General features: G+C 40.7%; 2 protein-coding genes and 1 long non-coding RNA gene across 6 annotated transcripts in view; 1 reads left to right on the forward strand and 2 right to left on the reverse strand.

Moving 5' to 3' along the window:
• Positions 1-1,726: 1,726 nt before the first annotated feature.
• Positions 1,727-90,813, reverse strand: fah (fumarylacetoacetate hydrolase (fumarylacetoacetase)). Of its 2 annotated transcripts, none has more exons than XM_033624559.2 (14): positions 90,662-90,813; positions 90,356-90,466; positions 86,181-86,302; positions 60,338-60,387; positions 59,451-59,541; positions 57,787-57,884; positions 55,520-55,572; positions 55,207-55,306; positions 45,603-45,733; positions 19,768-19,843; positions 17,540-17,586; positions 13,961-14,062; positions 12,686-12,803; positions 1,727-2,293 (listed from the first exon to the last, which is right to left on the reverse strand). In XM_033624559.2, exons 1-14 carry the CDS (start codon positions 90,740-90,742, stop codon positions 2,217-2,219), a joined length of 1,257 nt encoding a protein of 418 aa, XP_033480450.1. In that variant the 5' UTR covers positions 90,743-90,813; the 3' UTR covers positions 1,727-2,216. The 2 variants fall into 2 exon arrangements, with proteins under 2 accessions (XP_033480450.1, XP_078018402.1); XM_078162276.1 differs by having other exon boundaries at positions 90,356-90,393; positions 90,662-90,798.
• On the reverse strand, positions 24,610-28,094 carry LOC144458778 (uncharacterized). The gene is made up of 4 exons (XR_013488165.1): positions 27,129-28,094; positions 26,878-27,033; positions 25,317-25,406; positions 24,610-25,208 (listed from the first exon to the last, which is right to left on the reverse strand). It is a non-coding gene; the product is annotated as an uncharacterized LOC144458778 (long non-coding RNA).
• A 5,876-nt stretch (positions 90,814-96,689) lies between the features above and the next one.
• The window catches only part of efl1 (elongation factor like GTPase 1), a 289,931-nt gene continuing 242,441 nt past the window's right edge, over positions 96,690-144,179 (forward strand). For 2 of the 3 annotated variants that reach the window (XM_033622163.2, XM_078162279.1), the window contains exons 1-11: positions 96,690-97,345; positions 114,280-114,347; positions 114,446-114,530; positions 120,791-120,924; positions 124,371-124,508; positions 124,729-124,940; positions 126,859-126,982; positions 135,260-135,339; positions 139,707-139,843; positions 139,955-140,077; positions 141,142-141,241. In XM_033622163.2, the coding sequence (XP_033478054.1) occupies positions 97,255-97,345; positions 114,280-114,347; positions 114,446-114,530; positions 120,791-120,924; positions 124,371-124,508; positions 124,729-124,940; positions 126,859-126,982; positions 135,260-135,339; positions 139,707-139,843; positions 139,955-140,077; positions 141,142-141,241 (1,292 nt within the window). In that variant the 5' untranslated portion in view covers positions 96,690-97,254. Of the gene's footprint in view, positions 97,346-99,609; positions 100,158-114,279; positions 114,348-114,445; positions 114,531-120,790; positions 120,925-124,370; positions 124,509-124,728; positions 124,941-126,858; positions 126,983-135,259; positions 135,340-139,706; positions 139,844-139,954; positions 140,078-141,141; positions 141,242-144,179 lie in introns of those variants that run through there. The other variant, XM_078162283.1, reaches the window with a different exon arrangement.

Below are 144,179 nucleotides of genomic sequence, written 5' to 3' on the forward strand. Positions count from 1 at the left end.
AAAAACGCCTAGGGCCTTTTTTGGAGTGTTGCAGAGTTGTGAAATGTGTTTTCTGAAATGTGGTGTTTTGTGAAATGTAATGTTTTGTTAAATGTTGTAGTATTTTGTGATATGTTGTTATGTAAAATGTTGTAGTGTTTTTGAAAATGTTGTCATGCTTTGTGAAATGTTGTATTTTGTGAAATACTGTAGTGTTTTCTGAAAAGTGTTTTTGAAAATGTTGTGTTTTGTGAAATGTCGTAGTCTTGTCTGAAATGTTGTCATTTGACCCTCAGGGTCACCATATAGTTCTGTCATCTTTGAAATTATCAATAGGATTATTAAAATCATCCACTATAATAACACAATCAAAGGCAATAAACACTTCAGACCCAAGTTTGGAAAAGTCAAACTTCCGAATGATTTTTTTTTTGCACTAGAATATTATCTTACACTGGAATAGTTGCATTTTCTGAGGAAAAGGTATGAAAGCTGGAAGCTGTTAGCTTCTGCTGCTGCTTCCAGCTGTTGTTAGAACAGCAATTTTTCACATCTTTTAGCGCCACCTACAGGTAAGAGTGTATAAAGTGCTACAGACTTTTTCAGCATCCCCATCTGTACAACTTTGCTAAATTTACAGTAGTTACCATGGAATATTATACTTAGGAGATGTGGCAGTTACTAAGTAGTATGGTGGCGTTTTATTAATGGCCACAGGGTGGGGCTATTGCTGCAATTATTAAATATGTGACGCATATACTCATGGAGTAGTTGTTTACCAAGTTTCATTTTATTGAAGTCAATGAACTGTTAAAAATATTGTTTTAATGTTACTATAAGCAATGTGGCTGTGTGTACAATATCCCCATTTTGACTGCAATCCAATTTAGCATTTAAGAGTTTTTGCCCATTAGGTGCATGAGGCCACCCCTTTCAAAGGTTTGCTAACCAATTACAGGATGTGATATCCAAAGTGAACTTGTGATTGTGTTGCCGGTCATCTTAAAATGATTTGTACTAAGTTTGGTGAAGATAAGGTGAAATATGTGCCAAAAGAAGCCAAAAATGTGTATACCAAAAAATCCAAAATGTCGGAAAATTTTTTTGCACAAATGGCCGTGGCCTATATCAGCCAAATTGCCACACATTGTTCAAATACTGTTTCTTTTTAACTCTCACGGTTCATGAGTTAGCCAACTGTGGATTAATCCACATGTTGTCCTTTGGTATTTCCAGCAGCAGACTGACTGAGTCAAAATAAAGTACACTGTGTGTGTGTTTGTGGTAATGGAGGAACAGGTCACCCAGTGCAACAGTGTGACTCACTGATTTGTTTTAATAGTTTTTGGAATCCAGCAGCGTTCTATGGCACAAATGAATGGGCGGCTGTGGCTCAGAGGTAGAGCGGGTCATCCACCAATTGGAAGATCAGCTGTTCAATCCCCCGCTCCTCCTGTCTACATGTAGAAGTATCCTTGAGAAAGATACTGAACCCCAAATTGCTCCCAATAATGCTTCCATCAGTGTGTGAGTGAGTTAAGAACTGAGTAGCAGGTGACACCTCGTATGGAAGTCTCAGCCACCTGTGTCTGAATGTGTGTGTGAATGGGTGAATGTGACTCCTAGTGTAAAAAGCGCTTTGAGTGGTCGAATGACTAGAAAGGCACTATACAAATGCAGGTCCATTTACCATTTACCATGAACAATATATATCATGCTTGATACACACACAACTGTGTGACACAACTTGTCAGTAGAATCAATTTATTGTTTGTTTGGGTCTGCACAAAATTTGCTGATAAGAAAAGACAGAAAATGACTTTAAATTAATAACAAATACTATATGTCTGACTAAATGAGTTTGTCATTTCTGGAAGAAATTCCCAATGTAGTTGTGCAATAACACCGATCCTGGTATAGCAGTAACACAGTGACGTAATGTAGGAGCATCCCTCTGTTAGATGAATATTGCAGAGGAATTATTTAACAAGGACACAGCTCTACAGAGCTCTGAGACTATGTCCACTACATCTGAAAAAAACTCCTCAATTATTAAATTACACTGGATATGTCATTTTAAGCTAAAGATGTGTGTCTGTGTGGAGTTTTGGTTGTGGTTGTCTCCATTCATCGTCAGTAAATGTCAAAGCAGTGTGAGACACCGCAAGTGTTTAAGTTTGTGTCTCAGTATTTATGTTCTACAAAAGGATGTCCACTCCAGTAACAATAAGCGTGTTTCAATGTTGCAGGGCAGGGAGGATGACTCCTGTACAGAGTCCGAAGCCCACTCTATATCCATCTCCTTGACAGTAACCTAGAAAAAGAAAAAGATGGGTGATTACTATAAACAGAAACATGTGAATACAGTCATAATAATCAGTATGCAAGCCTGTTGAAATCACAGAGGTCATGCCCATTTGCAGTCAAACATTCTGTCAGATGTACAGCACGGTGGTGCAGAAAAAGAGGGCTTGGGGTTTGAACCCTGACGGCCGACCGGCTGGTTGATAGGCTCCAGCGCCTCCACAGCCCTTAACAGCATAAGCAGTTAAGGATAATGAATGAATTAATGAAGTTTAAATGTATAGCTGATATTGTTATTTAGGGGTGACCCCAAATAGTCAATGATTTGGTGATTCGATTCGGAGAAGTCTTATACGATTGCCAGTCTCGCCATCGAATCGTCGCAAAATGTGGTTATGAAACAAGACCGTACCATTCTGACTATATGGGGGTGCTCACTGCTGCTGAACATCTTGATTAGACATAGAATATATTTGTTTTCTAGTAATTCATGATATATAGCTTATTTTGATACAAACATCAGCCTAATTTCTGTTAATAAAAAATTGAAAATGATGCGTGCGTGTAATCAGTAGGCATAATCATTACTAGGCATGAATAAATCACCCAGTTGCTCGATCCAAATAAGATGAGGTGAGTGAGTGCGCTGCAGGACCATCAGAGCAGCATCGAGGCCTACGGTGATTTAAAGTTAAAGTTAAAGTCCCACTGATTGTCACACACCTCAGTGTGTGAAATTTGTTCTCCGCATTTGACCCATCCCCTGAGGTGAGCAGCAGCGGTGCCGCACTCGGGAATCATGTAGTGATGATTTACGGCGGCGGAGCGCATAAACAAACACTTAGGAGGAGTTATGTGCTCTCAAATCAAACTTTTTTGAAGGATTATTCGTTTACCTGAAGTGTCTTGAAACGAATTTCACTTCTGATTGTTTTCTTGATAGACTCTGATTTTTTTATTTGGCTACTTTTTGTCCGACAATTGAGAGCGGTGACGCACGATCCGTGTAATCTCTCAAGACAGATTCTGCAATTTACATTGTAGACACTGTTACACTGTTTACATTTTAGCAAAATACACAGATTAATACACAAGCTATTGAGAGTTCAGACAAAAAATATGCAATTGCTCTAACATATGTTCACTACACATCTGATCATTTCAAAAAGTTTCCACAACACTGACCTTCACAGAATAAAATGTTGTATTCTTAGTTGACTCAGGAGCCACACATTCTGTGATAAAAGCTTTAGAATTCACTAAGAAACCAAAATTAAGTGGAGATTATGTGTACTCTGTTGGTTCATCAGGTCAAACAATTAGGGAGAACATTACTGTCCCACTCAAATGTGCAGATGAGTCAAATACAAGCTTCAAACATGCATTCTTGCTCTCTGAAGTCTGTCCCATTAACCTGATGGGCAGGGACTTGATGTGCAAATTAGGCCTTTGTCTGATCTCAACCCCAGAAGGCGTCAAAGTTCACAGACTATCTGATCTGGAACCAAATTTTTCACACTCCTTTTTCCACCACACCCCAAACCTGAGATATGCATATCAGTGGAAATTGCAACCATCAACAACCTCTGAGCTTGTTACAGAAGCTAGGAAAACAGTTTTAACAGCTTCGACAGATTTCATGACACCAGAGGACCTACATTGCACCTCTCATGTGTCACCAGGACCTGATGATCCATATGAGGAAGGTTGGTTGAGGGAGAGATTTGACAAACTCACATTGACACACATTTATTGGACACAACACAAATGTGCTATATCAGTCTCTCTCACACCAGCTCAATGTGACATGTACACCATGGACCATTCAGTCCCACACCTCACATTTGCAAAACACACATCAGATAACTGGGAAGATTTGGGCCCATTTATAAAATCATGTCAGCGTGCAGCCGATTGGCAAGAAACATCTGATCAATCTATTTTATTTTCACCAACACTGCAGTGCTACTCTAAAACTTCAACATCTGTTGTGCACACTCAAAGAACAATCCAGCTGGTGCCTAAAAGCACGTCTAAATCTTTTTCCTTTTTGTTCGAAGAACAACCTACAGCTATTACAGCCCTACAGGAGGTTCCCTAAGACACTGTGGGCTGTCCATAAGTATGATGTTGTCCTCATCAAAGACTGTGAACCTGTTGTCATCACTCCAAAATTCAATGGCATAACACCAGTCTTTGAGTCTCTTAAAGCAGCAGGAGTAATTGTTCCCTGTGATGACTCTCCAGTGCGCATACCTTTGTTCCATTTTGCTCCCAAACTCAATTGCTGTTTGTAAATGCCTTGCTCATACTAACAACTCAGATTCTGTCTCTCTAGGAAAAGCAAGAGGTGATGCCACTGCAAAAAGAGCTGCACTCCAACCCACTGTCCTTGATCCTTTGTTTGTTTCAACTCCCTTACAACAATACAGTCCTTTGCCACACCATAAGAAAAGACGATGTGGAGATGCTGCGGTGCCATACAGGAAGAAGCAGTGTGGCGGGGACCCGATGACAAACCTTGCCTGCCCAAACATTTCTTTCCTCACTTTGCAAAACTGACACATGGATTGGACCATGTGTCAAAAGGGGGGATGTTGGATGCCATAACTCAACACTGGTTCACCAAAGGGTTTTCAGTTCATGCGCAGAAGTTTTGTCAATCATGTATGGTTTGTGCAACACATAACACAGGTAAAACCAAAACATTCACACACGCTGCTCACCCACCACCAGAAAGACCATTTGAACATTTGAATACCAACTGAACTGAGCAGCGATAATGGCTCACACTTTGTCAATTCTGCAATAACCCAAATCAGTGAATTTCTTGCCATTGACCTCAGACAACATTGTGCATACCACCCTGCCAGTGGAGGTGCTGTTGCACGAGAAAATGGCACTCTGAAATCAAAATTGGCTAAGTGTTGTGAGGAAACGGGACTGCCATGGACAAAAGCTCTGCCTATTGTTCTAATGCATATGAGAATGAGAAAAAGGTCCAGAGTGAACATGAGTCCTTTTGAAATTCTTTTTGGCAGACATCCATCCCTAGGAGTGGAACCTGTAACCAGGCCGCTCCCCTCCACTGGCCTATGTGAGGATGACATGTTACAATATTGCAAAAATCTCTCAGCAGGTGAAATCAGCCCTTCCACCACCAGCTTCCACATCACTCCATGATTTCCAACCTGGCGACTGGGTGGTGATAAAGGACCTAAGAAGGAAACACTGGCACTCCAAACGCTGGCGAGGTCCATTCCAGGTGCTCCTGACAACGCATACTGCTGTGAAGATTGCTGAGAGAGCAACATGGGTTCACGCCAACCACTGGACAAACAACGCCAGGACGAACAACGCGAGGACGAACGAGTTCAACAGAGGACGACACGGAAAATAAACCCGTGAATTCAACAGACACCAACTAGACGTGCAGGACTAACAACGCAAACCTTTTCCCACCAGACTACACCATGTACCACCTGATCCTGACCCTATCATGTTCGGCTATGCTGATAGAGGCCTACACCTACAAACCTGCCGAGACTGTCACTCTGACAGAAGGACAAAGTGCAACATTCACCTGTACTGTTTGGTAATCAGGTCAAATTCACGCATATTATGCCAAATATGAGAAGTACCTATGCAGAGACCCCTGCGGCCCACACGATTAGCACTTGATCGTGGCTGCTACTGACAAAACCCTTGCTCCAAACAGAGATCCCTGCTTCATAATAACAAAAATTCCAAATTCCAACGGAGCCCAGATCACCATCTCTGATGTCAAATCCACTGATGCAGGCACATATTGGTGTGGAATTGAATATCCAAGCTCTGATATGTACAGACAACTCAGAGTCATAGTCAGTGGGCTACCAGACCCATATGACGCCCCACTTAACATGCTGTCAGATGTTAAGACTGCCTCGCCAACCTGAGATAGAAGACAACCACCTCAACAACTTATACATCGCTGATCACAAAGATGACACAGTGCAACAAGCCCTCAGACAATGCAATGACAACAGTGCATGTGCTCTAGCTCTTTTACATAAAAAAGAGTTGAAGATTCCTGGTGACTGTTGGGTGTGTCATGCTTTAGCAGCTAGATGGCAAGCAAAACCTCTGACAGCAAATGTTGTGTTACAAGGCCACATGAAAGAATCTTGGGGCAGAAAAGATCATGGTAAATGCACTGTCCCCCTGGGAATGATGATGTTACTGATTGCTGGCCAACAAATCAGGAGTAATGTCTCAGTTGCTCCACATCCCAATATTACCTGCATTGATTCCCGTTCAACCGCTAGTAACATGGCATTTGAAGTTCCTCTACAGCATGCAGAGACTTGTGTTTGTTCAACATCATCATCAGGTCCTTACCTAGGCCGGTAAAGTTGTCACACTAGAGTATTTGTGAATACTACAACATCAACCAACTGTTCTCACAGATGGCCTAATAACACCCTGACAAGATTTGCCTGCCCATTTAGACAACTTTCATCCCAACCAGGAATAATGTGGTCTTGCGGTAGAAAGGCCTATCATGATTTGCCACCTCTATTTCAGTGGTCCGGTTGTTGCCATCCATCAATTGTCGCAACTGATACTAAAGTCTTCCATAAGAAGGCTCCTACCACCAACATCCAATCTACCACGCATTTTTGAGTTCACAGAGATATTACTGGTGTTCCCTCCAAATATGATGGTTATGTACTAGCTGACCCCTGGACTTCTCCCAACGCCAATGTTGGTTGGTCCCTATTTCTAGGAGGTGGAACGGCTGCAGCCCTGAACAAGATTAATGGACTGGCTTGGTCTGTTCTTTCCTTAGCAAACCAAACTGAAGCGGCTCTTACCTTAATCAACACTGAAATGTTTGCAATTAGAACAGCAGTTATCCAACACAGACTTGCTCTTGACATTATTTTAGCTGAAAAAGGGGGTATTTGCAAAATACTTAATGTTTCTTGTTGTTTTTATGTCCCTGATGAATCCAAGAACATGACCGACATCATCAAACATATGCAAGATGCCATTCGACCCCCACCAGTAGCAAATGACTCATGGCCCTCTTGGCTAGATAATCCAATCCTCCACATATGTTCATGTGAACGTTAACAATGCCGATCAAAATTCAGCCTCATTTCACATTCCTGATCCCCATCATTACCCCAGCGCAGACACTGACTCTGATGATGACATTTTGTAAATATTGGTTTTTTTTTGTTTTTCTTTTTTTTGTTTTTTGTTTTGTTTTAGTGATTAATCAATAATCAGAAGGGGGGAATTGTAATTGTAATTTCATTATTCTTTGTGTATTCTTTGTGTTTTCAAATACACAGATGTCTAGACCTCTTAACCTCCCACCTAGATACAAAATCCTGCAGGATACGCCAGGTGTAAAACACACCCTAGGGGGTCGGAGCCAATACTTGCAGCAGACGAAAGAGTGTGAAAACAATGGGTAGGGGCGCCGCTCCCTGTCGCAGACAGAAGGGTGTGAAACACACCGTAAGAGGCGGTCCTAAGGTATAAATCTTTAAGCTTTCCCCATGCTCGGGGTCTTTCTTCATTCTGACCGCTTGTGTGCTGATTGACCTTTTCTTTGCAAAGAAAATAAAAAAACCTTGTCGGCCGGCAGAAGTCTCTATTTCATTATTCACCAGCAGCAGAGAATTTCCACAACACGTCCTGATGTTAGCTTTGCTAACTGTCCCGTCAGCTGCAGCCACTGATGCTTTCTAGACATCGTGATTTCCCATAACTGAATAAATACCACACATAGCAACACAAAACTGCTTTGCTAGCTCAATCATGTTGTAACTAAGCTATCCGCTGGAAAAAATATTTTATTCACGGACTGTTTATTGAGTTATTACTTTATTTTTATACAGTCTGTGGTTATTACAGACACCGTTAACGGCTAACATTAACAGCTAACGGTTAGCCCAGCTAATCTACGATAACCATGTTATTAATTACAAAACGTGCACACACAAATAGTAACATCTGTTCAATCATTGTGTTTATAGACTTAACAAACATCAGATTATCTACATGGTGATATAATGACGTGAAAAATGTGACATATAGCTAAACTCTGCTGGTTTTCCACCAGAAGCATTTGTAAACAACACGGCGATTCCCTGGGGGCACCGCCGGAAGTGAAGGGTGTGAGCGATCACAGAGGCCCCTGTACTTCCGTTAGTCGAAAAACTCCGGGCTGTGCCTCCAGAGGTAAAGGAAGAAAAAAAAAGTTTTTTTTTTTGTTTTTTTTTTTGTTTTTTTTTTTACTGATGGATTTCCAGATTGCGGTCCGTGTGGATGAACTTGTATGAACCTGAGTTGATTAATGAAGTAACTTGAAGTCAGAAAGAAGGAAAACTGTTTTATGGTTACTTTTACTTTTATTTTTATTATCTTATTATGCCAACTGAAGAATTAAATTTGTTTATTTGGGTGTTTTAGCTCTTTTCTCTGGAGCGGAAACTGATGCAAATGAGCTCATTAATCAATCAGGGGGAAAACAACATGATTCGACGATTAGTCGGCTAAAGGAAAAATCTGTCAAATCAGATTTGACTATGAAAATTCTTAGTCGGGGACACCCCTATTGTTATTATTAAAAGACAGAAAAAATCCTTTAAAAGGTTGTAAGAAATGTTACTTCACTCCAAGCCTCTGAGTGGGTGGGCCAGTGTTTGATTGACAACTAACAAACAATATCAGTTATTTGTAGCTTAAAGTCAAAAATAGAACGTGTTTAGTTAGTTGTGGTATTGAAGAATATCCACACCATAAAATTTAGAGAAAAAAAATTAAATGAAACCTAAGCCATCATTATATCATAAGTATATTTGGACATTATATGATTTTATTCTTGAGTCCACAGAACAGAGATAACAGAAAATGACAAACATTTCTGTTGTCGTCTTCAATTTGGCGTGTGTTTTCATTTTTGGGGAGCGTTCAGCTTCTTGTCTGTGTTGTGAGCATTTGCATCGCGTTATCTCGTTTGCTTGTGTTGTGGGGATTTGCAGCGTTTTCTTATTTGCTTGAGTTGTGAGGATTTGCAGCGTATGTGTTGCGAAATCGATGAATGTGTTTTCTGAATTTGAGGGTGTTTTCTTAATGTGTGTTGTGTGGATTTGCGGGTGTTGTGGAGTTTGCGTGTGTTGTGACTTCTCTCGCCACCGTACTTTCTTCTTATTGTCTGTAGGTGGCACAATGACTATGATACCTAATTGGCATGCCGGTGTCTTCAGGCCTGGAATCTGATTGAACATTAAATTTTGTTCAGATTGGACAATGTACACTTAAGGTATTACAACTTTCTGTTTCATTGCAAATAATGCATCATAATCGCAATTGCATTCAAAACAAAAACTCTCTAATTTTCATATGAAAGCATCATCGTGGTCTTTGGCTTTGTCTGACAACATCTGAGGTGGATCTGGTCATCCCGCTAGACAGAGTACATTAAAATATAAAACATATCATTTCCTGTTGCCAGTAAGGGCCGCTATAACCATAACTCAATATTGGCATGTATATGTCCTGAGACTGGGACTGTTATAAAGTATGAGAAATCTGGGGCAGACTGGACAATGTCAGCTGTAGTTACAACAACTTCCTGTTTTATGGTGAAACTTTCAAAACAGCATCCACACCACGGCAAGGCCATTCAGCAAACTCATCAGCATCATTAAGGTCTTACAGCTTTTTGAAACAAGCTTTGGGTGGATCCTGTCATCTTGCTGGGAGTAGTACATCAAAGTGTAAAATGTGTCATTTCCGGTTGTCAGTAGGTGCTATAACTAAATATTGGCATGTAGTTGTATTCAGGCAGGGACTCCTACCTTAGGCCTAGTCCAAACGGACCCGTGTACTTCTGAAACCGAAGTTTTTCGGGCTCCAGTTCCAAAAAAATTTGTCCACACGAGTGGTGTGATAAAAAAATATGATATCCACATGAAACTGCAAAACCCATTACCAAGTGATGTAATACACATGCCAAAGCAGTAGGTGGCGATGTAACTTCTAACGGAAAGGCCATTTTAACCAATCAGAAGTCAGAGTCAATACCGGAATAGGCAAGTACGGAAAATAAAAACAACCCGATCCACAAAAATAGTGTGGCCTAATTCAATAGCAGAGGCGCCTGAATGACCAACTACACTACCACGAAAGCAGCGATGGGCCTGCCAACAGAGAGCAGCCAAATCGCATAGAATAATACACGGTTTCAGAAGTACACAGGTCAGTGTGGACTAGGCTTTATTGGACCATGTACAGTGGAGTTAACTAGGGGTGGGCGGTATGACAAAATTTTCATATCACGGTTTTAAGAAAAAATCATATCGGTTTCACGGTATTTCACGGTATTTTGCTCAGGTTCGGCCAACTTGACATGCTGCTGTGTTGTGCTATGGCCTATTCAAGTGCCGGAATTTGTTATTTACCTGACAACGCCTGAACACAACACACGCTCCGCTCCATTCATTTGGGCTCCACTGACTGCGTACTGAAGCGACACGTAGAGAAGCCAGCAGGGTTGTTTACCATTTGCCGAACCGAGAGGCTGCATGTAGGCCGCATGAAATGTTAAAGCATTTTCCACCTAAGTTATTAAATATATTTGAGTTATCTACAAGTTTACTGTACTGTTTGTCATCTACTCGCTTTCAAATGTCCGCCACGGACATTTACACAATGTCACGGATAAACATGGGTAAATGCATGAAAGAAAATCATCACATATCACCTCTGATAATGGTTTATTCATTTAAAAACACATTGTGCTCGTTTAGCACACTATTTCATGTAGTTTTTGTCTGCTGGAGGGTCGCGTAGGGGAGCGTAGCGTGACAAAAATAAAAGAGCCGCGTAAAATAGAGAGTTGTCGGGCGACAGACGGGGGTTGTTGCGCCACTCCCATTGCCGGTGGAGCCGCTGTAATTGATTAACGGGGGGTGAGCTGCTACGGGACTCGCGCTGCAGACGTGTCGCGCCGCTGACGTGCCCGGTGGAGCCTGGCCGTAAATGTCTCGGACTCGGGACGGGTCGTCTTCGGTCAGGAAAATGCGGTCTGAGCCGTGCTCTAGTGTGTTTACCTGTGTGTGTGCGCTTTGTCTGTTTGCGTGCGCTTTGTGTGTGTGTGTGTGTGTGTGCGCGCGCGCATCGGGGCGAAACTCCGCCGTGCGCGATACAGAGGGCAGAGGAGAATTGTAAACGGCGGTGCGCCGCTGCTAGTTACATATAGGGGAAACACTGCTCTTTTTGGCATGAGTTCTTCTGGGTCATCGTGTACAGTTGCTTTGCTTTTGCTCTCTCCGGCAGCCATTCTCGCCTCTAAACTTTTCTATGCTTTCACTCTCACCCGCTCAAGCGTGCCTGTGGTGTGCAGCGGTGAAATGGTTCCCTGCTGAAACACTTTCCTGCCGCGCACGTTCCGGACGTTGTTTGGGCTATTCACCGGTATTGTGGTATATGAAAAATTCATATCATAACGAAAATAAATACCGGTTTTCGGTACAAACCGGTATACCGCCCAGCCCTATTACAAACCACTTCCTGTCTTGTGACAAAACACAGACTTTTAAGACCTTGCCACAACCACATGGTTTCGACCAAACTCAAGCGTTTAACAACTTTTCATCTCCAAGGTCTTTAGATAGAACATACAAACTTTGAAGTTGATTGGATTACACTTACAGGAGGAGTTTGTTTAAATACAGCACCTGGAAATGGCCAAAAATACACTGCATATATCACCTCAACTGTGATACCTTGATAATGGGAGCACACCCTCCAGTTCCCTTTTTGAAAAATGGGAATCACTACCCCAGTCTGACATTCCACATGCACTGTACCTGACTTCCATGCAGCACTGAACAGGCGTGTCAGCCAAGATAGCCCAAGAATGTCCAGAGCCTTCAGCATCTCAGGGCCAATCTCATCAACACCTGACACCTTGCATGGAGGAGCTTTTTTAACTACCTCAGCAACCTCTGCAAGGGATACGGAATTGGCTTCCCCTGAGTCTTCAGACTCTGCCTCCTCCACAGAAGACATGTTGGCCAGACTCAAGAGATCCTTAAAGTGTTCTTTCCATGGGTTAATGATATTCATGCTAGCACAGAGGTCCAATAACAAAATATCATTTCAGTTCAGATAAGGCAGTCAGTTCCTCCCAGTCAACCCATTACATGTTTCTCCGTTGTTGCTCATATGAGCGCTGAAGTCCTCCAGAAGAACCATAGAGTCTCAGGTCAATACCCTTTCCAGGACACCACCCCAGAAACTCCAGGCATGGGCCCTAATTCCAAAAATAAAATAAAAACTACATGTTTCCAGTGAACTATCCAGTTATCTAGCTGTTGTGTCAAGGATTTGGTCTAACCTGTGATGGTGACTTCATCTCCATCTTTGAGGAAAGTTCTGGTTTCTCCTCCTCCCAGGTCAATGCTCTTAGATCCCCTCCATGACAGCTCTAGCATGGAGCCAAAACTTCCTGGATCCTGTTGGGATACAGCACACACAGTACAGTAGAGTACAGATTTTAATCACTGTACAATCTAAATGTACTGCACATGTAAAAAAGAAGACAGAGAGGTAAATTTGTGGAGTTCTCTCTCCTGATAGAATTGAGTGGGAATGGCAAGAAATGTAGAAAACACATGTATTAAGTCAATTTTAATGAGCCATTCATATTTCTAAGAAACCTAATCTGAAGCTTGACTCTGCTAAATGCCAAATAATTCAACTAAATGTGTTGTATTTCTAATCTTTTGTCATGTTTAGCTTACATGTTTCAAAAGCAACTTCATATTGTGAACATAACAGAGCACAACACAATTTTATATCATTAAAATTGTAATTTATAATAATGACAAGAAATATTTATGTGCATTCCTAATTTATACAAGCACTATGAGCAGGTGTAGATTTTGTTAGTAACTACAAAAAAGCTACTAACATACTGATCAATGCCAAAATACACGTACATTTCTTCTGCGAACAGTTCTTCCGGTTTCATGAATGAGAACCAATTAATTCACTTACAAATCAGGGCTTGAGCACTAAAAATTGGCCACGGGTAAACATGTGGACACCAGTGGATGCCAAAATTGGACAGAGAGATGTGAATGTCTGGCTGTTCTTTTTTCTTTTTAATAAAAGAAACAAAAGTTTCCTTCTGCTGTACTTTTGTTGTTTAAAGTGTGTCAGAACATTTTAAGGAAGAAAACATGTTTTTCCCATATTTGAATACACATCTATATTTTACACATTTGGATACTTGTCTCTATGTGTCTTTACTAACTGTATGAAAAAACTTAATTACAAACTGCTGTTCCCTGCACACAAAAGAAGCAACAGCTACAAGTGTTTCCTCACTTACTGTATACTAACTAATTTGAATGATGGTATGTGTACTGGATTGACACAAAACACATTTTTAAAGAAATTTGAAGAGTGTGTTAAAATTGTTTGCTTTTGCAAAACATGTATAATGTCTTGCTTGTTTGGTGTAAGCTTTTGTGTGTGTGTGTGTGTGTGTGTGTGTGTGTGTGTGTGTGTGTGTTGAGTTTTGCAAAACTTTGGAAATGGGAACTTTAGTATCCATTTTAAGTAGTATTTATCAGGTATTGAGCATACTGTACATGCAGGCACTCACAGGTCCACTAATGGTACCAGAAGCCAGCAGGTCTCCCGGTCTGACATTACAACCGTTGACTGTGTGATGGGTGAGCTGCTGCTTCATGGTCCAGTACATGTACTAGAGAGAGAGAGAGAGAGAGAGAGAGAGAGAGAGAGAGAGAGAGAGAGAGACATAGTTAAAAACTGTAGAACCTAACAAGTGAGGGGAGGCAGACTGTAAGACTTGTGTTATAACTGCACAAAGTATGTTTTTACAGTAAATTGCAAACTGAATGAAGGTGGTGAGTGTCAAACAGAGATTGTGCATTCAGTTTGGCACACTTGGCTACAAGTGTTAATGGTTTCAGAGATTAGTACTTCAAGAATCACTGATAGTGTGTAGGCATTCAGAAAAAATATTATATTGAGAGCATGTGTTTTCTGAATGAACACAGAGTTATGCCACTTTTTTGTAAGGTTTTGCAAAAAGAGTTTTGAATATTGAAATGTGTGGAAACAGGTGGATAGTGTTTATAGTTTTGGGAAATGTGTCTGTCTTTTGGTAGATGGCGCCATTGTTTAGGATGTTTAGTTTAAAGGTCAAGGTATAGTGTGTAAGTGATCAAGAAAAACTGTATTTGGAAAAGTGATCAACTGGGCCCAGTATTTCAAAGTGATCTGATAGGATTATCCTGGCCAGATTGGATTAAATCCTGATCTGATCTGAAAACTGGGTATTTCAACACAGATCAAGAGGATCTGATCCTGAGGATCAGGATTCAGATCTGGTAATCCAATCCTCCCTTTAATCCAGATAAAAGTTGCATTTGGGTATTTCAAAAGTTAAGGCAGAGATCTGGATCAATTTGATACCAAATTTCAGGATTATTTGGATCCCACCTCAGAGGTGGATTTGACAAAGCCTCAGCTCCACTTCTCCTAGATATTGTTACTCAAGATGTTCATTACACTTAATCTATTAGTGTTTTAGTTGTAAGTAATTTCAAGCATAGAAAAATATTGTTTGGCCATACTTCCTGAAACTGCTGTTAATAAGAGTAACAAATACAGACCTATTTCTCAACATCTAGTTTCACCCAATCTGGAAATCCATCGGTTAAAAATAAATAAATAAATAAATGAAAAAAAAAGGATTTTTTTTCCTCTTTTTTTCTTCGTTTATTCTACAGTGTAAATTATACAACAGTTCCGGCCCTGCAATCTGATTGGTCGAGAGACAGTAAAACCGTGACAATATTGGAGTACAACATCACGGTTATTTCACTGTGTATGTATCACTCCACCTCACAGCTGATTGCAATCAACAATCAAATCAAAACTGACAGTTAGTGTCAGTTAGGTCAGCAGTTGCGTTGTAGGCTAATTAATTCATCCACTGTGTTGCGTAATATTGCGAAAACTAGGCCTATCCTGACCCGAAAAGATGCAGAAAAATTGGTCCACGCTTTTGTTACCTCTAGGCTGGATTACTGTAACTCTCTATTATCAGGTAGCTCTAGTAAGTCCTTAAAAACTCTCCAGCTAATTCAGAATGCAGCAGCATGCGTACGAACAGGAACTAAGAAACGAGATCATATTTCTCCTGTTTTAGCTTCTCTGCACTGGCTCCCTGTAAAATCCAGAATTGAATTTAAAATCCTACTGTTAACTTATAAAGCTCTAAATGGTCAAGCTCCATCATATCTTAGTGAGCTCATAGTGCCTTATTATCCCACCAGAACACTGCGCTCTGAGAACGCAGGGTTACTCGTGGTCCCTAAAGTCTCCAAAAGTAGATCAGGAGCTAGAGCCTTCAGCTATCAGGCTCCTCTCCTGTGGAATCATCTTCCTGTTACGGTCCGGGAGGCAGACACCGTCTCCACATTTAAGACTAAAGACTTTCCTCTTTGATAAAGCTTATAGTTAGGGCTGGCTCAGGCTTGCCCTGTACCAGCCCCTAGTTAGGCTGACTTAGGCCTAGTCTGCCGGAGGACCCCCCTATAATACACCGGGCACCTTCTCTCCTTCTCTCTCTCTCTCTCTCTCTCTCTCTCTCTCTCTCTCTCGTATTCTATTACTGCATCTTGCTAACTCGGCCATTCTGGATGTCACTAACTCGGCTTCTTCTCCGGAGCCTTTGTGCTCCACTGTCTCTCAGATTAACTCATATCGCAGCGGTGCCTGGACAGCATGACGTGTGTGTTTGTGCTGCTGCCGTGGTCCTGCCAGATGCCTCCTGCTGCTGCCATCATTAGTCATTAGTCATACTTCTACTGTTATTATACACATATGACTATTGTCACACATGTATACTGCCAGATATTAATACATACTTTCAACATATTGTACCACAGTAGCCAGAACTATAACTATAATATTATTACTTTCAATAATGTTGTTGTAACCTACTGTCATTACCTGCATCTCTCTCTCTCTCTCTCTCTCTCTCTCTCTGTCTCTCTCTCTGTCTCATTGTGTCATGCGGATTATTGTTAATTTATTATGCTGATCTGTTCTGTACGACATCTATTGCACGTCTGTCCGTCCTGGAAGAGGGATCCCTCCTCAGTTGCTCTTCCTGAGGTTTCTACCGTTTTTTTTCCCCGTTAAAGGGTTTTTTTTGGGGAGTTTTTCCTTATCCGCTGCGAGGGTCATAAGGACAGAGGGATGTCGTATGCTGTAAAACCCTGTGAGGCAAATTGTGATTTGTGATATTGGGCTTTATAAATAAAATTGATTGATTGAATTGACTGTCAAACAGCCAAAAATATGGATTTATTTCCTAAAATAAATTTTGAATTGAACCATGAATGGTCATCAGAGGAAGATGAGGGAGAGGAGAAGCTGAATCCATCTGAGCACACATCCAGGTTTGTCAGTGTTTCATCAGCGGAGCTCAATGACTTGGAGAAAAGCAACACACTGTCAGATCAGAAGGCAGAGTCGGCTGTGCCTGTGAAGGCACAGTCCACCATGCAGTCACCAGAGACTTATTTCACCGGCTGCACAATTAATGGAAACGTGCAGATAAATGTGTATAAAGAGTAAGTGCCTGGCGCACCATGTCTGCGTTATATAGCAACGGTGACAGCGGAGTCCTGAGGGAACTATTTTTGTTGGCGGAAGACAAATAAAATGCTTAAATTATCTATTTTGTCCTCATTTTTCAACATTTCTTAATTAGCCTTGCTTATTTAACTGTTGAACTGTTGTATAAAAGCAATATCACACTCGAGCTCATGATGTTGTACTGTGATAACGTCACGGCTGTGATTCAGTCGTAGGCACGAGGCCGCAGGCCACTAACCTAATTGCTTGGCAACCTTAGATGTAACATGCTGCCGCGGTCTTGAAAGCTGGCACAGAAAAGACACAAGAATAGCACTCAGCGCCTGACCTCGTGTTTTACAGGCAGTTAAAAGCGCAGCACGTGTACGACCACCAGAGACTTGAAGACCATTATCACAAAGTCCAAATCAGATGATGACACGATACTAAACACTATGTGACTGACCTATAGAATACCACAAACAGCCTATATGCTGGAATATTTACTATAAACATAATGTAGCAGAGAGTGTTACAGTGGATCTGGTTCAGCAAACTAGGTTGTTACCTTAAAGTTTGACTTGCAGATGGTTGCTGCCTCTGCCATGTCCTGTCCTTAAAGGGCAAAGAGCAAAACGTTGTATTGAAAACAGACATTCACTCCATGACATATTACAGTAGTCCTGACTCACAGCTGTGGGTTAGAGCAAAAGTTGAGATAAGGCTTTGAAAACAATGACAATGGTATGTATCCTTCAGCCATGGTAAAATCAAGCCTCCTGCTCTGACATATCTCCATACATTACTGTCTGTGTAGATCCTGTTTGTGCATGGTGTGGATTTCAGTGAGGGGAAACAACTCCTTACCAAGTTCTTTGAGAAGAAAGGTGAGCAATAGTTTTGTTCTGGAGTTAGATGCAGCTATTAAATTTAGTGGGAACTGACAGTGGCATAAGCCAGACGTGGATAACCGCTGACAGTTATCCACGTCTGAGAGAGTAAAACAAAGCAAAGGACACCCAAGCAAAGGGAAATACTTGATTGGGTTTCATAAATGAGTTGTCAGCATTAAGCCTTAACATAACTCATTGATAAATCAGCTAAAAGTAGAAAAATATGAACTTCCGTTTCAGCGATAGCAACATAAAACAGAGGAGCAAAATCAAAATTTAAAAAAAAACAAAAAAAAACAAACAAAAAGGATTTAGCTCAACCCGTAACTGTAGACTCTGCGTGAGAACCAAGAAGTTTTTTTTTCTTTGAGTAAGTCAAATGCTAAGGGTAGGCCTAATTCTTTCATTTTATTCAAGTAAATATAGGCAAGCAGGATTCGGATTAAAGGAAAGAGGTATGATGGTGGTGCTACAATCTGCTTTTCAAAACTGAAGAACACTTTAGTACATAAATCATGTTAACAAATTAATCATGGTATTGTAAAGCTATGTGCAGAAAATAAGTCATTGCAAATAATAATACAATGATGGAAGGAGCTGCTGTAATTAATAGGCTAACACAATGATCAATAAGACAAAATGAGTATAGGAATAGTCTATAAGGTTGTTAGGGCTGATGCCTCAGATACCCCTTTTTTACAGTCATGGACTGGCTTGGTTTGGCTTGGTTTGGGCTATCAGCCCAACACAGCAGCGATTTGCATTCCCATTAAACAGGGCTACCTGCTTGAAGATATGTTTTAAACTGATGACAGCTTGTCTTTAGTGATGACGTTTAAAAGCACTGGGCTGATTCAAGGCTTAAGTCCCCTGTTATTTTTGCTGCCTGTGTTTCTCCATCACACAGCAGGGCAGGTAAAAGAAGTTTAACCTGTTGGAGGTGAGCTGTTTACAGAGGTGCAGTTAGAGCCTGTTGTCTGTAGCTCTCCATCAACATCTCACTGTGGCTGTTTCTGCTTTAACTTTCCTCTCTGCGGTATTATTACACTTGCCCTTATTGAAGAAAAGCCGTTAACAAAGTTCCACTAATTTAGTGATAAACATATTTAATTTCCTAGAGATTCTTCACAATAAAAACTTTAATTGCGACACAGCAAAATAAGGAAATGCAGCTTCGAGCAGCAACTTCACACAACTTCTAATATACTGTAGCTGATAGTGAACATGAAGCAGCAAAATACAGCAGAGTAAAACAGGACAAACTAAATTCCAAACCGCAGAGATTCAGTAATAAGCTACAAAGGTACTGAGAGCTGAACACACAGAGACTTTAAAAATGCCTTTCTCTCTGGTCTCCTGCAGACAGAAGTGAGTTGACTCTGAGCAACACACACAGCTTGTTTGAGGAGGATAAGCGGGGTCATTGAGGGTTGGCTACGATCAGTGAGGCGTCAATGCTACCCGCTTGGAGGCAAACAGCCTGGCTGTTGGACCTACTCTGGAGAAAGTCCATCTCTGGTGCAGCTATTAACCAATAGTTGAAAAACACCATGTGAGTCGTTAGGTTCAGGTGGGGCCAGGGGTGAATGGGTGTGAAGTCGTTTGGGGAGAGATCCCAAGACTGTTGGGGTAGCCACAGGTTTGAAGTGCTTCCCAACTGGGCCTTTGGAAAAACCTCAGTACCAGTCATTTAGAACTGAAGAAGCTTCTTGGATGAGAGGCAAAATGTCTTCAAGAAACACAAGCAAGTCCAGTTGCCTACGATATAGCACTTATGATCCACAGCTACTTATTACAATTAATCACCTCAGGGCTTTAACTGCTGAGCAGTGTGTGTGGGAATGCACAAATACACAGAGAACCCTTACAGTTGATTGGCTGATAGTGACTTTGGGTACAATACCTTTAAGGGACACAAACAGATTAATGTTGAAAGTGTAAGCATCATGGTGTTGCAGGTAGGGGAGGGGATCTGGATCCTGCAGAAAGGGGAGAAACAGAAACAACATTAAGTAGAAAAAATGGGAAGGTGGCTCTAATGTCCTCTACATACACCAAAACTAGAGTGGAGAGAGACCAGACACCTTTTCTATCCTTAACTCCTTATCACTGTTGAGATAACAATGTAATATTGGTCCCTCGGGTGGCACCAGAGTTGGATGGTTTTGTGACTTGCGTGTAATAGCCAATTGTTGTGGCACATAATTAGGAGGCCTAGGTGTACGGTTAGGGGTGGAGTTAGGAAGCAGGGAGAGGCTGATGTTCCACTTGGGGTATTGGGTAACTCCCCTTCCTAGGAGCTCACACACCTGAGAGACGCTGACAGACTGCCATGCCACATTTCTGCAGAAGATTCCGACAGACATTCAGAAATCCGGAGACAAAATCCACCAATCCGGGAAAACCACTACACACCTCACCTGATCTGGGTTCGCGATCAACCCCCCCCATGAACAAAAATCACAACAACGCTGCTTTTGCTGGCCCAGCCTGGCCGTTGACTGGAGGGGACGCCTCAAGCGTCGGGTCGGGGTGTACAGTAGCGGTAGGGTCTGATGAAGGGTGAGTAACCCATTTACCCCCTAGACAGCTCAGAGATCTACACACATTAGGTAAGTGAGGCATACGTTCAAGTCCAATTGCACACCGCAGGGAAATAACAAAGCTTAGTTAAAGGTTACAGTTACCAGCGTTAGGAGCGTCAGGTAACGAGTCAGGCATAACGTTAGGTGTCTTGTAACACCAATGCAAATGTCTCAAATGTAAAAGTCTGTCAACCCATTCTAAGAATACAAAGTAATACAAAGTAAGGCCTGCAAGAAGTTTGGATCAACAGTTATCTTAAAGTGATTCTACATCACGGTCCGGTGACTCCATATAGAATTTAATCCACTATTCACTATTGCATGCTTCTCTTCTCTCTTGATCTTACAGTTTCCCAGTGGGCCGAAATGCCTTTTGGGCTGACACAACTGTCTTTTTTTCCTTTTTAGGATCCGGGCAGCTAAGGTATTCTTCTTCTTTCTTCTTCCGAGGAAATCATACTTCCCATGGGTGAAAACTCACCAAACTTTGCACAAAGGTCCAGTCTCATGCCAGATATCCTCAGCTGTAAACTCAAGCCAGTAGTCCTGATGGTGGCGCTACAGCAAGCATCTAAAGTTCAAAACTTTGAAAATTCATAACAAATCAACCATACGTGCTACAACTTCACAACTTTCATCAAACTGTAGCCCCAATACTGAAACTTTTGTATATTTAATCCTATTAAAAATTATGAAGTTCATCACTGTTTTTTTCAAAAACTGTAAAACTTCTTAAACCTATCTCCTCCCACAATTTTTGCTCAATTGACACCAAACTTGCTACAGAGCATCTTCAGACTGTCCTACAAAAACTACATTTCTCAGATTTTTGATTTATCAAAAATTGAGTCTACAGTGCATCAAAATGTTTGACTGTAAATGGTACTGTAAACATATACATGCAAATTCTTGCTAAATAAATCTTCAATGTTCGTGAAAAAAATGACAAAATTCTAGAGTCATGGTAGATGATGTGTGGCAAATTTCAGAATTTTATCTCAAAAACTGAATTTTTTACAGCATTTTGAATTTTGCTCTAATGTGAACAATTGGAGTCAATGTAAAAATGGCAATTTTAAACATCAGTTTTTCACTTATGGAGCAAATCAATCATTGTTACAAACAAATTACCAACATCTCCATGTAGTCTAGATGCAATATGTGTATTTTCAGATTTTTGTTTCGATAACTGAATTTTTTACAGTGCTTTGAAATCTGCTTTTCCATGCATGGACTGCTGCTAAACCTGCACGTCTGGCTTAGTCAGTTTGTGAAGCTACACATGAATTGTCACTGACTAATTAGCTCAGTGAGATAGAAACTGATCCTTAGTCTGAGAGGTTGAGAGTTCAAGCCTCAGCTGATGCAAAAGGCAGATTGTGTTGCTAAATTCCTAAATGTCTTCCAATTCTTCTGCTTGTTGCTCAGAATTGCCTAAAAATGCCCGGAGCCGACCCATCGCTGCGCAGCAGCTATAATTTCCTTTTTTTTCTTTTGTCTGACCTGTCATTAATACAGGTAGTCTGGCCCAAACACATTTTTAAGTCCCTCGACCTACAAGCTCGGTGCCCTCATTAAAAAAGCATCTGCTCAGAGTAACTCAGTCATTCCCTCTCCTCTCTTGCCGTCAGCAGGCAAGCAGGAGAGAGTAACTATGGTTATGTGAATCAGATTTAGCAAGCCTTTGTGAAGTCTGAAAATAACATGATCATCTTTGTAACATGGATGCTGTCATGCCTGTTAAAATAAATGCAGGTCTGTGTGTGCATGTGTGTTTGGGGGGCTGAGTGACACAAGTTACAGCAGGAAGAATATAGTGCAGTAATATACATATGTACTGTAGGTATGTAGAAGACCATCTCTGATTGAACAACAAGCTGAACCTTGAAGAAGATGGTCTACACAGGTGCCACTCCAGACAGCTAAGAACAGGAAACTGAGGCTATAATTCAAATGGACTCACCAAAATTGGACAATAGTAAATTAGTTGAGTAAGGGTGCCAGGTGACAGGAGGTGCCTGGCGAGATGAGAGTTCGAGAACATCACAAGACAACAGGTGAGATCCAACATGGCAGTGCACTGCTGCTAGACCAACCAACCAAACAATCAATCTACTGCTAAAACTCCTGGAAACAGTTATCAAACAAACAAACAAACCATCACCAGTGCATATCAAGTCATGCATATGGACTTGTTGTAGTTGTTGATAGTGTTGTACTGTTGTTGTGTTGTTGTTTTTTTTTGTTATGTGGGTTTTTTTGGATTTCAGGTGTGTCACGTTGGGGGGGTTTGGCTACAGGGCTATTGTTTTCCGCAATATGCTCTGTGGATATCTGTATGCACTTTATCATGTATGTCTTTATGCACTTGTTGATGTTGTGACCATGAAGCAGTGTCCTGTTTATTTATGTACCGAAAGCAAATACCACCGACTCTGGTTGCATGGCAATTAAAGTTCTATTCTATTCTATTCTATTCTATTCTATTCTATTCAATTCTATTCTACTCTATTCAAAACTCTGGAAGACTTGGAAAACTTCGGCGACTACTTCTACAGACTACGCACCATGAGCCCCCCACAGAAGCACCTGAGATGAGACTGGTCCACTGGAACAGATGATGGAGTCACCACCATCGAGGTCAGTGTACACGAATCAATAAACAACAAACTGTCAATTCTGGAATAATTTCACACTGACATAAGAGTATACACTGACTCCACCGCCCAGGTCCACACCATTTCCTCTGAAAACAAAAACCTGAAAGAAACCATCCCAGACATCCAGTGCCACAGCATGCGTGACAATCTGATATTCACAGGAATAACTGAACAAACCCAAGAAAACCCAGAAAATGCAGTAAAGGAATTTATGCACTCAGCACTGAAACTAACACAAGACGCCATATACAGCAACACCTTCCATCGAGTATACCGCATCAGCACGAAAAACCACACCAGCAGATGCACCCATTATTGCAAAAATTGAACATTAAACACAAAAAGAGTTTGTAAAAAGCAAAGGACGGGAGCTGAAAAGAACCACATACAGCATGAATGATCAATATCCCCAGGACAGGAGAAAGAAACTGCTACCAATCATGAAACATTACTGTGAAATGGGAAATTGACTGTTGACAAACTGTATGTGGATGGTCAGCTGTAACGCAACAGCAACATCACCACTTGGCTATGACTATATGCACTGGATTTCACCTCCTCAACTTTGCTGATTATTTACCTACCTACCAACCTTCCTACCTACCTACCTACCTACCTACCTTCCTACCTACCTACCTACCTACCTACCTTCCTACCTACCTACCCACCTATCTGTCTGCATACCTGTCTGTCTGTATATCGACATTGATGTCTATCTGTTCATATGTCTGTCTATACATACACATATACATATATATATATATATATATATATATATATATATATATATATATATATATATATACATATATACTTACATACATATCTAGAAAATAGTCTACCATTGGCCAACTATGAAGATGATCATTAGTTACAGCCTTAATATGTATACTTATGAATATGTATATGTAGTGTGTATATGTGTAGATGTATGTTGGGGTGTGCGTCTATGTGTACGTATGTATGTCTGTATATATGTATGTAAATGTAAGTAGAGATACAGGTGTGTGTACAGTTGCATGTATACGCGTATGTGTAAAATTGTACATGTTTAGTGCAAGAGTGTTAGAGTGAGAGTGGTTGGTGTGTGTGCATGTGCCTATGTAGGCATCACTTAAATAGGTGTGAATATTCTTACTTCCATATTCATATTCATTTCACTCTAAAAAATGATATGCTGGCTCAACTTTGAGGTAACAATTTGCATGGATCTTTTTAAGTTATTTCAACTTAGCCATTATTCATTAAATGCCACAAGACATCTCTAGTTAGGCAAACTCAATTACTTTAGTACAAACAACATGATTTTTTTTTGTCATCTACATGCTTAATTAAGTTAAACCAACTTAATTTAAGTACAAAGTACTCCATTTAAGTTATTCTAACTTACTAAGTTACTAAAATTCTACTCAGAAATGTCCATGCAAATTGTTATCTTAATTTATTTGAGTAGTAGTAACTTATTTATCTTAAGTCAGAATAAATTACACATAGACGTTCCAGTTTTACGATCACTGTTTATTAGAACATCATTCAATGTCTCATTTGACTGACAACATTTGAATGGCATATATATTGCCTGTAGCCTCCATGACATACATAATGTTAAACACCCCTGTATAACTGTCTCAAAAAGACTGAACATTTTGACAGCCACCCTGGTCAGACTGACTGTGCTAAAGTGCACTCTAGTGTACTTTAACAAGTTTACTCAATGAACTGTCAACAGTAAACCTGCTGTACAGTATGTTACACAACAAAACATTGTAAACAACAGAATAACAAGTGTAACATTTCCTATCAATTTGGATAGCCAAACACTTTTTTTTAGTACAGCAGTTTACTTTTTAGAGACATTACCTTCGGACTGGCTTTCAGATCATCCAGCTGGAGGAATATCTTTTGATTTACTTCAAAAGTGTTTTTCAGTTCTTTTGGGTAGCTGAGGTTGAGTGCGTATATCAGCCACATTAGCATGGCACAGGCTCTGGGTACATCTAGGTCTGCTAGGACTTCTGTTCCCTCAAGTATGATCCTTGCACTGGCTGGATCAGACGTTATGGCACCTCTCGTTGTGACACATCTTCATCACTTCATCACTTCATTAGTAACATCCCCGGCATCATCCCGGTAGATCAGAATCAATATTAATGTTTAAGTAATCATAGTTAATTATGAGAGTAATACAAAGGTAGTGTCTGATTTACCTGCTCTTTGAAGAGGTCCTCCTCCTTTTCCCTCAGATACACGACTAAGCCACGGATAGCAACCTCTCGCCTTCTCTCCACAGAATCGTCCTGTGAATAAGAAAAAGAATGTTGAACTGCTCTTCCAGGAGGATGGGTTTTTAATAATTACATCCAAAAAAAGAAAAGGCCTGAACTGTACCAATTATAGATTTTACAGTGATAATCAAAATAATGAACTGATCATTTTAAAGAAAGCTAATATAACTAAAGTAGTGTTAGAATTTTCAATTTCAAATATGCATCATAAAAATCCAGATAAAAAATAAAAATAAAAGTAAATAAAAAGAAAAAATGCAAAATCTTACAATAACTCTGCCTATCATGTTCCATCTTACCTGTAATTTGTTTTCTTATTTAGTATTTATAGTTCTTATTGATATTTTTGTCTTAGACTAAGCCCTAAACAATAATCTGACATACTGTATTATTACCTTATAAGAATTAGGGTTGTAAACAGCTGCTTTTTAATACATCCTAGAGATAATGGACAATATTATAGTTGATTTTAAATTACATTTCTGGCCACCTGTAAAATGTAGGTCCGTTATTCACTGTCCAGTTACACTGAACAGCACAGCACTACCAATAGCCTGAGATGTATAACGCCCGTTTCACACAGGCGGCATGAGCAGCGCATGACGGCAGCGTGGTGTGACTGCTGTGTCTCTCACGCTTGTGTCTTTCAGAATTTTCATTGATATATTTGCCGTGAGCCACATGCTGCTCGTGGAGAAAATAGGCGAGACTCCTGAGCTCAAGAAAAGCAGCGCCACTCAAGCAGCCGGTCTGAAAGCTCTTAAGGCCCATTTATGCTCAACGTTAAATACAGATCCGGATACGGATGGAGCCTTCTGTCCGTGCTCCGCGTTCATTTTGTCCATATTTCTGCACGTTTCCATACAGCTTACGGATACGGGCCAAACGGAGCAGTACCACTGGGAACCGTGGGGGCAGTGTTGCTGTCACTACCTGATACGTAGCTCTAGTGAGACTCAAAGAAGAAATAACAATTCAATTTCTCTCATCGGCAGTACTAGAGAAAAGAATTCTCCGTTCTCCAGTCGCGATGTATTTAACGGCCTCACCGACCACCGCCTCCTACAACGCTGCCTCTGTTTTTGTCTTTTATGCAAGAGGTACATTATCAATATCTCCTCCACAGTCGCCATGTTTGTTTTTGAGTTTGTTGTTGTCATAAACTTTTGACGCTGGGCTGCCTCCTGGTGGATAGATTGGTTAACATCCATGCCAACGTAAAGGGCGCATGGAAGTATGTGGGCAGTGACGGTAACATAGTTTGAAACAGAGGTATACATTTTCGTACATAAAGGGAGCATAGATGGGCCTTAACCTCTTAACATGGATGCCTAATTGAAAACCAACACGTTCTGCAACACACATGCACTGCTCATGCCACCAGTGTGAAACAGGGGTAAATCATGATCAAAAACCTAACATCATCTATTGGAAAAAAAGTGGATTGTCCTATTAAAATTAACTATATTTAATTTATTCATACCTCAAGCAGCATATTCTGTATGCGCTGAATATTCATTTTTGCAGACCCTCCCCTTGAGGACAGCAAGGACATTATTTTCGGGGAGAACTGGTCCAGCTTTGCCATGAATGTAGTCTCCAGACTAACAGTGGTGATCCTTCTGAATTCTTGGTTTACCTGTATAAAAAAAACAAATAGGCACAACATGTTATTGTGTACAGTCTATTCCAAAATAACACATACTGCAAATTATCTTATGCAAAAATATTTACCTGGGCTACGTCAAAAAGAGCAGGCCATCTTTCTTTCAGGTCATTGACTGATGGTACTTGATTGACTACTTCCTGCCTGCGAATTGAGAATGTCTTCGCCATTTTTGCACTGATGACAGTTGTCCCTTTTCCTGACTTCATTAAGGAGCTCCACTCTTTCAGACTCCAAACTTTCTTCTGTTTCTCCTTGTGGGTGAGTGGGTAAATAGTTCACTTCTGACGTTTTTGGCTTTTTGACATTCTTTGCAGGTGCTTTCTCATGTGGTCGCTTCTTTCTGGGAAAGTTCATATCAAGTTCAGGGCATCCAAGTCCTCTCAACTTGTATCTATAGTTGCCCATTTTATATTTTAGTCTCTGTTGCCATCCATAGTATCCATTATATGATCCCGGTTCTTTGAGGCAAGGATGCTTCTGAATCAGGGCCTCAGCAACATTCAAAAACTGTGCACTTGTTGGGTAGGCAACATACTGAAAGATGCTTTCAGCCAGTCTCTCAAGGATGTCTGGTAGGATTGAGGTAAAGTTGAATGGAATTCCATCCTTCTTGAAAGCTTCATTTCCTTTTTTTTTTTAGATCAAATTTTTCTTTTATTTTTATACGACAATAGCTTAATAAGGGAGGTTATGTGCACAAAAAGTTACATATAGCATTGGCTCTCGTAGAAAATGAAAAAGAAACAAACAGGAAATACGAAGAAGTTCAAGAGCCAAAGGAGACTGAAAAGAAAGTCTGCGCTACAGTTCTGTCAGAAATTCGATTCTGTCAAGCATGATGCAGAAAAATATCAACCCCATCAATGTTGAATTATACATACAATGTACACATACACATAAATACAAACATGCACGCATCTACACATATGCGCATACCTACACATATGCACATAGGTACACAGATATAGAGATACACAGATGCGCACATACATACATACATACACACACAGATCCCCACCTCCTCAACCCCTCAACCCTTCCTATCTTCCCCCCCAGATCCCGCCAACCACCATAAGAACAGAAATTATATATACATACACTCACACATACATACACACATATACACATACATATATATACACATACATATACATATATATATATATATACATACATACATACATACATACATACACATACACATACAAATACATACATATATACATATACATACAGTACAGGCCAAAAGTTTGGACACACCTTCTCATTCAATGCGTTTTCTTTATTTTCATGACTATTTACATTGTAGATTCTCACTGAAGGCATCAAAACTATGAATGAACACATGTGGAGTTATGTACTCAACAAAAAAAGGTGAAATAACTTAAAACATGTTTTATATTCTAGTTTCTTCAAAATAGCCACCCTTTGCTCTGATTACTGCTTTGCACACTCTTGGCATTCTCTCGATGAGCTTCAAGAGGTAGTCACCTGAAATGGTTTCCACTTCACAGGTGTGCCTTATCAGGGTTAATTAGTGGAATTTCTTGCTTTATCAATGGGGTTGGGACCATCAGTTGTGTTGTGCAGAAGTCAGGTTAATACACAGCCGACAGCCCTATTGGACAACTGTTAAAATTCATATTATGGCAAGAACCAATCAGCTAACTAAAGAAAAACGAGTGGCCATCATTACTTTAAGAAATGAAGGTCAGTCAGTCCGGAAAATTGCAAAAACTTTAAATGTGTCCCCAAGTGGAGTCACAAAAACCATCAAGCGCTACAACGAAACTGGCACACATGAGGACCGACCCAGGAAAGGAAGACCAAGAGTCACCTCTGCTTCTGAGGATAAGTTCATCCGAGTCACCAGCCTCAGAAATCGCAAGTTAACAGCAGCTCAGATCAGAGACCAGATGAATGCCACACAGAGTTCTAGCAGCAGACCCATCTCTAGAACAACTGTTAAGAGGAGACTGCGCCAATCAGGTCTTCATGGTCAAATAGCTGCTAGGAAACCACTACTAAGGAGAGGCAACAAGCAGAAGAGATTTGTTTGGGCCAAGAAACACAAGGAATGGACATTAGACCAGTGGAAATCTGTGCTTTGGTCTGATGAGTCCAAATTTGAGATCTTTGGTTCCAACCGCCGTGTCTTTGTGAGACGCAGAAAAGGTGAACGGATGGATTCCACATGCCTGGTTCCCACTGTGAAGCATGGAGGAGGAGGTGTGATGGTGTGGGGGTGTTTTGCTGGTGACACTGTTGGGGATTTATTCAAAATTGAAGGCACACTGAACCAGCATGGCTACCACAGCATCCTGCAGCGACATGCCATCCCATCCGGTTTGCGTTTAGTTGGACGATCATTTATTTTTCAACAGGACAATGACCCCAAACACACCTCCAGGCTGTGTAAGGGCTATTTGACCAAGAAGGAAAGTGATGGAGTGCTGCGGCAGATGACCTGGCCTCCACAGTCACCGGACCTGAACCCAATCGAGATGGTTTGGGGTGAGCTGGACCGCAGAGTGAAGGCAAAGGGGCCAACAAGTGCTAAACACCTCTGGGAACTCCTTCAAGACTGTTGGAAAACCATTTCAGGTGACTACCTCTTGAAGCTCATCGAGAGAATGCCAAGAGTGTGCAAAGCAGTAATCAAAGCAAAGGGTGGCTATTTTGAAGAAACTAGAATATAAAACATGTTTTCAGTTATTTCATCTTTTTTTGTTAAGTACATAACTCCACATGTGTTCATTCATAGTTTTGATGCCTTCAGTGAGAATCTACAATGTAAATAGTCATGAAAATAAAGAAAACGCATTGAATGAGAAGGTGTGTCCAAACTTTTGGCCTGTACTGTACATATATACACATACATATAATAAAATAAAAAAAATAAAATAAAATATAAATAAATAACTAAAAATAAATCAAAAGGCATCTTATCTATAAGATAAGTAAACTAACTTTATGAAATGGAGCTCCTCACTAGGTCTAATATGTGATTCCAATTTTCTATTGTCTGATATTTGGCACCATTTAATCTTGCCGTAGAGAGTTCCATTGATACAATGTCTACAACTGACTGTTTCTACTGATTAAAAGAAAGGGAATGAGGAGGCTGCCATCTAAGTGCTAACATTTTTTTGCAGCTGTGCTTCCTACCAGCCAGAAATGTCTTTGGACTACATTTAAACTTAAAACATCATCATCATTAAGGAGCATCAGTTCTGGGCAACAAGGAATATTGGTTTGTAATACTTTGGAGAGGTACTTAGCAATCTGTTCCCAGAAATATTTAACTGGAGAACACTCCCACATCATGTGCAAAAAAGAACCTGATATATTTAGAGAGCATAATAAGCAATTTGGCGAAATTGTTAGTTTCATTTTGTAACGTTTTTGGGGAGTTAGATAAGTTTTATGGATAAAATTAAAATGAATCATCTGATGATTTGGATTACGAGATGCCAGACTAATATTTCCCCATACTTCGACCCAGTTAATACTTTGTTTTGTGTCAAATTCGCTATTCCAAGCTTGTGTGACAGGAAGTGGGGTTGAAGTTCTCTGAAATAAATCTTTATATATTAGGGAGACGTGTCCTTTGGGAAAGGCTGATATTTTTTTAATAAAACTTAATAAAGGGTGACTGGGTGGTTTAGACCATGGGACTCCGTAGGCCCGCATAGCTGACCTAAGTTGTAAATAAAGAAAAAAAGAAGAACCTGATAAATTATAAATGTCTTTCAGATCTGAGAAAGTTCTTAATCCATTATCGTCCATGATATCGCCTAATGTATGTAAACCACAATTGGTCCATTGGTGGGCTACAAAGTAAGAGTCTCCCTTACGTAAAGAGGGATTGTAAAATAAAGGTGTCTGGTCATGCCATTTAGTGTCCCAATTATGTAATTTTTCATACTTACGCCAGATTGATACTGCATGTGCAATTATTGGGCCATAACGTAATCTACATTGTTTCAGAGAAATATAAGTAAAAAGTATGTCCTGTAGATGCATAGGTGCAACCATATTTCCAGGGAGTGTCAGCATCCGAATCAAACCAAACTAGTAAGGGACGAAGTGATAGGGCTTGAAAATATAATTTGAAATTTGGAACAGCAAGTCCACCAGATTGTTTCCCATTCTGTAGTGTTGGAAGTTTTACATGAGCTCGCTTACCTTTCCATATAAATTTAGATAAAATTTTGTGTAGTTTTTCCCAATAACCACTAGGTGGTGCAATAGGAATCATATCACTACAAAAATTGACTCGAGGTAAAATATTCATTTTAATGACAGAAATTCTTCCAGCAAAAGAAACAGGTAAATTACTCCATCTATTGAGATCATCTATAATTGATTTAAGGATTCTATTGTAATTCATAGATACAATTTTTTCAACTGAAGGGAATATATCTATGCCCAAATATTTAAAGTGAGGTACAATAGGAATCTCATGAGTGGGGGTATGTTTAGGGGGAGTTCTAAGATACATTAATGATGATTTGGATCGATTCATTTTATAACTTGAGATTGAACTAAAATAGTCAAAAATATCCAAAAGGTTTGGGAGAGAGTAAGAGATGTCTTCTAAGTATAACAAAATATCATCAGCATAAAGAGAGATATGGTGATCAGTGTAATTAAGAGTAATTGGCTTGATGTTTTTAGCTTGACGGATAGTCTGAGCCAATGGCTCCATAGATAAGATAAACAATATAGGAGAGATTGGATCACCTTGTCTGGTGCCGCGTGTGATTTTGAATGGAGGAGAACAAATATTACCTGTTATAACACTGGTTGATGGGTTAGAAAATAATATTTTAACCATATTTATGAACTTATCACCTAATCCCATACATTTTAAAACTGACCGAAGATACAACCATTCTAAATGATCAAAGGCCTTTTCAGCATCAACAGAAAGAACAGCTGAAGAGACCTTTGGATCCGGAGAGGAATTAACAATATGTAAGAGACGACGTAAATTATCTGAAGAGAGTCTTTTCTTAACAAAACCACTTTGATCTGGGTGGATCAATTTAGGTAAAAACTTTTCGAGACAACAAGATAAAACTTTAGAGAATAGTTTGACATCAGTGTTAATTAATGACAAGGGGCGCCAATTTGAACATTCATTTGGATCCTTACCTTTTTTTAACAGAAGAGAAATTAATGACATATTCACATCTCTCCCAAAAGAACCTTTAGAAATAGCTATATTAATCATTTCCAGTAATAATGGACCTAGTTGATCCCAAAACTTCAAATAAAACTCGGGAGGAATGCCATCCCACCCAGGTGATCTGTCCTTGTTCATAACTTCTAAAGATGCTCTGAGTTCCTGTAAAGTTATTGGGTCACCCAGTAAGGTTGATTCGGATGCTGATAAAAAAGTTTAAGCCCCTCCAAAAATATATCAATCTCTACAGAAGATGGTTTGTTCTTCAGTTTTTTTTTTTTATAGAAATTAGAAAATCTAAGATTAATTCATTTTGGATCAGTAAGCAACTCACCATCTTCTGATAAAATAGTTGCAATATTTGCCAGATGATCACTATTACGCAGTTTATTGGCCAGAAAGTGGCTAGGACGATTGCCATGAAAATAATGGTTGAGTCGAACTCTATGAATATCAAATTCAGCTCTCTTCCTAATAAGAATATTTAGTTCAGACTTAATTTTAACAAGTGTCGAGGCTACATGTTTAGAATAGTTTCTCTGTTGAGAGAGCTCTAATACAGATAACATGTTTTCCAATTCAGATATTTTTTCCAGCTGTAATTTATTATGACCTGAAGCAAATGCAGTTGAATTATTTCTTATAAAGCCTTTAATGACATCCCAAAGTATCCGAAAATCATCCACTGAATCTTTATTAACAGTTAAAAAATGATTTAATTCAGACTGAAATTGTTCACAAAATATTGGATTGTCTAGTAATGTACAGTTAAAGCGCCATCTAGTGGCTTTTTTCTTAAGTTGAACAAACTGAAATTGACAGAAATAAGCATGATGATCTGACAAACTCATAGGTTGAATTACAATTTTTTTAACAGTAGAGAATAATGATGAAGAAATAAGCATAAAATTGATCCGAGAAAAAGATTGGTTTCTAGTAGAGTAAAAAGTGAATTCTTTGGTGCCTGGATGATAGGCTCGCCAGATGTCAATAAGATTAAAATCACATAGAACATGTCTTGCATTTGAAGATCGAGAGTTGTAATTGACTGCCTTAGATTTATCCCATACATGATCTACCACAGCGTTCATATCTGACCCGATAATCAATTGGTAATCAGTTAGCGTCATCAATATATTGGTCAAAGATTGAAAAAAAATTGGATCAAAACGATTAGGTGCATACACACTAACTAAAACAATTTTTGTACCATTATAAATACATTTAAGGAAACAGATTCTGCCCTCCTGATCACCACCTTTGTCAATAATAGAGATTTTAAGCTTCTTATCAATAACAGTTGCTACCCCCTTGGTTTTGTTTGGGGCTGAGGAAAAAGCAGCCACTTTATAACGATGATTTTCTAACCTAAGTACATCTCTTTTACGTAAGTGAGTTTCTTGTAACATGGCAATCTCAATATGATTTCTTGTTAAAATATCCAAACAGCTAGCCCGTTTAATAGGACTGTTAAGCCCTTTAAGGTTCCATGAAAAAGTAGCTAATGAACACATTCTGATTTGGCAGGAAAAATTTTATATACAATATTATTTTTGTTTTTGTTAAGAAGCACAAATTCAAGATTAGACAAAAGAGACAAGAGAAGGGAAAAAAGGGTCCATAATAAACACTGTCCCATAGTGAGTATTAAATGAATCTCAACCCAAATAACATAAATATGAGTATGAAAAAGTATAATGGTGGTTGGTGTCCCTCCCAGCAAATCCTCCCCACCCTGTATACCTAACACAGGGATGCAGCATAGCTACAAATGACGGCCTATCCCATGGGGTCCTTCAGGGTGGCGGTACATCGGTCAACCCTATTGGGGAATGTGAGGCCAGCAAGCGCCTCAAATCATCTGAACCATCCAAATTATATAAAAAACATTCCAGTGCCACAGTAAATTCTAATGTTCATTATGCTTGTATAATATTTAATTTCCCTTTCTGAACCATACTGCCTCTTCATGCTGAACAAAAAAGGGTTGCACGAAACACCATCATCCTCGAATTTATATGATGGACTAAAAAGGAGACTGTAAAAAGTAAAAGAGAGAGAGAGAGAGAAAAATAAAAATAAAAATAAATAAGTAAACATAACCATAATAAACATAATAATAAACTATCTATAGCCTAGTTGTTTATAATAAATCATAATCACTAACATCATCCTCAACCACTGAAATAACCTCAACCACATTGTTAATAATTAGCTTAAAGTCCAAGAAGAGAAAATAAATAAAGATAAAAAATGAAAAGTAAAGAATCTACAGTGGCAGCTTAATGAAAAGGGGGGGGGGGGGGGGGGGGATAAAAAATAAAAAATAAAAATAAAAATATATATCTTTCAATAATGTAGAGACAACCTGACGTGATAATATCTTCCAAAACAGCATTATAGTAAGAGAAACAAGGATAGGCCCTACTGGAAGATAAATAATAATAATAGTAGGCTAATAATAATAATAACGGAAAAAAGAGGTGAATAAATAAATATTAAAACTAATAATGTTAGAGAATAATGACAGCAACAAACTTAAAGCAACAAGTCATGCCTCAAGGCCAACTTGAAATGACCTGTGCATTATGTACACAAATTAATTGTTCTATAGATCAAGTCCGGCATAGGATTATCCAACCATAGGTTGATTGAGAGAGAGTACCTGATTTCAGAGAATTACTGTGTCGATAAGGAATTCAATCAGACGCTGGTTGAAGGAGCCTCACCATCATCATCTCCACGCTTTATGTAATTGTCAACAAACTCCTGCGCATCCTTGGCAGTAGAAAACTTGTGTGTTGTATCACGAAAGGTTTGGATGAGCGTCGCAGGATGAATAAATCCAAATCTTAGGTTGCGCTTCCACAGCTCCAGTCTCACCTGGTTGAAAGTTGCCCTTTGCTTCAAAATCTCGGCGCTGAGATCAGGATACATGCTGATCTTTCTCCCATTGTGAGTTAGAGAACGGGATGCTGCTGCCAAACGAATAATTTTTCTTTTGACCTCAAAACTGTAGAGTTTTGCGATCATGCAGCGAGGGACATTCTTGACGGAGCCGGTGCGATGCGCAATACTTATCAGTGGAGGAGGGCCAATTGTCTCTTCCCCAAACAATTCATAGAGAAGCTTGACTGTAAAAGCCGTGGGGTTACCAGCCTTGATGCCTTCAGGAAGTCCCAGGATTCGTATGTTCAATTTTCGGCTGTGATTTTCAAGTTGATCCACCTTCTGTCTCAGATACTTGCATTCTTCCGTCATATCCAATTGATCTCGTTCCAGGTCGGAGAGTCTGATATCAGTCTCCACAGCAGCCCTCTCCAAGTTGGTAACTTTGTTGTTACAGTCAGCCAGCTGAGTTTTGAGCTCCTCCAGACATCGATTAACTGGTTCCAATTTAGTGTCCAAAGCTTAAGTAATCTCCTCTCGAACAATATCCCTCATTGCCGTGGCCATTTCGGCAGTAAAAGTTTTACTCCAGCGCGTGCCTTGAGCCATGTTCAGGTGTGTGAGAGGCGCAATTAGACAACAGGTGAAAGCAATCAGATGGCTTCGTCTTTCTTTCTCCAAAAAAAAAAAAAGAAAGAAAAAAAAAATCTCACTCAGTGACGGCGCAAAAACATCACAAAAACAGTCTTCAGTTAGATTGGAGCATTAGTAAACTGCTCAACAATGTGGGTCCATCAATCAGATTTTAAATCAGAAAATCACGGACCGAGAGAAAAGCAGCCATGCGTGTCACAGCATGCTACCGGAACCGGATATACAATACTGTCTTCCTCAGCTTCATTTCCTGAGGCAAGCATAAGCTCTGTGTCATAGGCAAAGTGAGGTACAGGAAATTCAGTCAGCCAGCGCTGTGATTGCTGAATCCTATGTGCAGGTGATGAAAGCATCAGTGTATCCTGGGATCTGGAAGAGCAACTGCTTTTGGGAGGATGGACGGAAGTCACTGAAGTACTGCCTGAGGTTTCTGAGGTATCGATGGAGGTTTCTGATTCACTTTCAAAGGTCTGAAGGTCCACTTCAATTAAGTTCAGAGTAAATGTGGGAGGTTCAACAATGTTAACCACTTTTATTGTGTCCTTGTCTTTGATGTCACTTGTTGAGGTAAGACTGAAATATTTGTCTCCAAAATCAGCATCCTTGTAATGCAAAGTAAAGTTCCCTTGAAGCCCAAATGTCTCTCTAACAAGGGACTCAAGTTTACCCACAGTCCCAGGGAGGCCATGAGGTAAGTCAAGTTTGCGAACATCATGGTCCTGAAGAATGATCCTAAGTTTGGTTTGATGAGACATTGCAGCATCTGTAAGAGAAACCACATCACTTCAGTTTGATTTATAGAACACATCCAGTTTCATTCTCTAAACATTAAGTATCAGAGAATATTGGCACTGATAATTACCTGTGATAAGCTAAGGACTTTTCATCACCTTTGCAATATTAACTTGCATGGAGAGAGGAACTATGCTGGTGATTATGTCTGTAATTATTAGCTTTCACATTACACTGTGGCATTTTATTTCTTCTTTTTGTCAAATTTGGAAAACTGAAAAACTGAGTGTCCATTTATATATCCTCTTTTAGTTTGACTAAAAGTTTGAAACATTTTTTTCTTTTTTCATCTTTTTAATGTTTCCCATTGAAGCCTAATGTACTAAAAGTAAAACTACAAAGGGAAAGTGGAGAAATTCACCACCATGGCCATGTCTAAGTCTGTAATGCTTTAAGAGATCAGTTTTTCTTGGTGTTTCAAATTTTCAAATTTTACAGATCCACTTTGAATACTAACAAAGGACCTGTTTAAATTACTTGAACTTGGGTGATTCTGAAGGATGTAGTGTCTACAACTTGTGCCACATCAGCATTGTAGTAGATTTTATTTTACTGTTTCTGAATATTCAGGATGAAAAACAAGAACAAAAATGCTTGCAAACTACTACAAAGATATGGGCAAACTACACTGCAATCAATGTCCAAACCTTTTTAACAGTCTTATCATTATCTGATAGAACATCCTCATGAAATTAAAAATTAAAACTATGTATAGATTTTATCAATATAGTTGTCTTAATGTGCAGCTGACCAAGATATCTTTTCAAATATCTTGCAAATTGTGTGACCAAAAATGTGAAATTCAGGAGAAAAACATCAACAAAAATGTAAACAGAAGTCTTGGTGACTAAAGACTTATTTTACTGATTGCCTGTTGCTTGATGATGCCAAATTTATTAATTATTTTCTCTAAAATGATACAACTGTGCTAATGTATCTGCAGTTACCAACACCCAAAATAACAAAATTATATTTTATGTGGTAGTACACCCTCTCTGTAATGCCAACAACTAGCTTTGACAGACTGTTCTTCAGCTATGGCTCAATTAAAAAACTTTAACCTCACATAGAAATAACTCTAGAACTTAAACATCAAAATGCATTAATGTCAAACCGAATGTATGTTCAGTAACCTACATTTGTTATGTGTTTAGTCATGGATATAAAATGCCCCAGCCATGCAGCTTTTGCTGGTCAAATCGACATCAACACTGCAACAGCTTTAAATTAGGAAGAACCCAAATGTGTTATTTTACCTTTGCAGAGTTAAAACTAATGCTACTAAGGCTGCCATTTGGCTTCCACCATAAAACAAAACTTAACAAAGTCTAATGTTAAAGCCGAATTACTACACCAATTAGCTAAAAGTCTCCTAGCTTAAACATTACTACTGCTAGCTGAGGAAAAGCCTTTAGTGTTGTGTAAAAACAATTTCTTGCATGTATGCTGATGGAGTTATTAACTGTTGTGAATAAAACTAGGCAAAAATTGTACTCACCATGTCTTAAAGTTAAGAAAAGTTGCTGCAAAATCGCATGTTTCTTGCTCCTTCTCCTTTCTGTTTCCCTCGGTTTCTTGTTGCTGGTGGTCTGGCAGCAAAACGTCTCCGGGCAAGTCAGCCTTGTAGTACTCAGCTTTTAAAGGATGTCTAGGGGATTTTTAAGTTGTACTTACTGAAAACACTTCTATGTTAAGATAAGGCAGAAATGTCTGTTCAAAATCGATATAGTACTGAGTTAACACTGTTTTCTTTATTTTCATTTAGACCAACTTACTAAAATAAGTTATAAACTGATTTTACCATGGATGAAGTGCGGGCAGTAGTGGTGAAAGCGCGGGTGAGATCAGCCCCAGGACCATCAGGAACCACCTACAAGATCTACAAAAACTGCCCGCAGCTGCTGAAAAGGCTATCAAAGCTGTTACGGACCCTGTGGAAGAAGAAGGTGGAACCCGGGCTCTGGACACTCACCGAGTGCTGCTTCGTGCCAAAAGAGCTGAATTCCATGGGACTCGACCAGTTCCAGCAGATCTCCCTGCTGGACGTAGAGGGGAAAATATTTTGGTCCATCATCGCCAAAAGGTTGACAACATATCTGCTCGCCAATGAGTTCATTGACCCAAGCATCCAAAAAGGAGGAGTCCCTGGATATTCTGGCTACCTGGAGCACACAGCAGTGATCAGCCAGCTCATCAAGGAAGCCAAGAGCAACAACAACACACTCTCTGTCGTATGGCTGGATTTCACCAAAGCCTACCCAAGGGTCCCACACCAGCTAATTCAAAAGGCACTGGACCACTACCGAGTACCACCAGAGGTAGTTGGGCTCGTGATGTCTCACATGGATGCGCTGCGGATGAGGTTCACCGTGGGAAGTTTTACCACCAAATGGCAAAGGCTTGAGAGGCATTATGGCAGGATGTACGATCTCTGTGGCCCTGTTCATAGCGGCTATGAACCTGCTTTTGAAGGCAGGAGGAATGCAATGCAGAGGCCCGAAAGCAGATGACGGCATGAGACATCCCGCCTGTCGAGTTTTCATGGATGATGTGACGGTGATGACTCCATCAATCCAGGGAACACGATGGATCCTGACTGCACTGGAGAAGATGGCAACATGGTCACGGTTACAATTCAAATCAGAGAAATCAAGAAGCCTCAGTATCCTGAAGGGGAAGCTATCAGGAAACATCTTCAGCATTCAAGGCTCAGAGATCCCAATAATTCAAGACCAAGCGATCTGATGCCTTGGAAAGACAGCTCCCTTAAGGACAGCACCAATCTCACCAATACCAAAGCCCAGCTGAACATCTGGCTCAAGGCAATTGAGAACAGTCAACTGCTTGGGAGGTTTAAGGTCTGGTGCTTTCAGTATGGCATCATACCCCGGCTGCAATGGCCCTTCCTGCTGTATGACTTTCCCATGTCCCAGGTGGAAGCAATGGAGAGACAGTGCAGCAACTTCTTGCAGAAATGGCTGGGAGTTCCCCCATCTTTTAGCCCAGTCAATCTCTACAGCAAGACCTCCAAGCTTTCCCTGCCAGTTTCATCAGTGGTTGAAGAGTTTAAAGCCACCAAGGCAAGAGCAGTCAGCACACTCCTTTTGTCTGAAGATGGGAAGGTGAGACATGCAAGTAAGACCATCAAATGCGGCAGAAAGTGGAAGCCCCAGCAAGCAGTGGCGGAGGCCGAAGCTCACTGGAGGCATCAGGAAATAGTCAGCGTGGTATGCCAGGGTCGCTTAGGCCTTGGACACTACAATAACAAGAGGTGGAGCGAGGCCAATGCCAGAGCCAAGAGAGGACTCGTGGTGCAAAGGGTCCGCGAGGCAGCAGAAGAAGGCCGCCAGGTAAAAGCAATTGGGCTTGCCTCCCAGGGCCGGTGGACGCAGTGGGACCAGGCACTGGAGCGACCACTGTCCTGGAAGGAACTGCGGGAAACTGATCAAGGGAAGTTGACCTTCCTCCTGCGCGCTGTGGCTGACCTGCTACCATCCCCAAGCAACCTAAAAGTTTGGGGTGGAGAGGAAGATCCATCTTGCAAGCAATGCGGAGTGGCCTCTTGCACACTGAATCACATCTTGACCGGTTGTCCAAAGGCGCTGGCAGAAGGGCGGTACAGGTGGAGACATGATAAGGTCCTCATGGTAATCGCCAAATGGGTGGAACAGCAGAGAGCCAAAGCCAAAAAGAACCAGGTCCGACTGCCCAATAAACTTTGTAAGGGAAGGCAAAGAGGCTCCAAGGAGCAGAGCGACGGTTGGGAACCTAAAGAGGTGGACCTAAAGAGGAAGCTTGTCTTCCCACAGGACGTTGCAGTGACCTCCCTTAGGCCAGACATGTTCCTGCTATCCAGGAGCACCAAAACCCTCATAGTCACCGAACTAACAGTGCCCTGGGAGGAGAGGCTAGCCACATCCCACGAGCAGAAAAAAGCCAAGTACCAGGACTTGATCGACGAGGCGGTCATTAAAGGGTGGCATGCAACCATTTTCCCCATCGAAGTTGGCTGCCGCGGGTTCCCGACAAAATCGGTGCGCTACTTTCTTCAGAGGGTTGGTCTGGAGCCCAAACAGCTTAAGGAAGCCACAAGGGACATTGCCTCGCCAGCCGAGACCAGCTCAAGATGGCTATGGTTGAAAAGAGCCCACAGTTGGAACCCCTCTGCAGGTGAAGGCTAACCAGTCTTCGCTGCCCCACTCAGGCGAGGTGTACAGGTTAAAGGGTGAAACACCTGTGAACCTGAGCAACCTGCTGACAATGCAGAGGGGCTCCCAACATTGTGGATGCTCCAAGGGACACCATCATGGAAGAAACCTGCATTTAAGTTTGTGTAGTTCCTGCAGTTGCAGCTTGTAGCAAAGCATCTTTGATGTTTACTTCACATTATAATATGTATAAGTAACAAACTTAATTTTTAATGCAGAAAAAGCTCTTGATTTTAAGCTTTACTTACTAACCCCATGAATCCTCATCACTCATGTACCGTATCAATGTCTCGCTGTGTTCTGTTTTGTTTTGCTTCTTCATCATTTTCCAGTCCACCATAATTGGACAGTTTAGGGTTAAAATAGAACATCAATCTCACACCTAGTTGTCCCCACAATAAGACACACCACCCCCTGTATGGGTTGCTGCTGGAGTTTTTTTTGTTTGTTTGTTTCTGGCCTCCTCTTTCACTATTATTCTTCAAATTAATCTTCAAAATCCTCCATAATTTTAAAATTCCCCACCATATTAAGATGGCCTTGATCACACTCATCCCAAAACCAAACAAAGAACCCACACAATGCTCCAACTACTGCTCCATATCATTAATAAACACCAATGTTAAAATTAGAAGCAAAACTTTGGCATTAAGACTGGAATCTGGAATCTCATCACTAGTGTACCCGAATCAAACTGGTTTCATCAAAGGGCGACATTCCTCAGAAAACACGCAAACATGCAGGAAGAACCTGCGATAGCGTTCCTTCACACACTTTGGGTGAATCAGTCTATCGCTGAAGGAGCTCTCCAGAGCTTTTATCTCCTCCTGCAGAGGATGGGAGTCATTAGTCCTCAGAGATGACAGCTTAGCTGTCATCCCCCTTTCTCCCACCACCTGCACAGAGTCCAGACAGCATCCCACGACAGAGCTGGCCTTCTTGATCAGCTTGTCCAGTCTCTTCCTATCTACAGCCGACACGCTGCTGCCCCAGCAGACTACTCCGTAAAACATGGCTGATGCCACCACAGTGTCAAAGAAGGTCTTCAGGAGCGCCCCCTGCACTCCAAAAGACCTGAGCCGCCTCAGCAGGTAGAGTCTGCTTTGGCCTTTCTTGTATAGTGCTGTTATGTGATTAGTCCAGTCCAGTTTATTGTTAAGATGAACACCCAGGTACTTGACAGGTGGGGTTGTGGTATGAAAAGTCTGCAGTGTAGAGGGTGAAGAGGAACGGTGCCAGCACTGTCCCCTGCGGGGCCCCGTACTGCAGACAACCAAGTCCGATACACAATCCTGGGTCCTGACATACTGTGGCCGGTCCATGAGGTAGTCCAGGATCCAGGATGTGAGGTGATTAGCCACCCCTATGTGCTCCAGTTTGTCCCTCATAAGTGCGGGCTGTATGGTGTTGAAAGCGCTGGAGAAATCAAAGAACATGATTCTCACAGAGCTTCCGGGCTTCTCCAGGTGGGAAAGAGCTCTATGCAGGAGGAAGATGACGGCGTCATCCACCCCAATGCCAGGCTGGTAGGCAAACTGCAGCGGGTCCATTGAAGGGCCTACTGCGGGGCGGAGACGAGACAGGACCAGGCGCTCCAGAGTCTTCATGAGGTGCGATGTTAATGCCACCGGTCTGAAGCTGCTGAAGTCCTTGGGGTGCGGAGTCTTGGGCACCGGTACCACTCAGGATGTCTTCCACAGCTGTGGTACTCTCCCCAGCCTCAGGCTCAGGTTGAAGATGGTTGAAAATGGCCCTTCAATGGAGGAGACGGTTTGTACCGTCTCCTCCGTTGTCGGCGCTGCACTCCAGTGCGACATCCCTGTCTCCTTCTCTGCAGCTCGCCAGGAATGTCGAGCCTCTCCTCGGGCCGCACAGCGGTGTGACGCAGCGCTAACAGCTGGTCCCGGGTGTGAACAATGGAGGCACGGCTGGGCGCCGGATCGCCAACGATCGTATCTATAGCAAAATGGGAGAAAGACCGCTATAAAGAGAGCGGTCTTCATCTCCATAACAAAACAGAACATAAGTGCTAGCTAGCTAACTGAAAAAAACTCCAAATAAGAAAGTTAAATGAAAAGAAATTGAAAAAAAGCTCAGCGGTGAGCAGGAGCTGCTGTAACAGGCGTCCACACTGGGGGCGCCATCTTGTTATTACTCAAACTCTGATTATGGTAAGTATATGTGCCCAAATATAGGTTATATATACATATATATATGTGTGTTCAAATAAACACAAGAAGTTTGTGCTCTAGAGAAAGGATCAACAGTCAGTGAAAAACCTAAGCCCTATGATAAGCTAATATGGCAAGGCTTAACTATACAAACCAGTGTGCAGTGATAACTAGCATGTCTTTGGGGTCATCGGGTGGGAACCTCCTTTCACCAGTGTTTCGTCTAGTTGGTCCCACGACACCTCCAGGAGGCTAGACAGTGATCTCTAGCGTCCCAGAGACACTCCCCTAATGCCAGGTCTCACTGCTCCCCTCCCCGCACCAACCCAATAACCTCCTTTACCTTACTTACACATGGCTTTCTCAGCCCAAACAGCACTGCCAACTTCAACCAAACCCAGGCTACGTACATGCGAGCTCTAGGTAGAAGCAGGGCTGATACTACCTTTCCTAGCACATTCACCATACTCTATTTCACACGCTACATAGCATAACTACAATATAAGCTAAAGTTAAAGGATCTAAATAAACTTACAGGATCAGCAAACACACTCACCTTGCCGCATGGCCTCAAACAAAATGGATTCAAATAGGCCACTCCCACACTTAAATGACCTTCCTCTTCCTGGACTTCCTCCTTACTTACACATGGCTTTCTCAGCCCAAACAGCACTGCCATCTTCAACCAAACCCAGGCTCCATACATGCGAGCTCCAGGTAGAAACAGGGCTGATACTACCTTTCCTAGCACATTCACCATACTCTATTTCACACGTTACATAGCATAACTACAATATAAGCTAAAGTTAAAAGGAGCTAAATGAACTTACAGGATCAGCAAGCACACTCACCTTGCTGCATGGCCTCAAACAAAATGGATCCAAATAGGCCACACCCACATTTAAATACTTCCTCTTCCTGGATTTCCTCCTGAGAGGAAGTGGATCTCTCCACCTGATCTCAAGGAGTTATGTGCCCTGTTTAGTAGTTCCCCCTGCTGGCCCCCAACTGACATTATTTCTTCTCTTATAGATAAACTGGCTACATTTAATTGCTTCATCTGACATTTCCCTCACTGTCTTCCTCAAACTCTGTCCCTGCACTCCGAGTTCCCCCAGGAGCGAGACAGCTGATCTTGCTATGAATCCCCTACACCCCACTTCCACTGGACAAATCCTAGTCTTCCATCCTCGCTGCTCAGCTTCTGCTCCTAAGTCTGCATACCTAAGCTTTTTTCTTTCATAGGCTTCTTCCACTGAGTCTTCCCAAGGAACTGTCAGCTCAATGAAATAAACTATCCGCTGACTCACTGACCACAACACTAAGTCAGGCCTCTGCCTGGTACAAACTATTTCCTGGGGAACAACAAGCTTTCCCCCTAAATCTACTTGCATTTCCCAATCACAAGCACCTTCTAGGCGGCCACACCCTTGCCTCCTCACTAACTTATCCCTTCTGTGTTTCTCTCCCTCACGGACAAACTGAATTACTAAACTCCTATCCTTAACACCTTCTGAATTCACCTGTCTTCATTTCCCTTCGATGCCTGCAGCTATATATATATATATATATATATATATATATATATATTTATATGTATGTATATATATCCATTCATACAATATACTTTACATTGTTTTAACATCTGAAAAAAAAAAAAAATCAGCATTCTGAAGGCGTGGCGGCTTTTATTTTGCCGTGGCAGTGCGCCACGATCAATTACATGTAGCAGAAACCCTGCACCAGTCGTTGTTATTCTGTAATGGCACCCGGCAACATCTGCGGGAAATGCAGCCTGGCAACAATGTAAGTTAAGGGGGCAAAAGTCCAGGTAGCGCGGGAGGGAGGGGTAGTGGATGGGTCAAACAACCATCTACTTTCACCAGAGAGGCCAGTGTTTGCTTCTCGTATGAATGTAGTGGTCAGAGTAAGAATGTGTTACGGCCTATTTCCACCAGATGTGTGTTGGTTGAGTCTGGGCTCCAGCACGGCAGTGGAGCCAATAGGATTCAATTCTAGTCAATGTGTGTGTTTCCACCGGCTGTGGCTGTGCTGCGTTCCGGCTCCGTCTCAGCTCCGGCACTCCGGAGCCCTGCGCAACAGATACGCAGGACTTCTATTTTTGTCGGATGCCGGAGCACAACGCAGCAATTCAGCACAGAGCAGATCGTGTGGGGCAGAAAGTCATGCACAGAAACAAAATAAAACATCCGGTTAATTTTCAAAATAAAATACACAGTGTTCACAGTGGATCATATTTCCCTGCATTACACCTTGAAAACTACATAATGGGCAGAGGCAGGCCTGAAGTCAACAGTTCAGAGGTTTTCAGACGTCATTTTTCCCCGTTGCCACCATGGACGAGGAGATGTTAGTCATGGCAGTGCACCGAGATGTCTTCCGGTGGGGCTGCACCGCTCCGCGCAGCAAACGCAGCCGGTGGGTATTGACGGATGGCGGAGCACGCAGCGGATAACCAGCGCTGCCGTTCCGCAACGGACACGCATCCAGTGGAAATCCGGCGTTATAATATGAATTATATTTGTGTGATTGATTGTGGTGGGGCAGCCCGGGCCAAATTCCAGGGACAACTTTTTGTCCCAGTCCACCCCTGGTCATGATCCATGTACTAACCTGGATGGGGTTGGGCTCTGCAAAGGGTAACAGTGCCTCCATTGGGATGACCCAGGGTGAGATGGTTGTCCCGAAGTTCTTCCCCAGGAAAGGACCAAGGGGAACATACTCCCATGCCTGAATGTCCCTGGCTGTAAATAAACACAAATATTACTGCATAAGCAGGCAGGTTGTGGTTCCATAATAGTAAGTAACTACTGCCAGGCATGAGCAAGGAGCCCAAGGAGTCTACAAAAGCTATCCGGAACTGTGGTCTTTAACTCATGTTTTGCATTACCTTGCAGATACATAGGATTAATGATGCTAGAACAAGGAAATGTATTTAAATAGAGTATCACTTTTTGTGTCTGAATAATGTATTTGGTTGCAGCCCTAGTTCGTACTGTATACAGTTAGTATGGCATTGTGACACACCTCACAGCAATGCCTTGCAACTTACACACAGTTACACCAGTATCTGTCCTCACCTGTGTTCCCATACATGTCCTTCACTGTGAAGCTTACAAAGCAACAGTGAGATAATGGTCCACTGTAAGAACTGTAAAACCAGTCTTCTCTCAGTATCTGTCCTCAGACACAGACACAGCTCACTGGCTAAGCCTCCCCTCACCCCTGTGAGCCTTTAAGAAATAACTTGTCAATTAAACCACTGTGCACCACTGAGAACAGAGGGGCAGGGGAAGAAATGAAAGCATTTGACTTTGCGTGCAGTTGTAAGGAAGAAACTTTGAATGGCAAAAATTCACAGAGAGCCAGTGGTAAACTCTGCACGTGCTGTTCTCCTGGGGACTTCAGCAAGTACAAAATGAAAATAACATCAGTTCTCTTTCAAGCTGCAAATTCAGCAGAAATGTCACAGACTGAAAAATCTCTCACGCTGTGCTGTGGTGAGAAAAATAAAACCCGGTGCCGACTGAACAGAAGTATCCATGCACAAGTGATGGACTGTCCCTGAAATATTCAGTCTGGAGAATGTTTCACTTAGTGTGCAGGAAAACATTTCAAATATAAAACACTTATACACTAACTCTCATTCACACATTTAGATTAAATTCATAGGGTTTGTACCTCCCGTTGCCAAAATTGTTCTACTATATGTTAATTTATGTCTGATGAATATCTTTGTAATATGTATGCAATTGTGTAATTAAAACAGTTCACATAACATAATACTTCAAAAATCATTTGTCTTTACAGACAGATCATGAAACTTTTGAAAAGCAGAAAAAACACAACTTTCCTCTTAGTAGAGATAAGAAGAAGAGAAAAAAAGCTGATTTTTGAGAGCAACAGAACAAACTCTTGATAAATGCAATACATTCAGGGGGTTTCTACTACAGTCTTACTTGGCCTGGTATGACCAATAAGTGTATGGTGACTATTGTTAGCTAATGTTGGCAAACCTGAGATATGTAGCTATGGCTGTGTAACTGACATTACTGAGTCAGTTCACTGCCTTTTCACTCTTCTCTACCTGTTAAAAGTCTTCAAACCCAGTTTGCGCTGGTTTATTGGGGGTTCAATATGGGCTGAAATATGTGCCACCAGAAACTGAATTTGAATCATTTATATTTGAATTTGCATTTCTAAACTTGAATAATTGCATTGAAAAACTGAATTTGAATCACATAATTTGAAATTGTATTGTTAATTTGAATCATTGCATTGAAAAACTAATTCTGAATAGTATAATTTGAAATTGAATTTATTTCTATATATCTTCACATTCAGTTCTCACAATTCAATTTCAATTTACTGTGACAGACATCCGGGTAGTTTAAGGATAAAGGAAAAGCAATCGAGCGCAGATACACAGGACTCCTCTTCGGCCAATCAGCACTTACGTTTTTAAGCATGTAGGAAGAAGCGCTCGCCTTGATCCATAGACCATAGACAATAGGCTTGTTAAAGATAAACTGTGCCTCGCCTGAAAAGTAGACGAGAGCAGGCAGCTACAGCGGGGGGTGGTGACAAAAAGCTGCGATGAAGTCGGACAGTTTCCCGACAGTTTCCAGCAGCCTTCAGTCCCTACAGGAAGTCACAGACACACTAACATCCTGTCTGGAATGATGTCAGTTCATTAAAAAAAAGTGATCAGACCCATATATCAGTTTGTTTTTAGTCTCCAGTTGTTTTAGCTAATTATGATAGATTCATTTATTAAAATGCTTTACAGGTGATCTGTAGTTTATGTTCATGGTTTATCCTCCATTTGATATGAATTCTCCTGTAAATCAGCATCATATCAGTTTGACCTGTCCCCTCAACTACACAGGCTGAATAAACTGTGTTTGACTATAAGGTTAATATTTTCAGAGGAAAAAAAATACAAGACAACAGCTTTCATTAAGGCTCAGTCAGATACAGTCAGGGCTTCACATCTGATGTTATTTTAAGAATCCTCACATCCCACTGACCACAAGTCTCTGTGTTGCTAAATACTTCAATAATTAAAAAAGTCCAGTGTTAATATACAGTAGACTCTGTACAGTTTATGATGAATGTATTTAGTCTCTGACAACTAAACTTCACCATCAGTCACACAACGTTTTCTGTTCACAGAATAAACCTTCAAATCAGACAAATACAATCTTAATCTCTAAAATTCAACAAAAATGAGTAGTTTATCTAAAATGTCATATTGTTGCGTCGACATCTAAACCAATCAGCTGTTAGATCAGGTGAGAGTCAGGTGGTGCAGTCAGTGGAGAGCAACTGCAGCGCCTGGCTCTAAAAACTGCAGCTGCTTCGCTCTCGCGGTTTTATCGCCGTCCACTTTTGTAATACGTCAGAGCAAGTCGGGATGAAGTCGGACACAAAACTAACCGGCATGCATTGTGCACCAATTGCCGGTGATCACACACATTTCAGCCCATAGTTCAAGCCCAAAGGGCTGAAACCCTATTGGTTGTATGTGACCTTTTTTTCCCTCAGAAATATTTTTGCAAACATATTATGCTGTTTGCTTTCAGATTTAGGCCTGAAAAGTTTAGTTAAGGTCACACATACATCAGATTCACTTAAAATTTGAAACTTAAATACAGCTCAATTTGCTCTATAGAAAAGCCTCAAGAACCGCTACAGTCCACCTGACTAGGCTGTCCACCATTTTTAATTTTTTGAAAACACAATCTTGACATCTGACTGACCAGATTTTCCACCAGTTTTAATTTTTGAAGACAATATTTTTGACATCTCCTCCTAAACCATAGACCTGATTTGTACCATATTTAGTGTGGATCAACAAGTGCACTGACTCAATGAAAATCTGGCCAACAGTTAAGCTTGTGGTTACTTTCTATCTGTTCAATTTCACATCAGTTTCTCAAGTCCAAGTTATGTAAATGAGGGTGAGCTGCAAGTCAATTTGGAAATGTATTTATGTGCAGCTCCAGTGCAACTTGAGTATAAGCTGCCAACTGCAGAACCAGAAGCCTTGCTTTAATCAAGCAATATTTCATGAGAGGGTGTGGTTTAATGTCATTTGTGGCATGACAGTGATGCCGAGGTCGGTAAGCATCACTTAAGTGACGTTAGAGCACACCCTCTCATGTAATATTGTGATTTTATTACTGTTATCAACAAAATAAAATATAGAATCAACATGTATTTGTGTTGAGAGGGAATGAGCTCTAAAATTAAAAACTTTTTGCAACTGTTGTTTCTGTTTCCATGGAAATACATGGCATCTGACTAATAACTGGAAAGGAATCAGTCACATAGCAGACTCCTACATGTAATGAAACCTAGTTTACTACTAGTAGGCTGATCCAAGGCAACGTCCAGCAACAGACAAATTCTCTGGTCCCTCTTGAGGCTGCCAGTCAACATGACCTTAATACCTTCTAGAGATATGATAAGACAAGATAAGATAAATCTTTATTGTCATTGTAAAGTCATACTTGTGTATCACAGCACAACGAAACTGGGATAGTTGGGGTTTCCCTCAAACTCAATAAATACCCCATACATAAACACAAAACTGCTTAGCTTGCTCAGTCTTTTTATGACTAAGAGATCTGCTGAAAACAATATTTTTTTTAATATACAAATTTAGCTACTACAAACTTCACATGTATTTTTAAGATAGTAGCACTGTGTCACTGGATGCCAGAGGATGCTAGACATTTCCGATCACTCAGGCGCATTGTAAAGTCCATATTCAATGGCATTCCGCCATTAAAAACAATTAAAAACCAGACCAAATTTGGAGAAAGTAACAAGCTGTTTGACAGCAGCAAATCTGCATATTTCGCAGAAGGCTCACTTAGTGGTTTTGCACAGGACTAACCACGCTCTGTTTTTGTACCAGTCTGCATTAAAGTACCTCTCTCTTTGGCCAAACGATCTAGCGGTCTCATTTTTTGTCTATGATTAGCTGTGCAGCTTTACCCGTCTCGATGTCCTGGCAACAATCCTCCACGCAGTCGGAACCAGCCTGGCTGGGTTCATTGCTGACTCCGGTGGTAGTCTCAGCGGGAACAGAGCTGCTGCTTTGGGGTTCTTCTGCTGGTTGAGTTGAAGATCCAGGCTCCGACAAAGTTGTGGAAATTGATGTAGCATTTTTCGTGCTGAAGTTCAATTTTGTTTGGAAGTGTTTTGTTTTCTTATTCACCGGTTCTTTTGACATGTTTGCAGAAGTAGGTTACGCAGTCTGTTGCAGCTACAGCAGTTCAAACAGGCAACATAACGTCACACAGTGTAGTGATTAAATGATTTTATTGTTTTTTGAATTGTGTGATGTGCTCTTATTGGATTAAAAATGTAAGTACTCTCTTCTTCTCTTGTTTTATGTTTGTGTACTACGGAGCCGCAGAGGGGTCATTGAGAAAAAAATAAAACACACCAGAGCTAGAAATGTTTGATTGCGAACCAGACAGGCCTACAATTTGGCTCGCTTTTTGATTTATTTCTATTTTTTATAACTGGGGAGTTCTTACAATACGGTGCCAGGGTTAGTGGGGATTATTGCTAGGTGCTGTTGGATAGAGCCAGATGGCTGAGAGTCTACCCGGAGCCTGCCGAGGATGCTCGAGGCTTTACCGGGCTGGTGAGGCAGTAACAGGCAGGAAGGAGTCCGTGCGCACAATTGAGTGCCTGCTGGAGGCTGTATCTTTTTCTCTATGGCCCCTCTCTGTATTTTACCTAACATATGAATGGAAGTGAAGAGTGAAAGTCTTTTTTACCGTAAGTAATGTAATATAGGGACCTTTGATTCGGCTTAAAAATAATGTGGCAGGAGGGTAAAGGTGGGGGGCCAATGGCCCTCTGGTCCCCCCCTTCCAACACCGTTGGCACTGGTTCTGAAACCAAACTCCCGGAGAGGGGCTAGACTCCAGAGTTGCCCAGGGTGAGAGGCACCGGGTGGGTGTGGGGATTCTCACAAGTCCCCGGCTGAGCGCCGCTGTGTAGGAGATCTCTGTAGAGAGCAAGAGGATTGCCTTGATGCGATTGCAGGTCACTAAAAGAAGGTCTCTAACTGTTTGTGTGTATGCACCGCACAGCGGTACGGAGTAACTGGCCTTCACGGAATCTCTGAGTGGTGTCCTGGAATGGGTGCCAGCTGGGGCTCCATCGTTCTTCTGAAGAAAATCAACACTCACGTGAGCAATGATAGAGAAACCTGGAGGGGGGTAATTGGGAGGAACGGCCTGCCTGACCTGAACCCGAGTGGTGTTTTGTTATTAGACTTCTGTGCTAGTCATGGATTGGCCATAACGAACACCATGTTCGAGCACAGGGAGGTTCATAAATGTACCTGGTACCAGAACACCCTAGGCCAAAGTTCAACGACTTTGTGTCATGGACACTACGGTGAAGAAATGAGCAGAGCTGTCAACTGATCACCACCTGGTGATGAGTTGGATAAAGGGTGCCAGACAGACCTGGTGAACCTAAACGTATAGTGAGGGTGAACTGGGAATATCTGGTAAGGGAACTTCTAAGGAAGGGAAAGCAGGGCTTGTCTTAGGCTGTGCTCAACAGAGAAGGAGAACTGCTGACCTGAACTGGAGATTTCATCAAGCCCTTGAAGGAGCACTTGAGGAACTCCTAAACTCGGCTGTCACAATCTCCGTGGAGGAGGCAGAGCCTGAGGACTCGGGGGAACTCTTGCCCATATCCCTGGCAGAGGTTGCTGAGGTAGTCAAAAAGCTCCTTAGTGGCAAGGTGCCGGGCGTGATTGAGATTCACTCTGAGATGCTAAAGGTTCTGGACATTGTTGGGCTATCTTTGGCTGACACACCTTTTCAGTGTCACGTGGCAGTCAGGTATGGTGCCTGTGGAGTGGCAGACTGGGTGGTGGTCCCCATTTTCAAAAAAGGGGACCGGAGGGTGTGTTGTATCAGGGTATCACACTGTTAAGCCTTCAGCCAAAGTTTACTCTGTGGTGCTGGAAAGGAGGCTCCTACCAGTTATCGAAACTCAGGAGTAGTAATGCAGACTCCGTCCTGGCTGTGAAACAGTGGACCAGCTCTTTACCATTGCGAGGCCTCTGGAGGGGTCGTGGGAGTTGGCCCATCCAGTCTATATGTGTTTTGTAGACTCGGAGAAGGCCTACAACCTTGTCCCATGGAGAGTCTTGTGGGGGGTACTGTGGGATTTTGGGGTACTGGAGTTGCTGCTATGAGCCATCCAGTCCCTGTGTAACCAAAGTGAGCACTGCATCTGCATACTCAGCGTAAAGTCAAACACGTTCTCAGTGGGTGTTGGCCACCGTCAGGGTTGTCCCTTGTCACTGATCCTGTGTGTGACATTCATGGACAGGATCTCGAGGTGTAGTCATGGGGAGGAAGAGGTCCAGTTTGGGGACCTCAGAATTGCATCTCTGCTTTTTGCAGATGATGTGGTTCTGTTGGCCTCATCACACTGTGACCTCCAGCATGCACTGGGGCGGTTAGCAGCCAAGTGTGAAGCGATTGGGATGAGAGTCAGCGTCTCACAATCTAAGGCCATGGTCCTCTGCTAGAAACTGGTGGATTGCTCCCCTCTGGGTTGGGAGAGACTTACTACCTCAAGCAAGGGAGTTCAAGTATCTCGGGGTCTTGTTCATGAGTGAGGATAGAATGGAGCGTGGGATGGACCAGCAGTTTGGTGCAGCTTCTGCAGTGATGAGGGCGCTGCACCAGCCTGTTGAGGTGAAGAGAGAGTTGAGCCGGAACGCAAAGATTTCGATATGCTGGTCCATTTATGTTCCAACCCTCACCTATGGTCATGAGCTCTGGGTAGTGACCGAAAGAATGAGATCGCAGATACAAACAGTTGAAATGAGTTTCCTCCGTGGGGTGGCTGGGCTCAGCCTTAGAGATAGGGTAAGGAGCTCGGACATCCAGAGGGTGCTTGAAGTAAAGGCACTGCTCCTTCGTGTCTGAAGGGGTCAGTTGAGGTGGTTCCAGCATCTGATCAGGATGCCTCCTGGGCACCTCCTGTTAGGTGCTCTGGGCAGGTCCTACTGGTAGGAGGCCCTGAGGCAGACCCAGAACACGCTGGAGTGATCACATATCTCATCTGGCCTGGGAACGCCATGGGGTGCCCCAGGAGGAGCTGGAAAGCATTGCTGGGGAGAGGGACATCTGGGGTGTTTTGCTTGGCCTGCTGCGATCGCAACCCGGCCCCGGATAAGAAGATAAAAAATGCATGGATGGAAAAAATAAAAAAAGACTAATTATGGTGAAAGTTCTGAAACTGTTGAAGTTAATTATTTTATAAATGTCACAGGTGCAGAAACAACCTATGAAGACCTTTTTGCACATCATTTGGTTATAGGATCCTAATAACCTATTTTTAGGTGGCTATTTGCTAATCAGCTTTCAGGTCATTTGAAATAAAAAAGTAAAATGTTTCAGATTTATTAGTTTCATAAATGCTGACTTACAGTGTGCTTATATTCACAAATTAGGCTATATAATTTCAAGATTGTTTCAAGTTTTTTCTATAGATTTTAGCCCAAATACATGAACACATATAGAACATGTGTGTGTCCAGTATGTACCAAAGCAACAATGTTGCCATGGAAATGGCAGAGTAATATTTTTAGTGAGTAAGGCCCTGTCCAAATACCCGCACTTGCGCCCTGAGGTCTTCCCTGAAGTGCACTTGCCAAAAGTGCAGTTAGGGGCGTAAGTGCGCAAGGGATCGATGCTGTTTAAAAAGGAGAATTGGGACAGTTGAGTACACGTCACTTCCGTTTGGGTCCAGCTGGTCCGTCTCCTAGGAGACGAAACATGGCGTTAGAGGAAATAACGTTGTTCGCAGCACTGCTGCTGCAAATGATAAATAGATACAATCAGCGAATGATGAGGAGGATTAGGAGCCGCAGGAGAAGGCGGCATCTACATCAGATCCAAGTATTGATGCTGATGCCCAACCAACAGGTAAATTAAATTAAATTTTACTCTTGAATTTACCTGTTAATAATGTGTATATTAGCTGTAACATCTTTTTTTACTCTACCGTTAACGTAGCCTAGATTACCGTTATTACTATTAAAACGTTTTTTGCTTGGATAAATTGTGGTAAATTGTGATATAAAATAAACTATAAAGACATACGGTAATAAAATAATAATAATTAAAGACACAGTCAAAACTGTAAAGTGATGTGGACTGTCATACAAACCTCCAGTCAACTGTAAACTGTATATTATTTCATTATTAACACCCTGTCATGTATTATTAAGTCCACACAGCGTGTTGTTAGACGTTATGTTCCTCTAACGGTTGTTGTCAGTCGGAGTTAACGGCTCGTGGACACGTCAGTTACCGTTTGAAGATGGTGAGTTGTACCGGCCACCTGTGCAGTGTTACGGCGTCATGACACTACGGAGGATTCTGGGTAAAATCCTTCAGCGAAGTGAGGTCTGATGCGCACTTTTGGAAGGGGTGCATTAAGGGCGCAGGTTTGCACCCCTTGATAACAACAGAAGACAATTTGGACACCCTACACACTTGCGCCCCTTAGCGGGAGCGCGCAATTAAGGGGCACAAGGGTGCAAGTGCGGGTATTTGGACAGGGCCTAAGACCCTGATCACACAGAAAGTGTGCAGGTTGCAAAAGTGCAAGTGATTGAGAAAGACTCAAATATTAGCATTTGGATTAATTATTGTAATGCTGGTTTAAATATACATCTGCTGGCAGAAATGAAGGACACTGATTGGTAGGCTAAAGTATGACTGGGGCAGGGGTACAGAGGAAATATTAAAGACAATGACATTGAAAGAGCAACAACACCGTGAATGTTCTCTCTCTGCAGAGGTTTCCAGCTGAATCAGTACCACTTACGCACTCATGTTTTGATGAGGACAGATTCTCCCATTTAATCTAAAATAAATTCCATCTGATTTAATCTGAACATGTATACAGGGCTAAATTAAGGAACAAGTGTGCTTCTAAGTGAAGTACCACTGTGAATTAGAGATGTTGATTTGGCAGCGTACCATCAGCTTAATCACTGAATCAGAACAGTCTCTCCAGCTTTACTAGTATTAACATTAGTCCTATAAGTTACATATCTGCTTTCCAGGACATTTTGGTCAGGAACCATAAAACCATCTACAACGGCACATAGGGGTGATGCTGCTGTGATGTGTTGTGCAGAGGCTCTTACCACTCCAGTCATTCATGAGTACCATGCCAAAGATGTGTTCATGGGCCTTCTTGATGGGAATGGGCTCCCCAAGCTGATTCCCTCCTCCAACAAAGAAGGCCTAATCACAGTAGAGAATAAATGTAACAGCAGTGAAACACTGATATTGTGCAATATTGAATATCTTATAGACTGAAAAAAGACAACAGAGAAGGGCATATCTGACTTTTTCCCCAGGCAGCTTAGATGTTGAAATGATGTTATTTCAACATCTATTCAAACATTACAAAAATACAGGGGATTAGGTAAGTAAGTAAGTAAACACTGTAATCACCATCTCCAGCTCAATGTCCAACTGTTTAGACTGGCCAAACACTGGAGGTTTTGCTAAGAGAGAGGAAAAGACAAACAAAATTACCACCAGCTGTAATATATATCTACATATATGGAAATATATATATATATATGGAGATGCCCAGTGGCACCAAGGAGGCATCCTCAGCAGATACCCGAACCACCTCAACTGGCCTCTTTCGACGCAGTGAAGCAGTGTCTTTACTCCAAGCTGCCTCCGAACGTCTGAGCTCCCCAACCTATCACTCAGGCTGAGCCCAGCCACCCTACAGAGGAAACTCATTTCTGTTGCTTATATCAGTGATCTCATTCTTTCAGTCACTACCCAAAGCTCATGACCATAGGTGAGGGTTGGGACGTAGATGGACCAATAAATCGAAAGCTTGCCTTCTGGCTCAGCTCCCTCTTCACCACGACGTTCTGGTGCAGCAGCATCAACATCAACAACAACCACCAACACCCTGCTCCATTATACTGTCACTCATAAGCAAGATCCCAGGATACTTGAACTGCTTCGCTTGGGGCAGTAAAGGCTGATTTATGGTAAATGGACCTGCACTTACGTAGCTCCTTTCTAGTCATCCGACCACTCAAAGCGCTTTTTACACTATGAGTCACATTCACACACTGGTGGCCGAGGCTACCAAACAAGATGCCACCTGCTACTCTTTTTTTTTTAACACACTCACACACCAATGGAACAGCCAGAGAGCAATTTGGGTTCAGTATCTTGCTCAAGGATACATCAACATGCAGACTGGAGGAGCCAGTCGGACACTTTTGAAAAGTGTTGTGGGACAGAAACTTAAGAGCAGCATGACTTTTTCAATCTACGCTTCGGCAAAAGTTTTCAGTTATCTCCACTGTAACTAGAGACCCACTTTTATTTTTACAGCCTGTAATCTGCACAGACAGCTGTTTAAAATCACACAGATATCTGCTGTGTAAGTGTTTTTAACTCATTAACTGTATACTCAACCCCCAGTCTGTCTATGAGTGGCAGATTCCCCTCACTTGCTACAGTGGGCTGGGAAATAAAATCAATGAATTTATTATTATGAACACTGTCGATTTCTTCCTGTTGCACTGACATAAAAAATTTGGGTCAGTAAATGTCTGCTATCAGTCAGCCTGGTGAAGGCAGTTTGACCGGCCACTGTCCTCTCGCTGCAGACAGACGGCTGTTTCTGTGGACATAGATGTTGAGTGCAGGCTGGAGTCTGTGTGGACTTAAAACTACTACCTCTATGGAGACAATATGTGTGTCTCCCTGATGCCAAAAGCGACACTGGACTTTCACCCGGGAGCCCAGTGTTTGCTTCCCATGTGAATGGAAAGCCAAACCATGATGTTTTTTTTCTAAACCTAACCTTGCCCTTTTGTTGCCTTAACCTAACCACATGCTTTTGTTAACAAAACCTTACCATGTGCTTTTGTTGCCTAAACGTGACCATGTGCTTTTGTTGCCTAAACCTAACTGCATGCCTTTGTTGCCTTAACCTAACCATGTGCTTTTGTTGTGTTCCCGGCGTTGGTAGCAGCATCCCGGAACGTCAACAGCAGATGCAAGAGGATACCTAGTGCGTAATATGTAGATGTGAAAGCCCACTGACAAAGTGGCTACATGTGACGACTTGGAAAGAGAACATGTTGGTCCCTGCCATGAACTGTGTACCTATCATCTCTATTTAAAGCTTGTACTATTACTGCTACTCTGATGTAACTGTTCCAAAGATTAGTACAGTTTTCATTCCCTTGATATAGGAAACAAATTCATCAAGATTCTTTATTTAAAGAATAAAGTCAGACTCCACCTATTTTACATATCAAAGTGTGTTTACAGATGTTGAACACAGGTACAGTATATAAAGCCTCCTGTGAATCCAGAAGGAGCTGCATGAAATCTGATAAATTGCCCAAAGTAAAGTTATGTCACCAGATGTAGCATTGGTTGGAGCTGACGACTTGTGTAAAAAAAAAACATCTTGAGGTGTGGAGTTAGAAAGAAGTTATCTTCCTGGATTTCTGTAGCATGCTCCTCAGCTTGGCTTGAGGCTCAAGATGATTTTTGAAACTGTCCATTGTAAGTCTGACAATGTTATAGCAATGCAATGCGATAAAGTAGCCTACTATTTTAGTGCAAGCAAGGATGGTTAACACCGGTCTTGAAGTTCTTGTTTTTTTACTCCTACATAAGTGATATGAATAGTATAGTATAGTCCAACACTGGTGAAGGTAAGATCTTACTCTGGTCAGGTCTCATCTGGCCTGAGGGGCGACGGATGGGGGTCCCAGAAACAACCACAGAGGATGCTCTACCATGGTATCCCACTGGAAGCCTCAACCTGCATAACACCATGCTGAATGTTAGCACAACAGTGACCACAGTGGGAAAATAATAATCTATAATTGTGCATATTGAATAGGAATCGGATTTTCCCATCCAACAATGATATTTTCACTGTAGAAGTATTTATGTTGTAATTAGAGCATCTGTAAAACCATTCAGTTCAGTTACGTTATAGCAGCGGTGTCAAAAATATGGCCCGGGGGCCAGAATTGGCCCACCAAAGGGTCCAATCTGGCCCACTGGATGATTTTGTACAACTAATAGTGTTGCACTTGTGAAGGTTGCCATGTTTCAGGAGCAAGTTAAACAGTGAGTAGGTTTCTTCATGTAAAATGCTGCTTCAGAGGCTTTTCCACCTTTTTCCAGTTCTTTTCTTTAACTTTAGTTTGGTCTGGTGATGTCTGTAGTACTACACAGGAATGGAAATGTATAGAAAAATTCACATGTAATGACAGTGAGATGTCGACTGACTGTGGAAAAACTGAGACGTTTTCTTGAAATTGCATTTATCCTTCTGAAGACATCACAGGCTGTTTGTCATCTGTTTTATAAATGGATTAGCGTTTTTTTACTGTACTTTAAGCAAAAATGGAAAGATTTGGAGGTGTTTGTTATTTATAGGATATTATGCAATGGTTTTACTGGTCTGGCCCACCTGTGATTGAATCAGACTGTATGTGGCCCGTGAACTAAAATGAGTTTGACACCTCTGCGTTATAGTGACAATAAGCACATGAAGATTTCCCAGTACTGGCCAGGTGATCTAAATTACTAAAGCAGGCAAATAAGTACATTACTGAGTTTCTGTTTTTTAATCACTGTCTGCCATGCAGATTACTGTTAATTTATTATGCTGATCTGTTCTGTACGACATCTATTGCACGTCTGTCTGTCCTGGAAGAGGGATCCCTCCTCAGTTGCTCTTCCTGAGGTTTCTACCGTTTTTTCCCCCGTTAAAGGGTTTTTTTGGGGGAGTTTTTCCTTATCCGCTGTGAGGGTCATAAGGACAGAGGGATGTCGTATGCTGTATAGCCCTGTGAGGCAAATTGTAATTTGTGATATTGGGCTTTATAAATAAAATTGATTGATTGATTGATTGAAACTTACTGCAGCTGAAAAATATGATTAGATAAAACCAAATAACTTGAATGAAGACAGCGTAACCCAATATATCATGGTCCTCCTATCTATAATGCACAGATTCAAACACATTTGATCTATCATAATAGAAGTATTGCTAAACAGATCCTGATCCCTGAAATTTGACATGGGGAACAGTCTGCCATCAAAGGGAGACAGAGATGCCCCAGTCAGCTTAGCATTGACTAAGACGTGTTGCAAGGACGCTCCCAGCGCTCTGCTGCTGTGATTAAATGCATGCTGATGTTTTGGGGCCCAAATCAGTTAGAGAAGCCTTTTAGTGTCCTTCCACATATCACTGTTTGCAGAGAACAGAGTTTGTTTCAAGTTGTCTGTCAATATCTGCCAAATACTGGGAATGTACCAGACCTTTGATTCATTCTACCAACAGTAGTGTCTGCTGGTTTGATTGATAACATACCAGTTTGGCATCAGAGCATTCTCCTTCCCTCGGAACATGATGCCAACATTGGTGGCATGATCTCTGGAGGAGTAGAAGTCAGTGTAATCACCTGTGAAAACAGGTGACTGAGAAACTGGAGGAAATATCCACATCAATTGTCTTTACCCTTCTTTTATTGCAGTAAAATCTATCAGCACAAACCTGACTGAGTGTACCAAGTTATTAGTAATAGTGATGTAATATTTTGTAAAACAGTGCCCCCTGGTGTTGATGTGCCTCAAATCTGTTTCATGTGTCAATGCCATTTCCTGCATTTATCTACTTTGCAAGTAAGCAAGCTGTTTAGAACACACTGTTTAGAACAAGTTTGGAGTTCAGGCACTCATGCATGGAGCATGAGCAAATGTACTAGAATTAAGTTATAAAGACTGTTAACATTAAAACACTGACCAGTTTCGAACCTAAGGTCTTCATCAGGGTGTACAAGTGTAAACAGGAGTCATGCAAACATTTTATAAACTTGATAGGGGGAGTCACCCAATCCTGACATGTGCTGGCCCTTTTCTCCAAGGGCAACTGCTTTTTTTTATGAGTTTAATATGATAAAGACAGTCATCCAGCATACCACTACCTCACTTTCTGAAATTTAGAGAACAATAATGTAAAGTTATCAAAGTGAGAAGGACTTAAGTGGGGCTTTGAAAAACTAGAGGGGAGTGTCAGCTGTTCCTGCTGAATTTATACCCTCTGGGACTGTTCACATTAAGAAGAGTGATGTAAAACAGCCACATTAAACAATCTCTGGATGATAGACAGAGAGGCAAGTCCTTCAAACAAAAATCAGCACTGACTCAAACTAATGCAGGAGTTTAACCCCCCCCCCCCCCCCGCCCGAAGAGCCTCACCAATGTCTGCAGGAAGATGCATGGTGACTTTACTCTGATGGACGAATGCTCTGCAGAGACAAGAACCAAAAGACAAACATCTCATCAAACACAAACATCAAACATCTCTGATGATCTGGGTCCCCACTCTCCAAGGAAGTTATTTCCGGAACATTTCAAGGACATTTCCAATGACTTTATGTCTAAAATATTGATTATGTGTGATTCAGAGAACATTATACAATACAAAACTGCCTTTACAGAGAAATGAATGGTTATGAATAGCAAAAGACATTTTCATAGATCAGTAAAATCACTGGTTTTCCCACAATAATTATGTTAGACATGAAAGAATGTTTTTTGTGTGTTTGTCTAAAACAGTGCCTCTAAAAACCACAAAAGTTGTATCTGATTACAGTGATAACCTTGACTATCACTCATTCACTGGGCTGTGTGCCAAGCCCTCTCTTTTACTCCCTGTATGCTTATGAGGGTGCATGTGCACAGCGACCAGCAGCAGTGGGTAGCATGTCTGTTCTATTTTGTTTGTTTGAGTTTTTAAGATTTTAAGTCTGTTAATTCTGTCTGTTTTGTTTAAGTTTGCCTTTGTTAATATCAATCAAACTCTACATCAGCTTTTCAAAGCATGTAATGGTTCTGTGACATGGATTTGACCGTGATCTTTTTGCTGGCGGTGTTGGCGTCTGCGTGGCACCTGGGGCTGCTGATGGCACCTAAACCAAATATGATTCAATACTCCATAGACTACCTGCTCAAGTTCAACAACCCTGTGATCAGCTGACCACCTGCGGACCTGGTTTTCTCTGACCTGGAGGAATTTGTCAACAGCCACGGGAAAGGTGACTACAGAGCTCCACAACGCAAGCCGAAGAAGCAGGGTAGGAGAGGCGGCGTGCGGGAGCGCATGAGACAGCAACACCTGTCCCGCATCCCCTTGCCTTCCATTATCCTGTCTAACGCCCGATCCCTCCGCAATAAGACTGAGGAACGTCCGTCTCCTGTCCGCCACCAACATGAATTTGGCTCTTGGAGCGGGAAGCTGACGGTGATCTGGCCATAGACGGGTGTGGGGGTGTGGCGTCCCGTTTCGCACTAACAGAGCGTCCGTGACAACGGGGAAGTCATGCGGAGGTGGGGTATGTCTCTAGCCCTTTTCACACAGAGCCCGCAAAGCCCAGACCTCCGCCGACGAACCCATTCATTGTGTATGTGCTACTGCGGCGCAAGAGCGCACCGCTCTGCCGCCGAGCTTTTTTTTTTAGATTTTAACAAACTTTATTTCATAAAGTAGCATGTACAAAACAAGCAGGCAAGTGCTCAACAAGCAATTCAATCGTAAAAACGTACAATTGAAGAACAAAATAAATAAATGAAAAAGTGGGACACATATAAAATGCATTACAAACAAAAATTCATCATTGCAAAAGGAAAAGGGTTACAGTATTCTTCTTCAAAGAGATCTCTATATATATTGACAGTTTTGTTACTTTTGGTTGTATTAATACAATCTAGCATTTTAATATATTCAACAAATTCCAGTGAATATCTGATGAAATTAGGGGTTACTTTCAAGAATCTACATTTGTGGATATGAAACTTACCAAACAAAATCAGTAGATTAACAATAAATTCTGTTTTATCATTCTTGTGGTCAAAATAAACAATGACACTTTTACAATCAATTTTGATAATATTATTAGTTTTACACAGTACATATCGCTCAATCTGAGACCAGAAGTTAAGTGAGTATGAACATTGATAAAATAAATGGGATATGGATTCAATCTCGTTATTACAGAAGGTACAATTATTATCAATGTCTAAAAATTTGGATAGGTAAGAATTAGTTACATATACAGTACAGGCCAAAAGTTTGGACACACCTTCTCATTCAATGCGTTTTCTTTATTTTCATAACTATTTACATTGTAGATTCTCACTGAAGGCATCAAAACTGTGAATGAACACATGTGGAGTTATGTACTTAACAAAAATAAGCGAAATACCTGAAAACATGTTTTATATTCTAGTTTCTTCAAAATAGCCACCCTTTGCTCTGATTACTGCTTTGCACACTCTTGGCATTCTCTCCATGAGCTTCAAGAGGTAGTCACCTGAAATGGTTTCCACTTCACAGGTGTGCCTTATCAGGGTTAATTAGTGGAATTTCTTGCTTTATCAATGGGGTTGGGACCATCAGTTGTGTTGTGCAGAAGTCAGGTTAATACACAGCCAACAGCCCTATTGGACAACTGTTAAAATTCATATTATGGCAAGAACCAATCAGCTAACTAAAGAAAAACGAGTGGCCATCATTACTTTAAGAAATGAAGGTCAGTCAGTCCGGAAAATTGCAAAAACTTTAAATGTGTCCCCAAGTGGAGTCGCAAAAACCATCAAGCGCTACAACGAAACTGGCACACATGAGGACCGACCCAGGAAAGGAAGACCAAGAGTCACCTCTGCTTCTGAGGATAAGTTCATCCGAGTCACCAGCCTCAGAAATCGTAAGTTAACAGCAGCTCAGATCAGAGACCAGATGAATGCCACACAGAGTTCTAGCAGCAGACCCATCTCTAGAACAACTGTTAAGAGGAGACTGCGCCAATCAGGCCTTCATGGTCAAATAGCTGCTAGGAAACCACTGCTAAGGAGAGGCAACAAGCAGAAGAGATTTGTTTGGGCCAAGAAACACAAGGAATGGACATTAGACCAGTGGAAATCTGTGCTTTGGTCTGATGAGTCCAAATTTGAGATCTTTGGTTCCAACCGCCGTGTCTTTGTGAGACGCAGAAAAGGTGAACGGATGGATTCCACATGCCTGGTTCCCACTGTGAAGCATGGAGGAGGAGGTGTGATGGTGTGGGGGTGTTTTGCTGGTGACACTGTTGGGGATTTATTCAAAATTGAAGGCACACTGAACCAGCATGGCTACCACAGCATCCTGCAGCGACATGCCATCCCATCCGGTTTGCGTTTAGTTGGACGATCATTTATTTTTCAACAGGACAATGACCCCAAACACACCTCCAGGCTGTGTAAGGGCTATTTGACCAAGAAGGAGAGTGATGGAGTGCTGCGGCAGATGACCTGGCCTCCACAGTCACCGGACCTGAACCCAATCGAGATGGTTTGGGGTGAGCTGGACCGCAGAGTGAAGGAAAAGGGGCCAACAAGTGCTAAACACCTCTGGGAACTCCTTCAAGACTGTTGGAAAACCATTTCAGGTGACTACCTCTTGAAGCTCATGGAGAGAATGCCAAGAGTGTGCAAAGCCGTAATCAGAGCAAAGGGTGGCTATTTTGAAGAAACTAGAATATAAAACATGTTTTCAGTTATTTCACCTTTTTTTGTTAAGTACATAACTCCACATGTGTTCATTCATAGTTTTGATGCCTTCAGTGAGAATCTACAATGTAAATAGTCATGAAAATAAAGAAAACGCATTGAATGAGAAGGTGTGTCCAAACTTTTGGCCTGTACTGTATATTGTGTAAAATTTTGATGTGCACTTGTTTAATTTTATTGTTAATGTAGAATTTGTATGGTAAAAGCCAAGCTTTCTGCCAGTCAATATCAGTAAAGTTGTTATTCCAAAAAGCTTTCCCTTTGGGACTAATTTTCCTTTTTTCATAGAGTGCATTACGTATGTGTCTATTGTTACATTTACGATCCATAAAGTCTAGACCATTCACAAATAACAGAGATTCTATCCTTAGCACTTCTTGGAATTGTAGGTGACATTTCATTAGGTGAGACAGACCGCCAGGAATAGCTTTTATCACAGAATTAAACTCTTTACTTGTTACAGGAAAGGATTTAATGAGAAGGAAACGCTCATAACTAAGCAATAAACCGCTGGTGTCAAATAAATCAGTTACAAATATTATACCTTTGTCAAACCAATTCTGCTTGAAAATAGATTTATTCCCCACAGTTATATCACCATTATTCCATATGATGGTTTTATGTGGGGAAAAGTTATGTGTGTAACATAATTTCCATGCAAGGAGGGCCTGTTGAAAGAATTTAGATAACTTTATTGGTAATTTAGAACACTTATAATTACAGGTGAGGAGAAAATGAAGGCCTCCCAATTTTTTAACAATATTATGTGGAATAAAATACCAGATGGAGTTTGGTGTTGTAAGACAATGTTTAATCCACTTTATTTTGAATGTATTGTTTAAATCAAAAAAATTCAATAATTCAAATCCTCCTTCTATTCTGGGCCCAGAAAGTATATCGTTTTTTTAGGTAATGGTGTCGGTTTTTCCAAGCAAAATTAGACAGTACGGTGTTAATTTCTTTAGCTGTTGAATCTTGGACATACAGAGACAAGGCGGGATAAACAAGTCTAGAGATGCCTTCAGCTTTAGTAAAGAGAATTCTTCCAAAAATGGATAAATCACGTTGTAGCCACATATTCATAATATTTTTAGTCTTTTTTAGTCTAGGAAGGAAATTAAGTTGCTGTCTGGTAAGCATATCTTTAGTTACATCAATACCCAGATATTTAACAGTTTTCTTCACAGGTATGTTATAAAAGTGTTCATCATCTGTATCAAATAGACTTAAAATTTCACATTTTCTTATATTGAGTTGTAAACCTGAGGCTCTAGAGAACGCATTAATTAAACGTAAAGCTGGCCCAATTTGATTTTTGTCTCTTAAAAATAAGGCTGTGTCATCAGCCAGTTGTATAATTCGAATTTCTTTTTGAAAAATAGAAAGACCTTGTATACTGGGACTGTTCAAAACCTGTAATGACAGTAATTCTACAACGATTAAAAATAAAAAGGGTGAAATTGGACAGCCTTGACGCACTGATCTATTAACAGGGAATCTATTAGAGGTATTGGGATAAATCATTAAGTTACTATTAATGTCCTTGTATAACATTTTAACTACTGAAATGAATTTTCCCCCAAAGCCAAATAAGTTCAAAGCTTTATATATAAATGGGTGTTCGACTGTATCGAACGCTTTATAGAAGTCAAGAAATACAATAATTGCTTGTGATTCTACATATTCTGAATAATCTAGAAGATCTAACACTAGTCTTATATTGTTACTAATATGGCGATTAGCCATAAAACCTGTTTGGGTTTCATTAATAATTTCTGCTAGATTACTTTTTAAGCGTTTAGCAAAAACAAGAGCAAACAGCTTATAATCTACATTTAGAAGGGTGATCAGTCTCCAGTTTTCTATTGATAAAGGATCTTTGTTAGGTTTGGGTATCAAGCTAATTATTCCTTGTTTCATCGTAGTTGACATTTCTTCCTTATCGATACATTCTCTATACATTTCCATGAGTGGGTCAATAATATCCCAGAAGCATAAGTAAAATTCAGTAGTTAAACCATCAATCCCAGGGGACTTTCCAGTTTTCATACGTTTCAAAGCCTCTACAACTTCACAATTCAAAAGGGGTTTTTCACAATTGGACTTAAATTCATCAGAAATGGTAGGAATATATTCTTTGACTTTATCTAAGAATTCATCACAGGATAATGGTTCAAATTTGGATGTATACAATTCTTTATAGAAGGACTGTGCATGTTCAGCTATTTCCTTGGGATTAGTACTAATATAGTTGTTAATTTGTAGAGAAGAAATATTGTTTCTTTTGAAGTTACGTTTTTCCAATGCAAAGAAATAGCTGGTGTTTTTTTCGCCATTTTCTAACCATCTGGCCCTGGATCGTATAAAGGCTCCTTTAGCTGCATCTACATACAGTTTATCTATTTCACTCTGGAGTTGCATTAATTTTACTTTTTCATCTTCTGAAAGATTTTCTTTGTTCAATAAAACATTCAAGTTATCCATGATTGCCTTTTCTTTCTTATTAGTATCTTTTTTTATATCTTTACTTCGTCTAATAGCCGTTTCTCTAACCTTAAATTTGAAATATTCCCATTTCTGGATACCATTCAGATTCTTTTGATTAAAAATCTCTTGTGCCATTAATTTAGCTGAATCCTGAAAGGTTTTATCTTTAAGTAAATTATTATTTAGTTTCCAATACCCATGCAATTTATTATTTTCTTTTGAATCCACCAGAAGTACAGTGATCATTTTATGGTCTGATAAAGGAGCGAAACAGTGTGAAACTTCGGATATGTATTGCAGGCAAGAGGTGGAGGTTAACCACAAATCTATTCTAGACTGCTGTGTACATCTTGAATTACTCCAGGTAAATTCTTTATAATTGGGGTTAAAAAAACGCCAAACATCTGTAACTGATAATTTTTCACTTAGATAAAGTGTAGCTTTAAATTGTGAATTGTGAGAAATTCTTTCTGGGATTCTGTCTACCGTATCATCTGGAGCATCATTGAAGTCTCCTCCAAGGATCAGATGTGCATCTTTATATTTTTCCTGTAAACTATTTAATTTGGAATAAATCTGGTTAAACATAGTTTTAGCTTGGGCTATCTTTTTTTTTTTTTTTTTATTCATTTATTTGAAAGGGACAGTACACATTAATGAACATCAGTATGTGAGTACACGTGTAAATGTGTCGGAGTTAGCAAACCTGCTAATTTACATCCGTAGTCCCTTGGCAGGTAATAGACAGACAGACACATAGGAGGTAGACGAGAAAAAAAGAAGGAGTAATACTAATAACAGTACACAAGGAGTTCACATTAAAATACCCATTCATACATAGACATAAAGTGCGGTGTGAATTCTATAAAGTGCCGGGTGTAAAGTGCCAGTTGTTAAAGTGCAAGTGCCTGATAGTTAAATAGATCCACATGTGGTGGCCCACTCCTGCCGCTTAGAGTGGACCAAGACATCGGATACTTAGCAGCAGATGAAAAGTCCCATTCACAATTTAGGTACACAAAGATAATACATCACAGTGCAGTATAGTGCAGTGCATGCATACATATGTATATGTAGGCATGCACTGCACAACAACAATAACAACAACAAAGACAGTGCAAAGCATGGTGGACAGTCACAGAGCACGGCACATACATATATGTATCGGGCCTTGCGAGAGGTCCGCCTAGCCATGAGTACAGTGTTGGTTTGTTTTGAGCCAGTTTTTGAGGTGGGCCTTAAAGGTGCTATAGGTAGGGCATTCTCTTATTGTACATGGTATGTTGTTCCAGATGTTACTGCCCTTAACCGACATAACAGATTGTCCAAAAGTCGTGTGTCTGTAAGGTACTTCGCAATCTCCCCTGGAATAGGCTCTGGTGGTTCTGCCACTGCTAACTTTAAGTTTTATATATTCTTTTAATGGAGGAGGTGCAAGTCCATTCAGTGTTTTGTAAATAATACAGGCGTACTTAAGAACTTTAAAATTTTCAAAACTCAAGAGGCTGTCCTTCTCAAGGATATGGCAGTGGTGGTGAGTGATCGGTTTTCTGTCAAGGATTTTTAGGGCCTTTTTATATAATGATTCTATTGGTTTAATTGTAGTTGTTCCAGTGAGAGACCAGTTTGTAAAACAATATTCAATGTGGGAAAAAATCATTGCATGCATAAACATTCTGGCCGCGTTAACTGTCAGCGATGGCCTAATCTGCTTGAAGTTAAGTAGATTGAATTTGATTGTTTTTGATTGTTTTTGAAGTTCCTCTCATTGTGACCATATACGTAGTCTAGTTTTACTACAATTATGATCCACCTTCCCTCTTCAGAAATGAATTTTTCTAAAGTATCTCCTGTGAACTTGTTAAATAATAAAGTGACACCTACAGAGCGATGAGAGGCATGTGCAAAATATGCTTGATCCCCCCACTGACTTTTCCAAAATTTACTGTCAGTATCACTGGAGTGAGTTTCTTGTAGAAGAATAACGCTAGCATCAGTTTTCCTGATAAAAAGAAATATTGCCTTCCTTTTAGTATTGTCCTGGAGTCCCCTAACATTAAGAGAAATGATTTTTAATGAGTTAAACTTAAATTTAGACATCTTTAAGAGTCAGGAACAGAAAAAAGTGAGCACAATGTCTGAAGAACTATAACAAATTCAAGTCCTGAGATGACTTGGCTTACTATATGAATTCCTCAAGGAATATAGAGTGGTAGAACCGCTTAAGATTTAAGTACCTGAACAAAAATATAACCATTTTAACTAAACTTGAACTGTAATTACCAAGTCTAACATCTTAACAACACATCTAATATATTTCTTTTAGATCAACCTGTTGTTACTAGTCCATCCTTAAAGAAATGAAATTGTGTGGAGTGACCAGAGTCAAATGTTGTTAACAATGACTTAGACAGTCTCTGCTGTGACTCTTTTCCCATCAATAATCACATCTGGACCGCGCCATGCAGTTTTCTTTCCTTCTTTGCACACTTTGTCAACAACCGGCCAGAGTTTCTTCCGACATTGTCTCTCCCAGTAAGTCCTCAGCTAGTCGTAATTACTTCTCTTTCATCACATCAGCGTTCACTGAAGCCCTCCAGATCTTCTGCTTGAAGGTGCGCATGGTGAACTGAATTATCACCGGGCGTGGGCTCCTGTCTTCACTGGGGCGTCCGATCCGGTGTACAGTATCGACGAGGAAACCGGGCTTGTTTTTCTCCTCTGGAATCACTTTGCTGAATATGTCAAAAACTTTCTTCCTTGTGTCTTCTGCGGTCTCGCTGACACCCTCCGAGAGGTTGAGCAGCTTGAGGTTCCAGCGTCGGGTGTAACGCTCTGCTTCTACAATTTTTCTCTCTTGCTCAGAAACCCGTCGATTCACGGCGTTAACTTTGTCGAAGGCCGTTTTCATTTGGTGATCCATTCCTTCAATATTGTCTTTAAATATGCAGATGTCCGCTGAGTTTTGGTTAATCTTAGTTTCGAGAGAAGAAAATTTGCTCGACAACTCTTTGATAGCATTCAGTATATCAGCATTAGATACCCTCTCATCTTGGCTGTTGGAGCAGACTTTTTTGGGATTAGGACTTGCCAGAGGGGAGTCCGGTAGAGGTGAACACACCGGGAGCTCATTCTCATTTTCGAAGTCCATTAGAAGGTTTCCCCTCCTGTCCTTATCTCGTTTCGGCATATTTCACGTGTGGTTAGCACGCTAGCAAGCTAGCTTGGACAGGTTAGCTAAAGTTAGCTGAGCGTGGTCGTAGTTGTTAAAGTTTGTATTTCTTCCGTTAGAACAGGTTTAACTTTGAATAAACATTAGATGTGACTTCTTTGAGAATATTAGTCCGCTAACTTGTCGTCATGCATCTCTCCTTATCAGTTACAGCAACAGGTACTCAAATCTTTTCGGAGTTCAACTCAAAACAAGCATACTGGTCGCCATCTTGCCCGACCCAGCCCTCCTCCTCCACTTGTCTTCAGCATGCTCTCTCTGCTGCCGAGCTGAGTGGCATGCGAGACGCGCTGTGACGACACCTCGGCGCGTCCAATAGCAGAGAAGAGCCTGAAGTAGACCCGGAAGCTGTCACCATGGAGCTGTAGCTCCTGAACGAGCCTGTACCAAAGAGCATGGATACCAAGAGGCGAAGCTCCGTTGAATTTTTGCCAACAGCCACTAGGACTGTTGCGCCCAGACAACATGCAAGATGTCAAGGAGAGAGGAGAAAAAAAGTAAAAGAAAACAGTGTAGTGCAATTAACTGCAACAACTATCAGTGGAACACCCCGCACCTGGCCTTCCACCGTTTCCCGAAGGATCCCGACAGGTAAGAGCTCCTGAGGTGTAAGTTTTAAAGTGTTTTAATATCAATTTAATATGCCAGTTTTGGAGGGAAGATAACACTTCTATATATATATATATATATATATATATATATATATATATATATATGTATGTATATATATATATACACTGCCTGGCCAAAAAAAAAGTCACCACCAAAAAAAAAGGTCATACACTCTAATATTTCGTTGGACCGCCTTTAGCTTTGATTACAGCACGCATTCGCTGTGGCATTGTTTCGATAAGCTTCTGCAATGTCACAAGATTTATTTCCATCCAGTGTTGCACTAATTTTTCACCAAGATCTTGCATTGATGATGGTAGAGTCTGACCGCTGCACAAAGCATTCTCCAGCACATCCCAAAGATTCTCAATGGGGTTAAGGTCTGGACTCTGTGGTGGCCAATCCATGGGTGAAAATGATGTCTCATGCTCCCTGAACCAGTCTTTCACAATTTGAGCCCGATGAATCCTGGCATTGTCATCTTGGAATATGCCCGTGCCATCAGGGAAGAAAAAATCCATTGATGGAATAACCTGGTCATTCAGTATATTCAGGTAGTCAGCTGACCTCATTCTTTGAGCACATACTGTTGCTGAACCTAGACCTGACCAACTGCAGCAACCCCAGATCATAACACTGCCCCCACAGGCTTGTACAGTAGGCACTAGGCATGATGGGTGCATCACTTCATCTGCCTCTCTTCTTACCCTGATGCGCCCATCACTCTGGAACAGGGTAAATCTGGACTCATCAGACCACATGACCTTCTTCCATTGCCCCAGAGTCCAATCTTTATGCTCCCTAGCAAATTGAAGCCTCACTGATTAGTGGTTTTCTTAAGGCTACACAGCTGTTCAGTCCCAATCCCTTGAGTTCCCTTCGCATTGTGCATGTGGAAATGCTCTTACTTTCACTATTAAACATAGCCCTGAGTTCTACTGTTGTTTTTCTTCGATTTGATCTCACCAAACGTTTAAGTGATTGCCGATCACGATCACTGAGGATTTTTTTCCAGCCACATTTCTTCCTCGAAGACGATGGGTCCCCACTATCCTTCCAGTTTTTAATAATGCGTTGGACAGTTCTTAACCCAATTTTAGTAGTTTCTGCAATCTGCTTAGATGTTTTCTCTGCTTGATGCATGCCAATGATTTGACCCTTCTCAAACAGACTAACATCTTTTCCACGACCACGGGATGTGTCATTCGACATGGTTGTTAAGGAAATGAGAAGCAACTCATTGCACCAGTTGGGGTTAAATAACTTGTTGCCAGCTGAAAGATAATCGCCCATGCAGTAATTATCCAATAGGAGGCTCGTACCTATTTGCTTAGTTAAATCCAGGTGGCGACTTTTTTTTTGGCCAGGCAGTGTATATGTATATATGTATATACACACACACACATACATACATATATATATATATATATATATATATATATATAATGGCCTCTTGGACCATTTATATCAGAACTGATTACTGCTTTAGCATTAAAATATATCATATTAAAATAGCCTATATATTATTAATATTATTATTACTGTCCCCTTACTGTACAAACTGTAAATAAATCTTTATTCCTGACTATGTGACGTTGCCATTAATGTGTTTCTAGTTAAAATATTGATTTTTTTTAAAAAAAAAATAATATTTTGGTAGATTGGCTTATGGGGTGATTTTGAAGGAGTAATTAAGTTAATCTTCTCATAAGTGGATGTAATATGTAGAGATGCCATCTAGGCCGTTTTTCTTCGTTTTGTTTTTTTTTAAAGTCTATATTTTACTTTACAAAAACGTGAAAAAGCAGCTGTGACCAAGCTATCACAAGGTGAGTAGCACTGTAAGCATAATTAATAGCGATATACTTCAGTTTGTCTGTGTGTTTTTGTATGCCAGCGGGTCTGCTGCGGTCTGCTGACAGTCCAAAATGGCGGTGGTAGGACGAAACCATGGGCGAGTCTGTTGCTATGGGGTGTTCTATTGAGCTTCGCCTCTTGGTATCCATGCTCTTTGCCTGTACTCCCCCAGATCCTCTCTTGCACGCCTTGCTCTCTGCTTGCTCTGCGCCCTACCCCGGCCGTGCAGCGGCGTCTGCGCGCCGCCAGCCTGCGCTCGAATTGAAAATTTTTTAATTTCTGTGTCACCTCAGTGCGTCCAGTAGCAGAGAAGAGCCTGAAGTAGACTCGGAAGCGGTCACCATGGAGCTGTAGTTCCTGAACAAGCCTGAACTCCCCCAAATCCTGTCTTGTGTGCCTTGCTCTCCGCTTGCTCTGCGCCCTACCGCGGTGGGCACCGCGAAAATCACGCTCTGTGTGAAAGAGGCTTATCACAGAAGGTTGTGGGGAAATACTCCCGGTGAAAAACGACAGAGAGAAAAGCTTCTTACGAACTCAGCGTCCGGCTTTAATGCAGAGGCAGGTAGAACACGTCTGAACATGATCAGCTCCATTATAACACTGCTCTAACTCTTGCAAAGAGCCTTCTCGCCATGAGGCCAATAAACAGATACAACATGTGTCCCAAAACAGCATATATGCATAACAGTATTTTCTTCTTATGTTAAGCCTTACTAGCTCACTTTTTCTTTTAAACACCACAGCTCCTCCCCTGTAGCTTTGAACTTACAGCCATTTTCTGTTTTTCTTTTTTTTTTTTGAACATTTCTCAAAAATAAAAAATAGTGACAAAAAAACCCCTCTTTTTTCTTCCTTTGTGTCCACTATAAGTCCAAACGTTGAGGAGGGCGCACATTTCTTTTTGGGCGCTCCAAGCATCCTGAACTTGAAGGTTTGTCCAGAGCTCTACCAGCATCCTCTGAGCTCTGAACATTCTCCTGTGTCTGCTCACAGACATCAGTGACAGTGTCATTGTCTTTCACATCATTTCCTGGATCAAGATGGTAATCCCAGTTTCCATCAGTATTTGTTACAGTCTGTTCTGGAGCCACAGTCTCTCTTTTTGCATCCAGCATTTGGTTCACGTCTTTTTTACACACGTTCCATTTACATTCACTGAATACGTTACAGGACCCAAAACATCAGTAATAACACCATCCAACCACTTCCCTCCTCCCCTGTAGTTTTTCACAAGCACCGTTTGACCTACAGAGAAAGACCTGAGTTTCTTCTTCCTACCCAACTGGCTTGGAAAACTCCCTGCTTGGAAGGATTGGGACATGTCCGGTTTGACTAGAGACAATCTAGTACGGACCTGTCTTTTCAAAAACAGCTCTGCTGGTGTTTTCTTGGTAGTTTTGTGTGGCATATTCCTGTAACTGAACAAGAAATTAGCAATACAGTGCTGCAATGACATGCCACCTACTGCTCTATTCTTCGCTAGAGACTTTTTGAAGCTTTGGACCAATCTTTCAGCCAGTCCGTTTGAGGCTGAGTGATAAGCCAGCGTTTTAAAGGTCCATTCGCAAACTTTATAACTAAAAAAACTTTTCACTACTCTCTATCGACGAACTACTAACACTCTCTGCTGTTTCCTTCTCCTTCTTCCTTCCTTCCGCTGTCTTCGTTGGTTCATTTATACACGCGAAACGCGTTCTCTGGCTGGCTGGATTGTGCGCTCGGGCTGCCTTACATACATGGCGGTGCAAGATGGCGACCTCTCTAAAGCAAGGCCCTTGCTATATATATATATATAAAAGCATAATTATAAGGCTACGAAAACCAAACGAATTTTATTTTATAGCGATTATACACTTGTATAAACATATTAATGGGTAGAATATTCAGATTCAGATTCAGATTGACAATGAACCATGCCAAATATTACACACTGGCCCTTTAACAGCATTCAGCTCAAGGAATGACTCAAATTCACCTGAAGTGAACTGAGGACCATTATCTGTCACGACCTCTATAGGTAATCCATATGATGCAAATAGGTTTCTCAAAACTTTAGCTATTTTGTTGGCTGTGGTGGTCTGCATGTGGATTATGTCTGGCCACCGTGCATATGCATTCATAACAACTAGAAACATTTCCATGTATGCACAGGTGCTGTGGCAGGCATGCTACGCTGCTGCTTACAAATATCACACAAATTCACCTCACTTTCAATATGTTCAATATATTCAAGTGTAGGCCACCGAAATAAACTTCTTGAGTGAGCCTTCATTTTCACCATACCCCAGTGGCTGTCGTGTAACTGACAATAACTTGTTTTGTAGATTTTCTGGAATAACCACCTGGAACCCCCAGAGAACGCACTCATCCTCTGTTGTGAGTTCAAACCTGCGTTTTGCATATGGTTGTAGAGCTTCCTCTTGCACATACTTTGGCCATCCTGACAATACATATTGTTTCACTTTTGCTAGTACAGGATCTCTCAGTGTTTCGTGTACTATGTCTTTTGCTGTGATAGGCAGACTGTCTAAGTATGACAACTGAGAGTAGTTTTTCTCGGCTTTTGTCAACATCCTGGAAGCGGAAGCTATAGGTTTTTCACTGCCATCACTAATCTGGTGTGAGATCACTGCACCTACTCCTACTGGAGAAGCATCACAAGCTAGTAAGAGTGGTAAATCTGGGTTGTAGTGTACAAGGACTCTGTTGGAAATAAGCTGCTTTTTAGCTTCCTAAAATGCCTTCTGGCATGACACTGACCATTCCCACTTAGCATCTTTTTGCAGTAACCCTGTTATCGGTGCTACCAATGTAGACAGGTTAGGTATGAACTTGCCATAGTAACTCAATAGTCAGAGAAATGACTTGAGTTCTGTGGTCGTGGTGGGAACTGCTGCTTTTGCAATAGCTTCACATTTCTCTTTCATGGGGTGAATTCCCTCTGCATCAATAACATCTCCTAAATATGACACACTGTGTTGAAAAAATGCACATTTTTCTTTCTTAGCCCTGAGGTTGTGGCTTTTTAGTCTTTTTAGCACTTCTTCCAAGTTTTTCATGTGTGTCTCGGTGTCCTGTCCAGTGACTAATATGTCATCTAGATAGCATATCACACCATCTATGCCCTGGAGAACTTGATCCATTAGCTTTTGGAATATCGCAGGTGCACTTGCTACACCATAGGGGAGCCTGTTTACTTGGTACATCCCCTTATGTGTGTTTATTGTCAAGTACCGTTTAGAGTTTTCCTCTAACTCCACCTGTAGATATGCTTGTGACAAATCAAGCTTGGTGAACCTTTTACCACCTGCTAGTTTTGTGAACAAATCTTGTGGTTTTGGTATGGGGTACTGATCTACTTCAAGCCATGGGTTGATAGATAGACTTTATAATCCCTATATATCCTCACTGTCTGATCCAATTTAGGAATGTTTACGGTTGGTGCTGCCCACTCACTGTAATTTACAGGTGTAATAACCCCTTCAGCCTCCATTTTACTTAGCTGGGCTTCTACTGCCTCCCTAAGTGCACAAGGCACAGAGCGTGGTTTGCAAAATTTTGGAACTGCCCCAGGTATCACATGAAGTGTAGTCTGAGTGGGCGGAAGTTCGCTGCATAGATCAGCCTCTCATTGGGCGTTTTCAACACGTCCTTTACTAACTTTTGCGGTGTTTGATCTTGCGGGGATGTAGCCATTTTTCTGCCATGGTTCGCAATATTTTTGTGGGCGTGTTACACCAAAACCTGTTTCCCCCCAGCAATATTTTTGCAAGCGCACCATTGCTGTGGCACCGCCCAGAACGATTGTGATTGGTTGAAAGAAATACAAGCAGCCAGGGCGTTTTTTTCTCCAATCTTAAAGTGAGAGTCGGCCCAGGCTGACCTTTCTTTTCTTGAGAAAGGTCTGGTGAGTGAGACTACATGAAGTTTGGCTTTAATACCTGTCACCTTCCCTAGACTAGGCTGAAAAACCTCTGAGTACCTGTCACATAAATCCTCCACACTCTCAGGTGCTACTCTGTTTACAGAAGACCAATCCAGTTTTAGCTTCTTGATCCAGTCTCTTCCCAGTAAGGCTGGACCACCTGCAACCACAAGCAAGTTAAGTGTGCTGCTGTTTCCCTTACACTTCACATTTACTGAAATGCTTCCTCTTAGTCTAAGTGATTGTTTACTATAGGTTTTCAACACACAGTTTGCAGACATTAGTTTCACTTTCTTAAACCTGCGTTTATACAGAACATGATATCACAGACACTGCTTCTCCTGTATCGATATCACAGACACTGCTGCTCCTGTATCTACTTCCATTTTTATCCGTTTTTCATTTACCCTTAGACACACATAGTATGGTTTCTCAATGTCTGTGTCACTTACAGTACAGGTGTTCTCAGTCTTTATAGAAAACAGTTCAACATCACTGACGTCACCTGCCCGGTACTCTGTGACAAAGTCCGGCGCTGGTTGAGCCTTTGTTGTCCCTGCTTTCTGTTGTCTCGACAGGGTCTGTCCTTTCCAAAAAACCCTTTTCACTCGAGGAAATATCCCATCCAGAATCTGTTGTGTATCACAGAAGGTTGTGGGGAAATACTCCCCGTGAAAAACGACAGAGAGAAAAGCTTCTTACGAACTCAGCATCAGGCTTTAATGCAGAGGCAGGTAGAACACGTCTGAGAATGATCAGCTCCATTATAACACTGGCTCTTGCAAAGAGCCTTCTCGCCACCTAGAGGCCAATAACAGATACAACATGTGTCCCATAACAACATATACGCATAACAGTATTTTCTTCTTATGTTAAGCCTTACTAGCTCACTTTTTCTTTTAAACACCACAAGTATGTTTCCTGTCCCACCAGGAAAGACAGGATTCTTGACAGGTGTTATGGGTCCATCAAAAATGCCTGTAAATCAATAGATCAGTCCTCTTTGCTTGCGAGTTAAAGTTTTGCTTGCAAGTTCAACTGCACTTAATGGGTGGGGCCTACGCTGATGGATGAGAGAACAGTTTCTATTGGTGGGTTTGACGTGGCTACATATAGAGCGGGCTACACCCACGATTCCTTCTCTCCCACTGGAAACGCTCGACAGTCGGCATTACTGCTACACCCCGGGGCATCGAAAAACTTTGGTTTCAGAATTCATTTTCGCCACAGCTCCCGCACTGAATTCCTCGTGAACTACAGAGCTCCCATGTTGCTTTGCAAGCGTACTAGGCTGATGAGTAGAATTTAAGAAACAGGCTAAATGACATGATGTTGCATACTCTTATACAGAAGGTGGTGGTATGCACCTTTAAATTGTTGAAGAAGAATAAAAAAATGTTTTGCAAGCTGTCATTCCTATTGAGACTGGCCAATAGACGGAATCGCCTTGTTGTTTACATTTACTTTCGGGTAGAAAACCGGTGCGTCAGTTGAATGAAGACGAGTGAGACGAATGAGAGGTAAGCTATACATATCATTGTTTAGAATAATTTGATGTTTGTAAAGTTTATAAAACCAATGATTAAACAAACATTACTACTCCTGTGTGCATGTTTTTGTAATTAGTCATGGTTATCGTAGATTAGCTGAGCTAACGGTTAGCTGTCAAAGTTAGCTACACAGTAGTGACAGATATTTGTAACTAACTAACTCAAACTCATATTTATGAGGTAGTTATAAATATCCATGTATTGGACAGGAGGAAGCTTAGCAGGAGCAGTAAACCACCCATCACTGATGTTATAAGGGTCTGGGAGTGGCACGATGGCATCACCAACATGGAGCTGCAATTTCTCTTTATAACGATTATAATCTGCTGTGTCTAAGCCAACAGTATAGGTGGACAACTGACTCATCTTTCCTTTGCTCTTGATGGTCCTGCCTGTCTTGTGCCTCTTGTTATTTACTCCTGCTTCTTCTCACCTTCCTCATCTCTGCCTCTTCTTATTTACTCCTGCCTCTTATTTAAATATTGTCTCTTTTTATAATTCTTATTTATCCCTTCCTCTTCTCATCTTCTTACTCCTGCCTCTTATTTACCCAAGCTTCTTCTCATCTTCCTCCTCTCTGCCTGTCTTACCCTGGTTCAATACTTTTTCTGAAGAGGTAAAAAACGTGAAAATCATGAATGAAAAACTGTTCAACAATCGCCATTTCCAACATTTTGTTTATTAAAGCAGATCGTCAACATCAACACGCCACTTGTTACATTGCTGGCTAGAGGCTGGTTTGCGAGGCTACTGTCACTACTGTGTAGCTAACTTTGACAGCTAACCGTTAGCTCAGCTAATCTACGATAACCATGACTAATTACAAAAACATGCACATAGAAGTAGTAATGTTTGTTCAATTTACAAACATCAAATTATTCTAAACGATGATATATATAGCTTACCTCTCGTTCGTCTCGTCCGTCTTCATTCAACTGACGCGCCGGTTTTCTACCCGAAAGTAAATGTAAACAACAAGGCGATTCCGTCTATAGAGACGTGTCTTACAGCTTTCAGTTTAGGCCCCACCCACCAGGTTAAACTTTTTACTTTAAAACTTTTTGACTCGAAACAAAAAAAAAGACTCGCAAACAAAACATTTTTTGATTGCAATATTGATACTTTTTCTCTCAAATCTTTTTTTTTTTTTGATTGCAAAACCTACTCTGATTGATTGAATAATAAAGAAACAAATGTGGCTCCATAGTGTTCCTGGTTCCATCATATTGGACTTGCTTTCAGAGGGGGAAAGTGACAACTAGAAACATCAAAATGTGGTCAGAAGAGGCCACACTGACACTTCAGGGCCGCCTGGATAGCACAGCCTGGGAGGAGTTCATTGAATCCTTTGCTGACATTGACGAATTCACTAAATAACTACTTTAAATCAAATCAAGTAGCCACTCCTCCTTTTGATGTACATACAGGTGTTAAAACTTTTAAACACTTTAAAATAAGAACAAGTGCTGGCCCTGATAATATGGGAACTGCCCATTGGTCCGACAGCCCATTGTTCCGACCATATTAAACCCATTGTTCCGAAGTCCGTTCCGAAATCATCGTGATGCCCTGTGGTTAAGGTCTGGTTAGGTTTAGGCACAAAAACCACTTGGTTAGGGTTAGGAAAAGATCATGGTGTGGGTTAAAATGAAAAAGAAAGTGACAAACACATAAGCCGTGAGCCTACTTCGCCTCAAGCCTTTCCCAGCTGACCCAGAGCCGGTCGCGGTGAATCATCAAGGTAGAAATACGCCCGCCGGGAGCCGTTCAGCACTGTGAACCGTCGGACTAATGGGATGTCGGACCAATGACAAGGACCCGATAATATTAGTGGTCGAATTCTCTCTAATTGTGCTGAACAACTTGGTCCCATTTTTAATTATATTTTTAATTTATCATTGTCTCAGCAGAAGGTTCCTAACCCGTGGAAACAGTCTACTTAAGTTCCTGCTGCCAAATCTAAACATCCTAAATCTTTCAATGACTTCAGGCCCATAGCCCTGACCTCATTACTTATGAAGTCCTTTGACGAACTGATTAAAGCCAAACTTCTGACAAGGACTGAACACTTGATTGACCCATTGCAGTTTGCTTATAGGACCAAGAGGGGGGTTCAGGACGCCACCTTAACTCTGTTAAACTACATCTACAAGCACCTTGAGAGTTCTAACAATCATGTTAGATTGCTGCGTGTTGATTTTTCATCCGCCTTCAATACTATACAGCCACATGCTAATCCAGAGACTGATCGACAACTTTATTGTCGGCTGGATTTTGGATTTCCTGACATGCAGAACACAAAGAGTGAGAGTAAATGGACAATTTTCTGATCTATCTGTTACGTCTACTGGCTCTCCTCAAGGATGCGTCCTCTCTCCTCTGCTGTGTATATTATATACTAATGACTGCTGTAGCACATTTGAAAACCATCATATCCTTAAGTTCGCGGATGACACGGTTATAGTGACCCTGCTGAACAATACAGAAACTGGTCCTGTTCATTATTTTTTAAAATGGTGTCAGGAATCATTTTTAAAGGTAGGATCTGGAGGATTTTCAAACAAAACAAAATATAGACATATACAAATGAAATCCTGCTTTATCATCACCTATGGGCTTCTACTCATGTGTGGTGGTGACTCTGTTTGCCGAGCTCCTGCCCTTTAACTGTATTTTGATGTTTTTGTGAGCTCGGACCGCTTCTGGGTGGAGATTTCCCCAGCCAATGAGAGAGTGCAGGTGCCGTGCCCGAGCGTGTCTGAGCGTGCACCAGTGCGAGCCTTGCCTGAACCTCTTCTGTGAAGCCTTCTTCCGTACCTCCGGGCTCTGTACACTCGGGAGAGTTGAGCCTGATAGGAGGGGCCAAATTTGAATGTGTGTTTACAAACAGCAACTGGAAAATCCTCCAGACTCTACCTTTAACTCTGAATGTATCAAAGACAAAGGACGTGTACTGATTTTAGACGTTCGCAGCACTCTCCTGACAACACAGTGATTGATGGACAGAATGGAGAATTTGTAGATTCCTATAAGTATTTAGGAACTATACTAGACAATAAGCTGGCATTTGAGAGTAACTCTGATATGATTTACAAAAAAACCCAGCAGCATCTCTTTTGTCTTCGTAAACTTTCTAAATTCCAGGTTGACTCATCCCTGATGACCATATTTTATCGTTCTTTTATTGAAACTGTGATTATCTTTTCTTTAATTTGCAGGTTTCAATCCCTTATGGTAAAGTAGAAAAATTTACTTAACAAGGTGGTTAATGTCTGCAGTAAAATAATTGGCACTGTTCAAGAGACTCTACAGGATCTTTACAACAAACTGTACGAGAAACAAACTGTATGAGAAAGCAGAATCTATCTTGTTTGATTGTTCTCATCCTTTACATCAACAGTTTCAGTTTTTTCCATCTGGTTCACTGCTCAGACTTCCACTTGCTAAAACAAACAGATATAAATACTACTAAACTCCAGGAGGAAAAGGTAGTTTTATCTGTAGTGTCTTAATTCTTTCTTAACTTTTTGGTTTTTTTGGGTTTTAAATCCAGTGGCTTTTATTTGTATTTTTATTTATTTGTATTTTATTTTTACTGATTAGTATTAGTGTTTTTTTATTATGTATGCTATTGGTTGATATGTACTTTTATGTTTTGCTCCCATTGCTGCACAGCCAATTGCCCCATTGGGGACAAATAAAGGGACTGATTGATTGATTGATTGATTGACTGGATGATGACTGCTCACCAACCCACTCATCCAATACCATCACTAAATTTGCGGTCAACACAGCCATCGTTGGGCTCATCTCGGGGGGGATGAGTCTGCATTCAGGGACGAGGTACAGAGACTGTTAGAGTGGTGCTCAGTGAATATCCTTTTCAGTGTAAGGTTATTCACTGAGCACCACTCAGACAGTGAATAACCTTACACTGCACACCATTAAATCAAAGAAGGTGATATTGGACTTCAGGAAGAAGTCCAGTATCTTCCCCCCCTGCTGCAGATAAAAAGGCTTTACAAAGAGCCATCAAGTCTGCAGAAAAAAATCACAGACTATCCCTTGGCCCCCCTGGAAGAACTTGTCACTTCACATTACGTCAGCAGAGCAAAAAACATAATTAAAGACCCCTCTCACCCTGGTCACCAACTCTTTAAATTGTTGTCATCTGGCAGACACTAAAGAGCTTCCAAAACACAAACCACCAGACTCAGAGACAGTTTCTTTCCCACAACACACTAAATAAAACAAATATCAAATAATGTTTACTAGTGGCATTCTGTCATCCACTAAGCACTTGCTGCTGTTGGGATTCACAGGACCACAGATGATTTGCCATTTGTTAAAATCTAAACGGAACATGTGAAGGCTTTTTCCTCTGCATGCTCTTTGGCCCAATTCCAATCCGATCCCTTACAGACTCAGTGACTTAGAGGCGCGTTCATGTGAAGTGCGTGAGTGTGTGAGGGCTGTCCCATTGTCAAATCATCAAGTCAGTGAGTCAGTAAGTGAGCCCTTTATGCCCCCTTACCATAGGTCAGCATCGATGTGGACTTACGGTAAGGAAATTACCCACAGTTCATGGCGTTGTGACATCAAATACAGGGGTTGCCCTCGGAACACCGGAAGTGTTAAAAAAAAACCGTAAACAAATAAACACGGTCAGCAGATCTGCAAACAGTAACGATATATATATAAGATAGATATCACTATATCACTTACAGCACTTTTGATGCTAGTTTAGAAAAAACATGCATATGGTAAAAATACAGTAAATTCATTATTTCAAACTTACCTCTTGCCCATTTTGCAACACAAGTGCTAGGATAAGGATTGACTGATCAGGGAGTGTATCCCTCACACGCCTTGTGCGTGCTAACAATAACCGATAAACGAATAAATCATCACGCCCAGAGTCGCCCGTGTCAACAACATTTTGTAGAGAGGTGGATAAGTGCTGTCCCATTCCTATTTATAGCAGCCCTTTCAGACTCTCACACTCAATCACTTACAGCTGACGTCAATTAAGTCAGTGAGGGTTCAGGGCTTGAGTCTTTAGGGGCCGGATTGGAATTGGGCCGTTGTCTTCAAACAAAGAGAGCTATGTGACACCCATCTCCACTGGAGGTCTCACCTCACACCTCAGTGAGACACAAGTCTGACAACTTGATTGGACAGGACTTTTGCAGTGACATATGACTCCGTGACTTTGTGATGTCACAGGCATCTGTAGAAGGTCTGCTCCCTTCAGACAGTCCTGCTCTCTTACTCAGGAACTGCGGAGCAGCCCACACAGAAAGTTAGAGGTGCAACCACAAGGTTTGCAACAAGCTTTCCAGCGACAAGGAAGTAAGTGAGTTAGCACCAAGCATCTAACTCTGCAAGGACCCTGAGTGACTGGCTTCCTCAGATCAGAACCTTTGGAACAAGGACACAGCAAAGACTGCATCTGGAACCACAGCTCTTCCCAGCCTTCTTCTGCTGACTAACAAAGCAGTACACCACCAAGTCACTCTTTCTCCCATTCACTCAAGGATCGGTAATGTAACAACTGGGCATAGCTTATCACAGCTTTACAGGCTAAGCAAGACTGTTTAACTTATTGTATGTGATTTAATGCTGTCATTGAGTTATTGCTGTGATTGCTGGCAGTTAGGTCATTGATTAGTTGGCTTCGCCAAAGCTAAGTGTTTCGTTTGCTAATACTGTTCACAAACAGATTCTTGCACACAACTAAACAATCTCTGCACTAATCCAGACTGTTTGCAACACAAATCACATTCAGATAGACTCATTAACAAATTGGCTTTCAACAGAGCTACATCCAAACAGGCATCTCAAAGTTCCCGCTTCTTTTCCTTTGTCTTTGTCCTGACCACACGGTCAAACAAACACCTCCCCCGATCTGAAGCCAGCTTTGATTCGGCCATTTTGGTAGTTCTCTGTTGTCAGCCATTTTGTTTTGTAGGCCAAATGGCTCTTTGATCACCACACCCACCTTTGTCTTTCTCTCTCTCTCTCTCTCTCTCTCTCTCTCTCTCTCTCGCACGCACGCACACACACACACACACACACACATATACACACCAAGCTTGTATATAGTTAGTTAGAATTTGTGTGTTTTGGTTTGCTTTGCTAATTTGTGAATAAATATAATTCTTTGGAATCATACCTGCTGTCTGTTTAATGTTGCACAAGAGTGAATGAATAGTCAACCTCTGCTGCGTCAAGAACTCAGAAATCCTTCAGGCGTTACTGTTAATTTTGGTTGTTGTCATTAATTTAATTATTAATCAAAACTCCAAATTAATAGTTTAGCTTATTTTATGAGACTGATATCTTTAACTGGCTATCATTTTTCCCTTTACGGGAATTGTGCCCCATGAGGTGATTTAATGTTAATTAAGTCACATTATTTAACATAATTATTAATAATTATTAATTATTTCCGATAGCCAATTGACCCCAACATAATTGGTGCCTCCATGTGATGCCCTAATATGTTGATCACAACATATTTGGTGCCGCTGTGTGAAGCCCGAATTTAAATCCCTACATATTTGGTGCCCCTTGGTGAGGCCTAATATGTTGATCCCAACACTGCGCTTTAAATACTTTTAGATTTATTTATTTATTGCATTTTTATCACTCACTGAATATCCTGTGTCTTGTGTTTTTATGTTCTTTGATTGGATGCATCACTTGAGTGTCACAACTAATTTAGTTGTATTCCTATGCAATTACAATAATGGCTGAAGAGGAGACTGAATGTCCACTGTCAGTGTTATTGTTACCACAGTGATGTATGACCAAAGGTCAGTGACTGAGAGGGTCCATCTATTAGAAGTAGGCAGAGACTTCTTATCAGTTTGTATTCCCTTCTCCACAGTGAGAGTTATACAGTTGATTACAGTGCTGTTTTGAATTTCTATCAGCAAGTTGTTCCTCAAAGTGTTAACTGGATAGTCAGCGCTGTGATTTTACAAAGTCCCAAATGAAAACCTTTGGTTTTACATTTGGGATGTAAAAGTTTTGATATTACGTTGAAGTTTGAAGCTTGCAGCCTGCAGTTGTGCACTTGTGTTTAGAATTTTGGGAAATGTACCTTAATTTTAAGAAATGTGTCTTATATGCATCTATAACCCTGATTCCATGAAAGTTGGGACACTGTGTAAAACGTAAATAACAACTGACTGCAATGATTTGACCTATGTTCAACTGAATATGAACAAAAACAACATATTAATGTTCATATATATATATATATATATATACTTATAAATTTTATTCATTTAACATGTTCCAAAATGTTGGGACAGGAGCATGTTTACCACTGTGTGACATCACCTTTTCTTTCAACAGTACTCAGTAAGCATTTGGGAACTGAGGACATTCATTGTTGAAGTTCTTCCCCATTCTTGCTTCAGTTGCTTCAGTCTTTTGTATTGTTGTATTTTGTGTTTTATAATGTGCCACACATGTTCATTGGGAGACAGGTTTTGCAGGCAGGTCAGTGTAGTACCTTCACTCTTTTACTACAAAGCCACACTGTTGTAATACAGTACATGCAGAATGTGTCTTATTGTCTTGCTGGAATAAGAAGGGACGTCCCTGACAAAAAAAAAAAAAAAAACATCATCTGGATGGCAGCATATGTTGCTCCACAACCTGTATGTACCTTTCAGCATTCATGGTGCCTTCACAGATGTGAAGTTACCCATGATGCCATGAGCACTAACACACCCCCATACCATCACAGATGCTGGCTTTGAACTTTGAGTTGGTAACAACCCGGAAGGTCCTTTTCCTCTTTTTCCTGGAGGACACAATGTCCATGATTTCCAAAAAACAATTTGAAATGTGGACTTGTCAGACCACAGCACACTTTTCCACTTTGTGTCAGTCCATCTCAGATGAGCATGTGCCCAGAGGAGTTGGCAGTGTTAATGGATGTTGTTGATGGTTTTCACTTTGCATGGTAGAGTGTTTTTCTAGATGCCAGGATGACCTGTGTTTACTGACAATGGTTTTCCAAAGTGTTCATGAGTCCATGTAGTTAAATCCTTTATACAGTCATGGTGGTTTCTAATGCAGTGCTCCCTGAGAGGTCGAAGTCACAGCCACTGAATATTGGTCGTTGGCCTTGCCCCTTATGCACAGAGATTTCTCTGGATTCTCTGAATCTTTTGATGATATTCTGGATTGTAGATGGTGAAATCCATAGATTTGCAATTGTGAATTGAGAAATATTGTTCCAAAACCGTTGGACTGTTTGCCCACACAGTTTGGCATGGCAATGGAGTCTAATCACCAAAGACTCTTCATATTTTAGCCTCTTATGCAGAATGTCAGGACATTTATTTTCACTCTTAAGTTTCTTCCTATTTCTCTAACTTGTTGTGCATTAAAAGATTTCCCAGGATAACTCTTGTTTTTCAGAAGATGTTGCATAGCTTAGTAATGTTTCAGGGCTTTCAAATGACTGTAAAGGTGCATTATAGAGTTTTAGGATATGTGGAAATCCTGGTAGGATTTAATGAATAGTTCATATTTTGAGAAGATATTGAGCATATCTACACCAGAAAAATGATTAAATGTCTCCTTAATTATCATAGACATTTTATTCTTCTCAGGATTGAAAAGTTTCTGAAAAAACATTTAGACCACAGAACTGAAATGCTCAATTGTAGCCTTATATGGCAATTAGAATTTTAATATTTTGTATTGTATTTTTATAACATAACATAATCACACAAAGCAGTAGCCTGGTGAAGACTGTTAGCCTGTACACTATGTAGAATTCTGCATCGACAGATTACGCAGACTGACCTGCTGCGAAGGCTGACATCATCTCTCAGTGTGCTCTCACTGGCTGACAGCAACCTCTGCAAGGTCCTCCTGGCCTCCTTCCACGCCTCATAACCAAGAGCCATGAAGGCATTCAGAGTGGGCTTGGTGAGAGACACAGAAAACAATTCACTACATATAGCAGTCTTTTCTATCATTAGTTGACATATTCCTAGAATGCAAAATTACTTTAAACACACAACACAGGAGGAACAGGCTAGACCCTAGGCCATGTGTCCATAATATATCTGTTTATACAGAGATGGTACATCCGTAGTTTGGCAAACAAGCATTTATGTCTGCAGCTCCTTCTATGTGGAATCTTCTGCAGAAGGACTTGCAGTTGCAATCATTGGTTCCTCTCGCCTGTTTCAGAGCACTACTGCAGGATTTCTTTGTACGTAATCATCTATATGCCAATGGCAGGGTGTATTTTAGCTGGTCTTTGCAATCATGTGTAGTTGCCCTTTTTTGCATTTTATGGCTCACATATAGCATATATTAACATACTTTTAGGCTTTCCTTTGCAGTCGTGGTGTGTTTTATATTGCTTGTTTTAGAGCTGTACATTTTTTTTTTTTATTTTTGTTCTATGTTGTCTGTCTATAACTTATGTTGCTGCCTGTCTTGGCCAGGACACTCTTGAAAAAGAGATTTTTAATGTCAAGAGATTTTTCTGGTTAAATAAACATTAAATAGAAAACAAAAAATACACATATTTTACAACAGCATAGAGGTTACTGTTAGACTGGATGAAGTGTCCAAACACGGCCTGTCTCTCCCGTCTCTCCCCCGAGCGGGATGGATAAACACCCTGTGCCATAGATGAAAAACAAGCAGTTTTCTCACACTGAGCTGACATGAAACAAGACTCATAACATTGGTAAATAACATAAATAAATAGCATTTCAAGTGGTTACTTCTTTTTTTTTTTTTAATATCGCTGCCTTATTCAGTCTCTCTTTCAAATTCAGTGCAGACTAATTTGGAACAATGTTTGAGCTGCTTGGGTGGAGATGGACAGTATTTTGTGAAAGTACATCATTGCATCTCACCAGCAAAACGGCTATAATAAGCACGTCCACCCGGGCCTTGTGCTTTCATCAATGCTGACTGGGGCTATCCAGGAGTACTGCAGAGTCATTTGACCCGAAAGTGAATGCTGATTGTAACCTTTCACAATACATTAAAAAGCCAGATGTTAGCAGGTGTTAGTGGGGGTTTTTGTGCAGTGAAAAAGGGCCTTAACACATGTGCTCGGCAAGTCTGTCTGCACTCCAGATGCCTCCAGGACTTGTGCTGCTCCTGGACTTTCCTTCCTGCATCTACCTGACCAGTGGTGGAATATGAATGAGTACCTTACTCAAGTATTGTACTATTTTAATGGTACTTGGTACTTTCACTTTATGCTACATTATATGTCTACAACACTAAATGTTGTACAAAAAAAAAATACAAATATTTTACATTTTACTCCATCACATTTATCTCACAGGTCAAGCTACAAGTTAGTTTGTGAAATGTCTGTTTACAAATAAAACTAATTTCCAGCTTATTAACTAGGATACAAAATTATCTATTAAACTACTATATACTACTATGTATACTATATATCTTTAACTATTTAATGTAAAAAAATGTTTAAATTATCCATGCTTGATCAAATACATGAAAATGATTATTACACATTCATTAGTGCTAATAATCCACTGCCAGAAGCTGTTTTACCAGATTTCAAATTGGTATTCAACCCCAACACCAAAAAACCTCTGAATCTTTTTTGTTGGATATCCAGATATCCAGAGAAACATGACTATAGTAAAAATGAACGAGTATTTATGGATCTCAGCTTGCTTTACACCAAAAATGTACTGCCCTTTTTGGAAAAACGTTCACAGTCCAAGCAGTACTCAGTGGATAAGACAGATGTTATCAAGTCTTTCAATAGAAAAGATAACTTACATATTAAAGGGTCACCAACATACATATGAGAATATATCGAATCCCTTTATAAATTTTGTGAAGGATTTAGATTTATCAGATGAGAAAATTGAGTATCATAGATGCAGATAGGAGACTTGAGAGTTTCTGGAAATGTTGTACATTCATTCATTCATTCATTCATTCATTCATTCATTCAAAATTTTATCTAATTCTTGGGAAATCAATTGAGGGAGACCCTCGTTTTCAATGATGCAGAGCATAAATAAAAACATTAAAAAACAATCAATAAACAAAGAACCATCATGCATATCAGTTAAAACAGAAATGAAACCATGCAAAACAATAATAACAACATATGATCGCTAAAAGTACAAATACGGGATGAAAAACATGTTATGGTGTAGATGTATAGTAAAAATATTGGAAAAAAATGACACTGCGATTTTTTTTGTTATATATATGTTGCGATATTAAAAAATGCAAGACTTTTGGGCCCAGTATTTCAAAACTTGTAATCTGGATCAGAATAATCCGGATAATGAAATCCTCCTTTTCTCAATCAGGGATCAAGGTGATCCTGCTGACTTTATCTGGGTATTTCAAAACATTGGCAGGGTGGATCACTTTGCTTTGATCCCAATCTGACTGGATACGGATTTCCAAATCTTACGACTCCGCCCCCGGATCTGAAACATGGCGGACTACTTCACGAAAGGAGCAGTTAGTAGCACAGCTTTCACATCAAAATATAGGTTAACCGTTATCTAATGTGTAGCGTTTTTACGACCATGCGAAGGCCACCCACCATCTGATGTGAGCCAGCTATTTGAATTGTCATCTAATTCAAACGTGGGCGTACAGATCTCTAATTGAGCCGAGGTCATGCTAACGGTAGCTAACGCGGCTCCATTGACTTGCATGTTAAGTAGCTAGCAGGCTAGCGAGGTAGCTGGCTTTGTTGATGTATTTTGCGGTCTATGGCTTAATTTAAAAGGTAATTAATTTGAAGTACGTCATACATGAACTCTTTAAACACCAACCTGTTTAGAGTTTAACGTCATGTTATTGCCAACACAGCGGACTTTATTTATTTATTTTTTTTTTTTTTACGTGTGCGGAGCAGACTGTATAGGAAAAATACACGACTAACTGAATTATGCGGTTCATTCAGAAGTGTCAGAGGATAGAGTTTTGGTATGCTACAGTAATGATGGTGATATGCTTTTCCGTACTTCAACAATTTCTGTGACTATTATGGATTCCTGACAGAGAATGGAGACTGAGAGGGCGGTGAGACAAATTGAATTGGCTGACGAGCAGCTCAAGCTGACGCTGCTTCAGCAGAGAGAGACAGAATTGAAGATAAAACTTCTGGAAAAGAAGCTCACGTCAGACCTGAGAGCAGTCTTTAGGTTCTTTAGATTTACATTTTGTTTCTAATTGCTTTTTTAATACTTTGTTTGAATTACCATGTGCTTATTATGTTAATCCCTGTGTTGTTTCTTGTACTCTATGTAAAGAAAATAATGTGCTATACAAATAAATTTGCTTTGCATTGCATTTCCTTGCCTTTGTCTGACCACAAACATATGTTGGATGTTTTGGCACAAACAAGTTACAGTGTTAGGTGAAACTAGATGGTAAGAAATAGGTCTGTATTTGTTACTCTTATTAACAGCAGTTTCAGGAAGTATGGGCAAACAATATTTTTCTCAGCTGAAATTACCTACAACTAAAACACTAATAGATTAGGTGAGGTGGGATCCAATTAATCCTGAAATTTGGTATCAAATTGATCCAGATCTCTGCCTTAACTTTTGAAATACCCAAATGCAGCCTTTATCTGGATTAAAGGGAGGATTGGATTACCAGAACTGAATCCTGATCCTCAGGATCACTTGCATATTAAAGGGTCATCAACATACATTTGAGAATATATGGAATCCCTTTATACATTTTGTGAAAGATTTAGATTTATCAGATGATCACAAATTAAAATCACAAATGTAGTGTAAGTGGCAGGAACATTAAGTAAATAACAAAAATGGTACTCATTGACTTTTCATATGACCAGGCCCAGGGGCCCATTGAGTCATTATCCACCTATGGTGGTAACAATACAAGTTTGCACAGTGCATCATATTCATGTCAGATAAAAAGGTAAACTGACTTATGGTGTGCCTTTTCTGATTACTATAAGTGATTAAGCTTACCTGGTCAAAGACATCCTGATGTTTGGACATCACAGGCCCTCGAAACAAAGACTTTATTACACTCAGGTCCAGTATCTGATCTCCAATGGCAACACCAATGCGACATTTGGGCTGGGGAAATAAAACACACTCTGCCATAACTACTAGCCTACTAAGTGCACATTATGAGATCATCTTTTTCCTCATAGACCCACATTTTTGTAAATATTTTATTTTAGAAAAAAACCGTGGCCATACATCCTGAATGTGTCTGACTTGACAAAGCTTTTTGTCTGTTTGCAAACCCAGTAACCAAATTGCACTTACATTATCAGGTGTGGAGAATATTCCATAAGGGAGGTTGTGGAAGGAGAAATCTGACGATGGATCCATTTTTATGAAAGACATCTTCTCTAAGGCAGTATTATTCCACTCAACCTTACTGAGTTACTGAGTGACTGAGCAGCAGCAGTGAGTGTTTCCAGATGTTTAAATTTGAACAGGCCCACCTCCCACTGCAGGGCCAATCAAATGCTGCCTATTGTATCCACCCTAAGCCAGATCTCTGGAAGTTCATGTAAACCAGCATGACAGATGACTAAGCAAAATTGTAGACAGGGTGGTTAGTTACATAATGTTGTTTGGCAAAAGTTGAAAGAAACAGGCATATTCTAACATGCTTCATTTAGTTATGAAACAGAAAAACAGAAAACAATTTAAGTTATGATACGATAAATGTATTTTTTTTTGTTACAGTGGGGGATGGGGAGGTGATATGTGCATACATGTATTGATATATACTTGTTTGTGCTTTATATGGATATGTGTAGGTACCTGTATACATATACAGCATTTGTATACTTCACACTTCCTTGCTGTGGCCATGTCTGCTACCTAGAAATGTCTGGTTTCAGGTGTTTGTTTGCTTGTTTACTGTCTGTTTATCAAAACACATTAGTTCCACTTGGGTAGTTCCTACTTGGTGCATGTCTACAAACAGTATGATTGTCCTGCCATTGTGAGGTGGATTAGAAAAAAATAAAGCTGGTCAATGTCAAATGGTCCGGTTTGATCGTCATGGAGTGCGTGTCAAGGGAACAGATGGAAGAGGCACTAAAGGTTGAAGTTTTGGGGGGTGGGATGGATACGTATCCAGTTGCATGTTTCCACCTGAACAAGAAAGCCCCAGTAAAAGGTGTCATTGACAGGATCTCACCCAGACTGGAGGCTGGGAGATTTAAAGAGTGTAAATATGTTACAGTTTCAGGATGAAGACATTTGACAAAGTGACCCCAAAAAAGTCTGAGACAAAGTCTGTCATGCTGCACTTTGATTTGGATTATTTGCCTGTCAGATAGGGTGTTATTGGATCATGTATTGTATCCAGTAAGGTCATGGGTGCAGTTCCCGGGGGGACAATTCTGAAAAACACAAATTGTCCCCCACAATTCTAAATAGCTTAAATGATTGAAATTGAACAAATGTATACAGTAGTCCTATATACTGGGAGAAAGGGAAGATGATGAGGAGAAATGGGAATCCGTGAGAGGCGAGAGATGAAAACGTGAGTGGACATAACATGCCTGAGATCCTGAAACTAGAAGTAGCATTAACTAACAGCGAAGCAGTGAAAAGGAGGGTCCTTATTTCTGTATAGAAAGCCAAGTATTGTTCTCAGTTTGGTAGTCAGAATTTCAATATTGTGCTTTAATAAGATTATTGTATAGCCAGATACCAAGGTATTTATAGTGTGGGACTCTCTCCATGGATGTGCTGTTTGCAGAGTGAATATTGAAAGATTCAGTATGAGATGCCTTGGTGAACAGCATATAGCAGCTTTTGAGAGATGCTTTTAGGCTCTCAAACAACCGGGGAATAGGACACTTGTAACAGAGTAGGAACTGGGTGGGAGGGGCTTACTATAATTAGTATTACAATTATTTGTATAGTAAGTGGAGACCTCACGGTAACTCCAGACGGTGGCGGTAATGCTACTTTTTGGATGCCTATCGTCATTAAAAACCAAAGACGACGAAGAACAAAGAAAAGGTTCGTTTTTACCATAGCCGTTTCTCAATATGCGTTCTTGTGCGGACTTGTGTTCTTGTGGACTTGTGACACGTCATCAGTCACAGCCCAAGTACTGTTCCAATTCAAAGTTCACATCCAGCCAAGTTCAGTCCAAATTCCCGGATGTGTTCTCGCCACACCCATTTCACCGGGGATGCATCGGAGCAGACTTGTGTCAAAGAGCATGGATACCAAGAGGTGAAGCTCAATAGAACGCCCCATAGCAACAGACTCGCCCATGGTTTCGTCCTACCGCCGCCATTTTGGACTGTCAGCAGACTGCAGCAGACCTGCTTGCATACAAAAACACACAGACAAACTGAAGTATATCGCTATTAATTATGCTTACAGTGCTACTCACCTTGTGATAGCTTGGTCACAGCTGCTTTTTCACGTTTTTGTAAAGCAAAATATAGACTTTAAAAAAAACAAAACCAAGAAAAACGGCCCAGATGGATCTCTACATATTACATCCACTTATGAGAAGATTAACTTAATTACTCCTTCAAAATCACCCCATAAGCCAATCTACCAAAAAATTAAAAAAAAAAAAAAAATCAATATTTTAACTAAACACATTAATGGCGACTTCACATAGTCAGGAATAAAGATTTATTTACAGTTTGTACAGTAAGGGGACAGTAATAATAATAATAATATATAGGCTATTTTAATATGATATATTTTAATGCTGAAGCAGTAATCAGTTCTGATATAAATGGTCCAAGAGGCCATGTATATATATATGCATGTGTGTGTATATATATATATATATATATATATATATATATATATATATATTCCCTTTGTTTTTTTTTTTGGTAGATTGGCTTATGGGGTGATTTTGAAGGAGTAATTAAGTTAATCTTCTATAAGTGTTATCTTCCCTCCAAAACTGGCATATTAAATTGATATTAAAACACTTTAAAACTTACACCTCAGGAGTTCTTACCTGTCGGGATCCTTCGGGAAACGGTGGAAGGCCAGGTGCGGGGTGTTCCACTGATAGTTGTTGCAGTTAATTGCACTAGACTGTTTTCTTTTACTTTTTTTCTCCTCTCTCCTTGACATCTTGCATGTTGTCTGGGCGCAACAGTCCAAGCTCAACAGTCCAAAATGGCGGCAGCGCCCCTAGTGGCTGTTGGCAAAAATTCAACGGAGCTTCGCCTCTTAGTATCCATGCCAGAGATTGGATGAAGCCACAGACATATATACATAGACGCCGCATGGACTGCCTGAGCGCGTCCTCGCCGGCCGCCATCTTGGATGGGTCTCGCTTCGCCTACAGTGCATTCACTAATATTGAGGAAGGAGCTGTATGCACAAGTAAAATAGAATAACTCGCTGAATTTTCAACTGATTTTCACGCGGTACACATGTAGTTATGATACAGGATGCTTTCGTACATTAAAAATGCGGGATTTCATGCTTTAATACTTTCTGCAGATAGCAACAGCATGTTATTTAGGTCACAACACAGTTCGTTTATTCACCTCAACCCCAGAGTGGAATATATATATATATATATACATAGATATAGATATACACACACATATACTGTGCTGCTGCCGTGGTCCTGTCAGATGCCTCCTGCTGCTGCTGCCATCATTAGTCATTAGTCATAGGCTACTTCTACTGTTATTATACACATTTGATTATTGTCACACATGTATACTGCCAGATATTAATATATAGGCTACTTTCAACATATTGTACCACAGTAGCCAGAACTATAACTATTGTAAGCTACTGTCATTGCCGTCTGTCCTGCATCTCTCTCTCTCTCTCTCTCTCTCTGTCTGTCTCATTGTGTCATACGGATTACTGTTAATTTATTATGCTGATCTGTTCTGTACGACATCTATTGCACGTCTGTCCGTCCTGGAAGAGGGATCCCTCCTCAGTTGTTTTTCCTGAGGTTTCTACCGTTTTCTTCCCCCGTTAAAGGGGATTTTTTGGGGAGTTTTTCCTTATCCGCTGTGAGGGTCCTAAGGACAGAGGGATGTCATATGCTGTAAAGCCCTGTGAAGGAAATTGTGATTTGTGATATTGGGCTTTATAAATAAAATTGATTGAATTGATTGATATACACACACATATATATATATAGGCTATACTGTACTGTATAAACACAATATACACAATACAAAACATAGTATAGCATATTAATAAATTTATTAATATATTTTAATAAAGAAAAAGCTTGATTGTTCATTGAGTTTATTTCTCACACACACTCGCTTTTATACCCACAGCAATCAGACTTAATAATTCTTTCTATTATAATCATAAGAATAATTCTTATTCTTATTACACTGACTGCTGTGATCCCTCAAAAGTAGTAAAAAACATTTTCAGTATTTACATAAACACTGAAATTAATTCTGGTATTGGTATTATAACTATGAAAATGAGACTGTGGTCAAGATAATTTGAAAAAAGATACAGAAGTATGAGCAGCAGGGGATATTTGCAGCACAGCTGGTGGAAAAGTATGGAAGTGAATCGTGACTAATATTTAAATAGATATCTTAGTTACAACATGATTGAGCTAGCAAAGCAGTTTTGTGTTGCTATGTGTGGTATTTATTCAGTTTTGGGAAATTACGATGTTTAGAAAGCACAATCTCAGGGAGCACCATGATCTGTGATGCATCCATATATCAAATGTGCACACCGCCCCCTACTGTATTAGATGGGTAGCACCATGGTCAGCTGAAGAAGAGTGGCTCCTGACGTCAGTCTCCTGCGCCGCTCAGATTGCCAAATCATTTTCGAATTATGGTCACTATTTTGCAGGGCAGACCACGAAAATAAAATAGCAATGTCTTCTTTGTTTTCTTTTTGATTATGGCATAAAATGTGCAGTCTTGAAGAAGAAAATGCAAATGCAATAGGTTGATTGATTATTCATTTTATTTATAGTCAAATAATGCAGCCACATTCTTAAAATGAAAAAGCATTTCTGTAAATGCATTTTAATTTTCAAATTTTACATTTCAAATTGAATTTTGGTATCTATTTGCTGGGGCATATTTTGAAAATTATATCTCACATGACTTTTTCTTTTTCATTTTAATTAAGTAAAAGAATGAGCAGTCTTGAAGAAGAAAATTAAAATGCAAATAGGATGATTGATGATTAATTTTATTTATGAGTCAAATAATGCAGCCACATTCTTAATGGATGGATTCCACATGCCTGGTTCCCACTGTGAAGCATGGAGGAGGAGGTGTGATGGTGTGGGGGTGTTTTGCTGGTGACACTGTTGGGGATTTATTCAAAATTGAAGGCACACTGAACCAGCATGGCTACCACAGCATCCTGCAGCGACATGCCATCCCATCCGGTTTGCGTTTAGTTGGACGATCATTTATTTTTCAACAGGACAATGACCCCAAACACACCTCCAGGCTGTGTAAGGGCTATTTGACCAAGAAGGAGAGTGATGGAGTGCTGCGGCAGATGACCTGGCCTCCACAGTCACCGGACCTGAACCCAATCCAGATGGTTTGGGGTGAACTGGACCGCAGAGTGAAGGAAAAGGGGCCAACAAGTGCTAAACACCTCTGGGAACTCCTTCAAGACTGTTGGAAAACCATTTCAGGTGACTACCTCTTGAAGCTCATGGAGAGAATGCCAAGAGTGTGCAAAGCAGTAATCAGAGCAAAGGGTGGCTATTTTGAAGAAACTAGAATATAAAACATGTTTTCAGTTATTTCACCTTTTTTTGTTAAGTACATAACTCCACATGTGTTCATTCATAGTTTTGATGCCTTCAGTGAGAATCTACAATGTAAATAGTCATGAAAATAAAGAAAACGCATTGAATGAGAAGGTGTGTCCAAACTTTTGGCCTGTACTGTATAAATATATATATATATATAAATATATATATATATATATATATATATATATATATATATATATATATATATATATATATATATACATATATATATATATCCCACTCCGGGGTTGAGGTGAATAAAATAACTGTGTTGTGACCTAAATAACATGCTGTTGCTATCTGCAGAAAGTATTAAAGCATGAAATCCTGCATTTTTAATGTATGAAAGCATCCTGTATCATAACTACATGTGTGCCGTTTGTAACAAACCAAACCGCGTGAAAATCAGTTGAAAATTCAGTGAGTTATTCTATTTTACTTGTGCATACAGCTCCTTCCTCAATAGAAGTGAATGCACTGTGGAGGCGAAGCGAGACCCATCCAAGATGGCGGCGGCGCAGGGCGCGCTCAGGCAGTAGATGCGGCGTCTACGGGTTAATATGCTCATCAACTTCCGGGATAACAGCGTGAGTTTAGAATGTCCACACGTCTTTAAACTACCTGCATGTTCTCGCAACCTTGTTGGATTTTACTGGACACATCAGCGTTGCACGTCATAGCGGTGTCGTGTGAAGACATTGATTAAGAAACCACGTTTGGTCTTATTGTAGTTTCTATGAGAGGATTGGATTAACGGTAGGCTAGCCACAGTGTTAGCACTATCATCTGTCACAGTTCATATTGTTAGCACCAAGTCAGTGTACTTGCACCTTTTGTGTTAAGATAGCCTACCCTTGTTAACAGAGTCCATGTTTTGAAACCACAGTTACTCAGACTCTATTTTCCAACCAACTTACACCCCGTTGCCGACGCTGACGTTTGCAATAACCTGGAAGTAAGCCAAACCTGAAATGACAGATAACTGAATGCAACGTTACTGTATGGTAGACTGTGTTACTGTACTATCACGGTGTCACTTCACTGTACCGTTAAGGTATAAAGCAAGTTACGGCAGCTACCAGAGCACGTGTAGCGTTGTCATTAGTTTCAGGTGTTCGCCATGGGACACTCTAGCCTGGAGAAGATCATTGCACTGCAGAGAAACCCTGCCAACATTAGAAACCTGTGCATTCTGGCTCATGTCGATCACGGTGAGTAGACACGCTGACATATCAGCTTATCAGCAGGAGCGAGCCCTGATTCTGCGCTGATCTTTACGGTAGACCTGATGGTAGTACTTATTTGCCTGTCTAAGGTAGTACTCAGTAGGGGAGACTGGGGACGGTTGCAACACGTTTTACATTTCTCTCAGTTCCTCCGAGACCATTTGGATTATGCTAACCACATTTTTATGTGTGGTAATTACCCAAACCATTTAAACTAGGGATAGGGGGAAAAATTGATACAGCATAGTATGTCAGTATTCTTGTGTGACAATATTGTATGGTCACACAGTGACAAGTATTGATTTTTTAATCATATGAATTATTAATATGACAAATACAAATTAAAATTAGGTAGTCTACTAGAATAATGAAATCAATTGCTTTTTCAGTCCACTAGATACATTTTGCTGTTGCAAAAATGGCTGAAGTGAGATGAACAGACTGAAAACTCTATTATTAAATAAAAAAGATGTCAACAGAGTTTTCCTATGGGGACATAATTTACAGTTAAATAAGTAATATATAGCAATTTTACCGAAATATTCAGCATGTCGCAACATTTAAATCGCAGTAATATTGTCTTCTGACTTAAATATCATGATAATATGGAATAGTGGATCCTCTGGTGATTCTCACCCCTAATTTAAACATGATCACATATGACATTGTTGATAAATATTTATTTGAATGAAAGAAGTCAGGGGTCCGTTTCACAAAGCAGGTTTAGTGAAAACTCAGAGTCTGTTCACCCTGAAATGAGTTTTCCGTTTCAAAAAGGGAGGTAACTCAAACCAGAGAAAGAGGAGTAACTCTAGCCTGTTTCAGAGAGAGGTAACTTAAGCTCTCGGTCAGTTACCGTAGTAACAGACTCTATGAACCTAACCTGGTCGGGACCAGGTTTTTCTCAATGAACCTCGAGTTTCTCTCTGTCTCTGCCCTCTTTCAGAGCCACACACTCCATTTGACTTCCTCATTCATTCAGTCAGCAGGCGAGTTTTGGCGTAGCCGTTCTGCCGTCTGTCTTTTAAAAAATCATTTAAAAAATCAGAGTAAGTATATTAGAAGTCCATTAGGCACAGTAGGTGGTGACTTTTTTCACTAACATGGCATGTCCTTTTGATAACGATCCTGTGGATGAAGGTGCAGCATTACTGCGCAGAGAATTAAATAATCGTCGGGAGATGGTTATCAGACCGCACATAGATGTTTTAGCATTTCCAGACAATTATCTTTTTGAGCTGTACCGTTTCACGTCACAGTCCATCATCTACATACATAACCTAATCCGCCCTTACATTTGCAACATTACCAATCGTAGTCATGCTCTCACATCCCAGCAGATACTGTGTGCGCTGCGTTTCTTTGCAAATGGAAGTTTTTTGTATAATGTCGGAGATGCTGAGCACTTGAGTAAGGCAACTGTATGCAGGGCGGTCAGAAAAGTGTGCTCGTTTTACGGGCATCTGCCTTCTTTCTGTTGGCTGAGTAGAAGTCTGTTAGTTTAAATAGGCTTAATTATTTAACAGAACATAATATAGATGAGAAGACATTTATGTGTGTGAAAACAGCATTATGTTGGGGATAAAACAACTGCACAGTCAAACAGCCACTTAATATTTACTTTACAATGTAAAACATGATAAAAATGAGGTACCCCCATGAGATTATGCCGAGGTCTTACCTGTTTGAACAATGTTTTTATATTTCATCCTAAACTGCTGCCAAGTGCGCTTCTCCCCTGCAGGATTGCACCTAAATGAAATAAATTAATAGGCTACCATTCAAGCAGTTTTCCCCTGTAATATTATTGTGATTGCAAAGGACTACATTTAAACTTAGCCATTCTCCCACACCGTCTCCCTCTCTTTTGCAGCTGCAGCGGTGTTGCACTTCTTTTTGAAAACGTGTTCAAACTTGCCGTATGAGCGCATTAAGATTTCTAATTCTAGTGGGGTGAAAAACGCAGCCCTCCTCTTCCCCGTTGCCATGGTGACTCGTCGAATCGGGGCTCCATTGATGCTGGCTTTTTATAGTTGTGGTGCACGCGCTTAACTCCAGGTGAAACTACTCCGAGTTGATTAAACTGATTCAAATCAGCTGTTCTGGAACCGGAAACTCAGAGTTTCCTATCTCAGAGTAGATCAACTCAGAGTTCAGGATTAGACTCAGAGTTTGTTGAACCTGCTTTGTGAAACGGACACCAGATGTTGCACCTGACCCCAACTCGAGGAACAGTTGTAACATGTTAAAAATACATTAAATATCATTACTTAACTTTTGTCTCATTAAGCATAGAATGCTGAAAATATGCATTGTTGCAGGGATAGGCTTGTGTCCTTTGTTTATAGGGCTGGGTATCCTCACCGATTCCCTGAATCGATTCAGTTTTGATTCACAATGTCCCAATTGGATTTCTGATTCGACTGGGGATATTTCAGGTACAATACACAATTTTTTTTTAGAATGTGAAAGAGATTCTCAGAGAACTGATACTGTAAATTGTCCAAGGAATTATTTTAAAAAAGAATAAATTCAAACAGGAATAAAGCTGAATATTCTATGACTAAATGTTTCTAGAGCAGCAGCAGTAATATTAAAACAGCAAGTCACAATATAAGCTCAGTATCTCACTGGAAATAAATCTAAAATGTAAATAAAATAAATGATAATCCTGACATCACAATTTAGAAAGAATAAAGAACACAGACATCAGTAAGTATTAATCCGTCCTCCTGTCCTCTGTGCTCGTCCTTCTGCTGCTGGGGAGATTCACTGCCTTAAGGTCACATTACCACAGGTACGTTTTAAGACTGGTGGCAAACTAAACTAAACCGTGAGACATATATATATTGTTGCTAATATGTTGTTGTTTCAGCTTGTTCGTAACAGTTTGCTATTAGCTGGAAAGGGCTCTGTGCTTTTTTATAACATAATATTAGCAGCACTGAACAAGAGACTTTGGACAGCAGATTATCAATACACCTGTTCAGCAACATGGAAACATGTAGAAAAGTGATATTTTAAAGTACAAACGTTTTCCTTGTGGAGGTTTTATTGCACTCACAGTAACAAGCATAGTCGTCAGCTCAAATTATCTTCACTTCTCTGTCTCCACCGCCAGGAAGAGAGTCTCCATCTCCTCTCAGTGTTTGTGTATCTGTGTGTGCGTAAAAGGGGCGCAGCAGGAGGCTGCTGCAGCATGATAATAAATTACACCAAAACATATCCAAGTAAGCTAACAGTTACAGATAAAAGAGCTGGTAATGTCAGAGCTTGTCAGTACTATGGACGTTAATAACTACTGGCGACATTAACGGGGTTAAAGCTTCACACATCTGTAGGAAAAAGCACATATTAAAAGACTGATGTTGGATTTTATGAATTGATATTGGGTCATTCAAAAGACGATTGATTTGAATTGGATGAATCGATTATTTTATCCCATCTCTTTTTGTTTATAGCCTAGGTTAGCTTTTTACTTATGGTGATTGCATTTAGACTTCAGTAATTATGAAAGTGGTGTTCATTTGTGAAGATTATCTTGTTGAACAAAACGTTTAAGTATAATGTTTGTTTGCCACAGAATTTATCTTCTGCAATAATCCAGAATCTAATGGAAAAATTCAATTGGCTTTGTGATGAGGGAACCAGTAAGATGGTAACTTCTGTGTCAGCCAACAGAAAAACATCATTCCAGGAGCACTCTATATTTATTGATTTAGTAATATCGATCACTTAGTTCGATTACTGAGTTTTGTTGTTCGCCCTCACTTTTGGTACTCTGAAAATCAAACAGAATACAATTGCTACTTTTAGATGATTTATTCAGTGAATAATAAAGAAAAATGGCTTAATATTTACTAATGGATCATTACAATAATTAGGTTACGTTAATATGAAATTAACTTAGCAAGTTTTGATTAATTCATACAAAAGTCAGGACAGTATAAGAAAAAAACTGCTCTTGAAAAAAACTTACTCTCATACCTCCAAAACATTTTTATTACAATAAATGCAGCAGCATTGAATGTTGATATGTCTTCTGTCTCCCCGATGGGGGAGAGGGTCGAACTGAGCATGTGCAGTATGAGTGTCATCACTCTGATTGGAGAATAAGAGCTGTTGCAACCGTCACATGTTGCAGCTGTCTCCAGTCTTCCCTGCTTCTCCTTAGTAAAATTGACATGACAGACAACACACATTTACATAAAGTTTCAGCTTTAATAACTTTTGCATTGTCAGTTTCCCAATCATACAGGTGCAACCACTGACTGTTAACAGTTTTTCAGATATATGCAGGTACACTGTACAACAAAAACATTTGTAGTTATTATTATTGTTATTGATAAAAAAACTTGAAATGTAGAGAAATTAGACTTAATTTAAATTTAACTTAATCTATGGATACAGTTATCACAGCATCATTATCTCCACATAAACAAGACAGACTTAAGATCCTTTAAATGTATGCATGTCACATTGAGTCCAGTGCTTTCAACTGTTTTGTTTGAACATGATGTCATTGATTAGGAGAAAAAATATTATGATCACTGTGAAGAAATTATTATGATAGTTCTAATTATGATTTCATCTATTGATATATCGTTTAGTATATAAAATGTCAAAGTAGTAAAGAACAAACAAACAAACAAAAAGAGTTGACATTACAATTTCCCACAGCTGAAGTTAAAGAATAGCTTGAGCATTTTTCATTATGTAAAAGTGTAAGCATATAGGGTAATTGAACACCATCGCTGTATGTCCATCATAAGTGGTTATTTTGGTGGATGGAGCGGCTCAGATTGTTGTTTTAACTGTCTGAACTGTCTCTCTTGATCCAACCTGTTTGCTATTGGGTCATCAAGCAGAGGTCTGGTTCTGAAATCTCACAAGATGTCACTTGTTACTGGAGAGGTGTGTGATATTTGGAAAGAGTATGATAACAAGAGTAGTTTAGTGTTATCCAAAAGATTTTTACTGTCATGGATGATAATTTACCTGATTTTGAACAATGTAAATGAGGCCTTTGCTGCCCATATATTAATTCAGTCTTGCTGATGCCTCTTGGTATTAGACTCTCCCCTTTGTTGCTGTAACACTGCAGATTTCCCCACTGTGGGAATAACAAATGATTATCTCTTATCTCTTACAATAACTTATGTTACCATGTTCATTCACTGCCAGTAGGTATCTGCTTGATGTTTAGGCATAGGCAAATGCAAGCATAAAATTGGTCTTATAGGCAGGGTCCAAAACTAACTTTTTCACTTACCAGCCAGGCTGGCTGGTAAGTGAAATTTTTTTCTACCAGCCAACTAAATAAAAATTGCTTTTAAGTGTTGTAATTAGCATGTCATTTGGGTCTTGTATACGATTCTCAATCAATATTTTAATAGTGTGCACTAATATTAGTAATAATGTATGCTAAAATATGAATAACTGTTTAAACAGTTAAGTGTAATATTTGGGTTAATAAATTCTGTAGTATTCTTACTACAGTGCAAAAAGAATCTTTCATTAAGGATTTTTACATGAATCACTGACTTCAGTCCCCTTTGGACAGTTGAGACAAGATTTTAGCTCGACCAGACTGCAACAGCAGGGCCTGCCCTATATAAACATGAATGTCTGACCAGTGGTGGACAAAGTATTCAACGACATGACTTGAGTGAAAGTAAAGATACTCTTGGTCAAATATTACTCCAATACAAGTGAAAGTTGTTCAGTCATTTTTTTTTTACTTAAGTGAAACTGCACCAACTGATTAACATACAAGTAAAGAACAGTCCCTTCATAAGTAAAGAACAGTCCCTAAAGTGCGGTGAGGTTTGTGGATGGTTACCTGCCACAAAGACAGAAATGTGAACAGCTCGTTTCTTCTCTGACACAACACATACCTGTGTGCTCGGCTGTTCAGGTACGTTTGGGCAGCGATCGCAGCACACCGAAATTCTCGCGCAAGCCCGTTCACATCAGATGCGCATTTCTCCACGCCGGTCGACAAGCGGTTCTGCTCCCAGCTGTTGTCTCCGTCACATTTGGGGCTGTTTTTCCATCATGGGTAACTTCCCAGCTTGACACATTCGCTCGCGGCTTGCGCAGAAAATAGACCAGACGCCGAAACGATCACTGCAGGGCAGCTCCGCGGCCGGTGTGGATGACACAATCGGTTAACATGGGCGCCAAAAGGAAACTGGCTTCGCTTCTCGCCGCTTCGAGGCTATTCATAGCGCTTCCACGGGCGGTGTGGCCCTGGCGTTACGTGACCAAAGATCGTCTCTGCCTGAAATACATATTACTCTGCCAGGAAACCAGTCGCTACCAGTACTGTTCTACAGTAACAAAAAATGCATTTTTCGCTGGTAAAAAAAAAATAACTCGCCAGAGTGGCGAGTGGTCTTAAAAATTTACCAGTCAGAGACAAAATCTATCCGTAATTGGCGAGTGGCGAGTGTTAGTTTTGGACCCTGCTTATAGGTCATATAATACTGAAGCATGAATATATTTTTTAAGGCTGGGGCGACGTGTCGACGTTGTCGATGTCATCGACGTCATCAACGTCATTGACTACGTAAATACGTCGACCCGACGGTTCAGACAAAAAAATGGCGGCGTGCAGCAGCAGTGCTGTGCTATTGTGCTGTGGCCTACTCAAGTGCTGGAATTAGTTATTTACATGACAAGGCCTGAGCGCAACACAGGCTTCACTCCACTGACTGCATGCACAGTGCCGTTGTATGTACCGAATGTGTCCGGGCTGCCAGATTTGTCCGGGGTCCCGCGCTAATTGATGACGTCACACATTATGATTGGCTTTATGGCAGTCACAAGTCCTGATTGGTTGTAGCCATGGTTGTGGCTGGAAATTTGAGGAAATGGTTGTAGAGAGTTTGAGGAGAGAAATAAAAAATAATAACTCGAAAGTTTTCTCTTCAGCTGTATGCTGAATGAAGTATTAAAACATTAACTTGACAAGCGGCAAACATTAACGAGATCGGCTTGGTTCGGATTAGCCTTCTTACGAGATCAGCTTGTTCGGATTAGCCTTCTTGTAAGTTAGCATTAAGCTAATGGCTAACAGCTAATAATAAAACGGCTAAAAAAAAGAGAAATGCATAAGAAACATAAGAAATTACTGTTAGATCGGCTCGGGTCGGAGGGAGTTTCACAAATCAATGTACAATGTTTCACAAATCCAGGGTTAGTGTATCATACATTATATTTATGTGTAGGCTATCTATATACAGTATGAAAAATAAATAAACATAACAGCATGTCATTGTAAGTTGGTGGTACGTGTTATTTTCAATATAGTGTCCCAATTCAACATAGAAATTAAAATTTTCCCGATCTTTCTCCATCCTTTTAGACTTGTTCGCCATCCTGCCACTAACGCTGTTTTCCCTCCTGCATAACGCTGTTTCCAATGATAGTATGTTGCGTCATCAGAAGTTGCGGGACCCCAGACAAATCTGGCAGCCCGGACACATTCAGTACCTACACCGTGCTGCGGGTTTGGGCCGGGCATGATTATAATTGTCTCACTCGGGTCGAGTTTGGTCAGTAAAATGCAGCCCGAACTGCGCTCTAGTGTGCTCACCTGTGTCTGTGTGTGTGTGCGTGTGTGCGCGCGTGTTTGTGTGTGTGTGTATGTGTGCGCATCGGGGCAGAACAGGTATAGACCTGTTCTATAGGAAAGGTAACCTTAAATGACTTCTGTTGTGATCTGGGGCTATAAGAAAATAAAATTAAATAAAATTAACTTGACCTGCAAGGGGGGGCGGGGCGGGGTGCCCCCCCCTAATATAATGGTAGGGGAAACACTGATGTTTCAATGAATGTTGATGTTAATAAGAAATTTTTTGGTATTCATATTATTTAAATTGCCTCATTAATTAAATAATGGAGAAATAATTGATAATAGAAAAAATAATCGCTAAACTAATCGAAAAATTAATCGTTAGATTAATTGCTAGAAAAATAATCGTTTGGGGCAGCCCTAATATTTTTCCACCATGCACACACAGTCATATTTAGTTTCAGCCTGTTCATGTCACTTATTTTATTATTATGAATATCAATTGATGAAAATGGGTAATCAGTCTTTAAAGATTTGTTATATCAGTGCTGAATCCGTTGATATTTTCTGCCTCCTTATCATTTACTGATTGATTGTTTATGCCATTATCCTGTTGTGCTTTCATGTGTAGCATTAAGGGTCCGTGTACCATTCGTTCATTTGAATTTCAATTAAGAACGAAAAAATAATAAAATGGAAAAACGATTTTTTTTACAAGCTGCAAGAAACTAACGTTACCATCCCAAAAACGCCGTTTCTAGAGTATTAGGTAAAATATCTGAAATTAGCCAACACTTTAACTTTTTCTTAACATAGTTCATCTAGGTGCAGTGTAATTATTAGATACTACGACGCCATACCTCTGCAGCTATCACAATCTGGCAACCCTGAGCCCCCCCCCCCCCGTAACCAACGTAACCAAATCAAAATATTGCCATATTTCAGGCCCGTCAAAATTTCTAAAACAATTATTTCTCTACTGTAATTATTTCTTTCAGGAAAATATAGACTTTAATTCTACACCTTTCTAGACATTCTATGGATGTATTATTATTTTTTTTTTAAATATTCATTTTGATGAAACAGCTAACGTTATACATATGACCTTTAAGAAATGGTCCAGATCACAAACCACTAGGCTATACTTAGACTAGTCAAATGTGGACTAGATTAACATGGAGAATCCAGAGACTCATTAAAACACAGTTTCTGATTTGTGAAACTTTTATTCTATTTGTGAAAATGGCAATGTTAATGATTTATAGTATTGCCACAACCCAGTAGAAAGTAGAAGAGGCTGACATGAACAAGTTTTATTCCACTTACTGCTCGTGATTGTGGTCTGACCAGTCTATCTATAGTGGTTTGTGATCTGGACCTAGTCTAATGTGGTCTGGATGGGAAACAAAGCAGTGTAATCACCCTTTTTTGCATTTTCACAAATAGAATAAAGGTTTCACAAATCAGAAACTGTGTTTTAAGTCCAGATTTGACTAGTCTAAGTATAGTGGTTTGTGATCTGGACCATTTCTTAATTGAGATCATTTAAATGGATCAGTAGAGTGCAATTGTCCTAAATTTTGAGCATTTTAACTGTGGCATATTTTTCTTACTGTCCTTACTCATGGTGAACTGAATAACTAATTAAAGCACTAACAAGACTAGCCAAGACGGTTTTGGTGAGTTTTAGTCTGTCAAGTTTGAATGAAGTGTGTTTTAAGCTGAGTTAACAACGCACTTACGCTCATCTTAGTTAAGTTAAAGGTCTCAGACGATCTTGCAGGTGTAGACACTGGATGTGGTGGTCCTGGGCTGGTGTTTTTACATGTGGTCTGTAGCTGTGAGGACAGTTGGATGTACAGCCAAATTCACAAAAACAACATATGAGAAGGCTTATGGTATTGAAATGAACTTTCAGTTCACAGTCAACAGCTCTGATGGACATTCCTGCAGTTAGCATGTCAATGGCATGCTCCTTCAAAACTTGATACATCTGTAGCATAGGGCTGGGTGATGAAACGATCTTGATAGGGGTCACACTAAAATGTATCTTGAGGTCTATCACAGATCATAAATAAATGTGACCACAGCCAGTCAGTCTGCTGCCTGTTTCTTTGCGCCATGGCCTGTCCACAGAAATGTGGGGCTAAGCTTCACTCACATGGCAGCGAAACTTCAGAGCAGAGCCCACAGCAGAGGCAATGAAACAGTCTTCAGGATATATTTTACTAGTGTCAGCAACAACAATGCTCATTATCCACAAGTGCAACAAAAGAGAGACTGTGGCCTCTAGTTTCGCAGACCGGGCAAGGTGGAGGCGCAGCGCACCTGCGCTTCGCCAACTGGGTGTGGCCAGGCGGATTTTGCAAGTTTGGCACACCGTGCGAGCTGGCGCAGCTACTCCTCTTTCCCACCTCCGTCCCTCCTACCTGTGCAAGTCAGAAAGAGGGAGGAGAGAAGGCGTGGAGTGGGTTTTACACAGCCCATTCACATCACACCAATCAAATGAGCCCCTCTCCTCGCCCTTAAATGTGCCGCGCAAAGGCGTAATTAGAGTTTACTCAATTCGCCATGGCGGAAGAGAGCAGCAGCGTCAGACACAGCCAGACCAGACGGGCCCGGGTGCACCCACGGGACCAGCCCTTCCTGGACCTTCAGGCGGGGGGATTCAGGATGCTGGAGAGGGAGCTGGGCTCTCTAACCTCCCAGGTCCAGGAGAGGCCCAGCTCCAAGGAGTGGAAGACCAGCTCCGGGGCGCGAGTGACAGGCTGCCCCCGCTGTCCTCGACAGAAGCCAGCTGTCGATACAGTCGAGCGCCTGCTGCCGCAGGTTACGGCCACGGTCCCCACACCCAGGTGGCCATTAAGGCCACGCACACGTGGCGGTGTCGCTAACCAGAAGAGAGGAAGAACGTTGAAAAGAAGAACGTTGAAATAATTTGTTTTGGGTGATTTGTTGTAGCCTATATTTAATGTGATTGAGTAAATTTACACCATAAATGTGTGAATGGATGTACAGGGAAATACTCACATTTAAGGACAGAGCTGTGCGGCCAGGTGGTCTCTCCTCTCCCGTGCGCCCTGATGCTCTTCCTGCTGTTTTGGCACATGCGGTTCGACCTCTCTCTGCGTAAGTCCTCCCCCTCCTCCTCCTCCTCCTCCTCCTCGCAATAATGTACTCCATCTTTGTAGATCACATTAAGCAAGAACATTTTAACATTTGTATAGGCAATCACATGAAGCACGTAAACCCTTAAGACACCGAACATAACTTACAATTTGTTGACAGTGTTTCTCTCGTGCGCGCGCGCTCTCTCTTTCTCTCTCGCTGTCTCACTCTGTTTCTTTTCTTTTGACTTTTCTAAGATGACAGATGCTGAATATATACTCCCTATCTGATGCTGTGGCTGTTTGTGGTTGGCCGAGAGGGATGTGAACTCATTAGTTTGCAACTGTGTTAATCAAATCAGGTTGGGTTTCCATTACGCGTGCCAAACGTGCCAAATGGTGCCAATCCCCTTTGATCTGACATCAGATGTGACGGGACAGTCGATATAGAGATACATTTATGTGCTGATTGCAGATAGTTGCATTGAATAGTGGTTTTTGTGGGTATTTATTGCATTATTAATGTGCCTGATATTCTGGAAACCTGCCTGTGAGGTTTTGGTGACGTGTGCGCACTGTCCGCTGGTCAGCCAAACTTCCGCTACACCGGCTGCGCTCCGCCTGCGTTGACAGTAGACCTGGTTTCAGCTGGCGAGCTTCTAGCGCACCTTCGGCGAAGCCTTTTGGCACAAAACTGTCACTGCGCCAAGCTGGATCTGTCGACACCTCCCCCTGCTGTGCCGCCACACCCATCTCAGCGCACCTTGGTCTGCCAAACTACCAAACTGAGCGCATCTCGGTTGTGCTGCTCGAAACTAGCTCAGCGCAGGGTTTGCCACCCTGCGCCGCGCCGGGAAACTAGAGGCCAATATGATCAGTTTATCAAATACCAAGCAGAACACAAACTTGGAGGAATGTTGCGTCATCTGCCACTCTGTCCACAATTTAACCTGTTGACTCCTCTTAATCCACACTTGGTCTGTTTTACAAGGCCATTGAGCTGACCATGCTGAAGTGCTAAAAATGAGCTTGTGTTATCCTCCAAAGCTAAGAGAAGTCGTTGACAAAAAAGCTAACACTGTCAATTGTGAAGTAGTTTGGATATCTCAAAAGCGACAAAGTGCAGATTAAGATGATCTTTCAATTCAGTTCAGTTTTATTTATAAAGCCCAATATCACAAATCACAATTTGCCTCACAGGGCTTTACAGCATACAACATCCCTCTGTCCTTATGACCCTCGCAGCAGATAAGGAAAAACTCCCCCAAAAAAACCCTTTAACGGGGAAAAAAAACGGTAGAAACCTCAGGAAGAGCAACTGAGTAGGGATCGCTCTTCCGGGACGGACAGACGTGCAGTAGATGTCGTACAGAACAGATCAACATAATAAATTAACAGAGAGAGACAGAGGGAGAGAGAGAGAGAGAGAGAGAGAGAGAGACAGAGAGACAGATATGCAGGACAGACGGTAATGACAGTAGCTTACAACAACATTAATGAAAGTAATAATATTATAGTTCTGGCTACTGTGGTGCAATATGTTGAAAGTATATATTAATATCTGGCAGTATACATGTGTGACAATAATCATGTGTATAATAACAGTAGAAATATTCCGTCAGTCAAAGCCAATTAAGACAGGAAACACAACACATTGAGAGTTATGGATGTAGTTAAAGTTCTATAAGTTCTGGTGACCCCCAGTTTGCTTGCCTGTAAAGGCATTCCATTTTACTATGTCATAAGGTAAGCCAACTTCTTGACCAAGCCATGATTGCACACTTACTGTTTGTCTTATTCTATTTCAGATGTTAAATAAAATTAACCATCTGCTTCCAGTGTTTCCCACAGGATTTTTCCAGATTTGACTAGTCTAAGTATAGTGGTTTGGGATCTGGACCATTTCTTAATTGAGATCAATTCTTAATGATCTCAATTAACATTGAGATCATTAAGAAAAAATACTACAGTAAAATGAATAAAACTCAGGATAATGATAACCTTTGACATCTCCTGTCATACTGGAGTATTACAGTAGTTTCTTAAGAGTTTTTAATACAGAGCAAACAAGACCACAGCAAATAGGCAGAAATAGCAAGACTGAAAAGCAGTTTACCATGAGTAAGGACAATAAGAAAAATATGCTACAGTTAAAATGCTTGAAATTTAGGACAATTGCACTCTACTGATCATTCTCATTTAATCTTCCTTGTATTTGTTCAATTTTTCAGTTCATGAATTAGCTTGAAAATGACTGAATACCGCCATCTACAGGTGTTATGCGACATTTAAGGTGGACCGAGAAATTCCAATTGGAAGCTGTGAATGGGATCACTGCAGATCTACCAGAGCTTTCGAGAGCAATGGTGATGTTACAGAGTCAAAGTTATGTTTTACGTCGCGGCAACAAGTGCATAATCCTTGGGACTCCAAGGCAGCCATAATAAACAACAGCCTACTATCAGTATCCAACAGTAAATTAAGAATGCGTTAGGCTGAATAACTTCCGGGGCACAGAAATGAGAGAGATTAAATATCAAAATAAAAAAAGGGATCGAGACTGTTTTTTAAATGTTCTATTTTTGACCTGCGCACTAATTGAAATATTTGAAAAAGAAGTTGAAATCTGTTTTTTGTTGGACATTGAAAAACAAATAATGAAATAAAACATTTTTCCATTGTTGTTTTTTCATTCTTAATTGAAATTCAAATGAACGAATGGTGCACGGACTGTTAAGTTAACAGGGTTCCTACACAAGTATGGAAAGTATGGAAAAGTATGGAAATATATTTGATCAATTTCCAGGTATTAAAAAGTATGGAAAATGAAAAATAAAGTATGGAAAAATATTTATGTTTCCAGACTATTACCACTGTTCTAAAATACTGTTTTCTAAAATAGAAAATTAGGTATTTCCAAAAATAATTTAATCAATCCGGATCGTGTTTTATGCCGGGCCAAGCACAGTTTGTGTGAGGGCAAACGTCTCAGAAAACATACCGCCCCTTTTACCTGATTGACAAGTGGTATGTCCAGTCCGCTGCCCCATGACCCTCCTCCAGCCCCCCGGGTATCAAGTTTCACTCCAACACTGCACCTTCGACAAGAAGACGAGTTTCACGTGGTTCACAATGGATGGATGCAAGTTTTTGGATGGATGGCTTGACGATAGCATATATAAATACTGGTTGGCCAAGGATTCCCAATTCACACACAGAGCTAGATGCAAGCTTTGTGTGAAATCGTATGACATCGCCAACATGGGGGAGGAGGCGATTCTGAGCCACATGAAAGGAAAAAACACTGACGTCTCGTTACTGCATCGCTTGCACCCAGAGTCCCAACCTTTTTGCCTCAGCCTAGACATTGAACTTACCTGAGTTTTTATTTGCATGCCATTATGGTACTTGGCTACAATCGCCAAAATAATTGCCTAAATAATTAAAAATGATGTGAAATATGATACACTGATGTATTTACTCAGATGTCGCATATTCTCTGAAAAAAAAAAAAAAAAAAAAAAGGCTGAGAAGTCTGGAAATTAGGGTCTGGAAAAGTATGGAATTTTGAAATTCCAAATGTGTAGGAACCCTGACTTAAGCTTATAGCATTAGCCTGCCCCCACTCGTCTGCAACAGGTAAATCCACTCTTGGAACAGCAGTTTTCCTTAGGAAAATAAACCCTGTAGCTCTTCATTTTCTTGGCACAGTTTGGAAATGCACAAACAAGAACCACTCTTTCTGTGCTTACAGAGGCATTCTTCCTCTTAGGCACAGGGTCCCAGCACCCACTGGAGGACTATCAGTTTCCCAGCTTCATGGCCTTGCAGCAGCTTGTTCACCCTCCGCTGCCTGTTGTCTCTCTCTCTCCCTTCTCATCAGCTGTTCATCCGTATACTCTGGCTTAAATAATGGGGCCTCATCCACATTGTTAAAATTGGGTAAATAATCATCGATGACAGAAAATCTTTCATATAACTCTAAACTAAATTTACTGTAACCTTCTCTGGTTATTACACTCTCTCCAAATCTCACTCATATTTCTACTGTTGTTTTCCTGCAACAAGTGACATCTCATGATGTTTTAAAAAGAAACTTCTGTTTAACAAGGCAATAACAAACAGACTGGATCAAGTGAGAGGTAAAGTGACACTCACTCTGTGGTGAAAATAACCACTTTTAATGGAGAAACAGTGACAATGTTCAACTGCCACATATGGTTACATTGCAGCCTGTTGCACTGTTGCCAGCTGCTGCCCTCTTGCTAAATAGTGGACCAATTTCAAAAATTGTTGTTCACATAAGTCTCTTAGACACATATACAGACCCTTTCCAAAAAATTAGAATATCATGGAAAAGTTGTTTCATTTCCATAATTCCATTAAAAAAGTTAAACTTTCATAGATTATAGATTCAGGGCCCACAATTTAAACGATTTCAAGTATTTATTTGTTTATTTTTACATAATTTGGGCTTCCAGCTCATAAAACCCACGAAAACAGGAATTCAAAAAATTAGAATACTGTGAAGAAATCAGCCCAAATTTTGCAGGGCATGAATGTTTTAAACTGAGTGTCACACACTAATCATCCACTAAACTCAAAGCACCTGCACAGGTTTCCCCAGGTGTCATTAAATTGCTTCAGTTTGGTTCAATTGTCTCAGTTCGGTTCAATATGGGGAAGACTGCAGACTTGACAACTGGCCAGAAGACCATCATTGATACCCTCCATAGGATGGGTAAGCCACAAAAGTTCATAGCTAAGGAGGCTGGCTGTTCACAGAGTGCTGTGTCCAAGCATATCAACGGAAAGTCTAGTGGAAGGGCAAAATGTGGCAGGAGAAGATGCACCAGCAAAAGAGATGACCGTGGGCTTCAGCGGATTATCAAACAGAGAAGATTCAAGAATCTGGCAGAGATCCAGAAAGAGTGGAATGAGGTGGGAGTCACAGCTTCAAAAACCACCACATTCAGACGCATCCAGGAGATGGGCTACAACTGTCGGGTTCCTCGGGTCAAGCCACTTCTGAGCCTGAGCCAACGTAGGAAGCGTCTCAACTGGGCCAAAGAGAAGAAGGACTGGACTGTTGGCCAGTGGTCCAAGGTCCTCTTTTCCGATGAAAGTAAAGTGTACCTTTCATTCGGGAATCAAGGTCCAAGGGTTTGGAGGAAGACGGGTGAGGAACAGAACCCAAGCTGCTTGAGGTCCAGTGTGAAATACCCACAGTCAGTCATGATTTGGGGTGCAATGTCCGGTGCAGGTGTTGGTAAACTCTGCTTTCTTAAATCCAAGGTCACCGCAACAGTCTACCAGAATGTTTTAGAGGACTTCATGATTCCTTCTGCTGAGGATCTGTATGGAGATGCAGATTTCATCTTCCAGCAGGACCTGGCCCCTGCCCATACCGCCAGAAGCACCAAAAGCTGGTTTGATGCCCATGCCATCACAGTGCTTAACTGGCCAGCCAACTCGCCGGACCTAAACCCCATTGAGAATCTATGGGGTATTATCAAGAGAAAAATGAGGGACACCAGACCCAAAAACAAAGAAGGGCTGACAGCAAGCATCAAGGGAATCTGGGCTTCCATAACTCCCAGGCAATGCCACAGGCTGATTGCCTCAATGCCACGGCGCATCGAGGCAGTGATTAAGGCAAAGGGATTCCCAACCAAGTATTGAAGATTGACATATCGTTTTGAAAGTACCATATTTTGACTGATTTGATGTGATCCTAATTTCTTTCTTTTTTTTCTGCAAAAACTGAGAAGTAAATGGTGATTTCTTCACAGTATTCTAATTTTTTGAATTCCTGTTTTCATGGGTTTTATGAGCTGGAAGCCCAAATTATGTAAAAATAAACAAATAAATACTTGAAATTGTTTAAATTGTGGGCCCTGAATCTATAATCTATGAAAGTTTAACTTTTTGAATGGAATTATGGAAATGAAACAACTTTTCCATGATATTCTAATTTTTTGGAAAGGGTCTATACATGGAAGAATAGGATTCAGGTTGAAGAATGCTGAAGTTATCCATTAACGTCTCAAACAGTTCAAAACTCAAAAATATTATGGGTAAAATGTTATAAAACAGAGTCTTCACATTTTAGGCTTAATCAAAGGTTGTTTTTGTAAATAAATTTCCAAGGTTTTGGCATCAGTTAACATGTTAAGGTAAAAGCGTGTGTTGTAAGGTAGTAAAGTTATTTGGAACTGTCTGCATCTTTGCAGGCAAAACTACTCTGGCTGACTGCTTAGTGGCAAGTAATGGTATCATATCAAGTCGACTGGCAGGGAAGGTAAGTGGCTTTATATACTACAATGACCTTTTTGACTGTCATGTTGTTTAGATGTTATGTCATTATTTGTGTTTAATGGTGGTGTGTTCATTTACCAGCTGAGGTATCTGGACAGCAGGGAGGATGAACAGATCAGAGGAATAACTATGAAGTCCAGTGCCATCTCTCTGCATTACAGACATGGTAAGGCCACTTTTGCCAGCCCTGATGTAAAATCCACACTTAAATATTTTATACAGTTGGATTCTGTCACTGTGGGGCACTTATATATGAAATATATAAATATGCACTTCTGTTAGGCTTACTACATATAAACAAACCATAGGGCCATCAGCTGTTTGCTCGAGATCAGACTAGAGACATAACCACTTAAAACGTGGATGAGTAGCCCACTTGCTATCTATCTCTATCCTACTTTATAAGGTTACTTTTTTAACAGAAAAAACATGTTTTGTTTGTGATATAAAATAGGTCAAAGTAGGCTTGGGCGGCATACAAGGGTATTCAGAAATCCCGATAGTATGACTTTCAATACTGTCAAAAATACAGATGCTCTCCTTCCTATTAACTTCAGGCTGTAATGAGAATGTTTTGCATGTAGTGCACATCATGCACCACTGGAGGTGAGTCTAGTGCAACAGGCAGCTGAGCTGACTGTGAGTAGTGAAGAGAATATAACAAGACTGTCACAATTCACAAAAACAACATATGAGAAGGCTTATTGTACTGAAATGAACATTCAGTTCACAGTCAACAGCTCTGGTGGACATTTGTGCAGTTAGCATGTCAATGGCATTCTCCTTCAAAACTTGATACATCTGTAGCATAGGGCTGGGTGATGAAACGGTCTTGATAGGGGTCACACTAAAATGTATCTTGAGGTCTGTCACAGATCATAAATAAATGTGACCACAGCCAGTCAGTCTGCTGCCTGTTTCTTTGCGCCACGGCCTGTCCACAGAAATGTGGGGCTAAGCTTCACTCACATGGCAGCGAAACTTCAGAGCAGAGCCCACAGCAGAGGCAATGAAACAGACTTCAGGATATATTTTACTAGTGTCAGCAACAACAATGCTCATTATCCACAAGTGCAACAAAAGAGAGACAATATGATCAGTTTATCAAATACCAAGCAGAACACAAACTTGGAGGAATGTGGCGTCATCTGTCCACAACTTAACCTGCTGACTCCTCTTAATTCACACCTGGGGTCCGTTTCACAAAGCAGGTTTAGTGAAAACTCAGAGTCTGTTCACCCTGAAATGAGTTTTCCGTTTCAAAAAGGGAGGTAACTCAAACCAGAGAAAGAGGGGTAACTCTAGCCTGTTTCAGAGAGAGAGGTAACTTAAGCTCTCGGTCAGTTACCGTAGTAACAGACTCTATGAACCTACCCTGGTCGGGACCAGGTTTTTCTCAATGAACCTCGAGTTTCTCTCTGTCTCCGCCCTCTTTCAGAGCCACACACTCCATTCGATTTCCTCATTCATTCAGTCAGCAGGCGAGTTTTGGCGTAGCCGTTCTGCTGTCTGTCTTTTAAAAAAAATCAGAGTCAGTATATTAGAAGTCCATTAGGCACAGTAGGTGGCGACTTTTTTCACTAACATGGCATGTCCTTTTGATAACGATCCTGTGGATGAAGGTGCAGCATTACTGTGCAGAGAATTAAATATTTGTCGAGAGATGGTTATCAGACCGCGCATAGATGTTTTAGCATTTCCAGACAATTATCTTTTTGAGCTGTACCGTTTCACGTCACAGTCCATCATCTACATACATAACCTAATCCATCCTTACATTTGCAACATTACCAATCGTAGTCATGCTCTCACATCCCAGCAGATATTGTGTGTTGCGCTGCGTTTCTTTGCAAATGGAAGTTTTTTGTATAATGTCAGAGACGCTGAGCACTTGAGTAAGGCAACTGTATGCAGGGCGGTCAGAAAAGTGTGCTCGTTTTACGGGCATCTGCCTTCTTTCTGTTGGCTGAGTAGAAGTCTGTTAGTTTAAACAGGCTTAATTATTTAACAGAACATAATATAGATGAGAAGACATTTATGTGTGTGAAAACAGCATTATGTTGGGGATAAAACAACTTCACAGTCAAACAGCCACTTAATATTTACTTTACAATGTAAAACATGATCAAAATGAGGTACCCCCATGAGATTATGCCGAGGTCTTACCTGTTTGAACAATGTTTTTATATTTCATCCTAACTGCTGCCAAGTGCGCTTCTCCCCTGCAGGTTTGCACCTAAATGAAATAAATTAATAGGCTACCATTCAAGCAGTTTTCCCCTGTAATATTATTGTGATTGCAAAGGACTACATTTAAACTTAGCCATTCTCCCACACCATCTCCCTCTCTTTTGCAGCTGCAGCGGTGTTGCACTTCTTTTTGAAAACGTGTTCAAACTTGCCGTATGAGCGCATTAAGATTTCTAATTCTAGTGGGGTGAAAAACGCAGCCCTCCTCTTCCCCGTTGCCATGGTGACTCGTCGAATCGGGGCTCCATTGATGCTGGCTTTTTATAGTTGTGGTGCACGTGCTTAACTCCAGGTGAAACTACTCCGAGTTGATTAAACTGATTCAAATCAGCTGTTCTGGAACCGTAAACTCAGAGTTTCCTATCTCAGAGTAGATCAACTCAGAGTTCAGGATTAGACTCAGAGTTTGTTGAACCTGCTTTGTGAAATGGACCCCTGGTCTGTTTTACAAGGCCATTGAGCTAACCATGCTGAAGTGCTAAAAATGAACTTGTGTTATCCTCCAAAGCTAAGGGAAGTCGTTGTGTCAATTGTGAAGTAGTTTAGATATCTCAAAAGCGACAAAGTGCAGATTAAGATGATCTGCAAAATATTCCGTCAGTCAATGCCAATTAAGACGGGGAATTTTGTATAATTTGATTTAAAGGCATCAATCAGGTGAATTCCGAGAGCCAAGTTATGGTGGCAGAATATGCTTAGACCAACATCTTTGTGCTTTTTATGTGTGAAAAATGTTCTATTTTTACTGATAAAAACACTAGAGGTATGTTATGGTGAAGGGTTACACTTAAAGGGAAATTTCGGTTTATTTCAACCCGTCTCCTATCGTCCTATATTTGTTTCAAGTGACTAGTGACATAGAAATAATAATAATAGTTAGCATGTTAGCCGTTAGCCTAGATACAGCCGTAGCGTCAGACCTGTTAAAACTTGCAACAGAGGTAATTCTCTTCTGTGGGCACTGGGGCACAGCATTCACAGGTAACGTTACACCACCGATCTCCAGAGCTAAAGCCTTCCAGCAGCCATTCCTCCTCTGTCATCCTCTACCTGTTGCACCTCTCTCTCTCTCCTCCTCCGTTCTTCAATTTCACGAAGCTCTTCGTCAGTGTATTCTGGCTCAAATAAATAAGGGCGGCCATCAAACTCTGCAAAATCAAATTCCTCCTCCACAAAGTCGAAGTCTGGCAAAAAGTCAGCCATCCTTTAAATCTTTCATAAAATAAATGAAAGAACCTTTCAGGCTACTGTCCAGTTCTGCCTTGCAGCTGCTGCGGCGTGTTCTCGCGAGATTTCGGCCGCGCTTTGGGAAGCAGAGGTAAACGGTAAACACACGGTAAGACAACAACTCTGAAGACCACCTAAATGTGGAATGTTAGTATATAGGCTTTCCACATCGAGAGGCGATGGCCGCCCTTATTTATTTGAGCCAGAATACACTGACAAAGAGCTTTGTGAAACTGAAGAATGGAGGAGGAGAGAGAGAGAGAGAGAGGCACAACAGGTAACGTTAGAGGAATACCTCTGTTGCAAGGAATGGGACCAGTTGCAGCCTTAGCTAAATGGTAAACAACAAACATGGCAGCACACCGGTAAGGTAAGACAACACGTTTACATGTCGTTTTCTATATGTTCTCTGACATTTATCCTAACGATATGAGGCGGTCTTTGTGGAGAAAAAGCTTGTTTAGTGGACTAACTTTGCACTTGAAAAGATGCCGGTTCACTTACGTTTTAACAGGTCTGACACTACGGCTGTATCTCGGCTAACGGCTAACATGCTAACTATTATTTCTATGTCACTAGTGACTTGAAACAAATTTAGGATGATAGGAGACGGGTTGAAATAAACCGAAATTTCCCTTTAAAATATGGCTATGGATTAGTGGTTAAACATTTCAGTAATCAAAAGAAGAATGACCAACATACTGATCTGCCTCTGGAGGGCCAGTGTTTCCCCTATATGCACCGCCGCTGCTGAAATATGCCCGCTTTTTTTTTTTAAGTCTTAACTCTTTAGAAACTACCGTTATATCCTTTGACGCTACGGACGCTTCATATCTAGGCCTGTAGAACAGAGCTATAACATGTCTTTTTATTAAAAGCGCCGCCATAGTCTCATCAATGTATGGGAAACACTGGCTTCCTTCAGACTTCAGTCATTATCAGAATACTCTTCAAACTCGCAGCATTATTGAATTAAATATCATGATAAATAATGATATTAATCAATATGAAAAAAGTTACTGTGTTTTTTTATGTTGTCATACAGCCCCTCTGTGGCATTGTGTTGTGATAACACTGCACATTTCTGAGCTTGTGTGCTTACACATGGTCTGAGGTTATGAGGCAGGTTGGATGTACAGTGGCATGCAAAAATTTAAATACCCCAGGTCAAAATTTGGCTCACTGTGAATAGCTAAGCAAGTAACAGATGACCCGATTTCCAAAAGGCAAATTGTTAAAGATGACAGCAAGATTAGTTTTTAATTTCATTATTTCCCAGTTTCAAAATAAAAAAGGGAAAAGGGCCTGAAGCAAATCTGTGGGCACCCTGCATGGTCAATACTTAGTAGTGCCCCCTTTGGCAAGTATCACAGCCTCTAGTCATTTTTGGTATCCAGCTAATAGTCTTAAATTCTTGTTTGGGGGATTTTAACCCATTCATGTGAATTTGGAGGTGTGTTTAGGATCGTCCTGTTGTAGAAGCCGTCCTCTCTTCATCTTCAGCTTTTTTACCGATGTTGTTGTGCAAACCTCTGATGCAGAATTTTGTGAGGACACAAGACAGGTTTTCTTTTGATGACTTTTCCATGAAGGTCATATTTGTGCAGGTGTCGCTGCACAGTAAAACAGAGCACCACCACCCCAGAGTCTGATAAATCTTACTGTAGGTCTTTTGCAGTAAAATGGGGGGTTTGATTTGCCTTTCTTGCAACTGTACAATCGGCTCTCTCGGAAATTTTATCTTGTCTTTCAGACCTCAACTTGATATCCACAGGTCATGTTAACTGCCATTTCTAATTACACTACATTACAAACTGAGGAAACAGCTACATGAAAACACTTTGCTATCCTCTTGTAGCCTTCTCTTGCTTTGTGGGCATCAGTTATTTTAGTTTTCAGAGTGCTAGGCAGCTGTTAAGAGGAGCCCATGGCTGCTGATTGTTGGGACAAGGTTTCAGGAGTCAGATTATGTGTAAAGCTTTGGAATTTGCATCATCTGGCATTCCCTATTGAGGACTGTGAACAAGCCAGAGCCCTAACAAGCTTATTAAGGTTTGAGACCCTGTTAAAAGTTGTCTGAGAGCTCAAATGTCTTGGACTGCCAAACTTTTTCATGGTGCTCCTATCCTTTTTTCACTCTAAAATTTACAAAAAGAAATAATACACTTACCTTGCTTAACATGTTGAATAGCATGTTTCATCTTTAACTTCAGGCCTCTTGGAGATCATTTTGTCTTCCACTCACTTAACTACTCACAGTTACCATTTGTGTCTGTATTACACTGTGCTTTCCTTATATGGGAACAAAAGGGACTTAATTGTATTAGAGACCTCTGTGAATCTGATGTTTTCTCTAGCTTTCAGAACATGAAAGACCAACATGCTCTATCTGAACACAACCTTCTTTGGAATTTTAAATAAGACATTTTGTTCAAGCTCAGTTCACATCTTTTCCACAGGTACTCCCTAAATTACTAAATTTTGTCCTGGGTATCTCATCTCATCTTACTCTGTGTTTTTTATTAACTTGTTATTTTTCATTATTTTCTATTTGTTTCACCAGTCATGTCATTATCTGGGTCATGTGATGGCCTCCTGTGGGTTTCTGCGACTATATAGGAGTGTCAGTGTGACCTTGCATCAATCTCATTCTCTTGAAAACAATATCTCAAGAATGCCTTGAGGGACGTCCTTCAAATTTGGCACACACATCTACTTGGACTCAATGATGAACTGATTAGATTTTGGTGTTTGGGGTTATCTCACAAAATATGTTTTTGGCCATAATAAGAATTTGTATGCTTATTATGACAAAACTTCACACAAATGTCTAACAGGATAAAATAATGAAGTGATGACATTTTATATCCAAAAGGTCAAAGGTCAGACCTCTTTTTTTAAATTTAGATACGTCTCTAAATAGTATTTATTTACCTTTTGTCTCCTTAGGAGATCAGGAGTACTTGCTAAACCTGATTGACTCTCCTGGTCATGTCGACTTCTCCTCAGAAGTTTCCACTGCTGTTAGGCTGTGTGACGGTGCCATTGTAGTTGTTGATGCAGTGGAGGGAGTGTGTCCACAGGTAAATATCACTGATGACTTAATGTCTCATTTTGTAAGGAAACATATTTACTGTAGACTCATATTTTTACCCGTGAACATACAAATTCTGCAGCCTTTTGGAATTTGAACTAATTTTTGTCTCTGGACTCCAGTACACCATTTTTTATATATATTTTTGAGTGCTAAACTACATAAACTACAGTTGTGACTGTGATCATGATTATGATTGTTATAATTATTATTATTATTGTTGTTGTTATTATTATTATTATCATATGACCATCACAGCTATTGCTATAATAACATAAAGGCGGGGGGTGGGGCTGGACTGGAATGGCTGAGGGTGGAGGTGAGAGGGGGCTCTGTGCCTGGTTCTCTGGAGGCGTGGTGGTTGGGCCCTACCTCTCTCTCTCTAAAAAAAATAAATAAATAAAAATTTGCTGCCTGTTTTGCTTGTCTCCCACTGGGGCTCCTGGCCGTGCTCTTGGGGCCTGGGGCCTATCACACAAAACTAGGATAAGGGATTAAGCCGGGATATCTTGGTAATCCTGACTCAATTTATCCGTGATCCGGTTGCACAAAAGCGGGATAGTGGAAAGCGGGATATGTTATGACATAAGTTACCATGGAGATTTATTCTGTGGAGCTAGCCTGCTCCAGACCAGGCTAAGTTCCAGGATCTATTTAATCTCATCCCTTATCTCAGTCTGCAGTCACCACAAATGGAAACCAATAGTTATTCCACTGCCCACTGCACATTGTTATCACATTCAATCAGACCCACTGTCATTATTTAAACATTTGTGATCATTAATTGCAATCATTTTAGATAAATGATGATTTTAGATGATTTTGCAATCGTTAGATAATTTACAGTTTCCCATAGACTATATATAAAATACACATCCCATATAAATATAAATACACATCAAAGAGTAACATGATGTTCCTTTACTGAATAAGGATAAATCAAAGCAAGTAAACCATCAGCTCCTTTCAAAACTGAAGTCACACAGTGACTCTACAAGATAGAAAGCACAGAATCAAAGCATATTATACAACACAAGAATAAATACACATTCAAAGGTCTGTATATGATACACCCCGCATGTCTGCACACTGAAATAAATGCAGGACAAATCCATACACAACAAATGAACAGACAAATGAATGGATGCAGTCACCTCCCTGCAAGCTTGTATACACACAGTATACAGGACAAACAACATAAGAGGCCAAATCAATTTAAATTGAATTAAAAAAAAAACCAAATTATTCTGCCTCTGCAGGACATATTTAGCTTAAATTTAAAGCATGCAAGTTAACTAAAGTAATTTAACACATATTGGTCCCTGACCAGCTGACCACTGTTGTCATAAGGGAAGATGGCAGGATTGTCCCAGTCCATGGCTGCATCCCAAGTCTCTTAATTGTATACTGCTAACTCCTAACTCCTGACTTGAACTGGAAGTTGTTCGAGGTCCGCCATCTTTAAAGCCGTCTCATGTCTCTTATTCCTGCCAGTAAGGAGTTAGCATTAGGTGTTAGGAGGGATCTGTTAGGTGCGATGAGTAAGGAAACACGAGAGGTTCCTAACAGGAAGTCTTTTTCAGCTTGAGGCTCTGACGTATAAATACCCGCCCCCTACGTCTGGCTCATTTGAATGAAATGGCGGAGAAACAGCGCAAGTGTACCCGTTACATGCATTCTTTGCAATGAAACGCTGTAATTCACATGCCTACGTGACTACAAAGAGTAATGTTAGCGGACTGTCGGTGATGTGTGGCTGTTAAATGTGCAGCTGCTCATGTCCAGAACCACACGTGTTGATGTAACACACACACACACACACGCACACACACACTATGAGGGGTCAAACGTATCAGCGAACACACACACACTGCATTCACTGCATACTTGATACGTGTAAATTGCGTGTGCAGCCATCACCGTGTACTTACTTCGCGTGCATTCACCGTGTACTTGTTACACATGCAATGCGCATGCAATGCCTGCACACGCCTAGACGTGTGGTTATTAGACGTGTGTGCGTAGACACGTCATGTAATCAGAGGGGTCAAAAGTGTCAGCTGTTGAAGCAACAACGTGTCATGTTATGGACGTGTGACACGTAGCATCGCTATGCTAACTCTGCTAATCAGACGTGCGTGTGTAGACACGTCATGTATCACAGGGGTCAAAAGTGTCAACTCTTGAAGCAACAACACGTCGTGTTTTACAAAATAAAACATCCGGTTAATTTTCAAAATAACATACACAGCGTTCACGGCGGATCATATTTCCCTGCACTACACCTTGAAACGGTCATAATGGGCAGAGGCAGGCCTAAAGTCAACAGGTCAGAGGTTTTCAGACGTCATTTCACCCCGTTGACACCATGGACGAGGAGATGTTAATCATGGCGGTGCACCGAGATGTCTTCCTACTGCTCCTCTGGTTTTGTGGTTCTGTTTTATAGAAACTACATCTTGTTATGTCGCGCGATTATGTGTGAATTCGTGAGATCTCATGGGTCCTCGTGACTCCCGAGCTGCACTGCTCCGCACAGCAAATGCAGCCGGTGGGTGTTGACGGACGGCGAAGCAGTGGATAACCAGCGCAGCCGTTTCGCAACGGACAAGCATCCAGTGGAATTCCGGCGTTAGTGCTGAGGCGAGCGGAGCAAGGAGCTTTCTTCAGAGCTGCTTTTCTGAAGCAAAACAAAAGTTTACGTGTTCTAAAAAAAGAGAAAGCATCACATGTCCTGCGATGTGACTATCGCACATGCACACATTGCGATGGCGATGTTCAAACGATATATCGTGCAGCCCTATTTCTTACCATCTACAATACAAACTTTTTTTTTTTTCTTAAGATATTTTTTAGGGCATTTTAGCCTTTAATGGATAGGACAGACAAGTGTGAAGGGGGGAGAGAGAGAGGGAGTGACATGCAGCAAAGGGCCACAGGCTGGAGTCGAACCCGGGCCGCTGCGGCAACAGCCTTGTACATGTGACGCCTGCTCTACCACTAAGCCACCGACGCCCCTGCAATAGGAACTCTTAACACCTCGGCTCTTACTAACCTGACAGATGTGCTGCACTTACAACTTTCTTGTCAATCTTGCAAATGTTGTCTGTGAATTTTTGTTCAGTGGTGAATAGCATCTGTAGTGTTAGTCATATGTCTAATGTGATGTAATGTTGATATCTGTGTGTTTAATTGAGCTCTCCTACCATGCTGTACTGAAAGCAAATTCCAGAGACACTGGTTGTGTGGTCATTGATAAATTATTGGTTGATTACAGTGACAGCTAAAATTACTATTATTAAACACAGGAATGAGAGTTTGGGTGATCAGCCACGTAAAACCTTAGTCAAACCTATGCAATACACACGTGAAAGGTTTTTTTTTTTTTTTTTTTTTAATATTATTTTTTCCCCTGCTTGCGTGTATTGTGTGCAGACCCAGGTTGTGCTGCGCCAAGCTTGGCTGGAGAGCATCAAGCCTGTCCTGGTCATCAATAAGATAGATCGACTCATCATGGAACTGAAGCTTACCTCTCAGGAAGCTTACACTCACCTGCAGAAGATCCTTGAACAGGTGAGTACCTCTTATCTGACACATGCCACAATCAGTATATTTTCAGTATACCATTTCTATGCAAGTCCTCTTTAACAGCCTCAGTTGCAATGTTATGCTACAAAGACACCTTCACTATTCAGTAAAATTGTTTTCTATTAATTCACTGAAAACATGAAAAAGTTGTAGTGTTCTCTAGAGCACTGTAACTGAGTATTGGTATGCACGCCCTTTGTTGTAGGTGAATGCAGTGACAGGGACTTTGTTCACATCCAAAGTGCTGGAGGAGCGAGCGGAAAAAGAGAAGGAGGAGAAAGAAAGCGAGCTGTCAAGTAGAGATCAGGTTTATGACTGGAGTGCTGGGCTGGAGGAGGCTGATGACTCCCAACTCTACTTTTCCCCTGATCAAGGAAATGTGGTCTTTGCCAGCGCCATAGATGGATGGGGCTTCAGGTGAGGCTGGTTCCCTCTTAAGCTGCATTGCTGACCTCAGATGTAGAGACTGACACAGAACCAACCACAGAAGGCAATTTCATTGGAGGCTGCTGATGGTGTAAAATTGCAATTAATCACTGAATTTTTAGAGTGTCTTGATTGGGAATCAAATGAATCCAAAGAAATTTATTTTATGATCTTGACTTTTAGATTTATTTATTTCAAATCAGCGCTGCACTTCTACAACAGTGTGGTCTGAAACCATGACTTAGAGGTAGGAGACAACTTCATAGTGCTTATTCTGTAAATACAGTGGTGTTTTTTGTGGTGTGTTTAAAGAATTACACTGTTGCAACTGAGAAAGTGAAGTTAACGATCAACAATATAATTTTGATTACTCACTGATGTCCAATGATCCCTGATTTTTACCCTTCCGTTATGCTGGGAAAAATGCATTTTAAAAGATCAAAGTCTTCACTATTAAACCTTATGTTATTTAATTTGAAATCCAAATCTTCATTCGTGGGATGCTGATTTAGTCTCACTAATAAAGATTTGGCCACCAATAAAGACTTCTGAATTGACTATAGGTTGCAGTGAGACAAACTTTTGTCATAATTCAGTGGATGTGTTAAAACATTTTAGGGGCTGTATTCACAAACATTCTGAGAACACTCTCAGAGAGCTCCTAACTCAGCCTAAAAAGTTTCCGTAAAGAGTCCTAGCTTAGGAGTCATTTAGGAAAGATCTCTGAGCAACTCTGAACAAGGAAGGGACAGAAACTTTTACCTAGTGAGGAGATGTGGTTGATCCTGTTGCTAGGTATGATGCATTCTTTGAACAGGTATGATTGGTTGCCACAGACACGCTCTTTTGTGAGCCTGCAAGGTGTGGACACTCAGTAGAAATTACCGTAAATGAACTTCTGACTGTGAAAGTGTTGTCATTGTTAGTGTGATCACTTTGCTGATGGAAGGTTGAGACAGCCACAAGTCATCACTGCTGCTGCTGCTGTTGCATTTTTCCAATTTTCCAAATATCTTAGCGTTGTGATCATTTTATTTCTGGCATTATAGCGTTAGGTGGGAAATATGTGTATATCCCTAATGAGATCAACCACACATTATTCCTGCACGATATAATCTGTAGCATTTCATTTACTCGCTGTCATCCAGCGTTTAAAGAATATTCCTCTGACCTCTTTGTGTTTCCACCATTTTCTCCTCTGATTAAGAAACTCTTAAGTCTCTTAAAGTCATCCTCGTTGCACCTAACAGTTTTTCACCTTAGGAGCTCTTTTAAGGTCTAAGATGCTCTGTGAATATCTTTTATCTCTACAAGAACCTAGTCTTAACTTTAAGGGGAAATTCTAAGAAAACGTCACAATTCTAAGAATTTTCTTAGAATATCATCCCTATGACCAACTCTTAGTGCTAGGAAGCTTTGTTAATACGGCCCCAGGTCTGTAGCATGTACTTCTGATTTATTTTGTTTTTTGTTTTTTTAAGTTTGGAATGTGAAATGTATAGAAGCATCTTTAAAGTAGAAGACCTTTGGAGTAAAGATGCAAATTAATTAATAAAAATGGTGAAAGAATTTTGACAAAAACATACACTTGATTGTTACAGTGTCACCCTGAGGTCAGTGAATATCCTTTTTTGTGCCTTAGTAGTGAGTGGAATGTGCAACCCACTTAACAATTTTAGTGACTTTTGGTCTCACACTGTTTGCTGCATAAACACTTTTACTGAAGTGAATTATTTATAATAATAAGAATGACAACCAGATCAATAGGGCTCCAGCAACGAGTTGCTTCTTGTACCGATTAAAAAGCTAAACACTGCTGCATAGTTTGTAATAAATGTCTATAATTACATTTCTGATGCCTGTGCGCTTCCATAAAAACTGTAAATAGATTGGATTTTATTTTTTGTAGCATTCAGCAGTTTGCCCACATCTACAGCCAGAGAATGGGTATTAAGGAAGAGGTGCTGCTCAAAACCCTGTGGGGGGATTTCTACCTCAATGCAAAAGCAAAGAAGATCATGAAAGGAGCTCAGGTAATGTAACTATCAGCAATTGTATGTCTTTGTAATATTTTTTACCTTTTGCCCATGTCCTTTTTCCGATTCTGGGGTTAAAGCCAGCATGGGCTGTTGACAGTTGAAAGCTGTGAAGGATCAAAATCTTTGACAACTGAATTAAAAATAACCAACAGGTTACATAATGATCAGACGGGCACTCATTCATGCATAACCAAATCTGTGCCAGCCCATGTGCCTCTGCAGAAATGCCATAACCCCCTAATGTTCAGCTGCAAGAACATTTTAGGGACATGTTCAGACAACTTCAGTGGTTCCCCCACTGAGTGATTTCAAAATTATTTTACTCATGTAGTTCAACATTATTATGACACATGGTCTGTGAGTTTTGCAATAATTGGATAATGTTCCATTTATAGTTTGATTTGTGTTATACTACGCACATTTCTATAGGTTATGTTACAGGTACTGATGTGGAGAAATAATAGGCTGTTTTCACTGAATTTCTCAAATATGTTTTGCGGCTCTACACAGATATTTTTTTTTTTACTCTAGCTACTTCCCACCATACCTGGATGGTGGGCAGTGTAGTTAACTGAAGAGTTGCAAAATTAACCTATAGACCGACATGTGTAACAGGTTAAGAATATTCTTTGCGATTAACCGTTGATATGTTTTTTGATGGTTTGTCCAACTGTTGCGAAGTTAGGCTTAAGTTTATGTGCTGAGCCATACCCCTTTATGAAGTTCTTTAGTCAGTATATTTAAAAGGCAATGACACATCATCAACTTTTTGATAAGCCTGGTCCAATAATGGTCCACAAAATATTTTTACATGCATGGTTCGATATTGTTATGTCACATGTCCTGCAAGTTTTGTAATAATTAGACAACCAATTTCTGATTTACAGTCTGATTTTTGTTATGCCATGCCCATTTGTAGCCACCCTCAGTGGTCATTTTAAATGAAGCATTCAGGGTATGTTTGATAAACTTATGTGTACATACAGTACTCTGCAAGTTTTGTGATGACTGGCCCAATGATTGTAAAGTTAGGTCTGTCTTCATTGTCAAAATGCAATGAGATATCAACAAGCATTTAATAAGATTGGTCCAAGAATGATCCTCAGAACCTTAGGTACAAATCAAGCCTATGGTTTAGGAGAAGATGTCAAAAATGTGCTTTCAGTAAAAGTCAAAATGGTAAAATTTATGAAGGCACACCATCATGGTTTTTGAGGCTTTTTTGTAGAGCACATTGAGTTGGACTTGGGAAAAGTATTTCAGGTCAATCCAACGTATGGTGTGGAAGTTATGATTTGCATTTACACAAAACTTCCTATCACTGGTGAAAATTTCATGTGTCTATGATGTAACATCTCAGAAATTTCTGAAAACATTTCTGAAGCAAAATAATAATCAGCACCGAGCCAAAAGGGTTTCAGCCCTTTGGGCTTGAACCCCTTAAAATCAGAGATTTGCTAAATATTACAACTGTTACTGCTGCTGCTTGGGTGGTGAATAGAGACATTTGCCCATTTCCCACTGCACTAACATCTTGCTTTTTAATGCAGTGGGAAAGGTTTTAAATTGCCATTCACACCTGGGTCTCATTTATCACTCTTGCGTATGCGCAAAATGAGGCCTGAAAGAGGCATACACCACTTCCCATGCAAAATTTGTGATCTATAAAAACAAAACTTGACATGGGAATGTGTGCACCTGTAGGGAAACTCTGACCCATGTGTCCCAACATTTTGGAGACAGAGAAAATTGGTGATGCAGATGGTGAGGTGGTGAACTGAAGCCAAATTGTAGAAATTAAATGTGAGAGGAATCATTATATGTATAATGATGTCTCTCATAGGGCTGTAGTCAACCAAAGAAAATCTTGGGTGACTAAAGTCGCACATAATCTTCAACTAATCGATTAGTCGTGGTGTGTCTGTCACTCTGCAGTTAGACCTCCAAAACACTAGTCGGCGGTGGAGGGCTATGTTAAGTGCTGTAAAGTTTAGTTCAAATCAAACTTTATTTATATAGTTAATTCAAAACACACATTAAATATGGCTTAATAGGGACAATTTCAAACACAAGTACGCAAATTGGCTTCACTATAAATCGCAGAACTGACAGACAAACACTTGTCTTTATCTGGACATATTTCCCCCACCAATACAACATGCTAACGTTATTAGCACAAGTCTATGGCGTTTTACATTGTATAAATTAGCCTAGCGTCTAGTGATCTTTTCCTCTTCTCATATGAAACCAACAGCAACATGTAACAAAGGTAATGACACACAGTTTGGCTCCATTACAACTCACAGCATTCACTGACAAAACAACTGTCTTATACTAAACACGTTTTCCAAGCAAATACAACATGCAAACGTTATTAGTGCCAGCCTATGGCATTTTACATGGTATACATTAGCCTAGCAACGAAGTATAAATCCCTGAAGGATAAATCACACACACGACTTAGAATGCTATTTTAGTGGAGGCTTTACTGTCTTCACAATTTATTGTTTCTTGTCTGTAAAATATAATTAAATACAAGCTTCGTTTCCACTGAGGGAAATGGTTTCAGCCTACAGAAACTGACAGGACTGCGTCACTGCGACGCTGAGCGTGAGGGTGGGCGAGTCCAACTTTCTGTCAACAATGGGGGTGTTTTGAAAACACCCCCATTTTCACAGGTAACTTAGCCTGTCCCCCCGCTGCAGGAAATAATGGATTAATCCAGGAAAGCTGTTGATGTAGCACTTTTCTCTTTATGAAAGTAACACAGCGATTATTCAGTTAATGAGAATTTGGTCGGACGAGAGCATAGGGACCAAATAATCGACTAGTCGACCAGGAGACTACAGCCCTAGTCTCTCGAGACAGAGGGGGATATAGCTGACACTCATGGTCAGCGGTAGAGTGCACATCAAATAGCATTAATGAGTTGAAAAACAGAGCATCCAGCTTCCAATACTGTAAATACATATCACCAAGCATGATTTAAGATTTTAGATAGTTTTTGTGTGTAATGTCGCTGTAGTGAACACGACTGTGAGAGCACAGAGCGCACTGGAGACATTGCAGTAACTGCCACACACTTTTCCTTCTCCAGTCACGTTAAAAACATCCTCACCACCTGCATGTATAGATTGTGTAAATGAATAAAGCCTGGAAATAAAGCCAGTGCCCGCTCTCATTTATTAAACTCCATGTCTTCATTTTGAGTCCTAATCATAGTGCAGGCCAAGATCACTGTAACAAACTTAGATAAATTAATAAATGAAGTGTTCACCTATCAAACTTTAGTCTCCAAATGATATCCCAGGGTGGGATACACTGATTGTCACAATCAGTTTGGCACAGTGTGAAGCAATCAGTCTGACAGCTGTAAACAGGTAACTGTAAATAGATATCCACGTGCTGACAATTCCAAGTTGATTTGGGATTTCTCAAAGTGAATTATTCACTGTCAGGCATGCACATGGTTTTATAAATCATAATATTCTTTGGCATATGACATTTGCTGCTTTTGTCCACATGTACGCTTTCAGCATAGTCCTACGCACTGTTTTATAAATGAGACCCCTGGCCTGTCTGTGATGTTGAACGTAGAAGACAGAGTAGTTGTGCGCACATCTAATCCTGCTTAGGTCAGGTGCTGGATAATAGGGGTCCATGCACAGATCTTTCTGTGATGTTGAACGTGACACACCAAATTAAAAAACAAAAACAATTATAGCTGCTGCGCAGCGATGGGTCGGGTCCGGGCATTTTTAGGCAATTCTGAGCAACAAGCAGAAGAATTGGAAGACATTTAGGAATTTAGCAACACAGTCTGCCTTTTGCATCAGCTGAGGCTTGAACACACAACCTCTGAGACTAAGAATTAATTTCTGTCTCACTGAGCTAATCAGTCAGTGACAATTCATGTGTAGCTTCACAAATTGACTAAGCCAGATGTGCAGGTTTAGCAGCTGTCCATGCATGGAAAAGCAGATTTCAAACCACTGTAAAAAATTCAGTTAACGAAATAAAATTCTGAAAATACACATATTGTATCTAGACAGCATGGAGATGTTGGTAATTTGTTTGTAACAATGATTGATTTGCTCCATAAGTGAAAAACTGATGTTTAAAATTTCCATTTTTACATTGGCTCCAATTGTTCACATTAGAGCAACATTCAAAATGCTGTCAAAAATTCAGTTTTTGAGATAAAATTCTGAAATTTGCCACACATCATCTACCATGACTCTAGAATTTTGTCAAGTTAGTTCTGTGGCTGATGCGGCTGTGTCAGCAGATGAGTATGTGCTGCTCCATAAGGGTGGTTTGAGAGAGCGCACGCCCAGCCATGATGATGTTGGCTGGGGTGGGAGCAGTCGCGGTGCTGCAGCAGCTGACCAGAGGCATTCTCGGAAGCCTGGTTCATTTAAATTTGAGCCAAACCCCCGAAGCAGTTTTGACAGCAGTGAAAATTGTAATTACTGTCATGAGAGGGTCCATTGGAAGGCCGGTCTAAACATAGAGGAAGAAACTCTAATCTTAAGCCTGCAGCGCCTGTTGCACCTGTGGTTACTGGCGGTGTTTCTGAGCTGGTTTCTGATGTGGTTTCTCCTATCTGTGATCCGGATGTTTTGGAGGCATACGCTCCTTTCATTAGGAGTGGGTTTGTGTCACTTGTGGGTAGTGATGTTAAAGTCACGGTTACCATCTTGAGAGACACGGGGGCCTTTGACTCCTTTATGGTCGAGTCAGTGCTGCCTTTGTCCGCGGAGACTGACAGTGGTGACTTTGTCCTCAGTCGTGGGATCGGGATGACTGTTCTACCTGTTCCTTTGCATAAAGTGGTGCTTGATTGTGAGCAGGGTGCAGGGTGAGGTAACTGTGGGGGTGCGGCTGGCGTTGCCTATTGAGGGGGGTTCATTTTATTTTGGACAACTGTCTGGCTGATAAGAGAGTTTGGGCTGACATCCCTCCCTCACCTGTTGTTACCCCTGTCCGATTGATGATGTTTCTGACGTGAGCTCCAGTGAGGTGTGTGGTTACGGGTGCAATGAGTAAGGCTGAGCCGGAGTTATCTGACGAGAAGCTTGGTGACGCTGATTTCGAGGCTCTGTCTTTGTCCGATTTTCCACCGTCTGCGCCACAAGGTGAGTTGTTGCAGGAGCAGCTGGATGATTCTTCTCTTAAAGAAATATTTGACCGTGTTCTGCCGGCTTCGGAGATAAACAGTGCAGCCAGTGGCTACTTTTTTGTTGTTTCAGAAATGGGTTGCTGTGGGTGGTGATTGTGTGGGGGGTGCTGTTGTTCAGTTGGTTGTGCCGGCTAAATTTCGTCCCCTTCTCCTGAAAGTTGCCCACGATGAGAGTGGACACTTGGGGTCAGGAAAACGAATCTAAACATCCTGAAACATTTCTTTTGGCCATGCGTAAAAAGAGATGTTGCGACGTACATTTAAACCTGTCATGTCTGCCAATTAATGGGCAAGCTGAATCAGCGTGTAAAGTCTGCTCTTCTGCAACCCATCCTTGCCGTAAGTGGACCATTTGAGTATTTGATTGTGGACTGTGTCGGTCTGTTGCCACCTGCTAAATCTGGTTGCAAGTATCTGCTCACGGTTATGTGCCAAAGTACCAGGTAGCCGGCTGCGTACCCATTAAGGTCCATTACTACTAAAGCAGTGGTGAAGGAGTTGTCCCAGTTCATCTTGGTTTTCTGCATCCCGAAAGTTATTCAAAGTGATCAAGGGTCAAATTTTTCTTACCATATGTTTGCTCAAGTGTTGAAGTAGCTGCGTGCATAAAGCATAATCAATCGTTGGCTTATCACACGCAGAGCCAGGGTGCGTTGGAGAGGTTCCATCAGACCCTCAAGTCTCTCCTGCATGCGTATTGCACCGAGCTGGGCAGAGACTGGGAGGAGGGGCTCCCCTGGCTGATGCTGGCTACGCGGGAAGCCATACAAGAGAGCACTGGTTTCAGTCCAAACGAGCTGGTTTTCGGGCATGTGGTGAGAGGCCCTTTGGCTGTGCTAAAAGATAACTAGGTGGAGGCTGAGCTGCCAAAAAACTTGATTGATTTTGTTAACGGGTTTCGACATCGCTTGTTTGTAGCGGTGTGGTATGGTACATGATAAGTTGTCTCCGAGTAAGATGAAGAAACTTTATGATTGGCGCACGGAGCGCCGGGAGTTCATTCCTGGAGACCAAGTCTTGGCATTGATGCCTATTGTGGGTTCGCCCTTTCAGGCCAAGTACACTGGTCCGTATACTGTCACTGAGGAACTTTCAGACTTGAATTATTTCATTGCAACACTAGGTCGGAATAAATCTAAACAGCTGTGTCATGTCAATCTTTTTATTATTGGTATATTAGTATTTTTCTGTGATTTTCGTTAAGTTATTTTTTTGCTGGGGTAAACGTGAGTTGGTTCAGCGGGTTGTCATGCTGTCTGTGATGACGTAATTGGTGACATGTTGTTGTGTTGTCTTTCTCCCGAGGTAAACAGCTGATCGATTCATTATCCTTATTGCGAGCACCTGGGCCCGGTTCGTGGACGGATATAAACAGTGCTGGCTGACGCCGCGCTCTCACTCTCTCTCAACTCCTCGCCAGGGCCCCTACTTTTGTTTGGCTTTTCTTTTAGGTTATCTCCACAACACCACACCTCGCGTGCTCCACACATCCACATGTACATTACTGATCACACTGACTAACACAGCCTATACCTATATTGTGTTTATTTACGTTGCGTTATTTAAATAAATATACTTTTGTATTTGAGTTTGCGCTATGTCTTTCCGTCTTTGTCATTGCCTTTGAGCCGGGTTATGACACTAATAATAATAACAGTAGTAGCAGGCATCAGGCAGGACCACAGCAGCAGAGCAACCACAACCCATGATTCAGGCGTCCAGAGAAGAAGCGAAGTTAGTAACTTGCAGTAATGTCACTAAGCATGTTAATATGCTACCGATAGCATTTAGCTAAGAACTCTACTGTTCTAAGCTGCTAGTATAGCTGCAGACTTGTAGTTTTGGTTTTTTTTTTATAAAAAAATGATATTAAAGGTCATTCACTGGCAATATTCTGTGGCTGGAAAATTAAATTAAATAAAATAGATTTGAAACTTCTTCTGATTCCGTCGGTTGGCCCAAGTGTTGAAATTTAAAATGACTGCAAATTGAAATGTCTTACTACATAAACAAGCCATATATATTATTAATAAGGCTGGCTACAATGATCAGACTAATTCACTATTTTGAAATCCCCAAACCAAACCATGAAATTTAATGATTTGGTATATAATAAAATGCAAATAATGTTCAAAGCAAAGACAAAGTCACTCCCAGACTTTGTACAGAGTTTTTTTTTTTGCCTAGGAGAGCAAATACCATTTGAGATGTATTTGTAGGTTTACTGTCCAAAAGGTTAAAAAAAAAAAACAAAGTTTTCTATTTCTATTTACTATTATTATTTCTATTGTTGGGTTAAATTGTGGTACAATGCCAATATAAATTTAAAAATGTGTATATCATTTTTGGTTCTCTAAAGAATGGGTTTCAAAGCTATTTTGGGGGTTAAAAGTGTATGTTTTTTTTTAATGTTTTTTTTTTTCTTGTAGGGTAGCTTAAGTTGAGGAGAATGAGGGCAGACCACATGTAGGCTTTTTCTTTTGCCTGAACCTTGTCAGTTTCTACTTCATACATACAGTTGATTTGTTTAAACTGTTTGTATGGATTATACTTATTGCGTTTTGTTTGATGACTGAATTAAAATACTACTACTACTAGCCAATGAGATGGAGGGTAGGACAGGTCAGGGCTTCACAATCCCAGGGAAAAAAAAAAAAAAAAAGTTTTGACGGAGGGGAGGCCATCAGCATTGTAACCTATATAACTGCTTTTTTCTAACTGCTGGAAAAAACACGGATGGATTCACCCAAAGAGTAACTAAACCCCAGGATTTTGGCTTAAGTGTCTCCTCTCTGGAATGAGGAAAAAAGTATCAACATGGGCAGGGCTGGGAGGGGGGCGAGGACACATCCAGTCACTCCTTTGTTAAGGACAACAACATCAATAAAATGTCCAAACAACAAAAAGCAAACACACACACTGAACAAGATAATAGAATGGCTGTATCATATCTATAGGTATAAAGTGTTGCATCACAGTGGCCTTGAAATCTAAGATATGTAATAGACTGAAATCAAGGGCTCAAACTCATGTTTCTTTCCTTACCTCTTAAATTCATTCTGTTTTCTTTGTCTCCCTCTCTGCTATAGGCCAAAGGAAAGAAGCAACTGTTTGTGCAGCTTGTGTTGGATAACATTTGGAGTTTATATGATGCTGTTGTCACAAGGAGGTGGGTTAAAGACAAAACCCTGAAACACTTTCTTATGTTTAAAAACCACAAGCAGTATTGCTGTCTTAATTGACTGAATTCTCTGTTGTTATGGATTGTTTGAAACATGAAGATATACAGTACAGGCCAAAAGTTTGGACACACCTTCTCATTCAATGCGTTTTCTTTATTTTCATGACTATTTACATTGTAGATTCTCACTGAAGGCATCAAAACTATGAATGAACACATGTGGAGTTATGTACTTAACAAAAAAAGGTGAAATAACTGAAAACATGTTTTATATTCTAGTTTCTTCAAAATAGCCACCCTTTGCTCTGATTACTGCTTTGCACACTCTTGGCATTCTCTCCATGAGCTTCAAGAGGTAGTCACCTGAAATGGTTTTCCAACAGTCTTGAAGGAGTTCCCAGAGGTGTTTAGCACTTGTTGGCCCCTTTGCCTTCACTCTGCGGTCCAGCTCACCCCAAACCATCTGGATTGGGTTCAGGTCCGGTGACTGTGGAGGCCAGGTCATCTGCCGCAGCACTCCATCACTCTCCTTCTTGGTCAAATAGCCCTTACACAGCCTGGAGGTGTGTTTGGGGTCATTGTCCTGTTGAAAAATAAATGATCGTCCAACTAAAGGCAAACCGGATGGGATGGCATGTCGCTGCAGGATGCTGTGGTAGCCATGCTGGTTCAGTGTGCCTTCAATTTTGAATAAATCCCCAACAGTGTCACCAGCAAAACACCCCCACACCATCACACCTCCTCCTCCATGCTTCACAGTGGGAACCAGGCATGTGGAATCCATCCGTTCACCTTTTCTGCGTCTCACAAAGACACGGCGGTTGGAACCAAAGATCTCAAATTTGGACTCATCAGACCAAAGCACAGATTTCCACTGGTCTAATGTCCATTCCTTGTGTTTCTTGGCCCAAACAAAACTCTTCTGCTTGTTGCCTCTCCTTAGCAGTGGTTTCCTAGCAGCTATTTGACCATGAAGGCCTGATTGGCGCAGTCTCCTCTTAACAGTTGTTCTAGAGATGGGTCTGCTGCTAGAACTCTGTGTGGCATTCATCTGGTCTCTGATCTGAGCTGCTGTTAACTTGCGATTTCTGAGGCTGCTGACTCGGATGAACTTATCCTCAGAAGCAGAGGTGACTCTTGGTCTTCCTTTCCTGGGTCGGTCCTCATGTGTGCCAGTTTCGATGTAGCGCTTGATGGTTTTTGCGACTCCACTTGGGGACACATTTAAAGTTTTTGCAATTTTCCGGACTGACTGACCTTCATTTCTTAAAGTAATGATGGCCACTCGTTTTTCTTTAGTTAGCTGATTGGTTCTTGCCATAATATGAATTTTAACAGTTGTCCAATAGGGCTGTCGGCTGTGTATTAACCTGACTTCTGCACAACACAACTGATGGTCCCAACCCCATTGATAAAGCAAGAAATTCCACTAATTAACCCTGATAAGGCACACCTGTGAAGTGGAAACCATTTCAGGTGACTACCTCTTGAAGCTCATGGAGAGAATGCCAAGAGTGTGCAAAGCAGTAATCAGAGCAAAGGGTGGCTATTTTGAAGAAACTAGAATATAAAACGTGTTTTCAGTTATTTCACCTTTTTTTGTTAAGTACATAACTCCACATGTGTTCATTCATAGTTTTGATGCCTTCAGTGAGAATCTACAATGTAAATAGTCATGAAAATAAAGAAAACGCATTGAATGAGAAGGTGTGTCCAAACTTTTGGCCTGTACTGTATGGTAGTACATTAATGGGGTAACAATCATATACCTCTTCTCAGAAAAAAGGGAAGTACAATGACAAATAAATACTAGATGATGATAATGATACTGATGGACAATGCATAGATGTTGGCACATGAGAAGTAGTGCCTAAGAGATAAAGTTGTAAAATCATATTCCAGGACAGGGAATGCAGATTTTAGATTAAAATGTTGAAAAGGTGGAAAAAAACAGAGGGAAAGGTAGAATGAAAGGGAAAAATGGAACAGTAAGAATCAATTACCACAAATATGTTCCTGCAACATTACAACCAGGTGCTTTTGAATGTCTTTGCACATTGACTAGTATCACATTGACTAGTATTTCAAACAGCTGTTGATATCAAAATGATATCAATTTATTTCAGTGCCACATTTAGCAGATCCGCTTACAGGGTTGAGTTAAATCCTTGTGAAATTTTGTGACAAACAAATTAACCAGTGGCAACATTCTTGAAATGCTGACCTTATTAGGGAACAGAGAGCCACAGAATCCAAAACAAAGGAAGGTATCACCAGTCCCTCCAGAAAATTTTGCGATTTTTGCAATTGCAATAATTAACACAAATTCAACGAAAGTCTACAATATTTGTGGGGGCTTGCAATTTTTCAAAAGTCCCGCGATTTTTCTCCGTTTTCTGGCTGACCAGAAGTCGTCGCGCGTCGACATAATTTGAAACGTCATCAGAGGCGTCATTAGATGCACTAATGGCATTGCAGTATGGAGAGACACTCTGTATTGACATAAGAATTTGCACTTTTTAAATACATACAATATGTGTTTACAGAAGATGTAGCTTACATGTTGTAGAGTCACATTGTCTGGTTTGAGAGCAACAATATTCACTCAGGATTTTTTGCAACATTATTGGAGTCCATGTTTTGAAACTAATTAAATAAAACTAAAGAAGAGAACTATAAAAAACATTTGCAGCTATTTTTGTGATATTCGGTATGATTATTATAGCAAGTGATTACATGACTTATTTTTTGGAGGTAGTAATTTAAAAAAAAAAAATCACATTATTTTCTCCTTTTGTCATTCGCAGCAATTTTTGTCATTTGCCGCAATTTCCCGCAAAAACCTCCCACATAAAAACGTCGCAGTTTTCATCGCAAGTTTTGACACAATTGGCTGCAAATTCAAGGGTTTTTGGTCGCATGATCCTGGAGGGACTGTATAATAGTCTATTAGCTGTGTTTTACCATCCACGCTCTACTAAAGACATTTGGTTGGATTTCTAGTGTGCTAGTGTAACATATGTGGATGGGGCATGGACAGATGATGACTCGACGATATCATTTTCTGGCATTTATTTTCTCCTGCAGAAGAAAATATGGCACATTAATTGCCTTCTAGTCACCTGTTTCTAAAGTTCTGCTCCCCCAGCGATGTAAAACGGCACTGTCAAACTACATTTTCTCCTTTAAGCTCAAGTATACAACAATTTGACACTACATTATATACACATAATTATCCAAGAGCTATTGCAATTTACTGGAGAACACTTAATTCAAGTTAGAACAATACATGTTCATGCAAAAGAAAAAACATTGACACCTGGTGGGCAAAGTATATAAGTGTATGTGGGGTGAAAAATGAACAGAGACAGTGAAAATGATTACATTAAATAAACAAAAACATAGACAAGACAACATGGCACATTAATTGCCTTTTGGACACATATCTCTGCACCTCAAAACACACAGGATAACAGCATTTCACACCAGAAATTGGGTGTTATAAGCTGCAGTGCCATGTTAGTCACGATACAAGGCGGCTCACTGTAATACAAATGGCAGTAAAAATGAAAAACGTCTACAAAATGTATATTAGCTGTCAACACAACACAAAACAGCTGCTAACATGACAGTTAAACCGTTAACAATATCCTCAAAAGATTACAACATAAACTGCTCCATTTACAGAGTAAATAATAAAGTAGTGCAGCAGCATTTTACAATGCGACTTAGCCCCAGCAATGCAAAACGGCACTTTGAAGCGCAGACAGAAGGAGCTACAGAAACCCAGGAGGTACAGAAGAGCCAATGTGCAGCAAGCTAATTTCCACATCAAACATTAGAAATAACAGTAAATAGAAATAACTCGTAGAGATAAAAGTCACAAATACTTTTATCTCTACGAGTGCACCTTTAACTCTGTCACATTGGCACATCAGCTAGCTTGGAGAGACTGACTAGTGCTAGCTTATCAACCTGGCATATTTCCCATAAATGTGGCCATTGTCACACTATGGGTCATGCTAACTTTGCACTTGCCACATCAGTTGTAAAGGTTTAGGTAAATGAGGACTTGTGCAAAGCAACATATTTAAGTGTATAGGTTGCACTAGCCACAGTGGCCACATTTAAGGGAATGCCAGGTTGATAAACCAGACTTAAAGTCTCAGCCCTTCAAACTCACTCAATTGCTTAAGCTTGGATCATATTCTGCAATGACCCTTTTTGGTGGACATGATATAGCTGAAATGAAATGAAATGAAAATAGCTGTAATAAAAAGGTACATGGCAGATTGTGTTACCCTCTATGCCTTGTGGTCTGTCTGTAAAGATGTCTAATCTGTTTCTGTGACTAGAGACAAGGAGAAGGTGGAGAAGGTAGTGACATCACTGGGGGTAAAGGTGATGGCCAGGGACTCTCGTCACTCCGATCCCAAAGTCCTCCTCTCTGCCATCTGTAGCCAGTGGTTACCTGTGTCCCAGGCTGTCCTCTGTATCCTTTGTCTTGTGTCTTTATCCATTATCACGTCCTGTGCTTGTTTTGGTGCTTTAGTTGGAGATGTTTGTGCATTTGGTCCCAAGTGTTCTTTAACACAGACTGCAGCAATGGTGTGTGAGAAACTTCCTAGTCCTGTAGACATAACTGCAGAGAGGGTGGAGAAACTGATGAGTGTCGGAGCACGACGATTTGACTCGTTACCAGAACAGACGCAAGAGCTGAAAAGAGGTATACACACACACACACACACACACACACACACACACACACACACACAAACCAGATCTGTAGTACTGAGTTAATGCCGACCTCCATTTTTATGTCCTTTTGGGTCAATGACAATATAATACAAAATCCCCTTTTTTAATATCAGCATTTTATAAACAGTCAGGTCTGGAGAGATTCAGGCATCACTAAAATGAAACATGAGGTCCTCAAAAACTGGTGAGTGGAAAGGGCCTATAAGAAGTTTCTTATTGACTGATTTAGACACCTTTATTGTTATTAGGGCCCAGCACTAATGGCTGTGGGAAGCCCTATTAAAATATTGAAAATTATTATGAGGGCCCAAGCACCAAGTGGTGTGAGGACCCTACTGAAACTGAAGGAATTATTATTAGGGCTGGAGCACTGAACGGTGTGAGTGTTGAAGGGGGCCAGTCAGGAGGTTCTGATCAGGATGCCTCCTAGGCACCTTCCGGTGGAGCTTTTGTGGGCGTGACCAACTGGTAGAATGACCCGCGGCAGACCCAGAACATGCTGGAGGCATTATATATCTCATCTGAACTGGGAACTTATCAGTGTCTCCAGGAGGAGCTGGAAAATATTGCTGGGGAGAGGGACGTTTGAAATGCCTTGCTTAGCCTGTTTGTTTGGTCAGCAGATAAGTTCATACAGTTTTATTTTTCAGTTTTATTTTTATTTCAGTTTTATTTTCGATTTTTCATTTTAGATTTAGATTTACATTTACAGCAACTTTAAATATTTTTACAGGACTGTATCAATTGTGTGCTGATGAGCACACAAGATAGAAGATGTTTTGGAAGTTCAAATATGGACACACCACTGATTGTCATGAACTGTTTTGCACAATGCTGTTAGTCCTCTGTGTGAAAAAGGAAAATATAAATTATTGTGTGACTGTCTCGTGTCGTCTCAAATGAATGCTGTTTGAATTAAGTATTTCATTCCCTTTTTGCCCTGGTAAAGCCTTGGTTTTAACATTTTGGCTTTTAGCTCGCTCTTGTGCAGTGATTTCAGATGTGTGTTTGCTTCCTATTTCTCCTTACCAGCATTCCTCCAGTGTTCAAGGGGGGAAGACGCTCCACTCATCGTGTTTGTGTCAAAGATGTTTGCTGTAGACACCAAGGCCTTGCCCCAGAACAGACAAAGGTAAGGGGTGTGTGTGTGTGTGTGTGTGTGTGTGTGTGTTGCTGCAGTCCTGTTCTAACCTAATGCCCAGTAGATATGTCTCATACGTCATGTTTTAATTTATACATTTAATAAGACCTTCCACACAAACTAAAGGCTATGAAAGTTGTAAAAATGTGACAGAATGTCGCAGACACATGAGAAGTCCTATAATGCCAATAAATTCACAAATGAGTAAGCTATTGAAATTACAACCTTGACGTGTGCATATTAATGCTATAGGTCACTGGTAAATATGTGAAAAAATATGTAAAAGAGATTTGCTGAGGGCTTTTCCACAAACTAACAGCTGTGAAAGTTGTAAATGATGTCAAAGACACACCTGACGGGGTTTCACGTCTATATATATATCTATGAATGAGCAAGCTACTGACAAGATGATAAGGCGGAATTCTTTTTTTTTTTTTTTTTTTTTTTAATTCAGTGAATGCAATGCACTTTCGTAGTTTTCATCTTGCAAAGTATAGCAGGTTACCAGCTAGCTAGTTACTACAGCCAACACTAGCTGTAAATTTTTCCTTCAGTGTGAGCCTCAGCTGTTAACACAAGTTCATCAAAAAGAAGACAGTTTTTATTTTACTTTATTGGTTCTCCCAGAGCAGGTAGGGAATCTCACTGTGAGCTTGAAAGCAACAATTAATGAACTTGATAGTATGTTGCCTACTTGCTAGCCAGCTGAAATGAACATATAGCACTAGTTTTCTTTATATGGCAACAATACCAACATGACCAATGATCCTGCAGCAGTAACAGGGACCTCCCCCAGCTTCTTTGAATGGCCAGCGGACATAAGATCAGAAAATGAAAGAGCATAGCCTGAGAGAAAATACAGAGACATTATATGCTGATTGCTCTAATAGCACTGGTGTTTTTATGAATGTGCTCTTTAACACTGAACACCCCACTACATGGCACACAGCCATAACAATGCCTAGAACAACACCTGTAAATCCTTTTCTGGCAGCATCTGACACTCACGCTCAGTATTACTTGTGTATTTAACTCTTCATGCGCAAAAGGGGCAATCTAATCTGATCTGTTTCTTGTGGATGATATGATAGACCACTAGGTGTACATTTGGCAATGACTCACACAAGTGGCAGAATTTTGGCTTGGCAAGAACTTCGGATACATACAGTACAGGCCAAAAGTTTGGACACACCTTCTCATTCAATGCGTTTTCTTTATTTTCATGACTATTTACATTGTAGATTCTCACTGAAGGCATCAAAACTATGAATGAACACATGTGGAGTTATGTACTTAACAAAAAAAGGTGAAATAACTGAAAACATGTTTTATATTCTAGTTTCTTCAAAATAGCCACCCTTTGCTCTGATTACTGCTTTGCACACTCTTGGCATTCTCTCCATGAGCTTCAAGAGGTAGTCACCTGAAATGGTTTTCCAACAGTCTTGAAGGAGTTCCCAGAGGTGTTTAGCACTTGTTGGCCCCTTTTCCTTCACTCTGCGGTCCAGTTCACCCCAAACCATCTCGATTGGGTTCAGGTCCGGTGACTGTGGAGGCCAGGTCATCTGCCGCAGCACTCCATCACTCTCCTTCTTGGTCAAATAGCCATTACACAGCCTGGAGGTGTGTTTGGGGTCATTGTCCTGTTGAAAAATAAATGATCGTCCAACTAAACGCAAACCGGATGGGATGGCATGTCGCTGCAGGATGCTGTGGTAGCCATGCTGGTTCAGTGTGCCTTCAATTTTGAATAAATCCCCAACAGTGTCACCAGCAAAACACCCCCACACCATCACACCTCCTCCTCCATGCTTCACAGTGGGAACCAGGCATGTGGAATCCATCCGTTCACCTTTTCTGCGTCTCACAAAGACACGGCGGTTGGAACCAAAGATCTCAAATTTGGACTCATCAGACCAAAGCACAGATTTCCACTGGTCTAATGTCCATTCCTTGTGTTTCTTGGCCCAAACAAATCTCTTCTGCTTGTTGCCTCTCCTTAGCAGTGGTTTCCTAGCAGCTATTTGACCATGAAGGCCTGATTGGCGCAGTCTCCTCTTAACAGTTGTTCTAGAGATGGGTCTGCTGCTAGAACTCTGTGTGGCATTCATCTGGTCTCTGATCTGAGCTGCTGTTAACTTGCGATTTCTGAGGCTGGTGACTCGGATGAACTTATCCTCAGAAGCAGAGGTGACTCTTGGTCTTCCTTTCCTGGGTCGGTCCTCATGTGTGCCAGTTTCGTTGTAGCGCTTGATGGTTTTTGCGACTCCACTTGGGGACACATTTAAAGTTTTTGCAATTTTCCGGACTGACTGACCTTCATTTCTTAAAGTAATGATGGCCACTCGTTTTTCTTTAGTTAGCTGATTGGTTCTTGCCATAACATGAATTTTAACAGTTGTCCAATAGGGCTGTCGGCTGTGTATTAACCTGACTTCTGCACAACACAACTGATGGTCCCAACCCCATTGATAAAGCAAGAAATTCCACTAATTAACCCTGATAAGGCACACCTGTGAAGTGGAAACCATTTCAGGTGACTACCTCTTGAAGCTCATGGAGAGAATGCCAAGAGTGTGCAAAGCAGTAATCAGAGCAAAGGGTGGCTATTTTGAAGAAACTAGAATATAAAACATGTTTTCAGTTATTTCACCTTTTTTTCTTAAGTACATAGCTCCACATGTGTTCATTCATAGTTTTGATGCCTTCAGTGAGAATCTACAATGTAAATAGTCATGAAAATAAAGAAAACGCATTGAATGAGAAGGTGTGTCCAAACTTTTGGCCTGTACTGTATATATATGTGTGTATATATATATATATGTACAAAGACCAACAGTAAACAGCCTCAACTTACTTAAACGTCTGAGTCATCATTCAACGCCAAAACTAGTGTTTAGCTATCTGTTACTCTGTGCAGTCACGCACA

Source organism: Epinephelus lanceolatus, chromosome 2 (assembly GCF_041903045.1).
Source record: "Epinephelus lanceolatus isolate andai-2023 chromosome 2, ASM4190304v1, whole genome shotgun sequence".
Classification (NCBI taxonomy): domain Eukaryota; kingdom Metazoa; phylum Chordata; class Actinopteri; order Perciformes; family Serranidae; genus Epinephelus; species Epinephelus lanceolatus.

Coding starts and splice junctions, on each gene's coding strand:
- fah (XM_033624559.2), bottom strand. CDS start 90,742: ATGTCTTTCATAAAAATGGATCCATCGTCAGATTTCTCCTTCCACAAC. Junction 57,885..59,450: donor AATGCTCTGATGCCAAACTG/GTATGTTATCAA, acceptor GGTGTTATGCAG/GTTGAGGCTTCCAGTGGGAT. Junction 12,804..13,960: donor CTGGTACCATTAGTGGACCT/GTGAGTGCCTGC, acceptor GTATCCCAACAG/GATCCAGGAAGTTTTGGCTC.